The 144,179-nt window shown below is 41.7% G+C and overlaps 5 protein-coding genes across 8 annotated transcripts in view; 1 reads left to right on the top strand and 4 right to left on the bottom strand.

Annotated features, from left to right (window-relative positions):
* The window catches only part of LOC123034693 (zinc finger protein 830-like), an 82,686-nt gene extending 54,271 nt beyond the window's left edge, over positions 1 to 28,415 (bottom strand). The window contains exons 1-5 of the mRNA XM_044452270.1: positions 28,276 to 28,415; positions 23,252 to 23,380; positions 21,016 to 21,098; positions 11,493 to 11,606; positions 10,533 to 10,640 (exon numbers count right to left, since the gene is read on the bottom strand). Coding sequence (XP_044308205.1) covers positions 10,533 to 10,640; positions 11,493 to 11,606; positions 21,016 to 21,098; positions 23,252 to 23,380; positions 28,276 to 28,324 — 483 coding nt within the window. The 5' untranslated portion in view covers positions 28,325 to 28,415. The remainder of the gene's footprint in view (positions 1 to 10,532; positions 10,641 to 11,492; positions 11,607 to 21,015; positions 21,099 to 23,251; positions 23,381 to 28,275) is intronic.
* Positions 28,416 to 31,895: 3,480 nt separating this feature from the next.
* CHMP5 (charged multivesicular body protein 5) lies at positions 31,896 to 41,196 on the bottom strand. Its single transcript, XM_044452197.1, has 8 exons — positions 41,035 to 41,196; positions 37,718 to 37,822; positions 36,873 to 36,919; positions 35,951 to 36,044; positions 35,794 to 35,865; positions 35,218 to 35,326; positions 33,647 to 33,759; positions 31,896 to 32,646 (listed from the first exon to the last, which is right to left on the bottom strand). The coding sequence occupies exons 1-8, from the start codon at positions 41,101 to 41,103 to the stop codon at positions 32,596 to 32,598; spliced, it is 660 nt and encodes a 219-aa protein (XP_044308132.1). The 5' UTR covers positions 41,104 to 41,196; the 3' UTR covers positions 31,896 to 32,595.
* Positions 41,197 to 50,983: 9,787 nt separating this feature from the next.
* Positions 50,984 to 71,077, bottom strand: FH (fumarate hydratase). Its single transcript, XM_044452144.1, has 10 exons — positions 70,945 to 71,077; positions 65,205 to 65,339; positions 64,069 to 64,179; positions 62,638 to 62,814; positions 61,888 to 62,070; positions 61,542 to 61,707; positions 59,322 to 59,525; positions 58,083 to 58,210; positions 56,600 to 56,753; positions 50,984 to 51,174 (listed from the first exon to the last, which is right to left on the bottom strand). Exons 1-10 carry the CDS (start codon positions 71,068 to 71,070, stop codon positions 51,032 to 51,034), a joined length of 1,527 nt encoding a protein of 508 aa, XP_044308079.1. The 5' UTR covers positions 71,071 to 71,077; the 3' UTR covers positions 50,984 to 51,031.
* A 1,836-nt stretch (positions 71,078 to 72,913) lies between these two features.
* SDHA (succinate dehydrogenase complex flavoprotein subunit A) lies at positions 72,914 to 116,822 on the bottom strand. Its single transcript, XM_044452138.1, has 15 exons — positions 116,676 to 116,822; positions 111,330 to 111,416; positions 110,438 to 110,599; positions 100,676 to 100,819; positions 99,356 to 99,520; positions 98,106 to 98,254; positions 96,494 to 96,618; positions 93,070 to 93,238; positions 92,291 to 92,486; positions 91,693 to 91,864; positions 85,640 to 85,758; positions 85,176 to 85,287; positions 77,670 to 77,800; positions 75,285 to 75,398; positions 72,914 to 74,234 (listed from the first exon to the last, which is right to left on the bottom strand). The coding sequence occupies exons 1-15, from the start codon at positions 116,820 to 116,822 to the stop codon at positions 74,148 to 74,150; spliced, it is 2,079 nt and encodes a 692-aa protein (XP_044308073.1). The 3' UTR covers positions 72,914 to 74,147.
* Positions 116,823 to 117,131: 309 nt separating this feature from the next.
* CCDC127 (coiled-coil domain containing 127) lies at positions 117,132 to 136,966 on the top strand. 4 transcript variants are annotated; one of them, XM_044452164.1, is made up of 5 exons: positions 117,132 to 117,288; positions 118,817 to 118,882; positions 129,802 to 129,887; positions 130,995 to 131,124; positions 134,893 to 136,966. In XM_044452164.1, exons 4-5 carry the CDS (start codon positions 131,004 to 131,006, stop codon positions 135,570 to 135,572), a joined length of 801 nt encoding a protein of 266 aa, XP_044308099.1. In that variant the 5' UTR covers positions 117,132 to 117,288; positions 118,817 to 118,882; positions 129,802 to 129,887; positions 130,995 to 131,003; the 3' UTR covers positions 135,573 to 136,966. The 4 variants fall into 4 exon arrangements, with proteins under 4 accessions (XP_044308099.1, XP_044308092.1, XP_044308119.1 ...); XM_044452157.1 differs by lacking the exon at positions 118,817 to 118,882 and having other exon boundaries at positions 117,133 to 117,288; XM_044452184.1 differs by lacking the exons at positions 117,132 to 117,288; positions 118,817 to 118,882 and adding an exon at positions 117,309 to 117,583.
* Positions 136,967 to 144,179: the final 7,213 nt, after the last annotated feature.

Below are 144,179 nucleotides of genomic sequence, written 5' to 3'. Positions count from 1 at the left end.
CATGGGCATGGAATTGTCTATTGAATTGGATGATGGGCATGGAATTCATATTCCAGGATTCCCAATGGTCATTTTCCCCCTTAACATTCCTAGCTCTATGATTGTGAAGGTGAGCTTGAATGCATATAGGCTCTGCCTGACTGTATCTCTAAAGTCAGAGGATGCGCTGGGAAGGATTGTTAGAATCTGGGGCAGGGCTTCATGGGCATGCTGTTTCTTCCACATGACTGGCAGGATTAGGCAAAATAAAGAAGGCATGAAAAACTACTTGTAAGTGGGTCCCAGAATTCAGCACTTATTGCTACATAACACTGAGGTTTGTAGGTATAGCATATATACTTCACAAAATGCCTTAGAAGATGCCATGACAAGCAAGATACATTAAATTATTAATTCAGACAGAGAGTGATGCATTATCCTATGGGAATAAAAGATGGGATCTAAAATGGTTCAGAGGATACTTTACTCTAGTACAGGGGTCTCAAACTCAACTTACCTGGGGGCAGTCTGGGTGAGGCTAGGCTGCATCAAGTATTCCAGCACTGCAGTGATGGTGGGCCGCTCATCCCACGTCACTCCCAGAGGCCGGCCCGGGCACCGCCAGCGCTTTGAAGGCCACAGGGCCCCTCCCCCGTGCCCCGCCAGTCCCGGCAATTGGCCTGCGGGCTGCGAGTTTGAGACCCCTGCTCTAGTAGATTTGTACGGTAAACAATCAAATGAAAAAAGTCTTCTTGAGACACAATGACAACATAACAATGATGCTCTTAATTTGTGGTGTTTGTGTTTGTATAGAACACCTGTCAAAGGGTGGGGTATAAGTCCCTTAAATAAAGCATACACAAAAATTTCAAGGACTCATTAATCCTTACAGCATCCCTTCAGATCAGTATTATCTCCACATAGCAGATGGAGGCTAGGACTGATATTGTTTTGCCCAAATCCACTTAGTGATTTTCTGACTGAGATGACACTTGAACTAGGGATTTCCAAGTTCACTTGCAGCCATAAAATTATACCAGTTCTGAATCTACTTACAGCAAACTTCATACCCCCTTATTCTATGCTGACAACAGCATTGAACCTTACCCGCTGTGGAGAGATCCTAAAACAGTTTTTGACTTGTCTGGACATCCTAGGTATCACCCACAGTAGGTTGGTTGCTTCTGCAAAGAACTCACAGGGAGTATGACAAGTGATCAGGCTCACCCTGGATACTTCGATTCTCAGGAGACACCACAAGGAGGCATGCATCTCTTCTTAGTGACAGCTACAACTACAAGCTCATATCACCTTGCCACAGCTGCCCCTTTAAATTTCAATTCAACTCTGTTTCCCTTTAAAAAGGTTGATGGAGTGCACTTTTCAGAACCAAAAGCAAAAGTTGCTCTCCTGTGGAAAACAAAGGGGTAGAACACCAGAAGGGGAGGATCTAGCCAAGAAGAGTTTGTCAGCTGCTTCCTGGCAAACCTCCCTTGCACCTTTGCTTTCAATGGCTGGCTTACCTTCCACAAGATGGGGATAATGAATTTCCAGCCTCAGCTGGAACAATTTGCAGAGAACTGCTAAAATGGCAGTGGGCAGACACTCTGAACAGTGCCCAGATGAGGCTAGAAATCCCTCCCTTCCTTTGCAAAATTTGAACTGGCAAGCAAAACCCATCAAAAGCAAGGGCTTGAAGAATCTTTTGCTGGGAAGTAGATATTTACACAAATAGCACTCATTTCTTGGCAAGATCTTGCCATCCTTGCTGGAAGCTCAAGCATAAACCACTGGAACCTCTGGTAAGGTTGTCCCCTCCTCCTTTCCAAGACACTGTACCACCTTTACAAGCAGCAAGGACAAGCAGAGTGCTGCCATCTTTGTTAAGTTAGCAATGTCTCCCTTGAAGCAGCCAGCAAGGATGTCCAGAAACAACTTTTCCCTTCTGCTCCACTACTTTGTGGGCTCAAAGCATGTCCAAACTGGCCCTCCCTTGAAATTAGCTGGCTAGTGGAGTGACGAAAGGGGCCAGCCTCTGCCAGCTGCTCCGAAGTGCAGAATGGGCACTTTAAGGGCAGATAGCAATGGAAGTCATTAAATAGCTGCTTGGCAAGAGCAGCAAGGGAATTTTGCCATTCTTGCCATGTGGTTCACTGTCTACAGGGTTCCACTCATGGTGGGATATGTTGTCTCTGTTCAGAAACACAAGCCATAACAGGTGACCACAACAGCCCATGGCTAATGCAGGGTGACTTTTCTGCAAAGGTAAGCTATCATGGGTGAAGTCAACCCTGTTCTCATGACACAACAATCCACCTATAATAACAAACAAGGATGGATTAGAAACATAGAAACAGAGCAGGTCAGAAGGGGCCTCCCGGGCCATCTAGTCTGACCTCCGGCACCAGCCGGCTCCACTCACGACATGCCCGCCATGTGCACGTCCAGCCTATCCTTGAACACCTGCACCAATGGGGCCTCAATGACCTCTCGTGGAAGCCCATTCCACACCCTTGGGGTCCTAACTGTCAGGAAGTGCTTCCTGGCATCCAAATGGAACCTTGGCTCCCTGAGCTTTGCTCCATTGGAGCGCATCCTGCCTTCCTCTGCAGGGGAGAACAGGTCTCTACCCATCTCCACGTGACATCCCCTCACATACCTGTATGTCACCAACATATCCCCTCTGAGTCTCCTCTTCTCCAGGCTGAAGAGACCCAGTTCCTTCAGTCTCGCCTCATACCCCATCCCCTGCAAACCAGATTGTCTACACCCAGTCAGAATGTTCTGCAAGTTGCAAGCCTCCAGTTTGGAGGGGGCACTTTGCTAAGCCAAAGGAAATCATAACTAAGAATGTACAAAATAGTATTACTTTGTGTTATAGTTAGCAAAGTGAAGTTTCTTTAAAACAAATACAGAGAAAAATGAATTACAATGGCAGTTTCAAACAGACCTCGTATAATTATGTATACAGAGAAAATCTATATGAGCCTAACATGTCATCTATAACTATTCACACATAGTAATTTACATAAGTTATTAAAGAAGCCACTTAATAACAGTCCAGACCATGAATACTCAGTAAGTTTCCCCAGACACTGTATATTTAAAACTCATACTAAATGCAAACACAGCATCACACTTACTGAGCAGATCTTATGTTCACCAACTCACTTAAAGAGTGGCCTGAGAAAAGCATAACAGTAACATTCAAATTAGATCTCACCATTTTTCCTTTTTTACCTTGTCAGATTACTTCTCCTCTCCTGGAATATGTTGTCCAACTATTGAAGGTTTTAAGAGGTGCAGTTGGCAATACACCTTAAGTTATAGTAACATTTGAATATTCAATTAAAATAAAGTTCAACAACAAAGATTAGCCAAATCTTTGGGATACTTTGCAAGATTTCACCAACTGAGGTTTAATACCTTGGTGATGGTTACATCTCGCAGAAAAAGCCTGATTGGTTTAGAATGTCTTCAGACTTCTAAACACTTCCACCATAAAGAATCTGACCATTAAAGTTCCAAATGGCTTGTCACCTGGAGATTTTAAAGGACTAGCACCATCAGTATGCATGCTCCTGCACATTTTGGTCTTCATAGGAGGCTTAGCATCCTGTTACTATTAGAGATGCAGCTGGTAAGTAAGCAAGATAGGGTTTTCCTGATGGTGGTAATATCCAGGCTATGGAACTCCCTCACCTGGGAGATGTGCATAGTTTCCTCTCTGCCTTTAAGCATCAATTTAAAACAATATTATTCCAATGCACAATTGGAAATTGTGTTATCTTTTCTTATCATCACTGCTGCTGTTTTCTGTATTTTGTTCCTTTATTAATTATGGTTTTATGATGGCTGCTAGCCACTATGAGGTTCCATTCTTAGGGAAGAAATTGCAAGATATAAATATTGTAAATAAATGCAGTATAAAGTATAAGTATAAAGTAAATTACATATTCTGAGGTTCAATCTATTTTCTAATCTTTCTTATTCAGCCAACGTATAGTACCTTGTAAAAGTACCCAGTCCAGATTGAATTTTCCACATTTTATTGAGTTAAACATGGAACTGAAATGGATTTCATTGCCTTGTTACCTCTCGATGTACACAAGATACTCAGCACTGTAATGGTGCAAAAAACTGTTACTGTGAAACAAAACTACCATAAACAAACTGGTAGTATTGTATGTATTTGTTGCATACATATTCATTCCCTTCACTGGGATATGCAACTGCCTGCAGAAGAACATAAGTAGCTGAATGGCGCCCACATGTGTGTAATGCCAGTGCCACATGATCTCAGATTAAAGGCCCCAGGGTTTCTTGAAGGCCTGAGTTTCTTAAAGGCCCCAGAGTCTAAACAAAGTGCTTCATGAAGACCAAAAAAGTATCAAACACAGGATAAAGTTGTGCAGAAGCACCAATCAGCACTGAGTTATTAAAAAAATGCCAAACTATGAACACCCCCAGAACACCATTACATCCATTATTACAAAATGGAAAGAATAGGGCACAACTGCAACTCTGCTTTGGCAGAAGGTTGTCCATCAAAACTCAGTAACTGGGTAAAGAGGACATAAATCAGAGAAGCAGCCAAGAGGTCACAAGTAACTCTGAAGAAGATGGAGAGATCCACAGATGAAATGGGGATGATGGGGGGACCATGCATGGGGCAACTATCACATGGATGCTTCACAAAGCAGAGCTTTATGAAAAAGCAACAAGAGGAAATCTCTTGCTGAAACAAACCCATATCAAAACCTGTTTGGAGTTTGCAAAAAGGCTTGGGAAACAGCAAATATGTAGAAAAGGATTCTCTGGTTTAATGGGACCAAAATTGAATTTTCTGGCATTGAGGCAAAATGCTATGTATGGCACAATGTCAACTGTGTTCATTGCCCTGAGAACACCATCCCCATGGTGGAACATGGTGTTGTTGGGAAGTTTTTCTTGAGGGCAAGATATATGGAAACAAACACTAGGCAATCTTAGGGGAAAACCTGTTTCGATCTACAAGGGACCTGGGACTAGGGCAAAGATCCACCTTCCAGCAGGACACTGATTTTAAGCACACTGCCAAAGTAACACTGGAGTGATTTAAAAACAAGAACCTGAATGATTTAGACTGGCCCAGTCAAAGCCCAGACCTCAATCTGATTAAGTATCTGTGCCAAACTTGAAAACAGCTGCTCACCAACACTTCTTATTCAATGACAGAGCAATTTTGCCAGGAAGAATAGGCCATATGGTAGGATCCAAATGGGCAAAGCTGACAGAGACTTACCCAGGAAGACTTGCAGCTATAATTTCTGCCAGAGTTGCTTCTACCAAGTACAGTGGTACCTCGGTTCACGAATGCCTCAGTTCATGAACAAATCGGGTTGCGAACAGAAATTTCAGGAAAAAATTGCCTCAGGTCGTGAACTCCACATTGGGTGAGTTTAAGTTCGTGAGCCAAGGTACCACTGTATTGACTCAGGGGGTAAAATACTTATGCAACCAACAAGTGCCAATTCTTTTTTGTTTACTTAATTTTTGTGCTGTAACAAAACATTTTGTACCTTCACAGTCTTGGCTATCTTGTCTCCATGAAGGAACAATGCCAATTAAATCTATTTCAGTTCCAGGTTGTAAGGCATACAATGTGGAAAAGTCAATGTGAAATGAATACTGCAAGGCACTGTATATCAAGTTAAGTAAAAATGTTTGCATGTCACATGTATCTTATACATACTGAACACCCTTCTTATAAGCCATGCTGGCTAGAATAGTTGAAGAGATATTTTGGACTTTGATCAGGATTCAGTATTTTTTCACTCAGCCCTCAGGCTGTTTTGTTGAAAACTCATTTTAAAATGGGAATAATCATGGCCTACATCACAGGGCTATTGTAAGAACAAAAAAGTTTATTAAGAGATAATGAACCAAATCATGTTGGGATGGAGGCATCGATTTCAGTTCAGTCTTTCAGCTTGCACTCTCTCAGCTCTCTGCAATGATGCATGACTAATAATTATTACAGTAAATTCTTTATTAAGTTATATATTTACTTGAATGTAGATATTCAGAAGAAAGAACAGAAAGAACTCAAATATGTTTTTAAAAGTTACAAAACTATAACTTGGTCTAAAATTATTTTGAAAAGCTCCGACCCAATGACCTAGTTTGTACAATCAAAACAAGTTATCCCAGCTTGTTATAAGCCACAGTATGTACCAGGCACAATTTGTCTAATCACTGTCCAACCTCAGCTTTGTATGTCATTTAGTCCTCCAACAGGACATGCCACCCAGATTCAGACAAGCAGTAGCCAAGTGATAGTGATGAAAATTATGCCCACACACATTAGGCTCATGATAAGCCACTGTGGCTTATCTGGATCATATTAATTGGGTCAGTTTCTAAGCATTTAACTCTGCCCCATTCTTTTAACACTCTACAGACATCCAATTCATTTTTTTAAGTTACTTGTGCATCTTTGCAGATTCTTAAGTATCAAAGAAGGATAGCAATAGTTGACTACTGGACTGGAAATACCGAATTCTATTCTTATAGCCAGTGAATACTGTTGGATTGGAATAGTAAAGTTGTTATTCAAGACATACAGAAATTAATAATCTGCAATTTAAAAACCAGCAGTGAAGCATGGATGCACTGGTATGTAGATACATGAAAGCCAGTGTGGCATAATGGGCATAGTGCTGGATTGGGACTTGGAAGCTCTGAGTCCCACTCCTCACTCATCCAAGAAGCTTATCAGGTGACTTTGGGCTAGTCACAGACTCTCAACCTAATCTACCTCACAGGCTTGTTCCTGTAAGGATAAAGGGGAGAGGAGGAGAACCTTGTAAGCCACCTAGGGTTGCTTGTAAGAGGAAGAAAAGTGGGATATAAATGTATTCTTGTTATTATTCTAAAAACTGAGAAACATAGGAGATGTTTTCTAATATTTAAATACTTGATCTATGTATAATCTATAACAATTCTTGACAAATGTTTTGTAAAGATAACTAACTGTGGGTAAAGGTCTAATCCTATACTGGCTAAAACAGCTAGTATTAAGTGCAAATGTTGTAAACAGAAAAGGAACTATGCATGACATCAAGCATTTGGTCTTTCCACATGTCATGCATGACATCCAGAAGGCACTCCGGGGACTTTCTGGCCTTTTGTGTGTACTTATAGGGGTTCACCAAGAACAAGACTTGATGTGTGAAGGTGTTTGTGATACTCTTAGCAATATCTTCTATCCAGGGAAAGACATCCCATTTGGCTCTATTGGTGCTCTGCTACCTAAAGACAGACAGTAAGGGGAGCTGCTAGGAGGATGGGGGATCCCTTCTTGGCTCAGGAAATGGGTGACAACAGGGCAGATGATTTTTATTGTTTTCTATTTTTAAAATTAAAAATTGGATTTTTAATTTAAATCAGATTTTTAATTTAAACTGATTCTTTTAAAAAAATTAAATGCTTTTTGAGGAAAAAGCTATATAAAGGTAGGCATGTCATGAACAGAGCTGGCTGGAGCCAGGGGGTCAGACTAGATGGCCCGGAAAATCCCCTCTGACTCACTTAAGTTTCTATGGGCAGTTTTCTGTTTAGGAAACATTATAGCCGAAAGGTTATTCATTATGAAATAAGGAAGCATTTTTAATGATATAGCATGAGGTTGTATATTCATGCAATGTTTACATGTTTTGGCAAATAAATTCCATTAATCCATTCACAATGTCATGCTCTTCCAGAAGTTTCTGTAAGATCATTAGGCAATTTTTCTATCTAGAAGATATTATCACAGATGCTAGGTTTTACTAGTCTCAAAACTGTGAATTTCTGTCTGCAGAGAACATATGTCTTTTCTTCACAGCACAAATGTTATAAAATAAAAATTCAATGAATCAAAGAATATTGCTGGGAATTGACTAGATCTGCACAAGAAGCTAAGTGTGAGGAGGGAGGGGCAAGCAGTAAAATTGAAAGTGAATCCTTTGGAGCAGAATCCTCCACAAGTCTTTGGATCTTTTTGTGAATAGTCTGAGGTTTATCATATTATTCTTTCTGCGGAGGAGAAAACCTATAATGGCAGCTGGCTGTAAAAGAGACCCAGTTTGAGAATATTTTAATGAATTTCTCCTATGTGTGGGTAAGGTATGCATGCATTCAAATTATGTAGAAAACCATGATAGAAATCTAGTCTTACTGACTAGTGATTTAAATCAGATCCACCCTTGGTGACAGGATGATCTTTTTCCTTGAGGATGAAATGTCTTATCTTTGTTTTGCCATTTTGTTCTCTTGCTGCCAGTTTGATGTGGGTGAGAAATTTTATTGTTAGTTCTATTAACAAAAATTGTTAAACGAAATCTGTACAGTAGGTATATTGTTAGTATTTTTAGCATTCATTATTGACTAATATCTTGGTATGTTTATGATCATTTGTTGTTGTTGTTAGTCGTGAAGTCGTGTCCGACCCATCGTGATCCCATGGACAACATTCCTCCAGGCCTTCCTGTCTTCCACCATCCCCCCGAGTCCACTTAAGCTCACACCAACTGCTTCAGTGACTCCATCTAGCCACCTCATTCTCTGCCGTCCCCTTCTTCTTTTGCAATCTATTGTTTCCAGCATTAGGCTCTTCTCCAGGGAGTCCTTCCTTCTCATTAGGTGGCCAAAGTATTTGATTATGATCATTTAGATATGCTTTAAATGAACTGTGAAAATTGAATTGTTAATATTACAATATAATTTATTGTATTCACATTTTCTATTTTGCTACCCACCTTGGGAACAATTTGTAGAAAATGCAGCATACAAATAAATTGATTATATTTACCTAATGAAAATATCTGTAAGATTTTTTTTAAATTAAGGGTGGATTCTGAATCCATGTATGTATTGGCCTTCACAACGAATAAAATCTTGGAGAAAACATAGCCTTCTTAAGAATGGTGATTATATCTACTGCAGGACCCATATGCTTATAATAGAGTAAATCCCAAGGTTAGCACATAATAATACACTTAAAAATCTTCCTTCAGATTTTATTTCTGTGTTGGAAAGAGCAGGGACACTTATGTCTAAGGGGTGTGGGAGTGTGTATGTATACACATAATTTTTGCTGAAAATACCAAGTGTTATGATGGACCAAACCTTCTCATTGAATAAACTTTTGCTAAATCAGAGACTTTTTGAGCATGTTAAGACAGAAGACGCATTGGAAAGTTTCTTGTAATACATTTGGGATAAGACAACCATCCCCTTAAGAAAAGAAAGTCCCCTCCAAAACACCGTGGGCATAATAAAACCTTTTTACAGGTACTTCTGATTATTTTCTGCTTGGGGGAATATTATCACATAACATGTTTTCTATCCAGCCATAATATTGATATAGAGAAAGCATACATGAAATGGCCCATAGCACTGTATAAAAAGAAAACACAAGATTTTTTTCTTTTAAAATCATTAATAATACAGTTTTGCTGGAAGAGTAAAATATGAAACATCCAAAGCAACCCTCAGAAAAAATGATCCATTTCTAGGAATACAAAATACATTTTTCCTGATATCCAAGTGTTACTTAAATCTATATGAATTTACTAGCTTTTGCACTCAAAACATGTAGAAAAGATACTTTGCCTTGGAATAGCAGCAACTCTCCTACACTTCTTTTTCCCATTTCTCCTGTAAAGCTTTGGAACAATTTCTCATATACCACAGAGAGAAGTTTCTGTTCAAAACTAAAACTAGAAGTCTCTAATGCATGAGCCACACAACTATTAAGTTGGACTAGACATAGTCCAATTAATTTCAGTAGATCTACTCTATGCATGACTGTCTGGAGTTAACCACTAGAATGCAGCTCTTCAGATTGGGAGCCTTAATCTCCCAAATAAAGAAATTCAATAGGCTACCAATATGGTACCTTCTCTAGAATGGATTTATTTATTTATTTAAAAGCTTTTCCGTCCCCTACAGAACGTCTCAGAATGGTTTACAATAAATAGATAGAATAAAACAGACCCACAGCATCCGACCATAATATGCTTAAACCACAATTAAAATCAATTAAATATTAAAATAACAGGAAAATAAAAAGGGGTTTGCCTGATGCTGAAAAGAATATAATGCCGGTGCCAGGTGAAGCTCTCTGGGGAGCATATTCCATAGTTGGGGTGCCACCACAGAGAAGGCCCTCCTCCGGGTACTCTCCCTCCCAATCTCCTTCAAAGAGGGCTCCCGGAGTAGGGCCTCTGCCTCAGATCTCAAGGGGCAACCATCCATTTCATAGCCCAGTGTTGCTGATGTCCATTCAAAAATGAGGCAATAGTTATCTAAGAGATCTCCCAACCTATTCATGTTGGAGCATCAGTGGTTTGTACCCAGGCAGCCTTACTTAGACTAGACCCACTGAAATCCACTGGAAAGGTAGGTCATGACTCATGACAAAGTCTGGATCCTCCTTAATGCAACTAATTACTTGCATTGGTTCTGAGGTACAAACAACTGCACTTTTTTCAGAGAAGCACAACATACTGATTTAATTATTTACTCACAATAGCATCAATCTGTTCCAGAATTTTCATAAACTGTTCAGCAGTTCCTTTTATCCGCTTATCCAACTGGTTAAGAGCTTCAGTTTGAAGATTCTTTGCTAGAAAACCCTAAATGGACAATTATCAACATTTACTGAAATAATAACTGAGAATAGCATCTATCAATTACAAGACTACAGATGTTTATTAAATACTTTCCTACACTTTCCTACTTTATTTAAGCATACAACTTCTCCCATTCATCCACACATGCACCTCCCCCCTCCCCCCCCACACAATCCTCCCATCAAAGGGAGGGAAAACCTCAATCATGGGCATGCACATACAATGGTACCTTGGCACACGAACTTAATCCGTTCCAGGACTCTGGTCATGATCCAAATTGGTTGTGAGCCAAGTCAAATTTCCCCATAAGGGTCAATGTAAATAGGGTTAATCCATTCTGCAACTATTTTTTTTATACTCACAAAAATTTGAAGCAAAGTGACAAAGAACAACAAAGATCGTGTGGGGGGGAGGAGGGTGTGGGCATCCTGGAAGGGGAGGTGGGCATGGGACGCAGGTGCGCTGGAGGGGAGGCGGGCGCACTTGCAATCGTCACCTGATACAGTTGCGACCTGTGGCAAAATTTTTACGAAATTTCTGTTCATGACCCGATTTGGTCGTGAATTGAGGCGTTTGTGAGCCGAAGTACCACTGTATACCCCATTCACCCAGATGTTCCATATGTCCACACATATGCGCATACCCCATGAACACATCCTCCACACATGCGTCCGCACACCTGCCTCCTAAATCTGTTCCACAACATTCCCCAAACCTCTGTAGTAGATTTTGGTGAGGGAAAAACCATTCCAGAAGCGGTTTTCTACTCTGCTGGCAGATGGTCAAGGTTGGATACATCCCATAATCTCAGTAATCAAGTTACAGACAAGTGAACTAATGAAACAAACAACTTACTTTTTGAATACCTCCAAGTTCTTTATTAACTTCCTCTATTTTTTTAGCTACTTGCTCCACTGATTTCTCCAAATCTTTTAATTTCTTTAATTCAGCATCTTCCTCAGGACTGTTCTGTATATTTTAAAAGAAAGTAAGGTCACTAACCTGTTTTGGTAAGGTCTACTGTGGTAAGGTCACTAACCTTGAGATGAGATTATTCAATAAAGGATACATGCTTCCAGATATTTATTATTTTTAAATTGTTATTGCTTTTCTACAAATAGAACAAATAATCATTCAAAAGACATCAGATCTACTAGGTTATTATCTTATTCTCTACAATTACTGCATATTTTGGCCCTAACCGTAATCCCACTTCTCTATCCACTGATAAAAGAGGTCCCAAGTTTGGTAGTAATATGTTTCTTCTTTCTCCTTGAGAGACAAAGTCAATCTATCCATTTCTGCACAATCCAATAACTTCTTTAATATAGATTCTTTCATTGATATTTCCACATTCCTCCAGTGTTCATACAATCCTTGCCACTTTGATGACATATAAAGTAAAATATATACTTTGTCAAAATCACCAGGTAAAATACCTAAGAAAAATAGTTCAGGTTTAAAGATTACATGCCTTTGTAACATTTTCCCAAACCAACTATGTATTTTAACCCAGGATTTTTTTGCTTTATCACAAGTCCACCATATATGATAAAAAGTACCAGGCTTTTGATTACACTTCCAACACCTATTTGACATATTTGAAAACATTTTTGCTAATCTATTTGGCGATAAATACCATCTATAAAACATTTTGTAAAGGTTTTCTTTATATGAAGCTGCCAAGGTTATCTTAGGGTTAGGGACTTCTGGCAAGGGATGGGTTGCACCTCACGAGGATGGGGAAAAGGTCCTTTGGAGATGCTCTAGCGAGCTTTGCCCAGAAGACTTTAAACTGAGCCGGGGAGGGGGGGGTTCAGGGCCCCCAGAAACGTGTCTGCACTGGACAAGTGTGGGGAGAGGATCAGGGCTCTGGGAGCAGGGTTTTAGAGGTACTGCAGGGACTGACAGGACTCCTACAGAGAGGGGTCAGGTATCAGGGAGGATGGAAGGAAGGAGGAGGCTGGGGACTCCAAGGAAAGGAAGCGGTGGGAAGGAGTTGAGGTGCATGTACACCAATGCTAGGAGCATGGGTTATAAACAGGAAGAGCTTGAAGCTCTCCTGGGAATAGGAGGGTATGATCTGGTGGGAATCACAGAAACTGGTGGCATGAAAGGCAAGTCTGGAATGTGAACACAGAGAGGTATCACCTTTTTAGAAAGGACAGGAAGGGAAAGAGGGGTGGGGGCGTGGCTTTATACATCAGGGAAGGGATAGGTTGCAGTGGGATAGAATGCAGCACAGATGGGGATTCGGTAAAGGCAGTCTGGGTGAGACTTCGGGGTTTTGACAGGGAAAGAGACCTGACGGGGGGGGGGGGATGTTATGGCCCTCCAGGTCAACTTGAGACCCTGGATGATGTCCTGACAGGCCAGATTCTAAGGATATCTCAGGGGAGAGACACAGTAATTATGGGAGATTTCAAAACAATGGAAAGGCTCATAATAGAGAGAGATCTAGTGATGCTAGATAGGGAAGTGAGGCTGACAGCCACACAACACGGCTTCCACAAAAACAGGTCCTGCCAGACAAACCTTGTGGAATTCTATGACAAGGTTTCGAGATGGCTAGATGGAATGGATGCAGTGGATGTGGTTTACCTGGATTTCAGCAAGGCCTTTGACAAAGTGCCCCATGATATCCCGGTGGAGAAACTGAGGAGTTTTGGGATCGACCAAAGCACTGTCTGGTAGATTAGGGCATGGTTGACTGACCGAAAGCAGAGGATAACCATTAGTGGGCAATCATCAGGATGGCGGCCAGTGACAAGCAGGGTCCCCCAGGGCTCATTCCTGGGGCTGATCCTGTTTAATTTTTTTATCAACAACATGAAAGAAGGGGTGAACAGTCTGCTGATCAAATTTGCAGACGATACTACTTGTAAAACTGGAGCAGTGGCCACAACTGAGGAGCAGGTACTCCAGATCCAAAAGGATCTGGACAGACTATGGAAGTGGGCAGGAGACAATAGTATGGCATTCAATATGGATAAGTGCAAGGTTTTGCACTTGGAGCATAGAAATAGGTGTCATAAGTAAAGGTTAGGAGACAAGTGGCTGGAGAGCAGCACTTGTGAAGGGGACCGCAGGGTGCTGGTTGACTGCAGGTTAAACATCTGCAGTATGATGCGGTGGTCAAGAGGGCGAACGCCACCCTTCGTTGAATAGCCAGAAGTGTGGCTTCTAGATTGAGAGAGGTATTACTACCAATCTATATGACTCTGGTGCGCCCACAACTGGAGTATTGTGCTCAGTTTTGGGTCCCTCATTACAGGAAGGATATAGCCAGTTTAGTCAGTGCAGCGTAGGGCCACAAGGTTGGTGGCTGGTTTGCAGGGGATGGGGTATGAGGTGAGACTGATGGAACTGGGTCTCTTCAGCCTGGAGAAGAGGAGACTCAGAGGGGATCTGTTGGCGACATACAAGTATGTGAGGGGATGTCATACGGAGATGGGTAGAGACCTGTTCTCCCCTGCACAGGAAGGCAGGACGCGCTCCAACAGAGCAAAGCTCAGGGAACCAAGGTTCCATTTGGATGCCAGAAAGCACTTCCTGACAGTTAGGACCGCAAGGGTATGGAATGGGCTTCCACGGGAGGTCGTTGAGGCCGCATCAGTGAGGGTGTTCAAAGACAGGCTGGACATGCACATGGTGGGCATGTCGTGATCGGAGCCAGCTGGAGCCGGGGGTCAGACTAGATGGCCCGGGAAGCCCCTTCTTACTCACTCTGTTTCTATGTTTCTATGTTTAATATTTCTTTCCCAGAACTTTTGCCATTTCTGCAACTCAATATTATATCCAAAGTTTTGTGCCCATGATATCATTGTTTCCTTTACTTGTTCATCTTCCATTTTCATATCTAGAAGGAAGCTATACAGTCTTTTAATTATTTTTTCATCTGATCTTAACATTATTTGATAAAACATTGTCTGTTTTTATAAAATCCATGCATTTTATAATCTTTAGTATGCCTTGATTATATTTGCGTTTGAAGCCACCATAATAGCTCAATGTCCTGTTCTTGTAATTCTTGGTTTGGTTTCAATCTTCCTTCACTATCCAGAATATCATTGTAAGTCACAATCTTACTAAAGTTCAATACATTAGGATATAGAAAAGCTTCCATAGGCGAAAGCTATCTAGGTATCTTACTATAAAGTTTTGTCTTTAATTTTTCCCAAACCAAAATCAATGAATTTCTAATATAGTATTTTGAAAATATCCATGAGTTTTACATTTCTCATACCACAGAAATGCATGCCACCCCATTTGCAAATCATGTCCTTCAAGATATAATATTCTTTTGTTTCTTAAAGTTATCCATTCTTTTAACCCCATTAAAACACACGCTTGACAATACAACATCCATTCTGGAAGACCAAAGCCCCCATTTCCTTTAGTCTCCTGTAGCATTTTTAATTTAATTCTTGGTCTTTCCTTTTGCCATATAAATCTCAACATTCGTGTATTCAGATCTTCAAAGAACTTTTTCTCCATTTTTATTGGAATTGTTTTACATAAAAATAAAAGCTTTGGTAATATGTTCATTTTTACTATGGCTATTCTTCCACACAGTGATAGCTGTAACTCAGTCAATTTTTTAATCTCTTAAAACAATTTAATATAGTTGTCTTCTTTCAATGTAGCACATCTAGCTGTTACAAAGATTCCCAAATATTTAAACTTTTTGACTATCTGGAGATCTACTTGTTCTGTCAAGACTGTTTTTAGTTCAGCTGTAAGATTTTTAACTAACAGTTTAGTCTTTTCTCTATTTATTTTCATCCCAGTAACTTCTCCATAGCCCTCTATATTTTATTCATTTATTTTTTTAGTAATTTAGGCACCATTTCCAAAGGGTCCTCCAGAATAAAGACTATATCTGCGAAGGCTTGAAGTTTATAACTTTCATCTTTAATTTTAGCTCCTTTAATATCCATATCTTTTCTAATATTTCTGTTAAGAATCTCTAAAGTCAGTATAAATAGCAATGGTGATACAGGAAATCTTTGTTTTGTACCTTTCTGAATACTGATAGTCTCTGTAAGTTCTCCATTGTCTATTATTCCTGCAGTTTGTTTTTGGTAGATGTTTGTTATTGCATTTATAATTTTTTCTCCAAATTCCATCTGTTTTAGTTGCTGAATCATAAATTGCCAATTGACATTATCAAATGCTTTTTGTGCATCTAAAAACAATAATGTCATTTACTTTTCAGAATGTATTTCATAGTACTCTAGGATATCCAGAATGATCCTCACATTGTCTCTAATTTGTCTCTTGGGTAGAAAACTATTTTGGTCTGAGTATATAAATTCTACTAAGAATTTTCGGCATTATTGAGGCAAGATCAGCAGCGAAGACCGGAGCTCTGTGCTTCACACTGAAAATCCTTTCACCAGGGGCTCGAGGAAGCCCGAATCATGGCACGAAGAGTTGTGAGAGGTACGGGGATTATCTGCGGCTAGATTTTGAAGGCAGTGGCCCCCCTTATCTGCTAGGGAAGCCCGTGTTTCCATGGTGAACGGAATGAGAGGGGGTTTACTCCCTTCCTAGCCATTGGCTCCAGCCAAAACATCGAAGAGAAAGAAAAGCTTTTAACTGGACTTCAGACATACTGGGTGAGATTCTTGCTACTTTCTAAAATCGAGCCTTTAAAGGAAACGCTAGGAATAGGCATCAACTCAGATAACAGAGCCCCACGGAGGGGGAGGCCTATTCCCCCACTTAAGATTTCTTCAAAGCACTTATAATACTCCGCTGGTAATCCATCTGGACCAGGTGTTTTATCATTTTTCTGTCTCTTAATCACTTTGCTTATTCCCGTCCTTGTTATTTCCTCATTTAGTACCTTTCTGAGGTTCTCTGGAAGCTTAGGTAGATTTTCGTTTTGAATGTATTCATCAGTCTTCTTAACTGGTACTTCTTTAGCTTCGTATAGTTTTGCAAAGAAATCTTTAATTATTTTATTAGAACACTTTGTACTTGTAGTTGTTCTTTTCCATTTTTCAACTTAAAGAATGACCTCTTTTCTCTTTCTTTCTTTAATTTATATGCTAACCATCTTCCAGGTTTATTTGCATTTTCAAAAAAATTGTTTAGCCATTTTGACTTGTTTAGCTAGTCCATTTGTTTCTAATCGATTCAATTTATGTTTTAAAATATTCATCTGCATCTTAAGGTCTTTCTTTATTGGATCCTTTTGTAATTCAGATTCCAGCTTCTTCAGTTCATCTGCTAATTTAACTTGTTCTTGTTTTTTCCTTTTATTTATTTTTGCTGGATAAGTTATAATCAATCTTCTAACATATGCTTTAGCAGTATCCCAAACGTTTTGTAGGGAAGTTTCTTCTATTTTGTTCTCCTGAAAGAAAAACTCCATTTCCCTTGTTATTTCTTTTTTGAAATTTTTGTCTTTCAATGTATATTTAATTACTGTTCATCTAGGCAATTTTCATGTTCCTTTCCAAGTCATAGTTATAGGATTATGGTCAGCCCATACATTAGGGCCTATTTCAACTTCTAGCAGATCCACAATTAGATCTAGGGCCATCCACACCATATCAATTCTGGACCATGACCTGTGTCTATTTAAAAAGTATATTTAGTTGTAGATGTATTTTTGTATCTCTAAGCATCTTTAAGTCTAAATTCCTCTGTTAGTTTAAAGAAGGATTTTGGAAGTATTCTTCTTCCTCTCTTTCCTTTGTTGTTGTTAGTTGCGAAGTCGTGTCTGACCCATCGCAACCACATGGACAACATTCCTCCAGGCCTTCCTGTCCTCCACCATCTCCCGGAGTCCACTTAAGCTCACACCAACTGCTTCAGTGACTCCATCTAGCCACCTCATCCTCTGCCATCCCCTTCTTCTTTTGCCATCTATTGTTCCCAGCATTAGGCTCTTCTCCAAGGAGACCTTCCTTCTCATTAGGTGGCCGAAGTATTTGAGTTTCATCTTCAGTATCTCTTTCCTTTACTACTACTCTTATAATCCATTTTTAATCTACAATTGCATTAAAAGCTCCCATTAAGCAAATACTTTGGTAATCAACTTGTATGACTACTGTACGTAATTTTTGGTAAAAGATTTCCTGTTGGTCGTTAGGTGCATATACTGCCACCAAAAAAGTCTTCTTTTGTTTTATCGTTACCTCAACCATTAGAATTCTACCATCTTCATCTGAAAATATGTGTTTAGGGTCCAAGTTTTCTTATATATAGAGCCAGTCCCCTTTTCTTTTGCTAAGCTGAAGATATGAATACCTTACCAAGTTTTGAGAATTCCAAAATTGGTTATTTTGGTTTTTTATATGTGTTTCTTGTAGACTAATTATGTCTATCTTCAGTGTTTGGAGCTATGAAAATATTCTTTTCCGCTTACAAGAAGAATTTAATCCATTTATATTTACTGAAAGCATTTCAATTTTCCCTCCATTTTAATATTCATGTTTATATAATATTCATATTTATTTATATTTGAGCTTCACCTTTCTAGCTTTCCTCTTTTTTCTTTGCTCTATTGGTTGTTCTTCTCTTTGTTGTTCTGATGTTTCTGTTTCTTCTTCACTTAAAAGATGGGCAGTTGCTGTCTCCGCCTCTCTGTTTTTCTTTTTCTCTTTCTTTTCTGTCAGTTCTCCATCTTCAAAAGAGCTCCTGAAGTTTTCATAAAATTCTTGCACCTTAAGAATTGTATCCAGACTAAATCTTCTAGAATTCCAGTTGAAAAGTATCCCTTCTGGCACCAGCCATCTAAACATAATTCCTTTTGTTGTCAACTTTGAGGTAAGGAATTGGTATTTCTTCTGTCCTTCTCTGATTCTCCATGGGATCTGTTTCAAAGCCACTATCTGGTTTTCTCCATATTGCAATGGTTGTTCCCTCATTCTCCTGAGTATGTCATCTCTTATTGATCTTTTTGTAAATTTGATATGAACTTCTCTAGGGAGTCTGTGTCTTCTCACATAGCTCGAATTTACTCTATAAACCAAGTCAACTTCTCTCTCCACTTCTTCCTTCTCCATGTAGACAGCTTCTGCTAGCATTGTCATTATTAACTCATTTAAGTCTTCATTTTTTGTCTCTGGTATGTTCTGCAGTCTCAAATAGTTAGAAGCCTTCTCCATTTCCAATGTAGCAACTGAGTCCCATAATGTCTTATTCACTTGCGTCAGATGTTGTACCTCTTTATTTATCTCTTGTCTTCTTGACAATAGTATCAGTCCTATTTTCCACCTCTTGTATTTTTTGTTCATTCTATGTTGTTTTATGTTGGATGTCCACAAATTGAGCATTTTAGCAGTTATATGACTATCCATTTTCTCCAATTTCTCATTTTGTTCTGAAGCCATTTTCTCCAGTTTCTCATTTTGTTTTTGAATGGATCCTTGGATTGCTAAGAGTGTTGGTTGTAGCTCTTTTTGGAAGTTGTTGAATTTATCTTGTTGGATCATCACATCCAGTAGTTTTTGTTGATGAACCAGGCTGGAGGGTCCCAAAGAGAGGGCAGAAGATGAAGTAGTAGGCTTTTTAGAGCTCTTGTAAAGCTTAGGGAGACTCATTATTAAGATCAAAAATCAAAATCAGTTTACAGATGAAAGATTAATTCAATCTTACTTCTTATAAATCTTAAAGTATAATAGAATAGTAATATAACTAGGTATAAAGGCACTTAAGTCCCTATTCAAATTTCAGATAACCACCACTGTTTTCCCCCTTAGAATGCTACTAGACATTTAACAGACATTTTCAGAGCACTTACTGCTGCAGTTACTACAGATCCCAGACAGTTCTGAAAAAATTCTGAACATGTACTTGAATGGTACCCCATTGGAGGAATAGGTATAAGTTCCACTGGTGCCCCATTTGTTATGCCCTGTTCTGTCACCTCTAAATGTTGTGCTGAATTTTAAAACTGTTGGGAATATTTGTGTGTTATTTTGCACTGAGAACTATAAGCAAGTTTAATAGCAGGGAAGTAAAGGGGGGAATATTTACATCAATTCAAGGGTACAGTAATGAATAGAGGTGAAAATTATACACCTGCATCAATGCAGCAGTTCAAAAAGTGTGCCGCAGTATGTGCTCTGAAAAAAGAGAGAGGAGTTACTAACTCCACTTTCCACAGTAGCTGGAAAATCAGGGATGTGTTAAGATGGTAGAGTAGAATGAGAACTATCAGTTGAACAGGGTCACATTGCTGAGGGATATTGACCCTACCCCTTTTGGTATACCTACTTTCACCATTTTTCTCCTTTACTTTTCAGCTAGGAACTGTACACTGAGATACCAGCTAGATGACTGAGGGTGATCTAGAGGGAGAACAAGCCATGGTGAGCCCCACTGTCTGTTAAGTGCTCCATTATCAATCCACATTGTATAACCTATTCACAGAATGGCTCAATGTGTGGTATGATTATATTTTAGACTACATAGTTGGATGGAGGGCTTCCTCTTCAGGAAAAGGAAGGGATCTATACAGCTTTGTAGATCTATACAGCTTTGGGTTCTTTTCAATGGGAGAAAGGAGAGATTATCAGAAACACAAATTGCACAAGAGCTTTGAACAACAGAAATATTTCAAATCAAGTATGAACAGAAGCAGTAAAAAAAGAAAAAGCTTAATTAATTGACATTGTTTTACTATTTTAAGAAAATTTATGTTGTTTTGTATATGATTATTAGACAGCTGATTGATACATTTTTAACAATAAAAGCAGGGGAAATGATATAAAAAGAAAAAAACCCAATAGATCAGATGACAGAAAAGGTAACACACAAAACTAAAATAAATGGGGAGTTAGAAATACAAGTACAAGTGAAAACAAAAGCCATACATTCAATTCAAAGGGGTTCTGTCAATAGCAGAAAGACTTTTCCACTCAAAGAAGGACTGTTCCTGAACTAGTGAAGAAGTGTTACATTAAAAGTGATCTTAAATCCAGAGCAGTTCTTTTGTTTGTGCAATCTGCTTTTCAAGATCTTTTAATGACCCACTAGGGTTTATATATTATAAACTACATCTTCATTATTCACCACCTTTCTCATAATGTAAGGCAACCCCCAATATATTGTGCAGCTGCATAAAGAGAGGTCACCTGCTACTTTCTCATTATTTTAAGCTAGGGACAACTCATCTCCCTCAACTGCATTTAAAGGAAAAGTACAGGGAAGAAAATATAATTATATTGGCTTTTTTTCCTATTACCAATTCAGTTTGAATGAAGAATGAGGGGAAAGTGCTCTGAGCTTAAGAAGTGAGCAAGTAGATGCCCTATCTCGTTCCAAAGGGAATCATGTCTGGTGACTCCACCATATATACAGCTGAGATCAATGATAATCTGTTGTACCATTCAATACCATTCATAACAATCAAAGTTACCCTTTTCCCAATCAGCATGACTTTGCAACCATTTTTCACTCCAAATGTAGACAATGGCTGGTTCATTTCTTTCAGGGACTTCCCTAGGAGGGAAACACAAACAAATCCACACATTTGTTTTGGAAATTTCAATGTGAACTGATTCAAAGAATCAGTAAAGCTTCAATTTGATCAAAAAATAATGAGTGAAATAGCTTTCCTATCATCTACATTCTAAACACACATGTTTATATGAAGCTGTCGCTCACAGCTCTCATCATTCACTTTCTAAGATACCTTCAGTCTCTCTTACCACTCAGTTGCCTGGCTGCCCAAGCTTGCAGTGACACTGAAGCAGAGGGGGCTGTGACACCTATCTCTTGGCTGTGCTATATTTAAAAGCAAAGAATTGCCCAGTATGACTTCACAATAATTAAATACAAACAGCACATGAAATCAGTTGAAATGGTTTGCAGCATTCTTTGATACAGGCAGTTTTGAAGACTTATTTAGTCTTTACTTTTCCAACAACTGGTAAGAACTAGTTATATTTATTGCATAGATTCCTGGTATGTTAAAATAATAGGGAAAACCTCAAGGACTAATATAAAAGGAATAATGCCTACGCTTATTTTCAAACCATATGTATAATGCATGTAAAACATTAAAATGCCTGTATAATACGACCCATTACATTAAAAAAAAAGCTACCAATCACTATGGCTACCACTAGGGCAGTGATGGCGAACCTTTTAGAGACTGAGTACCCAAACTGCAACCCAGAACCCACTTATTTATCACAAAGTGCCAATACTGCAATAAGACCTGAATACTGAGGTTTTAGTTTAGAAAAAAAACCTCATACATTAACATCTTTTGTCTTAAAAGAAAAACACAATAACAGAGAGAAGGAGCCATGTTCACGTTCAGCACTCCCAAATCGGGAGACACTGGGCTTGCTTGTGCTGGGCGCATGCACTCACTCACTCCCTCCTCGCCCCCAAACCTGCCACTGGGAATGCCACAGGAGCTTCGGTGGTGCTTGAAAGTTTACCAGTGGGGTGGAATGTGGGGTAGAGAGACCTAAACTAAAGGAAAGGAGAGGCTGTCACTGATCCCTTCCATGCTTCTGTTGGGATCTTCCTCAAGGCGCCATGGCACTGCCAAGCCTTGGCGAGTGAGGTCGGGTGGGAAGGGGGGTCCCTGCCACGTGCGCACTCCTCTCACTTTGTAGCAGTTCCAGCCTCCACTTTTCCTCGTTTTGGCCTCCCTCCCCAGGAAGCGCCATATCAATCCCAGGCGCCCTCTCTCTCCTACTCCTCACTCCAGCTACTGCTGCTGCTCTGCTGCCTCGACCCTGTCGCATGCTCCCTTTACCCAGCTCCCCCCACCCCGTGACCACCAGCTTGGAAGCCCAGTGCGGGAGCAGATGCGCAGGCAAGTGGGCACAGGGCTGTCTGGCTGCACCTGTGGCTACTGAGTTAGCAGGGTCTCACCACTGCACCAGGAGGGTGGCTGGGGCAGCTGCTCACATGCTGCAGGCCAGGAGGAGGAGAGGCAGAAGGAGGGCGTCATCACCAGCGCTTGGTGCACCCGCCACAGCTGTTGTGCCTGCCTCTGGCAGGGACCTATTCGATGCTGCCTTCTGCAGCAAGTCGCAGCGAATGAATGACGCCGTCACCTGGCGCCTTACTCTTTCTGAATATGTGCATGGCTGTCGGGGTGATGCCGGGGCAACTTGGCTCATATATCAACAGAGAGGTCTCTGCCCGCCTGCTGTGGCACATGTGCCATAGGTTCACCATCACTGCACTAGGGGCTCTCATCTCCTGCATTTGCTATCTGCTAGAACTGTAAAAAGAGGGTGTTAAATATGCAGTAAGCCACAATACATGTTTGGTAGACAAAAGTTGTGCCGGCCTGATTACACTCATAAATATTATGAAATACTTCTGAAAAAAGTTCAAAGTTAGTTGTTATCTCTCTCACACATAACTTGTCATGCAATTTTTAAAAACTGCTCCATTATGGAGTTTTTAATTTTATTATCTATTCCTAGGATGGACTTTTGAGAAATGCTCTAAATATTATAACTGTTCAGAACATATAAAGCCTCACCCAAGCTATATTGTGATTGAAAATGAAATGTAGAAACAGGCTGCAGTCTTACTGGGAGTAAGCCCCACTGAACTCAATGGGACTTGCTTCTTTGTAGACATACACAGGACTCTATTGCAGGCATCAGAATGTTATTTACCTTTATGTATCAGTTTCTGAAAAGAAACTGGAACTCCAGTTACTTGTTCAATTAAGAGAGCCATATCACGTACTGTTGGCTGACTATCTTCTTCTTGAGAAGCAACTTGAAGGCTATGTTTTTCATTACCTGAAAAGAACCATGATGAAAATATATTCAGGCAGCATGAACTTCGGCCTGCTTTAGGGTCACTACCTTTTTAAATTGCCCTAATCTTGTGCTGCTAATAGCAGTCTGACAATCAGAAATTTAGCATCTGGCATTTTCCCTGAAACAAAAGCAGTGGAGAAAGCTTCACCTACAAGGAAGGAATCCTACGGTTCCTAGCATCTGAGGGCCTAAGGATATTTCAGATTTCAAGATCCAAGTTCAGGGATAGTACAGTGGTACCTCAGCTCACAAACGCCTTGGCTCACAAAAAAATCAGGTCACGAACAAAAATTACTGAAACATTTTTACTTGGGTCACGAACACCACTTTGGGTGGCGACCAAGATTGTAGCCATCTTCCCCTACCCCCTCGGTGGGGAGATGGCCATGATCACAGTTCCATTCGTGCAGGGAAGGCGTCCGTGATCAGAGGTGTGCGGCTGCACGAATGACGAGCGGATTCGCAGCTCTGCTTTGCTGCACCCGTCTTAAGTGCAACAGCGCTCCTCTGATCACGGATTGCAGTTGCTTTCATGCAGGGAAAGCATCCATGATCAGAGGCTGCTACAAGAAAGACAGGAGCAGCAAAGAAGAGCCGCGAGGGAGATGGCTGAGATTCTGCCTGTCTTTCCTGGAGGACCGCGCCTCTGATCTGGCACACCTTCCCTGCATGAATGGAACTGCAATCGAGGCCATCTCCCCACCCCCAGCGCACCGTTTGCACCCATCTCTCCCTCCCCCAGTGTGCCTGCAATCGCACCCGTCTCTCCCTCCCACCCCCCAGTGCGCCGGGATGACGGACGCGTGCAGGGATGACAGGCACGATCTCAGTCATGCTGGAGGGGGGTGGAGAGATGGCCACGCTTGTACTTGGGATGGAGGGGGGGAAGATGGCCGAGATCTTTGTTGTCACTTTGCTTCACATTTTTCTGATTTAAAAAATGGTTACAGAACGGATTCACCTTATTCACATTGAACCTTATGGGGAAATTTGATTTGGCTCACGACCAATTTGGCTCATGACCAGAGTCCTGGAACGGATTAAGTTTGTGAGCCAAGGTACCACTGTATTCCATTCTCAGAGCTTGAAATCAGAGCTCCATCCTCTTCCCCCTGGAAGCCACCAGTCAGGAACATGACTAGGAAGGTAGGAAAAAAGCGGCGTTTGGGCAAGCAGAGAGGGGAGGAAACTGGAAAAACCAAGGTAGAAGCTATCTTTGAGACTCCCCAGCCTTCTTCCCTCCCTCTCCAAAACTATATCACTAGATCATCTCCACTACTCCTTCATCCTACCTATGATGAGTGTTAGGCTCCAAGTTTAGGAACATATGATCACTGCAATGGGACAATATTCCAGAATGGATAAAAATCAATGGTGTTCAAAAAAATAAAAACTGGATTTTTAAATTTAAATCAGTTTTTTTAAATTGGATTTGTTAAATAAATTTTTGAGGAAAAATGTATCTAAAGATAGTTTTCTATTTAAGAAACATTATAGTCCAAAGGTTATTCATCATGGAATAAGAATTAGTTTTTAATGATGTAGCATGAGGCTGTTTATTCATGCAATGTTTACTTTTGTTGGTAAATGAATTCCATTAATCCATTCACAATGTCATGCTCTTCCAGAGATTTCTGTAAGATCATTGGGTAATTTTTCTATGTAGAAGATATTATCACAAATGCTTGGTTTTACATGTCTCAAAACTGTGAATTTCTGCCTTCAGAGAACACGTGCCTCTTCTTCACAGCATAAATGTTATAAAGTAAACATACAGAGTTGAGAAAAGGACCCTAATCCCATTACTCCTTTGCAAATCTATCTTCTCAGAAACAATCCCTTACCTCATAAGTGTTACATTTCAAAAAAAAATCATGGGACACAATAAGATAGTTGAGAATGGAATAGATCTGCATAAGAAGCTAAGCAAGAGGAGGGAGGAGCAAACAGTAAAACTGAAAGTGAATCTTTTGGAGCAGAATATTCCACAAAACCTTTGAACTTCTTGTGTATAGCCTAGGGTTTATCATATAATTATTTCCTTGGAGAAGAAAGCCTATACTGGCAGCAGGCCATAAAAGAGGCCCAGTTTGAGAATATTTTAATGAAGATCCTCTACCTACAGGTAAGGCAGGCTCATGTACATATTATGCAGAAAATCATGATTTAAATCTAGTCTTACTGACTAGCAATTTAAATCGATTTACAGCATTGTAAGTGTCTCTTTGGGAGCAGTTCAAACTGAATGCAGACCAACGGAAAAGATTCTCATCACATACTATTAAATTCTAGCCTGCCCCATCAGCCACACAGCTCCTTAGGCGGGTTATAACAATAGAAACCATATAAAAACAATATAAAACAGTATTAAAACACTGCAATCAATTTAAAAAATTAACGACTATAAAAGTGCACCCACCAGAACTCCTGATTTCATAAAAGACATATCTCCTTCTATTAAAATACCATTAAAATCCTATTTAACAATTAAAATACCAGCAGAATACAAAGGTCTTTGCCTGATGCCAAAAAGAGTATAAAGATGGTGCCAGGCAAACTCTCTGGGGAGCTCAATCAAAAGTCAGGGTGCCACTCCTGAATAGGTCCCTCTTCTTGTTGCCACTGTCCTTATTTCCTGAGGAGGGTGCTCCCTCAGAAGGGCCTCAATGCAGATCTAAAAGGCCACATAAAACAGAACAACTTTATTTTCAGAACATTGATTTTGGAGAGGGGTTGACAGAACTTGTCTACCTCACATCGTGGCCCAGGTACACTATGTTCATACACTATGAACTTACTGAAATTAGCCAGGTTATTGCTACTCATCCAATCTCACTGGCCACATTTGCATAGTACAACACTTCACCTCCTTGACGATTAACCAAGGTGGACTGGTAGCTCTGCAAGCAATCCATGGTGAGCCCAAACAGCAGTTGGGCTAACCATATGTTTACTTCTTCCCCACTGCTTCTCTAGGAAGTATCCCACTGGACACTGGCAGAACCCAGTCTTCTCTCCTTCCCTGCCACAACTGAAAGTCACTGTGGCTCTCCATGCAATTATGCAGTTTAAACATTTGCCCCTCAGAGATCCCAAAAGGTACCTAGCTATAATTGCTGTTCCAACAGCTTCAAAGTGCCTGAGTATCTGGCTGGCAAACTTTTAAAAAAATTCCTTATTTTCACAAACATTTGCAATTTAAAAAGTGATGTAGCTACAGCTGTACAAGAGGGGAAATCAGGAGCCTCAGTTAGGCAATGCTGTGTGTGGTAGAGTGCCTGTTGCAAAAGTACAAGTACCAACCCTGGATGTTGATCCAAATATGGGTCCACAAACTCCCATTGCCTTGTCGAAACTCCTTTTTGAAGGGACTGAAAGTTTTGACAACTAGCTGTCAAAGCTCTTTTTTCCCAGGGAAAAAAGATGATACACTTTTTCTCTGAGGACCTGAGCGCTTTGAAGTGGCTGTCAGTGGCTGAGAAAATGAGGACTGAGAAAGGCTGCCTCTTGTGATATTTGGGGTGGGGAGGGGGTAAGTTTTAAATGCATAAATGCCACAGGGGATGAAACAGGCCTTGATCTAGAAAGGAAAGGCAGCAAGCCAGGGCTAGCTATCTACAAGTGCTGCTTGGGCACTTGTGGGGTGACTGGTGCCAGCTGCAGCCAGGCTGAGTTCCGAAAGAGTAAAAAAGGGGTCTTGCACTTTTGCAGAATGTCTCACTGGACATTACCCACGGTGGGATTGGTTTGGATGACATGACATGCCACTTTAAAACAAAAGCTACCATAGGTAAAGAGATGCAGTGGCATGGCTGGTTGACCGAAAGGTCAACAGTTCGAATCTGCAGATGGGGTAAGCTTCCTTACTCTTTCCCAGCTCCTGCCAACCTTGCAGTTCAAAAACATACAAATGCAAGCAGATAAAAAGGTACCACTTCGGTGGGAAGGTAACAATGTTCCGTGCACTTCGGTGTTAGTCATGTTGGCCACATGACCACAGAAACTGTCTGCAGACAAACACTGGCTCCTTTGGCTAGGAAACAGAGATGAGCACCGCCCCCAAGAGTCAGACATAACTGGACTTTAATGTCAGGGGGAAACCTTTAATCTTTTAACCTTTAACCATGGGTAAGCAGGTCTGCATTTGGAAATGTGAACCAGGACATTGTGGATTTTGGTCATAACACGTATCATCATTAATTATAGTTCTCATGTGTTATTTTCAATTTTTCCCAGCATTTTTTACCCTAAGACTTACTTTATGTTGTGCGTTTTACAGGCCTTGACCTCTGTTAGTTGAAGGGTAACGTTTAGATCATGAATTAATTCTAGAATTTCACAGCTAACGCTTTTCGTGACATGGAGATAATCAACGATCTAGCCATTGCACTAACTCTTACTCCAAACACGCTCAGAGGCACTCCAGCGCTATCTGTGCCAGGAAAAAGCTCGGGTACTGAAAAGCAACGGACATCTTGGCTCAGGCAACGCTGGGTGTCTTACATTTGGTTGGCTCCGCTCCTCCCTCAATCGGGCACATACAGCCTGACTGCTCCAGTGAGACGAGGGAGGAACCCAGAGAGGAAGGCGAAGAAACGGATGCGGTACTAATAATAAAGCAGCAGCGAGGGCTAGAGCTTCATCTGAGCAAGGAAAAGAGGCACTAGGGATCAGGCAGAAGCCTCAAGCGTGGGATCATCGAGCACATGCCTCTGACGGATGCAGAACCGGCGCGCCCTCATCTGCGAGCCGAAGCAGCGCCTCGGATGACTACCCTCGGCCCCGGCGAAGACCTTTGGTCCAGCCTGCCTGAGTCCCTCCCCGCCCATCCTCCCGCCCACGGCCCAGCGCGCCCAGTACCCTCCTGCGCCTACCGTAGGTAACCGTCACCGTCAAGGCCGAGCTCTCACCGGGCACTGCCATCCCCGCTTGCGCCTTGCCTCTCCTCGCTCAGAGGAGGAGCTCCCGCCGAGTCCGCCTGCTGCCCGGCAGTGGCGCTTCCTCCCGGGCCGGAAACTGCCTGGGGCCCGTGGGAAGAGAGTGGGAAGAGCAGGCGGCTCCGAACCTGCTGTTGCTGCCACAGTGGGCGGGAGAGCAGCAAGTCACTCTCGGAAGATAACGCGTCCCTGGTATAATCCAAAGTGAGCCCATTTCATTCAGTGGAGCGTTCGCTCCTTGGGAAGTGTGTACAGCCTAAATGTATGAATCGCTCACTCACCCTTCCCCAACTTGGTGCCCTCTGGATGTTTTAGATTGCAATTCCCAGCAGGCCTGTGGCAGGCTGAGGAGGTTGCTGGGAGCTGTAGTCTAATATTTAATTATTTTTTATACCACTGAATAGCTGAGACTATACTTTTGGAGGATCCTTCCCGAAAGTGTTTCTTTACAGAACATGCGGTTAAACCATGGAATTCACTTCCACAAGAAATGACACCAATTTGGATGGTTTTAAAAGAGGACTGGACAAATTCATGAAAGATTAGGCTACTAGAAATGTTGGCTTCCAGTATCAGAAGCAGTACACGAGCTAATTGGGAACATGGGTAGAATAGTACTGCTGCGCTGTCCTGCTTGTAGGTTTCCCACAAGCATCTGTTTGACTACTGTGGGAATAAATGGACCTGGGTTAATCCAATATGGCTCATATGTCAGAAGTATTATCAAGATCAATGAAACATATGGGTACTTCCCATTGAACCACAAGCCCAGAGTGCATAATTACCTAACTTCACTATTGCCATGATAGTGCCTTTTTAAAGCCAGGGTTGAAATAGATTTGCAACCCATGGTTTCAACTTAAATCTGGTGTGTTTTACCGGTGGCTCATTAAAAGGGGTGAGTACACAGCATAATTTGGGGCAAGCACAAACTGGCCCCAACTCCTCCCCCTCTGAAATTTCACTTAAGCCAATGTCACCATGTATCTACACATGGCTGTGTATCTACACCAGGCTGAGAAAGTCTCATTAAGCTGCCACTTGAATCTCAGTTAAAGACAGCTGATCTGAGTAGTCAACAGGGACTTTCAAGGCCTGTGGTCTCAGTAAACAATCAGTATTTTATTAACTATCAATATATTTACAAGTAAGTTACAAAAGATTTATACACCTTAATCTGCCTCTGTTGCTGTTAAAAGTTTATTAGAACCAGTGGTACAATTTAGGTGCAAAGAAAGTAAGTATTTTAAGACACTGAGATTAAATATTAATTTTTAAATTAAGGCTTAAATCTTAATGTGGACACTATGTATTTCACTGAGCTCAGTGAGACCTGCTTGCAAGCAGGTGCTTAGGATTGCAGAGTAGATGTTTTAAGAATACAGCCTTATCTTTCCCAGCCTTGTACTTCTGAAGTCAAGGAAGCAACATGTCTTAACTACATGTTAAATTTATTTCTGGCTCCCCCCCTCCCCCATACACACACCCATTTTACCTGGCAAGAAAGCTAGTAAATGATAAATAAAAGCATGTTAGGCAAATCACGCCTGTGGCACAGGCCTGTCTCTTCATCATACACCCCATCCTATATAGCTAATGCCCATTCCTCCGAGGTGACAGACTCACACTTTACAATACCACCAAATGCATAAATGGAGAGCTCCTTTAATATGTCATATCTGCCAGGAATGTGCAGAGCAATCTTTTAGGACCTTTCTTAGCCACATCTCCTGTCTCCAAACGGTGATATTTATCCAACCCATCTGCTGATGGACACATTTGTCAGTCATCCCTGACTGCCATGGCAACACTTACTATGAAAGATGGTTCTGAGATCTCCTGTGTCCATGAGAAGAGTGCTGGGTGCTGAATCCATCCAGGTGAGTCCTCTGTGCTTTGCATATGGGCATTTTCTTCTAAGAATCTTAGCATAGATGGTAAAGTTGCTCTTGCCTTCATTTTTGATTTCTAATAAAACCTGTCCACTTAATTTAGATATGGTTAGACTTATTGGTCTAAACCCAAGGAAAGGTTTTACTCGTACCACCCAACTCCACTAGCCTAAACTGCTGGAAGCTACCTAGTTTTACCTACTGGGTGATAAGAGGAAACCAAGCTGCCCTTGTCTGCCGAGACAAAAAAGTTTCAGGGCTATGCAACCTGTTACCCTCCAGATCGGTTGAACTAGAACTACCATAGCTACAATCAACATGAACAAAGGTCATGCATTTTGGAATTTGTAGTCCAGAACTATTAGAGGACACCAGGTTGCCTACCTCTACTCCAGCTGGTCACTGACTTTAACAAGGCAAATCATTGTGTTGAAGCTCTGGATTTTTGTTCTAGCCATAGTTACAGGAAAAAGGAAGGTGGCAGCAGAAACCTACTAAGAAAGTAAGAGTATGCACCACTGTCCTACCACACAAAGCATATCTGGTTCAATATAAACCAGAGAAATGAAGCCACTGAATTAAAGAGCAAGTCTTAACAGCTTGTTCTATTGTTTTCTTACACTTCAATCTTAATGTGACTTTTTAATTCTAATATAAAATTTCAAAATATGCATGCTTAGAGTGGAAGATAATACTTGTTTATAAGTATGGTGCTAACTACCAATGTCAAATAGTGTCAGGAACAAATGGACAGATTGGTAAAGTTTGGCTTCTCATTTTTCTAATCTTGGAATTCATTTTCTTCCTATTTCTGCATCACTTAGCCATTTTTTAGGTCCAACATATAAATCTGCATGCATCCTTGTACATTTTACCCAATACCTGCATGTCTGAGAGAAAGTATAGTGTGGCAATTGCAGTGTAGTACTGGGGACCCAGGAACTTTGAGTTCTAGTTCCCATTTGACCATGAAACTCACTGAGTGACTGGGCCAGTTACTCAGTCTCACCCTACCTTACCTCACAGGGCCATTGCCAAAAAATGGAGAGGATGAAAACAATGGGATCCTCGCAACAGATAAAAGGTGGTATATAAATGTAATGCGATAATGATAATGTTGCCTAATATATGCATTTTTCAGTCAGTTCTAATAGGAATGCATGTTCGTATTTTCATATATGCATTTTTCTGCACAGTTTTCCCCAATATATGCATTTTCAGATACAATTTTCTATTTAAAAGGTATCACAAATATAAATATTGAAGTCTAAGTATTTTAGCTCATGGCTTGATTGGGTTATGAAATGCAAATTACGCTTACATTAAAATGTAAACTGAGTTTCTCCCCACCTTTAACTCAAGGTCCCATGGCCAAACTCTAACCACCTGAGGAATACCAAGTGTCCTCATCTCAACCAACTGAGGTATCTGGAGAAAGTGATGGCTCTCATAGTAGCACTTTCCTAGGAAAGGGTTATTCAATCAGTTTTCAGCTCCTTTAGCTATGTGTATTCTCCCATAACACTAGCTACTAACCAGGAATTCACATTTTCCAAAACATAAGTATAACAGAACAAAGACTGGGGTGCTTCCTGGAATCTGGACATTCCAAAACTGAATTGCATATGTTTCTCATGTAGAGATGAAAAGGATTATGAATTTAGCTGAAGATCAATAAAGAAGTTTATAGTTTGGCCTTTTCTAGTAACAGAGACAAAAAGAACTGTGTGTTAGAAAGATACCACACAAAAAGATCAAGCTACCCTATATGGTATATGATTTATGTCAAATAGATTATACACAGTAATCTTTGCATATATTTGTTAAACAACTACACTAATGACTATAGCAAATAAATAGGGATGGATCCAAATTTAGTCAGAGAAGACCCATTGAAATAATGGACTAATTAGGTTCCAATGATTTGCAATCTAAATATGACTACATTTGGATATAGTCCATTAGCAATAAAATCAAAATTGAAGTATTCCTATAGCATGTGCATAATCAAAGCAAGCACAATAAAGTTATTTGAACATAAAGCATCACAACCACCCATTGTTGTCCAGAAAAAGAAAAGAAACTATAAATAGCCCCAAATGTAATACTTCTACAACACTGATGAAGCCAAATCTTGGAACATTGAATGACTACAAGTGAATGAAAGAGTAGTCTCAATATCTTGCTGTTAATAGAAAAACTAGTAATAAAATATGTTCAAAGGAGAGGAATCAACAGTCATCATTCACTCCATATTTCATAACATGGTGATATGGAGTGGTACTGGAAAACTAAGATCTCCTCCACCTCAAATATTTTCGTTTAGAAATTTGTAAGATGAGAAACAGTGCTTCCAATGAACTTGTTATGTTGCAGGGATCTGTGGCAGTCCAAATTCATCCACCAGTACACCATCCTATGAGAAGGGGAAAAAATAGCAGTAATTTCTCTTTTCCCAAGCTATTAAGTGGTATGCCACATAGAAAATTAGTGAAAATTAATTTTATGTCTGTATCTTGTACCAAACAGTGCACCCACACTTCATAAACCATTTATTTAAGTTAATAAGCCACTTTGCTAATATTTTCTCTCAAAGAAGCTTGCAATAATTGAACACTTGATTATGTCATTACATTTACTTTACAAAGAGATAAGTAATGTTTTGCAAATAAACAGAAGTACTTATACCATAAAGAAAATGGTAATCTGAAGATATCCAAAGGAAGCTTTTATTTAGTTTCAATTAAAATGAGAGGAGTCAAACCATATTTGCTTGCCCACTAAAGTCATAACAGAGAAACATGAATTTATGAGCAGAGAGTTATTCTCTCTATATACACACACACACTTTTTGATAATTGAGCAGAAATTTACATAGTATTAGATGTTACATAGTAACATGGAAACTTAGGGCTTAATTCAAGCATCACATCAAACCCTGGTTTGCACTTACCATAGTTCAGAATTCAGACAGAATTCAGATACACAGTAAGCAAACCATGGTTTTGAGCCATTTGTGTTTTCCATGCTTTTTGCATTCAACTTTTAAGTTCATTCCCATGTTTATGTTACAGCAGTCTCTGGAGCTGCATATTGTTAATTCAGCTATCATGCCAAACCACTGTTAGTGATAAAGTGTAATTTGCAAAGTCACTTCAAACCAGAATACTGTTTCCGTCTGTGAGGTGATGACAAACAATGGTTTGCAAATTCAGGTGTCATGCCAAACCACATTTGAGTTTCCTTAACCATTGTTTGGGACTAACAGTAACCTTTCTTTTGCTTTTTCTCAATAGGAAGAGCAATAAACAAAAATAATGTATTCTATGTGGTTGAGATTTTGACAGGGGCTCTGTTGCAAATATGTTTGAGTTTATATACAGCTTACAGTTAGGGTGAATGGAAAGGAAACTCACTTTGTTTTTTGCATCAGTTGGCACACCCTCTGGAATTGATGGAACAGATGCAGCTTCGTCCAGATAGGAGTTATCCTCATCAGCAAGGAGTTCATCACCGAGTGCCTCCAATTCTGTAATTGTTGTTAAAACGTTAGGACAAAAATGTATACTGATTAACAACAGACACTGATGCTGGATGAACTTGCCCAAAATATGATATACCTGATTTAAATGCAAATAGTACAACACTTGTAAAATTATCGTTACTGAAAATATTTAGCCTGCTCTCATGCTAGTTCTCCAAAAATAACAGCTCATTTCTTTGTAATAATTAACAGCTGTTTAAAGAATTTATATCCTACTCTTTAGCCAAAAAGGCCTCTAGAGTGGCTTAGAGATAAATAAAAAAAGTCTTTTCTTTGAGCTTACCATAAAAAAGCACAGAAGGAAATGATAGGGAGAGAAAACAAAAACTGAATCACCAATTCCTAATGTTAGCTATATCTGTTATTTAGAAGCCATTATTCCATACAAACATTTCCTTGCTAAAATAAAAAAGGGGGTAGAAAGTATTTAGGGGAAGAAACAGAAGACTTCTGCTCCATTTACTTGAACCATTAAGTTGGAATACATGGTGACAAGCATTTCTAGTATGAGTTTCACTCACTAACAAAATTCCATAGAGGGGTCATATCAAAGCAAGCCCTGCACTTTAGAACCCAAAGCTAGGGGTTAAGCCTGCAAAAATACAGGAAACAAACTGTTTAGAGCAGGGGTGAGGAGTGTGTGGCTTGCTGAAGGTTGTTGGACTACAGCTCCTTAGTGAACATAGCCAGTAAAGAAGAATGATGGGTGCTACTAGTCCACTCTGTTTCCCATCTACTAAGCTTCATAGGAGTGTTCTTATCTCCATGATGCAGCAACCTCTGAAGGTGGAACAACGAATCATCTGTTCATTCAGACATCACACAAAACCACAAGCTTGGATCCAACAAAGCAGCATGAGTTTAATTATTTCTTACTTTGCATTTATATCCCACCATTTTCCCCTTGCAAGGAAGCCAAAGCTGCTTACACGATCCCCTCCATTCCATTTTACCCTCATAACAACCACTCTATAAGTTGGGTTAGTCTGTGTCTGAGTAATTGGCACAAAGTAACTCACTGACCTGCATGGCTGAGAGGGGACTAGAACCCAGGTCTTCCAGGTTCCCAGTCTAACATTCTAACCAGCATAGAACAGTGGCTCTCATGTTTTCTTCATGCTCAAGACAAGGTGAATCTTGGATTTCTACCACTGATCACCGCTCATCAATATTTTTTTCCTTTAACTCAGAATATGAGCCTTCCCCATCCTGGTGCTTTCCAGATGCTTTGGGAGACAATTCCCAGCACTCCTGACCATTGTTCATGCAGACTGAGGCTGATGGGAGTTGAAGCCCAAAGTATCTGGAAGGCACCAAGTTTGGTAAGACTGTATTAATCTACAGTTAAGCTTTCTTAATTAAGATCTGGCACAGCTGGAATTAAGTATGTGTTATCTATCCTGGACCTATTAAATGCTGGCCCTGGTAAAATTGGTAACTTACCTGCCTCCAAGTCTTCTTCATCAATTTCTGGAGTTCCATAGCTACGTCCAAGTGCTTCCTGAATTTCACTAGCATCTTCCATCATATCTTCCAACTGGTCTTGTAGGTCCTGAAGTTTATCATAAAATATAAGACCAAATTTTGGTAGGTCTACTTAATAATTGGACGTTCATCACTATTCATTAGAACTTATTGGTTTGCTTTAAATGAACAAAGCCTTGTTGGATACTTTGTTAATTAACTTGGTTGATATGTAATACAAAATCACTGATTTTTAACTGACTTAAATTCAATAGATGTCAATGGGTCAAATCAAAGCATAAGTAAAATCTGAATCCAGCCCATTGTACTTTCTCGTCCATACCCCTCAAAGAGTTTTAATTTAAAATGTTGTTTGCCTGATTCAAGATACCACTTATACAATGTGTTTGCTGGGACTCACATAAAACTAAAGAGGGAAAGGATAGGCCACTAAGAAGAGGAAAAGCAAATAATATTTAGTTCAGTATTAAAAGCAAATTGTAGATTTTTGAGTAATTATGGTTTGTTGTTTTTTAAGGAAACACTGCAACTCACCTCAATCTGATCAATTTTTACTTGTTTATAAGCCTTTTTCATTTCCTTTACTCCCAATTTCATGGCGTCAACCTAGAAAAGTAGCCAGATAAGGTTCTTAGAACCACTATATCACATATAAAATATATCTCAAAACCGAAATGAAAATAAAAATTACCGTTGTTTTTGTATCTTTCAGAGACTGGATGGTATAATTAGCTTGTTCCATATTGAAAGATTGCTGGGCAAGGTTATCCCTTTGGTTTTCATACCTACATTTAAAACATATAACCATTAGACATTCTGCTATCCTAAGTCACAAACTAGTAATATCTATTGATTCCAGAGATCTAGATTAGTATTACATATCCAGTAGAGCACATCTACAGCCCTGTCCAAAGGTTTAGGGGAAGAATGGACAGCTGCAATGTAATTACAGCTCTTGTAGCAACTTTATCGACCTTCCAGATATTCTAACAAGTTTTAAATCACATCCTAATTAAAAGTTTGTTCACTGTCATACTGTAAGGGAAAAATAGTTTTTTTCAAGTTGTAAAAAACAGGGGCAATGTATGCATTAGCATTACATCCCTGTTTCCATGTAATCACCTGCATATGCATGGGCAAATATGTGTCTTAACTATGAAGCCCATACTCCTTGGTAATGCTAACTTTATTGTGAACCCTCAGCAGTTTGTCCTAATTTACTCACTGCATGATGCTGACAGCTTCATGCCAGAGTGTTCCCTGGAAATATTCCTTATGCGTCCAAGGAACTTGGTTCTTTCCCCTGCTCTCTTCATTGTAGCTTTCTCTGCTCCTCTGGTGTGCACCTTTATGTCTCTCTGCAATCAGAAGATGGTGCAACTGCCAGAAGTGAATGTACTTGGCTATGACTAGAGTCAAGGAAAATGATAGGCAAAATGGAGAAGAGACCCTTCTTAGCCTGTTCTCTGCATGAGCCAGTAATCTTGGGAAGTGGCTGGATGGTGACAAAGCTGACCTGGCTACAAAATCAAAATTTGAAATTACCCTCTTCCAACTTTCTCCAAATTAGTACTCTGTTTTAAAGGTAAAGATTAAAGAAGTTTCAAACTTACATTCGCTTCTGTTTTAACACCCTCAGAGCTTTCTGCTTTACCATGTTCTAGAGAAGAGGTAACAATCAGATGTCAATAGCAATAAGGACTGGTTAATCAAATACTGGGTACAACACTTAAGATTCTCAATTTTAAAGATGTATATATCACCTTTCTGCTTATCCATGATGGTTTACAAACACAAATGAGAATGTTCTTTGGTAACATTATCAGGCCCATCTATAGTCCATAAACTACTTAGGTAAACAAAAGTCTTAAGAATTTCCAAAAAGTATTTTTATGCAAGTTTTAAGAGACCACCATTCCTTCATGGAGCTCAAGGTTCATTCACCACCACTTTTTAAGCTCATAACCACCTCAAGTAAATTAAATTGACATAAATTAAACTAAGCAGAATTCTAAATGTGGGTCTTTCCTCACTGAAGTTGAACAATGCCTCCCATACCGTAATAGCTCTTTCATTTTCTTAACAAGGGAAAATGGCTATATTATATATTACAGCCTGTTTGCATTCTTATAGCCAGGAAATTCTGCAGCATTATTTTAGAAAGTGAAGCAGCTTGCACTTTAGTTTATGCACTGGAACAGCAAAATATGTGAGAAAGCTGCTATCTACATTTACAGACTGAGAATTAAGGGTGAGAGGCAAGCAAAGATTTACAGGTACCCTAGGCATGACAGCAGTACTATACATTAGGTATTTTCTTAACCCTGGGCCAGATCTGAGATGCTGAGACAACTATTGCAGAAGAAACATTCAGCAACGCAGATAAAACCTGGAGAACTAGTATTATATGAGATAGCAGCAGCAATCGTCGCTTCACCCAAAATTGCTAACATCTTACCTTTGCAGGCCCCTCCCTCATTTTCTTCATTTGATCTTTATACTTCACCAATTCTGCATCAAGCCTAGAAATTTTCTTGTCAATAGACTCTGCTCTGCCCTCCACCTTTGGGGGGGGGGGAAGAGGGAGGGAGTGGGGGGAGAGGGAGAGAGAGGTCCTATTTACTAATGGCAAACACAACTGCAGATGCTGAAGCAAAGCAAGACTATCACAGCAAATCTTAAAGAAACCCAAGTATGCTACATGGTGATCACACTCAAAACACTAAAAATGCAATCAATAGCAACTTAATATCACAATAATATTAATCAATAATTAATATTAATAATATTAATCATTAATGCACAGACCCTGGGAATTGCTAATCCAGAATCAAAATATGGGATGAAGAAATAGTGCTTATATATTTCCACTTATACTGGTTCTTTAGTACTCCTGAATGTGCCAGACAACAACAAAAGTAACACTTGGGCACTAGGAAACAAAGTGCTATGGCTGGAAAATACATCCACCCTGTAATCTTTTCTCTGCCCAGTACCTCTCTGTGTTTCTAGCATCAAAGCATTAAAAAAGCATTATTTCCATTCCAAAGTTGCCCCTGCGCACTGCATCCTTTGTTTCCATCTTGGCTAGTGTCCAAAGGTTAGTTACACATAGGGTGTAACTAACCTTTGCACTTGTGTTTCTCAAACATCACCAATTTGAGTCCTTTAGCTGTGGTGATTCAGAGGGAGAGGGAAAAAGATTCAAGTACTATCAGGATACCTTGCATCCTGGAGACCCCAGTCTCCTCTTCTACCCTCCATCCACTTCCTGAGTGATCTTGGGTTACCTGTGTATGGAGTGATGGACTAGATGGACCCATAGTCTGAGCCAACATGGTTGTTCCTGTATTCACCAAGGTCAATTTTCTGACCGTGGGGAAGCAACAAACAATTATTTTCATGCCTGCTACAAATTGCCTATCTTAAAGTGCTTGGACTTTCCTTTAGGAAGCACTTGTCTGACATTAATACAGCCTAGGTACTGCAGTTACAACATACTGTTAACTTGGAGCAAGATATAAAAGCTGTAATTCTGTGGTCCTTAGCATGCCTTCTGAAAGGTCATACGAGTAGGATAGGGAAGCAAATCCATCCTTGGAAAGATGGATTTGACCATAGATGCTCTTTTCCTTCCCCCACAAAATCTTCCACAGCCTTTATATCTCTAGTATCAGTAGTGGCCAAAAGGGAAAGATCAAGAACCGGTGGGAAACATATCATAAAAGGATCAGGGAAGAATCCAAAGACTTCTTGGCAGACCCTTGACAAGGGGGTCATTTTCAGCCATCCGGAACTATTGCATGTAACTTTTCTCCTTTTGGTTGTAATGAAAAGAAAATTGTTTTAAGAACTGGAACAGGTTGGAAGATGCTATTCTTCCTTCCCTTTTGCCAGCTTTCTAAATCTGAATATGATGTCAAGGAGACTTTTTATAATGTTTATTATTAAATTATTATGGATTTTAAAATATATTTTACAATTGTAAAACAGATTTATTCCTAAATAAATTATCTTGAATTTAGGAAAAACATTATGGACATCTTCAATTTAAAAAAATATTTAAAAGGCATTTAAATAACCACCATCTACTGGGAATGTTTTTTTTTTTTAAGGCGACTAGTTCAGTAGAATTTTGTCCATCCTTTGGTTTTATAGTGTCGAGGTCTAGAGAAATTTGGTGTTGTTTTCAGCTAGAATTCCCATGGTCCATCAAGTGTATATTCAGATTCTCCTAATACTCAGCTAACCTGTTTTCCATGATCCCAAGGGTGCACTCTTGCTGGCTACATCCCATTCAAATCTATCAAGTACAGTGTTCCATCCATCAGATTAACCTCTTAATATTGTCCTCCTAATAACCTCCTAACCTCTGCATGTCATGAGTGGAGCCGGCTGCAGTCGGGGGTCAGACTAGATGGCCTGGGAGGCCCCTTCTGACTCGCTCTGTTTCTATATTTATGATGAAAGCCTGGTTCTGGGTCCCCACAGTTTCAGAAGAGACATAGATGGCTGCCAGATGGAATACTTCCACAACATCTTTTGAACTTGCTCACCTCATCTACCTACCTGGTGCCAAATTGGATGGCCTTTACATGACAGGTCAAAACTATCTGTAAATGTTGTTTTTTTTACTGGTACTTTTACTGCTGCTGTGCTGTATTTCTTACTAATTTGTTGTTATTTACATCTATGATTTTGAGGTGATACACATACTTACATAGAGGCTTCTCTTCCTATTATGCTGGATCAAAGATCTATCTTGTCCACCATTCTGTGTACAACCCAATGTTTGTAGGAAACCTACATACTCCCTCATATTCTCACTGATGTGCATAATACTGTATCTGGAACTGGAGGGAACATACAACTATCAGGACTAATAGCTATTCATAGCCTTCTCCTCCATGAGTTCATCCAAGTCCCTTTGAAAGCTATGCAAATTGGTAGCCATCACCACATCCTGTGATGAATCCCACAATTTGACTCCTATCTCTTTTTAATCTGTTCTGAATTTCCCACCAAGATTCTGTCCTGGATCTTCATATACCAATCAGCCTCAGCTGCTGCCTCAACTGTCATCAACACCAGCTATTCCAGCAATCAGTGTTGAGGGTGTTAACGACAAGACTGGGCTATTCCACCAGTCCTGTGGAAAAGCTGCTTTTCTCCTTTCCTCTCCCTGTTCTATTTACTTTGTATGTCATATCGTTTAGATTGCAAACCAGTGGGCAGAGTTGGTCTTATTTTACCAATGATTTGTAAGGCATTTCAGGGGCCTTTTCGGCTAAGAACAAGATAAAAATACTCCAAAAACACAGTCCTATATAAATTTAGCTGACCAGGGCATGCTGGCAGTCGTAAGCTTTGCACAGGTTTACACCCTAAGTAAAACTATAAATTAAACCTAGAATTCAATTTAATTGAACTGGAGGGTGCTCACTTCTAAGAATACTGTTACACTCGATTATAAATTGAAGTGAAAATCGAAGTTAAGAGTCCGGATAAACAGCGGCCAGCAGCCTGATCCAGCCTCTGGGAATCCCACACATCAGCAGCAGGCATCGGGTGCACCACTAGTAGAGTACGGCCCACTTTCTGCCCACCTCCAGATGATAAAGAACGGCATGTAGTAATCTGCGGACAGGGACCACTCTACGCAAAGCCCATAGAGCGAACGACAGCCCCCACACACGACCAGGGGGCGGTTCCCTTGGCAGCAGGGGGAGCGCCGCTGCCACCTCTTCATCCTCTCTTCCTCCCGCAGGAACCCACCGTGCCGATGCAGTCCGTCAAATTCGGGGGCGGCGCCTTAGGCTTCGACTTGCCAAACAAGCGGTTCATTTCGGCAGGTGTTCAAACGAACGCAATCAACCCAAGTAGACAAACAATGGGACAACCAGGAACTTTCCACCGAGAAGACCGCTTGGATCCGGAAGCAACCCAGTACGCTTGCGCCCCTGCTCACTCTTTGAACATAGCAGCCAATCAGAGAACTGATAGAGAGATTACGTGAGGCTTTCGTCAAAAACAGCGAGGTGATTGCGGAAGAAATTGTGTATAGATGAACTCTTCCGCCTTGGTTTGAGCCAATTTAAAAATTCATAATTTTCATTTTATTCATAAAGCACAACATCCGGGAAAAATAGTTCATACTACAAAAATCTATTAACAGCTCTGCAAAATTAAAGTCTTAGGAGCTTGCCTGGAGGTTAAAAAGCAGAGCCAACTGAGGGTAAGAGATCTACATCCTTGGTAACACAATAGAAAAAGCCTTGCCTTACATCCCATGTGTACTTCAAAAAATGGTGGAACGTACAGCGGTGCCTCTGATGTTAAATGCAATAGGACAATAGGATGATATATCAGACAGTCCTTCAAGGGTCCTGATTCCAAACGTATAAAACAAGTGCTACTACTTTGAATTGTGTCCAGAAATTCATTGGAAACCAGTGCAGATGAAATAAAGCTAGTATTACAAACAGCCACATGGGCTCCAGAAATCAGTCTGCTGATCACATTTTGCACCACCTAAGATTTTCAAATGTTTTTACAAAGCAGCCCAGTGCAGAGCATATTACAATCCAGGTTAACTGCGTGAGAATGACCGGATCTACTTGATCCAGGGTGTAACTAATGCATCAACCAAAGATGTTCAGAAGCACTCCTAGCCACAGCTTCCATTGGAGCATCCAAGAGCAGAGCTGAATCCTGAAACATTCCCAAACTGCAGGCCTGGTCTTTCAAAGTAAGTTCAACTGTTTCCAGAACAGGTCACAACATTGCCACTCCCAGTTTAACTCTCCTACTGATCAACATAACCTATATGTTGTTGGGATTAAGCCTCTGTTTATTAGACCACACCTAGTCCATTATTGCACTTGACTTCCAGTGCTTCTTGGTTAAGATTACTTTAAATCTGGAGGGGATGGAGGTGAAAAATCATAACAAAGCATGATACCAAGTATTAAGGATAGAAGTATGAACAGACCTGGAAAACTGTGCAGGTATCCACTAATGTGCAAGGAAAAGAAACAGTAAGAAGCAATTGGGGTGTACAGTGTCACTAAATGGTTTCCAGTGTCACTAAACCAATCCAATGAGCAAGAAAATGAGAAGAATCTGAAGAAATTGGAGTAGCTGCACAACCAACTTCCATATGAGTTCAGATTTAAAAGGAACATATAGGAAATGGGAGAGACACACTGAATCCAAATAAGTAGCTAAGTTTTCTAGGAAAAAATGTCAAAGGGTTAAAACATAGAATAAAACAGTGCTTGGGGAGGTATATTTGGGGCAAGACAAGGAAGGGCTGGGCTTACTGTATGGAAAAGATAGCCAAGTATTAGCAAGTAACAGAAAATCCAATAAATAAATAAGGTGAAATTGTTCAGTTCCTCCTTCTCAGTCTCTTCTTTTTTAAAAAAATAAGTTTTATTATTATTTAAGAAATTATAATCCTAAAAAAACCAAAAAGAAAACTACAAACAAACAACATCTATCATCAAAAACATCGATTCCGCTGGGTCAGCCCCCCACATCCTTCCTTTTCCATTTGTGATAACTTAAAATCATATTTAAATCTATGCAAAGTCCCATTTCTCTAGCCAATAATTAAAACAAATCCCAAATGTGATAGAAGTCAGTATCTTCCTTCACCTTCAATAATAAGATCAATCAATCCATTTCTGCACAGTCCAAAATCCTTTTTTTTTTTTTTTTTAGAGTCAGTTGATCGGTGGGTAGTTCTTCACTTTTCCAGTGTTGAGCGAGTACAATCCTCACCACAGTAATTTCATGTATGATAAAAAATACCCAATTTGTATTTACATATCCAACATCCGTTTGACATATTTGGAAACATCTTAGCTAATCTATTTGGTGACAGATACCATCTATAACATAGGACGTCATATAAACTTTTAATCATTTTTCCATCTGATTTAAGCATAACTTGCTCAAATGCAATTAGGTCTTTATAAAAACTCCACACTTTACAATCTTTAGCATATCTCGATTGTATCTGCACCTTATACTACCAAAAGATACCAGTTCCCTGTTCTTGTACTTCTTAATTCAATTTCAATCCTCCATCCTTATCCAAAATGTCATCATATCTTATAATCCCTTCAAAATTCAAATTCAAAATTCAATGCATTTGGATACACAAAAGCTTCCCTGGGTGAAAGCCATCTTGGTAATTGATTATACAGTTTTATCTTTAACTTTTCCCACACTGACATTAAAAATTTTCTAATATGGTAACTTAAAAAAGAACCATGTAACTTAGCCTTCTCATACCAACCCATGTGCAAATCATTCCCTTCAAAATACCAAATTCTCTTATTTCTTCTTTACACCTCTACCCCTTCTCTTTTCCTTGTTGTCTGTACTTCTTGTTGTACTTCTATTCCTTCCTCAGAGTGATACATTGTTAATTCCATTGATTCAGCACCTTCCCCTCCTTCTTTTGAAGCGCCTGGTTCTTCCTCTTCAAGCATACTTCTCAATTTTTCATAGAATTCTTGTGCCTTAAAAATCAAGTCCAATTTATATCTTGTAGAGTTCCAAGTGAAGAATTTTCCTTCTGGTGTTAGCCACCTAAACATAATCTCTTTCTTAATTAACTTTGTAGTAAGGAATAAATATTTCTTTCATCCTTCTCTAATCCTCCATGGTATTTGCTTCAGAACCATCACCTCATGGCGATCATCCTCCTTTAAAGGTTTCTCACATATGGCCCTCAAAAGATTGTCTCATAGACCTTACAGCAAATTTGACATAGACTTCCCTCGGCAGTTTGTTTTTTCTGGCATAGGTCGAGTTAACTCTGTAAATAAGATCAATCCCTGCTCTAATCTCTTCATTTTCTATTTCTAACAGCTCTGCCAGCATGCCAATCATTAACTCTCGCAATTCTTCATTCTTTCCTTCGAGTATATTCTGAAATCTCAAGTAGTTAGATGCCTTCTCCATCTCTAGTATGGAAAGCAAATCCCATAGTGACTTGTTTGCTTGCTTAATTAATTGTGTTTCTTTATCTACTGTTTCCAGTTGTTCATGTACTTGTATTTTTTGTGTATTCAGTTTTAAGTCGAACATCTGCCAATTGGGTTAATACCTCCTTAATAGAATTATCCAATTTATCAAGACATTCTCTTTACTCAGTTGAGATGCTTTCCTGTCGTATTGACATCGCCTCTTGGGATGCTTGCAAGGCTGTTAAAGATGTCTGTATTGCCAGAAGTGTCATTTGTAGCTCTTTTTGATGTTTTTTAACATCTGCCGCTTTAGGCTGGTGGGTTGGACTCTGAGCAGCTGATGTAGGTACCGAAGAGGAGGAAGGATGTATTTTTCTCATGATGATAGTAATTTCTTGCCAAAAATTACAAGACAACAGCAGAGAAATAGAGAAGAGAAAAAAAAAGAGGAGAAAAAAAAGGAACTTGCTATAAATCCAATAGCCACAGGGTGGCAGCAAAGGGCTATTTTGCCTTTTCAAATGAAGTCACAACAAAGAAAAAAAACCCACAGGTTTGTTTTTCTTGGCTCAAGAGTTCTTGGCACAAAATGGACTGTAAGAACAAAGAAACAGAATTAAAAAAAAAAAAAAAGACCGCTCCGCAAGTGAGTTTGTCCTTTTATCTCTTAATTCCACAACAATTATTTATTTTGATTCTTCGCCGTTGGGGAGGTTAAAAAAAGAGGTCATTCTCTTCAAACTTTCCGAAAAAGCCTCAATTCCTTTCCCCCTTATCAGTCGTCGCTTAGAACTCTGTGGGGGGGGGGGGATTCCTCCCTCCATCAAAGGGGCTTTTCTTTCTTCTTTAATGCCAGTTAGTAACAACTGCAGCTTTTTCATGGGTAGTATTGAAGAAAAAAGATAAAAATGCTCACCCAGCAGGTCCGATGAACTTCTAGCTGATCTTCTATCCTATTATCCGGTTGTCAAGGACTTGCAGGGAGCTGATCTCTCCCCTGTGCTGTTCGGTTGAGAAAAGACCAAATTTCTCCCAGTAAATGCGGAGCTGCCGCCCCACACCAACCAGAAGAATGCTCAGACAATCTAATCTTTGCCCCAACAGGGCTTGGATGAGCCTCCCACGGCTCACTGCCGAACAGATACCGGCGTGATAACAGAAGCCCCTGCTCGTCACAGCAGTCTCGTCATGACGCCAACCAGAAATCCCTTCTCAGTCTCTTCTGTTGGGAAAATTTGGATAAATCCTGGCACAAAAATGTTGCTTCTGTGTGCTTTTGCATTATAAAATCGATCCTGCACTTCTTCTCAAAAGCACCAGCTTTCCACGCTAAGTCACTGTTTAAAATGGCATTCCTCCCCTCTCCTTTCTCTCACCTTTAGCTGTAAACCAGAGCAGACAGGTCATTCAGTCAAATATACATTATATACATTCACAATGCAGCTAAACGATCTCTGTAAGAATTTGCAGTTTATTTATTTATTTATTTTATTAAAACATTTTTATGCCGCCCCATTCGCTGAAGCCTCAGGGCGGCTTACAACAATAAGTTAAAAATAAATAACATTAAATTAAAAATAAACATTAAATTAAAATACAAAAATAACAATATAAAATAAGCCGCCCTGGCCAGATAAAATCCAATAATATTAACAATTAAAATGCCGCTTAAATAAAAAGGTATTCGTCTGGCGCCGAAAAACAAATAACGACGGTGCCAGGCGGACCTCTCTGGGGAGCGCATTCCATAACTTAGGCACCACTGCAGAGAAAACCCTCCTCCGAGTACCCACCCTCCTAATTTCTTTCACAGAGGGTTCCCGGAGAAGGGCCTCTCCCGCAGATCTCAAGGGGCGGCCGGGCACATATGGATGTAAGCGCTCCTTCAGGTAACCAGGACCCAAGCCGTTTAGGGCTTTATGGGTCATCACCAACACCTTGAATTGGGCCTGGACTTCAATGGGAAGCCAGTGAAGCTGACGGAGAACTGGAGTCATGTGAACATAACGCCCAGTCCCTGTCAGCAGCCTGGCAGCTCTATTTTGAACCAATTGAAGTATCCGGACCATCTTCAAGGGTAGCCCCACGTAAAGCACGTTACAGAAGTCAAGGCGGGAAGTCACCAGCGCATGTGTCAGTCGCAAGGCAGTCATACTCCAGGTAGGGGCGCAGCTGATGAATCAGCCGAAGCTGGAGGAAAGCGCTCCTCGCTGCTGCTGTCACCTGAGCTTCCAGTGAAAGCTCTGGGTCAAGGAGCACTCCCAGGCTGCAGACCTTGTCCCTAAGAGGGAGTGCAACCCCATTCAGGACAAGGTTCAGTTCACCCTCTCCGAAGCCCGATCCGCCAACCAACAGGACCTCCATCTTGTCTGGATTGAGCTTCAGTTTATTGGCCAGGAAGTATCTGTTTTGCTAGCCTAGAACACTCCATGCGCCATGGCCAATCAGAATGGTGCGGATGCATTACTCAGGGTCTGAGTCTAGATCAGCTTATGAGTTCATAAATAGATTCTCAGTAGCCTGAATTTACATGTCTAAGCAGACCTGGAGAAGGGTTCAAGTTTCTGGAAGTTACTCAACTGAAATGTCAATACACTGCAATTGACAGTTTGTAATATTGAACTATTGTAATCTCATTGTCACTGTATGTTTGGCTGATCTTCCTTTATCTGTTCTGTATATGATGACCTCAGAATTTCATTGTAACATCTGTATTATGTCATCAATTGCTCTGTACCTCTGTATGTGACTAGGAGAGTATAAAATATACCAGGAGAGTATAAAATACCCTGTACTTGTATTGAAACCTTGCAGTCGAGTCCACCTCTGCCTGCCCGGTAATGCGTTACTGTGAGTATGGACCTGCGGGAAACCTGGGCCAAACAATAAAGCAGCAGTTGGTCTTAACATTTGATCTTTCCCACAAACCCAAGTTTTATTTCCTCCTCACAAATTGAAATTCCAGGATTCTGACACTTCCCACAGAAGAGACTGTGCTGGGGGTGGGGGATTGCCGCCCAGAATAAGCAAAAGGGTGATAAAACCTAGCCAAATAAATTCAAGTCTTCAGGCCCAGATGAATTACATTGTAAGGTACTAAAGGAACTTGCAGCAGTGACTTTGTTATATTTATAGACTGAGAGTCAGTGAACTTTATAGCTGAGCAGGGACTAGAACCCAGATCTACCTGTTCTCAGCCCAGTGCTCTAACCACTACACCACACTGGATCTTATAGGGGCTGTAATGTATAAAAGTCAAGAAAGGGGGTTCTCCCAATCTCTAGAAAAAGAAGTAGGAGGAGGAGGAGCTAGGCAACTTGTTAGGAATGGAATCAGGTTCCAAGGAATGACAACACAGGAGGCAAAGTACCAAGCAGCATTAGTTTACTATGTTCTTGCAAGATCGGGCACCCACCTCACAGGTAGTGCACCAGTTTGACAAAAGGTGTTGCCTTTTATTCCCTTTCCCCAATTCGCAGGCCTTGCCTCTTTTTGCCCATTGGCTGGGTTACTTAGAGGTCACAATCTTCTCCATCCGCCTCTATCATACTACTCCTTGGTATGTTCCCCTACCCGCTCATGCATCCCATGTTTATGCTAATAAGTCCATTGCCTATGAGAGGTGTGTCAGTTATTATTCATAAGCCTATTAAGTATGCACACTACTCACTATAAGTTCACTAGTTCATCTTGACCTTACATCTGTCCTAAAACTACTGGGAGGATGAGATAGGGAATAGCCAACTTCCTTCCATGCCAATTATCTTTTTAGCCAGCTGCCAAGAGACAATTACCTGCTATCTTCTACAAAAGCAATATTTTGACCATTCCCTACAATTCCCCCTTCTTTTCTTCAGAGCTTTGATGTGAGAAATATTATTCTTGTGCTCAAATTTAGTTATACTACATATTAATTTGCCTTTGTTTGCTTGCCTTAGTAACTAATGCAAACCTGTCTACTTACTTCTACTTCCTATTTACAAATATCTTTATATGGCTCCTTCCTTTGACCTTATAAGGATCTTTTGTTCTGGTCTTTAGTAATCCATCATTCTGCTTAGTAACAGTAAATTTCCTTCTCTCACAAACTGCCACACAACCAGCTTGAAAGGCTTGCAGAAATTTCTCAATAATCTTTTCCTAGTTGGCATGATTGACCTGGTAGTTCAAAGAATGCTGTGGATTTCAGCAAGGTCCCTCACGATATTCTTGTTGACAAGTTGGTAAAATGTGTGTGGAATAATGCTAAAGTTCAGTGAATTTGAATTTCTTGGATACTCAAGGAGTATTTATTCACTCAATACTGTATCAAGGACTATTCATTAACAACCACTCCTTGTCAACTGGAGAGAGGTGATAGTAGGTGCCAAAATATACTGGTTTGATGCTTTGTGTATAGCTAAACCTGGCAGAATTCAGGGAACGCTTACCAAATGTGTAGATAATAACAAACTGGATGGGGAAAACTAACATTGTAGAATAGAGGGCAAACAGGACTCAAACTGATCTTGACAGGATGGAGAACTGGCTCAAAACAAACAAAATGCATTGTGACAGAAATAAATGCAAAGGAAAGGATCTGATGCACAAAACAAAGGTATGTGACTGCTGGCTTGATGGCAGTATATGTGAAAATAAGCTAAGGAATCTAAACCTATGACTTAAAGATGAATGAGCAGCATGAGGCAGCAATTAGATAATTACGTTCTAGAGTACATGATGAGCTGCAGATGAGTAGGAAAGTGGACAGTTAAAACAATGCACCTCCACAGAAAAAGCAGAATATATTTTAGTGTCTAATGTATCTCTGTACTGTTAAACGTGTAGTCAGATAGGCAGTTGTGGTAGCTATTTAGCAATAGAGCATCTTCAAACAACGTAATCTGGTTCATAAAATTTTCTGAAGAATAACTGCAGTAACATCTTTAGAGACAACCACTTTGAGTTCAGACAATGGAGTGGCTGAATTGACACATAACAAGCTATGCTGGTAACTGTAGGCATGGCTTGTTGTTGTGTATCAGTTCAGCATCCCTGGTGAAGCATTGCACATTTCGTTTCCATAAAACCAAGTGGTGAAATAACAGTTTGTTGTAAAGTTTCCACACTTCACCATGACTTGTTATCTGTGACCTCAGTTAAAATGCTTTTGCACAGTTGCTACATTTCCACCAGCAAGTTTGGTGGCAAGAACAGCTACAGCTGCAGCAAAGCTTGCAGCCTCTGTATTTTGCTGTCCTGTTGCCTAGCGAGAGCTCAGGCAGCTGCAGCCACACTATGGCTGCTTCTTACTGCTTTTTCTTCTATCCGCACACTGCCTTCCCAATGCCAAGCTACAGCTGGGCAGCAGTGGGGCATCATGCAGTGCCATCTCCAGCAGCAGCAACTGGAGAGGTAACCATGCTTGGTGCTCCTGTCGGGTTGCTGCACTTTCCTGGAGCAGCACATTGAAATGGCAATGTTTGTTTTACTCAGAGAGCCTACATTCTCTTATGAAGGCAGCTTTACACAAGAGGAGCATGCAGGCAGCGCATGGGGAGTGCCATCAGGGCAATTGGCTTGAAAAGCCCAGGTTGTCCGTTCTCTCCCAACAAGCTCCACTGTTCCTCAGTACCCACCACAGCTGTGGGACAAAAACAATTGTGGCCAGCTAGAAACTTCCCAGGGAGATACCCATACAGGGAACATCAAGAAAGTCTGGATGGATGCAGTCCCTCTTTCCTGGCATGGTCTAGGTGCAGGGGAAGACAGACCCTGGCAATGTATGTAAGTCTTGCACAGCAGCTGGGGGCGGGGCAGACATGAAAACATGTGCAGTGGACAGGTGGTGGATGTGCTTCATGTTGGAACAGAGTAGCAGCAAGAAGTGTTCCTACAGTGCTCCTCTAGAGGAACAGTGCTATTCTAGTGAGTAGGTGGGTGCTTTGCAGAGCAGCAGGAAAAAACACAGATGCGCGCGCGCACACACACACACAGGCAGCTAGCATGTCCAAGGGAGTGTGTGGATGAATGAAGGGGATGTACAACACAGGCAGGAATGGTGCACCCTGGGATTAATTCTGAGCCACAGGTATTTATGGACTATGAGCCACCATTTGGAGGGAAAAATGAGAAGCACGGAACCCAAACCATGCCTATACAGAAACCCTGTGAATATGTGAACCAAAGACACAAGGTGAAATACTGAGCTGCACAGTAACTGCCTGGGATTGCTCAGCATTACAGGTGAATAAAACTAATAACTCACACTCAAGGTTTTTGTATGGATTGATGCTGAACCATGGATGGTTGAAATGTAGATTTTCATGTTTTTGTGATTTGGTAACTCACAGTTTACAACCCAACAACAAACCATTCTCTTCATGGCTTGAGCTCAAAAATGATTTGTTAGTGCAGCCTGGTTCAAACAACACAATAATTCATGTTTCAACAACAACCCACGGTTCCATGACTACTCACTTTGAAGATGGATTATTGTGCTGTCTGAACCCAGACAATGTTAACATTTTGTGCATTATTGTTTTTATGAATATGAAGTAGACTGTATCTGATTTTACAATAATTTAAGGAACAGTTTAGATAAAAAATCCCTGTTGGTTCTAAGCAAGATGAAGTATCAAATTTTGAGATGTTTACAATGTACCTGAAGACAGCTATAATGTTGCTGTACATATCATAGAAAATACCACCACCTCAGAAGAAGAACACAACTACTGGTTTCATAACAGACACAGGCAACAACATTGGATTACAGAATTTATTCTTTTCTGCTTGCACCACATTTGTTAAGATTACTTAGGACCCAACATATCTTCTGGCTTTACCCATTGATCAAATTGTTCTGATGTGAGAAATCCAAGCTTGATAGCAGTTTCCTTTAATGTTGCCCCTTCCTTATGTGCTGTTTTGGCAATCTTGGCTGCCTTGTCGTAGCCTAAAGTAAAAGAAAAAATCATATGAGATATTCAGCACAATTCTATGCATGTCTACTCATAAGTACATCTGAGTTCAATGAAGGTTACTTCTAGGTCAATATGTACAGGGTGGCAGCCTTAATCTATCTGATCAACAAGAAATAGTGAAATGACTAAGGGCACACTCCTATGGTCACCCAACAGTTTCCCAACCACAGGTTTTTTTTTTTTTTTTCAGTTCAAGCACTGAGCTCCTTTGTCTCAGAAGGTCCCTGCCCCAACCCCTCACAGTCAGATGCAAAGAATTGTGCCAGCTGCTCTGCCCACAACAGGGCTTCAGAGGAGGAGGGAAAGGGGTGGAACAGGGCAAAGGTTAGGGTCATATAGCTGTGCTGTCTGGAATCAGTGCCCCTGCCTCATTCTCTCCCCCTCAAAGAAACTGTAAAACATAAAAACATAACTTATGTAAGGGAAATCATTATTGTCACCAGTAAATTAGTTTTAAGCATAATCTGAAGCTGAGCAAGACCCACTGATTTCATTGTAAGAAGTAATGCTTCATTCTTTTAAAGTAGCTAAGTCTTAAGACTGCTTGCTTTCAGGCAAAATACGCCTCAAACATCTAAGCATTCCCTCCCTTCCAGCTCCTCCATAATGCTGTAAAAAGCTGTTGAAAATGCAAGAACTGAGTAACTTAAACAATGAGATAAAAATGTTGTCAAAATTAGGTTATGAAATTGCAAGGGTATAAGGATTGGAGAAAAGAACAACCCAGGATTATCAATCTAAAACAAAATGTCTTTCACTTTAGAAAGAAAATGGAGTGTGGAAGCACTAATGACATAGTGTGAATAGCTTTCCTTCTTATGGTCAGAGAAAGTTACCAAATGTTTACCATCTTTCCCATTCTGGTCTTTCCATATAAAAATTTGAATTATAAAAACTGAGGTTTGCAGTATTTATTCAATAAGAAGAATGTACAGTAGAAGAGAATTAATTTTGTATTCCATTAGAAACAGCAGAATTTATATTTGATATAATTAATGTCACTTTGTTTTAATATTTTAAAAGTTCAAAATAAGTTGCTGTATAGCTAGCATGCTGTATCACACAATTCTCTAAATTTTTGCAATGTTCATTTATAAAAGATTGCAGAAAGGCAAAGCAATAGATGAAACTAATGTTTTGGTGTATATATAAACACTAGCCTTTTTTATAGTTTTATTAATAAATAACTAAGTGAGGAAAAATTGACAAATGTGTTAATGACAGCTGAAACTGTATTGGCCAAATAATGGAAAACAGTAATCATTTATAATGTTGAGAGAAATGTCAGAATTACTAAAGCAGAGAAATTAACCAAAAACTGTACATGCAAAAAATGACATAGTTTATGGAGTTGTGGGAAAGTGGACCTCATCAATTACTGGACTAATCACTGTAAAGGAATATTAACCAAAAGTCTTGTTTTGTTATACTTTAAATATGCTGTTCATTTTTATTTTTTCTAAATACATAAAGATCAAATGACTTCATAAAACTGAATTTTACTAGTGCTCAAAATTCTGAGACAATATTAAAGATTTTTGACCCTCAATATATATCTTCTCCCAAGTAGAAGCAAGAAAAGGCAAGGAAAGGGAAATTCTGTCACCATCCAGAGGAACAAAGGAGAGGTTATGGCCCATCCCTCCTACGGCAAAGAGAAGACCCTCCTGGCCTCAGAACAAGCAGCTGTAGCCAGCTGCTTCCCTATCTCTCCCAAAAGAAAACTTCTAACTCCCAATTGCCCTGGAACTGAGGAACTGGCCTCTTGGCAGAGCGGCAGAGGCTGGGAGAGAGCGCTGAGTGACCAGGGGACTGGCGAAGGCAAGGTAGGAGCTGGGCAGGGGAGCAGAGGGCCAGGAGCAGCAGAGAGGAAGGGGGCGGGGCCAGAGAGGCTAGAGGGGCCAGGAGGAAGCAGAGGGGTGGGGCGTTGTCCCTTGCCTGCATCCCTTAGCTGTGGCCCGGGTTGTCTGGAGACTCCCTTCCCTGAGACACAGAGGTTTGATTGTTTGTTTTGTTTGTGTTGTGCTTTGTTTTGCTTCCAATTTAAATTTAAGTTTATTTTATCCTTGTGTGTGCATGCGAGTGGGTTTTTGTCTGAGAGAACTGGGCGAGTGAGAGGAACTGCAGGACTAACAAGGCAGGGGACCAAGGTAAGGTCTCGGAAGGGATACCGATGGCAGACCAGGAGATGGCCTTGGCGGGAGTCACGGGTGTTGCTGTCCACTGCGAGAGCTGCGACATGTTCGCCCTTCTCCCCCAGGAGAGGCAGGGATACACTTGCCCTCGGTACAAGATGGTGACCCTGCTAGAAGAGGAGGTGAGGTGCCTGAGGGCCGAGAGAGCTCTCCAGGCCCCCCCGGAGCAGCGCCCCTCTGGACAGAGGGTTGAGGGAGAGGCCACGGGAGGAGCAGCTGTGGAGACATGGAGGTATGTCACCCACAGGAGGAGGCGGCCAGCACTGCTTCCTCCTTCTCCTGGCACCAGTCTGGAGCTGGGAAACAGGTTCTCTCCACCTGGGGAGGCTGGGGCTGATGAGGCCTCGGGGGACCAGCAGGACCCCCAGCCTGAGACGTCATGAAGGTACGGCGGTGGGTGATTGTTGCTGGGGACTCCCTGCTGAGGAGCACTGAGCCGGCGGTGTGCCGCCCCAACCTGGAGACAAGGGAGGTTCGCTGCCTGACAGGCGCAGGCATCCAGCATATGAAGGACAGAGTGGAGCGTCTTGTTCGCTCCAGGGGTCACCAGCCGCTCCTGGTGATCCATGTGGGCACAAACGATGTGGCCAGGCAGGGTGTGATTGGGACCACCAGGGACTTTGACGCCTTGGGGAAGAAACTCAGGGAGCTGAAGGTCCAAGTGGCCTTCTCGTCAATCTTACCTGTCCGGGGATTTGGGCCAGGAAGGGACAGGAGGGCCTCCAAGGTGAACGACTGACTTAGGGTGTGGTACCAGAAGGAACGCTTCGGGTTCCTCGACCATAGCACTCGTTTTCTTGCCAATGGACTTCTGGCAAGGGATGGGTTACACCTCATGAGGATGGGGAAAAGGTCCTTTGGAGATGCTCTAGCGAGCTTCGTCCGGAAGACTTTAAACTGAGCCAGGGGGTGGGTGGGTTCAGGCCCCCCAGAAACGTGTCTGCACTGGACAAGTGTGGGAGGAGGATCAGGGCTCTGGGAGCAGGGTTTTAGAGATACTGCAGGGACTGACAGGTCTCCTTCAGAGCGGGGCCAGGTATCTGGGAGGAAGGAGGAGGCTGGGAACTCCAAGGAAAGGAAGCGGTGGGAAGGAGTTGAGGTGCATGTACACCAATGCCAGGAGCATGGGTAACAAGCAGGAAGAGCTTGAAGCTCTCCTGGCAATAGGAGGGTATGATCTGGTGGGAATCACAGAAACTTGGTGGGATGAAAGGCAAGTCTGGAATGTGAACATAGAAGAGTATCACCTTTTTAGAAAGGACAGGAAGGGAAAGAGAGGTGGGGGCATGGCTTTATACGTCAGGGAAGGGATAGGATGCAGTGAGATAGAACGCAGCACAGATGGGGATTCGGTAGAGGCAGTCTGGGTGAAACTTTGGGGTTTTGACAGGGAAAGAGACCTGACAGTGGGGGCATGTTATCACCCTCCAGGTCAACTTGAGACCCTGGATGATGTCCTGACAGGCCAGATTCTAAGTATATCTCGGGGGAGAGACACAGTAATTATGGGAGATTTCAATCTCCTGGATATTACTTGGGAGACTCACTTGGCGGTGACAGCCAGGTCACGTCGCTTACTAGAAGCTATTGAGGGAGTGTTTTTCACACAGAGGGTCCGAGAGGCGACGAGGGGGGGAAACATCCTTGACTTGGTCTTGACCAATAGGGAGAAGCTGATAGATGAAGTACAGATTAGGGGAGCTCTGGATGCGAGTGATCACTCCATCCTTTGCTTTGAGATCAGGGGACTGCGGATGGGCAGCAGGTGGAGCACTAGAAGCTGGGACTTCAAGACGGCCAACTTTGGCCAACTGAAGGCCAGACTGGGGAAAGTCTCCTGGGATAGCTTACCGGAAAGTAAGCGAGTTGAGGAGGGGTGGATAGCACTCAAAAGGGAGGTTTTGGAGGCGCAAGCCTTGACGATACCTCTAGTCAGTAAGGTGGGGAGGCGGAGGAGAGTGCCGCCATGGATGCGAAAGGAGGTGGTTAGAGGGATTAGACGAAAGAGGAACCTCCGTAGGAAATGGGTACTGGGAGAAATAGACCAAAGGATATACCGGGAGGAGGAGACCCACTGCAGAAGGATTCTTCGCAAGGCTAAGGCTGATTACGAGCTGAGACTTGCCAAGAATATCAAGAGCAATAAAAAGGGCTTCTTTCAGCATGTAAATAGGAAGAGGAAGGGGAGACAAGTGGTGGGACCACTAAATAAGGAGGAAGGAGGTCAAGAGGGCGAACGCCACCCTTGGTTGCATAGCCAGAAGTGTGGCTTCTAGATCAAGAGAGGTATTACTACCACTCTACACGACTCTAGTGCGCCCGCAACTGGAGTACTGTGTTCAGTTTTGGGCCCCTCATTACAGAAAGGATATAGCCAGGTTGGAGTCAGTGCAGCATAGGGCCACAGGGGATGCCGTATGAGGCGAGACTGAGGGAACTGGGTCTCTTCAGCCTGGAGAAGAGGAGACTCAGAGGGGATATGCTGGCGACCTTCAGGTATGTGAGGGGATGTCACATGGAGATGGGTAGAGACGTGTTCTCCCCTGCAGAGGAAGGCAGAACGTGCTCCAACGGAGAAAAGCTCAGGGAGCCAAGGTTCCATTTGGATGCCAGGAAGCACTTCCTGACAGTCAGGGCCCCGAGGGTGTGGAATGGGCTTCCACAAGAGGTCGTTGAGGCCCCATTGGTGCGGGTGTTCAAGGATAGGCTGAACGTGCACATGGTGGGCATGTTGTGAGCGGAGCCGGCTGGTGCCGGAGGTCAGACTAGATGGCCCGGGAAGCCCCTTCTGACTCGCTCTGTTTTCTATGTTTCTAAGTGAGGGGACAGAAAGCTGGAGAGGGATTTTTGGTACTAGTAATCTGCTGTAAATTGCATAAGAGATAACTTGATTATGAGGCAAAATATAAGCCTTTAAAGTAAAACCAGTACTACTTTAATTATCTTTTATGCAAAACAAGGAATTTATCCTACTTGAGTGTCTTATCTATCATTGAAAGTCTAATCTATGCATATGATTCTAAGTATATTTACTGAGAAGTAGTTAACCCAATTTTGTTAAATGGGCTCAAGAAATTCTCCTGTCTCTCTTTCAAACCTACAATATATCTATCTAGGTTCATGAAGTCAACTCAAGCAAATCTTTCAGGTGCCTTTATTTTAAACACCACATATTCAAGACAGTCTTTGGCTAGATACTTACCTATGTGAGGATTAAGGGCAGTCACCAACATTAATGATTCACTCATTAGTTTGTTGATCCTCTCTGTGTTGGCTTGTATCCCAACCACACAGTTTTCAGTGAAAGAAACACAGGCATCCCCTAGCAGCCTTGCAGAGTGTAGCACATTTTTAATCTAAATCAAGTAAAAGTAATAAAAATTTTGATTAGAAGCTTATTTTTCAGACTACTATGCAAAACTTTCACACTCTGTGCAATACTAGTTAGGATACAAAACTTGTTGAAAACTGTTACAGTTTTACCACAATTGGATATGTAATCTCATTAGTACACTAAAATACTATTTGTATATTATTAGCAGTTTCCTAGATGTAGAGGGACTTCAGAATTTAGCACGACAAAAGAATATAACAAAGATTTTTCAGATTTGATACTCAGAACTTCAATACTATTAATTTTAAAAGGTTCTGCCTGCAAGAGCAGAAAAGTAGATTTTTATGGCACCCAAAAGTAGAGATAGAACATTCATTAAATCCTGAGGATATAGTTCTCATAGCTGCAAACTTCTAAGAGTTTGCTTTATTTATTTATTTATTCATTCATTCATTCATTCGATTTATATCCTGCCTTTTTCCTACAAAGGGCTCAAGGCAGCTTACAAAATTATACATTTAGAAACCTTGGGTTAAGGTATAATTTTTCAAAGTGCAATGACATGGGTTGAAAAAGCTCAGATAGCTAAACATTTTTATGCTAGTAACTCAGCATGTAATTTTATAAATCCTTTGCAAAACCCTTAAAAACAAGTAACTTTTCTTCATCCCATTATCAGAGTGATTTCAGAAGCAGCACAGATAATTAGTAATAATCAAATCAGTTCATACTCTGTATTAAGAAACCTGGATTCTGTGACTCATGTTATGCAATTTAATAAAAAGTGCACATTTGCCTATTTTGCAAAGTTTACTGTTCGTAGTAAGCAGAAAGTAGCTATACAAAGTAAAGGTGTCATCTCTTGAATCTAGATATCCTATAGCTGGGAGATTTTACCAAATATTGTCCACATTTATTAAGGCTCTGAGGCACTAATATGTTCCGTTTCAAAAATAAAAGTGTTGCTTCTAAGGATGCCAATTCTGCACCAAATAAAAATACTATAATTTTGCAGAATCCCCAGAGTTACATAAATAATCCTGGGCTGCTTGCTTTCTAAGCATTTCTAAAAAACACAGAAGTGAACAGTGAACCAAGTTAAAGAGCCAAAAAAGAAGTGTTGTTTGAGCATCAGAAGGAACAGATGAATGGTAGTATGTTAAATGGTAGCTCTGATCTGCACTGGTACAGTAGAATGTTAGGGCCAAAAGCTGAAATGAGCTTGTGCATATGATGTAAGATGAACAAGACTCAATTATTTGCTGTTGTTATAATTTTTAGCTTCCTAAAATGTACTGATAATATCTCCAAGTGCTCTCTAGGTTATATTATCAGAACCCATCAAACTTACAATCATGGGCTTAAAGACATTTAACTCAAAGTGGCCACAGCTGCCTCCTACTGTGACAGCAACATGATTTCCCATCACTTGAGCTGCCACCATAGTCATGGCTTCACACTGAGTAGGGTTCACTTTTCCTGTAAAAAGGGGGAGAAGAAAGGAAAGAGAACTGAAATTAATTTATCTGCCACTTTTTAAAGCAATTCTCTTCTGTTTATTTCCTCAAGAGGAACTCTTTCAGTTGAGCAACTTTAAAAGTATTATTTAAAGAAATGAAACAAGGGAGGCCGTGTGTGTGTGGCATCCTGGGAGCATTCATGTGACTGGCAAAATCTGAAAAATTTGAATGAAGGCAACTGCCCCCCCACACGCAAATCATAATGCTTCAAAGGCAGATTTAAAGTCTTATTCAGCAAGAATTTGAAGGTACAGTTGCAGTCAAGTAAGATATATACTGTGGGCCTGCCAGATGTACTTTGGCATCCTTGAGTTTAATAAACAATCCATGTAATTTATGATATTGCACAAATTATTTAATAGTTTGCATTAGAATTCTACTCTATCCACTAATAAAGCACATCTGATACAGTTGAAATGTTAATTTTTCAGAATTACTGAAGACTCATTCAGCTTTTCGTCATCCTTAAGCTGTTATCATGAGCTTCCCCAGAAAGCCTAGATCATGGGTCCTCAAATTATGGCCCACATCCGGCCTGCCATGCCCATTTAACTCAGAGGTTTTGGACTCGCCACACGTGTGCATGTGCACGGCTTGCTCACGTGGAGATTGTTTTGGAGTTGCTCGGAGAAAACGATCACCTTGCAAGCAAGCCGCTGCCTTGCCCTGTGCGTCCCCTGCTCTCCCTTGCTGCGCGTGCGCATGCGTGCCCCACTTCCTCACCAGCCTGCGCCCCCCACTGTGGGCACCGCCTTGGCAGACCACACCCACTGCTGGCAATTTTCAACTGGCCCCCTGTTGGAAAAGTTTGAGGACCCCTGGCCTAGATATTCCGGAGCAAAATTTCCACATCAACTTTTGTGCCAGTCTTTTTGTCACTCTACTCCCACCTATTCCCATACATTGGCAGAATATTAGTATACAAAATTTTATTATATTACTTGCTTGTATATTTGAAAAAACTGATTAAAATGTGCTGTTGCAATAACTTCCCAATATACAGTACTAAGCTGATATCTCAATATTTATTAACACAAAGCTCATAAAAAAATTGTTCTTAGCTATGCTACCTGGCATAATGCTGCTTCCAGGTTCATTTTCAGGCAAGAGTAGCTCCCCTAGACCAGACCGTGGCCCAGAACCAAGGAAACGGATGTCATTAGCAATTTTCATAAGGCTGCAAGCCACAGTGTTCAATGCCCCACTCAGTTCTACCAAGGCATCATGAGCAGCAAGGGCTTCAAATTTGTTTGAAGCAGTAACAAAGGGCAAGCCTGAGAAAAGAATACAAAAAAGTATAGCAGTTTTAGCATTCCATCCATCTACTCTTACATCTGATGTATGGTTGACAGACCATTTACAAATGAAACAATATTTATCTGCATGAATGGTACACATGAACTTTTGGTAAATACCTGTCAATAAGGTTACTATTAGAAAAGTTCTGTTTTAGCTTAATAAAGAATGGACAAACAACAGAAAATTCAACAGAGAAATTAAACACAAAATTAAAATATACACACTGATACCAAAGTGAGAGCAGTGGCCACAACTGAGGAGCAGGTAATCCACATCCAGAAGGATCTGGACAGGGTGTGGAAGTGGGCAGGGGACAAAAGGATGGCATTCAATGTGGGTAAGTACAACATCTTGCACTGGAACACAGGAATAAGTGTCACAGGTATGGGATGGGGGACAAGTGGCTGGAGAGCAGCACTTGTGAAAGCCATCTTGGGGTTCTTGTCAACAGGATGAACATGAGCTAGCAGTGTGATTCGGTGGTTAAGAAGGCAAATGTCACCCTTGGATGCATAGGCAGAAGCATGGCTTCCAGATCTAGGGAGGTGTTGATACTGCTCTACACAACTCTGGTGCGCCCACAACCGGAGTACTGTGTTGAGTTCTGGGCTCCACATTATAGGAGACATAGGTTAGAATCAGTTCAGTGCATGGCCACAAGAATGGTAGCTGGGTTGGGAGGGATGACATATGAGGAATGACTGAGAGAACTGGGTCTTTTCAGCATGGAGGAGACTTCGAGGAGATCTTTTACCAACTTATATGTATGTCAGGGGATGTCATGCAGAGGAGGGCCATGATGTTTTCTTCCCTGCAGTGGACAGCAGGGCATATTCCAAAGGGACAAAACTCAAGGAACCAAGCTTCAGGCTGGATGTCAGGAAGTACCTCCTGACAGTTACGACCCCTAGGATATTGAATGGGCTTCCAAGGGAGGTGGTTGAGCCCTATCAGTGAGGATATTCAAGGAAAGATTGGATAACCACAGGCTGGGGATTATATGAATGGAACCGGCTGGAGCTGGGGATCAAACTAAATGGCCAGGGAGGCCACTTCTAACTAACTTATATAACCCCAGTCCTTCGTCAGCTTCACTGGCTTCCCATTGAAGTCCGGGTCCAATTCAAGGTGTTATCACCTATAAAGCCCTCAACGGCTTGGGACCTGGTTATCTAAAGGAGTGCTTGCATCCATATATGCCCTCCCGCCCCTTGAGATTGGCAGTAGAAAGATATTAGGAGGGTGAGTACCCGGAGGAGGCCCTTCTCTGCAGTGGCGCACCACCTGTGGAATGCGCTCCCCAGAGAGGTCCGCCTGGCGCCATCGTTATTTGTTTTTCGGTGCCAGGCCAAAACCTTTTTATTTAAAAGTTATTTTAATTGTTAATTTATTGATTGTATTTACTGGGTTTTTATGTACGTGCCGAGATGTTTCCGGATTTTTAAGACTAATTATGTAATTGTTTATGTTGTAAGCCGCCCCAAGGCTTTTTGCGAATGGGGCAGCACAGAAATTGTTTAAATAAATAAATAAATAAATTTTGTTTCTATGTTTCTAATCTAAGGGTATCAAACTTTGAAATTTAGGGTATCAAAAAGGCATTATTATAGCTCAACCTTTCACTGGTGCAGATCCTAACTTTCTTATGCACCCCCACCACCCACCAGTAGGGTAGTTTCACCCAGAATGGATGAAGATACAAAGATACAGAACAATTTTCTACCTTTGGCAGAGGCTTACTTGACAGTTTTGTTGACCTAGGAAATAACAGGTTTGATAAAGTATACACATATGCCACTCTAGGACCCTTATTTACAAAGCAGTGGGGTAGAAAAATGCAAAAGAATGGGACAAGAGAGCAACCCTACTTTATGTTGCTAGAAAAGATAGTCACGGTGACTTCTTCTCTTATTGTTCCCATCTGGTATCTACAATTCTCAATAAAGCTGGAACCAAGCTACAAGGGTAGTTTCTTCCAGGTCCCCTCTTACCTGTGAGTGCAGCTATCTTAGCTGCAACCTTCTCAGCAAAACCAATTCTTGTATTCAGTCCTGTACCAACTGCAGTGCCACCAGCTGCCAGCTCATAGATTCTTGGCATGGCTGATTTGATTCTAGTGATACCATATTTGACTTGCTGTACATAAGCACTAAATTCCTTTGAAGGGTAGAAACAGACAAGATCATATTATTGCCCAATTTATTCTTATTTACATGACAAATACTTAAAATAAACAAGTCACTAATTATCCTGATTATGAACAGACTATTCATGATTGTAAAGGGTCTAAACATGATAGTATTTTTATACAGCATTAAATTGTCAAATAATTTGTACCTGCCCAAGGGTAAGGGGAACAGCATCTTGTGTATGAGTACGTCCAATTTTAATAATTTTGGAAAATTCTTTTGACTTGGCATCCAGGGCATCCTGAAGTTTCTGCAACCCTGGTAAAAGCACTTCATGAACCTCTTGCGCGGCAGCAATATGCATTGCTGTTGGAAATGTGTCATTTGAACTCTGTTAACATTCCAACACACACACAAAATGAGTTAAACATCTTTTTGGTGAACATCAACTTAAATACTGAGCTGTGTGTGTGAAACCAGGCACCTGTCCCACCCTCCAATTTATGTAGCTATTCATACCATTAGTAAAACCAGAAGCACAAATAATTAACTTCACATTCCCAAGTTATGCACAGCTTATGGTGATCTGGGGAAAGCATTCCATATAGGAAATAATGAAGCATACATGTATTATTTGGTATTAGGAAGTTGCACTCAATAATTTCTCTGCCAGTATTTTTCTACAGCAATACAAAGGGCAATTCAGCATCCCAAGAAAGTAAACTTAAGATTTTTTAAAACACAGTCTAAAAAATTATTGTTTAATTCAAGTGTGTTTTGCAAGTTGGCAACCAAATAACTTCCCGTGTAGCCTGCCAAAAATTGAAGTCTGTCCCCCACCCCCACCCTGAAACATCCTGTATATTTGTTACTCAGCCAAACAAAACTCATTTGATAAATATTTTGACATTTTAGGACTGACTTTCTAATGTAAAGGTAGAAAAAAGCACACAGTGACCTGGCTTTTATTAACATGGTCGTTTGGGTGTACAGGGTTCTTGCTCCCCAGCTTACCACCCAGTATCTCAATAGCTCTATTGCTGATGACTTCATTAACATTCATGTTGGTCTGAGTTCCAGATCCAGTTTGCCATACCACCAAAGGAAAATGGTCATTTAATTTACCTTCAGATACCTACAAAACAATACATATTTATAAATGTTACACATTTTTTCACAGCACCATTAACATTTATAAAATGCTACTAAAATTAAACCTATTGTCATGGCAAAACTGAAAAAGATTAGTTAAGTTTTTTGCTCAAGATATTAAATCCATACATTTAGTATTTGGTTTCTTTTATTAACTGGATCATTACTGTAATACAATCGTATCATCACAGACTTTGCAATTTTTCAAAACAAGAATGAGCACAATTATTCGTATCACGGAAGCAGAACTGTATGTATTACTGTGCTACAGTGCTACACTAATTTTACTCCAGAAATTAGGGTGAGTGAAGTACTAGTCAAAATGAGTTTTACTGAGGTTAACACCAGCAAGAAGATTTAAACTTAACTTCCCTTCTTTAAAAGAAGAAAGCTAGACCTACACAGTAGGATTGCTGTTTCCCAAACACCTATACAGACAGGTTTCTGACAGAGGTATTCACTAGTTCCATGACAGTCAAATGGCTATACATCACCCAGAGAGGCCTGAAGGGCTAAGGGAGCAGTTTATAAATGTGATAAATAAATAAAGGTTTCACAGCATGCTAAGCCACTTTCCAAATTCATTATCCAGTAAGATTTGTTTGTAGAACGGGCAACTGGACTTGTTATAGGTTGTTCTCTTCCTCCTTTCCTCCTGTCCCCTCACTGATCACCACTCCTTTTCATTTGCTGCATTTTGTACAGAGCTTCAAAAGAGCACAGTTGGGATTCTATTATTTCCAGCTCCACAAATGTGTGCAAATGTCCTTGTTTCACCTTCAACACAAATCACAATGGCTTATTTTCTTTCACCAATCCTGTGTACATGTATCCATAAATTTTCTTCATTGGAGATTACAGAGAGGCAAACAGATATGCATTATATCTGCCTCTGTTTACTGGTACAAGATTTCTTCATATGATGAAAACATCACCCTAATTCCCAAATAACAATATTAAATGCAAAAATTCAGGAAGTCAAAGAGTTCTTTTATTTATTTATAACATTTATATACCACTGCTCATCTAGATTCCAGAGGAGTTAAGAATAAAAGATAGAGAATAAAACACTGTATTAAGTTTTTAAAAACAAATTGCCAACACCATGCCAACCAATACCATAACTGGGCAGTCTGGGGAAGCTTCTTGAAATAAAGAAGTTTTCAGCAGATGCAGATAACAATGCAATGTTTTACTACTGAAACTTTGTAGTTCATGTGTATAGGTTCCCTCTTACCTCATCTGCTGCCTTCATGACAGCATTAGCAATCTTTGGCTCAAGACCATAATCCTGGTTTATTTCAGCAGCTGCTCGTTTTAGGATACCAAAAGCTCTTATTACTTGGACCTAAGATTTAGAATAATAATCTTAAGAATGATAATACTTTGTATACATATAAAATAGAGAAAGCCATTTAACTTGTGTGTTTGTTTCTAAACAGGTTCAATTCACATAGCGAATTACTATTATCCCTTCCCAGTTTGCATGCCACTGATGCAACCATGTTTGATGATAAAGTCCTAACCCAAACAAGTTATTCCCTGATAACAATTTCACAGCAAATGGCTAAAGATTGTCACTTTAAGAAGAGAAGCTGGTTCAGATGAATCAAAGCCACTGAATTACCAGTGAGAACAACATTAGGGTATTTATTTATTTATTTATTTATTTATCCCATAAATTGGTTCTATCCCAACCTTTTTCCTCTAAAGGACTCAAGGCAGCTTACATAATTCTCCTCCTCCTCCTCTCAGTCTTATCTTCACAACAACAACCCTGTGAGGTAAGTTAGGCTAAGAATCTGTTACTGGCCCAAAGCACCCAAGTATTACTAATTTTATTTATATCCTGACTGTCCCCCAGAGGTTGGGACTCTAGGTGACTGAATGGACTTAGAACTTAGATTTCCTGAATCCACTCCCACAGTCTCCCACACTCTTAATCACTACACCACACTTATTCCACGTTCTCACATCAAACCCAACTGCTTAAACATAATGCTCCCCCAACCCACTAAAAAAATTATTGCTGAATTTATCTAACAATGATGAACTTTGTTTCTAACATTTTGAACCCTATAGATGGGCAGTTTATATTTGGGGAAATAATAAAGATACAGCAAACTTGGGTTTGGTGCAGAAAAACTAAATCATTGCTAAGGGGTTAAAAATATTCTGCAGGTTTGTACATTGTCACAGTCTCTCACATGTTCCCTTCCTCACCTCTACCTGGATTTGTTTCTAAGAAGCAGATGGAGTGAGAGGTGCCCCTATCTAAGGGCTGCTCCCAGTTCTTTAATGCTGGGCTATATTATGTCTATACTGGAACTAAAGTTCACTTTCAGAGAATACATTTTGGTTTGAATTACTTACTGGCATTCGTTCAGTCACACCACCAATCTTAAAATTCATTGTGGATCTCACAGTCTGCGCACCATAATACTTGTCATTTGGAACTTTTAGTTCACCAAAGGTATCATATTCTATCCTAAAGGAGTTTTGACTAGCCTACAGAAGAATGAAAAAACTCACAGTTAAAATGAAGAAGTCATTTTTCCAGTAAATCAAAAAACATAGCAAGGACACAGAACTGTCTTGAGTACCATTTCCTTGATAGACAGGTAGAGGATAAATCAAGTAAATAACTGAATACAGAAACATTTTTAAACTGCAGGTGAGTTTACTTCTCTTATACTGAAAAGGCCTCAGATGACCACTTTTAGCCATCTAGATGCAGTCATTTGGAGTGGAGGGAAAAAGGCTAAGGATCTGCCAGGAAATATATCATAGCAGTGGTAGTCTCCTCATTTCCCCACCCTTCTCTTTTCCCAAAGCCCTTCTCTGAGATTGCTCTCATGACCTTGGAGGAGCAGTGGAATGGTTCTTTCTGTGCTGGCTCTATGTGTGTGTGTTGGGGTGGGGGGCAGGGGGGAATCCAAACACATCCACATCTATGAGGTTGAACAATTTTCCAACCTTGTAGCTGGGAATCCAAACAATCCTATAGCTGCCTAAATACTGTCTACCAGTGATAGGACTACACTGTGATTCTGTATCTCTGCCTCAGAGAATAAATCAACTGTAGGTAGCTACATTGATACTAGCCTCATAGGAGTATGATCTGCTGCCAATCAAAATAGCTACTTAACCTTAGAGCCCTTCTTTATGCCAGAGTAAAAGAGAACGCTAGCCTTGAGGATTGAAATAAAGTGAGGTAAGTAGAAGGCACAATAAAAGTTACCTGCACAGAAAGAGAGTGAAGAAAACATTGAAAAGCAGTGCCTCAGAGAGAGGCAATTTAAAGCCCAGAATGGCAGAGTTTTGAAACTCAAGAGAAGAAGTCTATGCAGTGAAAGTCACAGGAAGTGGATGTAGCTCTTCTGAATGGGCAGCAGTGCCAAAACCATGATTTCATTATTTATTTATTTAAAACTTTTGTATGCCATCACCACATGCCTTGGCATCTCAGGACGGCTCACAATATATACAATTAAAAACAATAAAATCATCTTATAAAAAACAAATTCAATAAAAGATTACATAAGGACAAAAAAATGAATACAAAAAGAACGACTGTTCAATGATAAAATATTAGTTTTTAAAATAGCAATTAAATAAAAAGGTTTTAACCTGGCTCCGAAAAGGATATAAAATCGGTGCCAGGTACACCTCTCCAGGAAGCGCATTCCATAATCTGGGCACTACTGCAAAGAAGGCTCTGCTCCGGGTAGATGTTCTTTTGATCTCCTTTAAAGAGGGTTCCTGGAGCAGAGCCTCTCCTGCAGATCTTGAGGGGTGTGCGAGCATGTAAGGGAAGAGGCGCTCCTTCAGGTATCCTGGTCCCAAGCCGTTCAGGGCTTTCATTATTTATCTAACAGAAGTATTTCAGAGTGAACAAGGCAATTTCTATTCCAATTACCAAGCCACAGTTCAGAGTTTAACCAACGTACTCAACTTTTGCCTAAAAATGAACTTTGTCAATCTACACTGTAGGATTGTATCACAATGCCTAAGTACAGACAAGATCATGTTCCACTGGAAAATACAATAGCGTCTGATATTTATTTACATTTTAGCAGCTTTAAAATGTTTTGTAAGAATTATTGGTTCTTCTTCTCTATACTATGTATACATAAATATTAAGAATATTTTATCAAAATGAGATAGTCAGAAATAGTCATCTTATCTCTCACTCAGTTACAATATGCAGTTTAGCTGTATGGAAAAAGGACAGTAGTGGTTCAATGAAATACTGATTTATAGTATATCTACAGCCAGAAATCTTCACCACCATCACCTGGCTTGAAAGCTCTTGCAAATGTAATATTTCTATTAGCAGAAAAGTATATTTCTCTTTAACTTAATAGTGTGACAGCAGGGAAGCAGAAGAGACACAGATCAAAGACCAAGGTTCATGTTTGTCTGGGCTCATTATGCCAACACTGGGCCGGGGGGGGGGGGGGGTGACTTTCTGGTCAAACCAATGTTAAGAGTGTTTAAAACAAGTTCATAAGTAACAGAGCATGCCATTTAGGAATATTATTTTCTGCTGTTTTATGTTTCTAACTCTTCTCTCAGATACTACTGGGCAACATAAATTCAGCATAAGTATGATCTGTAAGGTGCTTTAGAGCAACTGGTGCTTTTATTAACAAGTTATTAATGGAATGTCAACAGGAAGTGTGCATCTAGCACTTTATACAAAACAAGTATAATTCCCATCACCACTGCTATGGCATGGCTCATGTACTCCCAATCAGGGTAGATGGCTTGTTGGAGGGGGAAACAACTGTCCAATAATCCTACAAGAGACCATGGAGAGAAGGCAGGCATCCTCTGTTAACTTCTTGATGTCCTGCCCTTTTCCCAAATACAACTGTGCTTTCTAGGTAATATAGATATTCCTGGGAGCCTCCCAGGTCTGTCAGCTGTATGCAGAATGCTAGTATATCCTTACTCTCATCCTCAGGTGGGTGTCACTGTTCATATCAGTCAGGAATTTACATACTGAGAAAACTTAATGGTGAAAGGGGCCTTGAACACAGAGGAGCATGACCAATATGACCAACTGGGTCAACCTAAGAGGAACAAAAAACAAAAACAACAAAAAACAACGTAGTCATCCACTCTACTACCTCCCACCAAATCAAAGAGTAGACACAGAAAAACAAGTTGTCAGTGTGACAACAAGACATGATGTGGTCATTATGGATGATTTCAACTTCACTGATATTTTCTGGGAGATATATTCAGCTAAACATGCCCCCTCCAAGAGATTCCTCACATATGCAGCCGATAACTTCTTCCAGCAGAAAGTAGAGGAAAGGAAGAGAGGAACAGCTACACTAGACTTAATACTAACCGACATGATCTGGTAGATAAACAACCACTGGTTCCCTCAGTGAAAGTGACCACACCATTCTTGAATTCTCTATTAAGAGGATGGCAGAGCCTCAAAAGAAGAGTATAAACAAACAGCAAAGACTTAGGAAGGCAAGAGTGAGTTATGAAATAAAACTAGCAAGGCATTCTAAAAATAAAAAGCCTTCTACAGCTATGTACAATATAAAAGACAAACAAAATAGAGGGGCACACAAAATAGAAGAGAGACAGCTCATCAAGGAAGGCAAAAAGTTAACAGATGACAAGGAAAAGGCAGGGATGCTCAACTTATATTTCAGTTCAGTCTTCTCCCACAAAAGAAAATGTGACCTGCCTAGAGAGGAGGAAATGCAAAATGAAAGGGAAGGATGGCAGTCTAAGATCAACAGCAAATGGTCAAGGAGCATCCTGAGGAGCTAAATGCACCCAAGTCTTCAGGACCAGATGGACTCCATCCTAGAATATTAAAGGAACTGGGACAAGAGCTGTCCGAACCACTATATATAAATCTTGGAGAACAGGGGAAGTGCCGGATGACTGGAGGAGAGCTGATATGCTCCCCATCTGCAAGAGAGAACAGAAAAACCAGGGAACTATAGAACAGTCAATCTTACATCAATCCCTGAGAAATTACTGGAGCAAATAATTAAGAAATTAATCTGTATGCACCTTGAAGAAATGTAGTGATAAACAGAAGCCAATATGGATTTCTTAAGAATAAGTAATGCTGACAAGCTATATATTTGACTTTACATATAACTACTGCGGCAAGGATTGCATTTGCTCAACATTGGAGAAGCGAGGAGCCACCTAATGAAGAGCTGATTCTAAAAAAAATCTTGGACTGCACGTAAATGGACAGATTGACTTTGTCTTTGAAGGAGAAGGAAGATACGTACGTCTATCAAACTTGGAATATTTTTTTATCATTGGTTAGAGAAATGGGACTACGCGCAGAATTGAATATAGTTCTTAAATGTAAAAAAAAAAAAAAAGAGCATGATGTCGACCCAGTATATCCGATGTCCTGAATAATTGTTTTTAGTTTTGGAGAAAATAATAAAATTTGTTTAAAAAAAAAAGAATAAGTAATACCAAACTAATCATATCTCATTCTTTGACTGGGTTACCACCCAAATGGACAGAGAAAATGCAGTGAACATAATTTACCTATGTTAGTAAAGTCTTCAACAAAGTGCCCCACAGCATCATAATAAATAAATTAGCAAAATGTGGGCTTGACAGAACTACTATTAGGTGGATCCACAAATGGATTCAAAATAGGTCACAGAGAGTGATCATCGACAGTAGTTTCTCAACTTGGAGAAAAGTTGGAGTGGGCTAACACAGGGCTCAGTCCTGGTACCAGCACTCTTCAACATCTCTATTAATGATCTTGGTGAGGAAATCCAGGGAACAAAAAATTGAATTTGTGGACAATACTAAACTGGGTGGAATAACTAACACCCTGGAAAACAAAAAGAAGATCCGGTGGGACCTAGACAAGCTTGAATGCTGGGTGGAAAACAAGAGAATGCAATCCAACAGGAACAAAGGCCAAGTTCTCTTCCTAGGAAAAAAATCAGCTGCATCGATACAGGATGGGGAATATTTGGCTGAACAGAATGAAAAAGGAGTTGTAGATAACAAGCTATATATGAGCCAGCATTGTGATGCAGCTGCAAAAAAAGGCAAACACAAATTTGGGACACATAAGTAATGGCATCACTTCCCGAAAAAGAAACATACTCATTCCCCTCTATTCTACATTAGTCAGATCTCACCTGGAATACACAGCAGGGGGTTGGACTTGATGGCTTTCTTGGCCCCTTTCAAGAAGGGGCCAGAGAATCATTGACCCAACTGTTCAATGATTCTCTGAATCCTACTATACTATAGTAGATCCACTGAAATGAATGGGCCTTGTTAAACTAATGTTGTAAATCTTTTTTCATGTTGTACTGTATTCTTATATATGCATTTCAAATAGTGACTTTGAATATTTTGCACATAAACTAATTAAATACATTCTATTAAGCGAATATATAAGTATTACTACTAAAAATAGCTCCAAATAAGGTCATCCTCTGAAGCAGCAGTCCTTCCACCATGCCCATGATTTGCTAAACTTTGTAGTTAAGGGTCTAGTGCTTGAATTTGCTTCTTAATCCTCCAAATACACTTTCATTTTGTATTATGTCTTTTACATGGTCAGCCTGCAGACAGCTGCAGTCTTATTTTTTAATTGAGTAAGCCGCCGTGAGGGCTTTAGCTAACGTTCAAGAGAAAAAATGGTGAAACAACAAATAATACATAAATGGATACAAGCCAATGTTATGGACTCTGCATGCAGCTGATGAAGCTGAGTGTTTTCGAAGCAAATGCCCTAACAAACGTGTAAACCTTTAGTTTAGGGTGTTTCGCTACGACAGGCTAACGGAGCTGGAAAGAGTTACGGACAGCGTTCAACGTGATTTCGTAGTCGAATCTCCCCACCCCCACCCGCTATCAGAGGCTACGTTCGCCCATGCCAAAGTGAGGGAACATGCCACTTCGATTGCGGCCCTCCCGCCTTCAGGTCCTTCTTTCTGCCACTCGGAGGGTGGGAGGGGGCGGACAGAGGTGTCGCCAAGGTGCCCTGAGAGCGCGTCTGCACAGGCCGTTCAAAGGCATCTCCCAGCGTTCCTCTCCCTTCCCCCTCGGGCCCGGAGAAGAGCAGCCGCGCGCTCACCATTCTTCGTTGCTGAGGTCGACTACGCGGAAAGAGCGACGCGGCAGCGCGCGGGGAAAGCTGGTGCGCCTGGCGGACGCCCCTCGCGCAGCAAAAGCGCTGGAGAGAAGGGAGCGAAATGTACATGGTGGCTGGAAGGGAGGTAGCTGACAGAAGGAGGGGTCGGAGAATGGGGCGAGAGGCAGCCAATGGGAGGGTAAAAGGAAAGGAGTGACGGCCCGTCGTTCAGAAGCCGCCAAGGCCACTGTGCCTTACGCAATCCAATCGCCAGACGGAATGGGCGTGCAAAGGGGCAGGTTGTAACGAAAACAAGCCAATTAAACAACAGCCGGAAGTGGGGAAGGAAAGAACGAAGGTGAGAGCGGGACCTTCTCGAGTTACTCGCTTACACTTTTCTGTCGCATTGCGCGTGCTCCAGCTCTTGCCAGCACTAGCAGTAATCCCATCAGGTGTCATCCGCGCTACACCTTGTTTTACCTGTTGCAAAATTTGTGCCTATGTCCCATCTGTACTCTGACTCCTCAGGTGTTAGGGCACGAGTTGCTGTCTTTCCCTAGGAACGCAGATGGCTTTAGCTATTGAATTGACTTCTACCAAAAAAATGGCCTACTAGTAGCAAGGAGCTAGTAGAAGAGGCAGCATCCTGCGGCACAAACCACAGAATATCACAGCAAGTAGAAAAGCAGGAACAGGGCTTCTGGTGGCCCCTTATTAATTCTTCCTCAGTTGTGAAGAATTGGAAAAAAGAGAACAGAAACGTTGGGTGGTGGGGAGGGTTGCATTTTCTCCTCCACACATTTTCCTTCCCCTGCATCTTAACATCTCTACTAAAGTCCGCAAAATAAGTACCTGACCATCCTTTCTTTAGGGCATAATCCTTATGCAGGCTTAGACGAAAAAACCTGATTCTCAGCATACCCCAGCAAGTTATGCTGACTAGATGATGCTGGGAGTTGTAGGCCTTTTTCGCCTATCTAAATTTGCAGAGGATTGAATTTTGGATGTTATGCAAAAGCTGCTTGGAAGATTCAGTGTATTTTAGCTCTGTTCAGAAGGAATCTGTGCATTCAGATAGGCAATGCTGTAACAGATGGGGTATCAGAAGTAGCATCTACCCAGGAGCCAAGGAAGAGAACTTCCTGTACTTTGACAAGTGAACAAGGTTAGGTCTTCAAACTAAACAGACAATCTTATGCATGCTGGCTGGCTATTACTGTGAGTTGCAGAACTTTTTTCTGTCCAAACAAGTACAGAATTGCATCCTAAGTTTTCATGACAAGGCTACTAAAATTCAGAGCAGGCTGAGTAGTTCTTTTTTGTCAATGGAGTTACTTCACATTACCGGTTTTAATAGTGATACTCTTTGCAAAATTGCTTGCATTTCTTGCATAGGATATTGCTGGTATGTATAATATAGACAGAGCTTGTTTATGGCCCAGCCCACTACAGAGAGATCTTTACTGGAGATTTTGCTAGTGAAGAAACTGCAAATTTGTAGGAATACTGAAAGATTAACCCCCCACAAAATAGTTTATCTTCTGGAATGTTTGAAATGCTTTTGAAAATGATTTTAATCTATCAAATAATCTAGAATAAGGATTATGTAAGGCAATTTATAGCAGGGGTGGCCAACCAAGGCTTGGGAGTCACATGTGGCTTGTGGCTGGGCGCCCACTTACTCCTTGCTGCCCATAGCCACCCACTTGCAGCTCTCAAACATCTGACATTTACTTTATGTTGAAAGCTTGTACTTATAAACCAGTGCATGTATTAGCTGTCATTTTGGGCTGATCCAGACTTTGCCAGACTACATGCCATTAATTTCAATAGATGGACTCCTAGATCCATATACTTTTCTTCAACTAGTTCTGCAGAATTCAATTAGGGGCCAATATCCTCTTCTAAACATCTTCAAGGATGCAGAAGTTAAGAACATGTGCACTAAAGATGCTTGGAGCCAATCCAAAAGTATTTATGGAGTAAGATTTATTCTGCATATATCAAAATCCTAATATACTCTAGGTTTTCGCTATACAGCCTGAGAAAGTATACACACATTGTATACACAGTGTTTCAGTGATGACAAATTACATTTAGGTTCTTTTTCTGTTTAAGATTCTGATTTACTTTTTTACAAATGCAGACTAAACTGAGACAAGATATCAGTACATATGTTCAAGAAATCAAAGTATTTATCAGAGACCTTGCAACATAAACCGAACTTCAGTCATTATTGATACTACAGCACTGATGCAACTGATCAAGAATAAACATCTCTAAGATCTGGCCCTTTTGAAGGATATGTTCAAAACAGCTTCCTTCTCATAATGAATGACAATGTTAACATGACTTTACAGTTGTGTTCCTGGTATAAAACCCTCAATTGTTCTAACAGTGTGCTATTCAGTACCTTCTTAAAGTAATCATGGAAGGAAGGAAGGAAGGAAGGAAGGAAGGAAGGAAGGAAGGAAGGAAGGAGAGAGATATTTTAAAAAGTCTTTAATCTGCTAGAAAATACAAAGCTCATACTGAGCATTAATGCATCTCTGATGGTACTTTTTAAAATTTTACACCTCATAAATTAGTTGCAGCAGCTATGATTTTTTTAAAAAGCAGCATGAAATGTGGATGGCCAAGTTACCATCATACAAAAGCCTTAATACAATAATTAAGTGCACAGAAACCCTTTAATTTCAGTGGACATATAAGCATTTAACTCCACTGGAATATGCCCAAAATCAGGGATAAACAACCTATGACCCCTATCCATCCTAGCCAGCACATATTCCTAGTATAAAATAGTTAGGGATGATAGGAGCTGTTGGCCAAAGCCCCTAGAGGGCCGCAAAGGGCCCATCCCTGCTGCTGTTTTTCTTAACTAACTATAATAACACTGCATTTACCTTCTTAATATTTCATTCCAAGAAAACAAACTGCAGAGTCAAAATAAAGGTGCATTCAAAACATGTTCAGAACTTCAGAAAGCTAGAGAAAGTTAAAAGCTGGTTTGCATTCTGAGATTACTTTTAGACATGAGTTCTACATTGCCAAGTTTATCACAATGTGAAATGAAGGGCCAAAAAAAGATTCTTGAACTCCTCTACAATGGAAAAGTCAGTGCATTATAACAGATTTGTACTGAGAGTGTGTTCACATGAATACCAAGACACTTCCTGCCAACATAGTAAAATGCATTAAAATAACTAATAAGAGCGAATAGCAGGTGGAACTGTGGCACAGTCTTCTTCATTCAGGGTTTTGTCAATTACAGGTCTATAATCCAGAGTAACCTTGGGAGAAGAAAGAAGAGAAGTTAAAAAACTGACATCCCAAAAGTAAAATTATTATTTTGCATATTTATTCTCAATCTCCTCATTACAGCCCTTAAGAAATATTTCATCAAGTTGAAATTTATTTAAAATATTTAATATTTAGATGTGGAATGTAAACTATGGATACCTCAAATCAGTTTTTCTATTTCTTCAAGTCACACAAATTCAGATTGAGAGATCATTCTCTAAATTATAACACTAAAATGTTTTACTTATTTAAGCTCATAGTGCAGCAAAGCAGTCTTACAATAAGTGTTTTTGCCTGCATATCCATGTAAAGGCTGTCCTGCAAGTGCATCTGTAGCTGAATGGGGAGATACATATACAGCCAGATGCTGGACATACTGTTCCCTTCTCTGATCCAGGTGCTGGACATACATGGCTTTTCTAAAAAAGGCCAGGCCCTGAGTAGGAACAAGCAGCTGCATTACATCCCCACCCAAATGCCCTTTACCACACAGCCAATGTACAGGATGTTATTATTTATAAAAAGGCTCTAAGGCTTTGTCTAAGCATTGAGTCTAAGCATTGTCAATTGGATCAGGGCAAAAGGATTAGATGAAAATGAATTTGAATCAGCCTGTTCCAAGATGAGCTGCAATGGCTGCAAAAATAAGTAATTCAGCAATTGTTCTAAGTTTTCCTTCTCACAATCTTAAAATTTTAGTTCTCCAGAACATCAAGCCAGTTTCAATGCATAAACCAGAGTGTCAGACTCAAAATTCTGCACCCAGGTGATGCCTAGTAATTGCACATTAAATATGGTTAAGTAATTAATGTGAATTGAGGCAGGAAATGCTGAGGGTGACACTGGTGACTGCAAAAGCTTAACAGCCCCTGTTATAGACCAGAACTCCTAATTCACACACAAACATGTCTTCAAATACAGTTCTCCCTTTTCATTATATTGTAAATCAAGTAGTGCAGTACATGTGGCAGCATTTCTGTAGCATGAGGTACAAATGAAATTCTTCATTTTAAAGGCCAAGAAGCAAGAGTTTTACATACCTTCCCAGTCTTGATATCAACATAAGAGAGGGTATGTTTTCTCCAGTGCTGTTCAAATGGCTTCATCTGTTGTCCTTCGAGTGGTTTAGAATAGTCATATTCATCTATTCTGGTCTAAGGAACACAGTGTAAGTGTGAGATAACATAAGATCTTGAAGCTATGGTAAAGAAGCTAATCTTAGCTTTGTTTCAAAACATTTAGCATTTCAAAAAATTCTGAAAAGCTGGCTTTATTTGTTTTTAAAACCTAGATCAGAATGAATGACTACCTTTTCTTTGAAATACAGTCACATATCAGAAGCAACACAACCAGCATCATTACCACACACAAGCCTCACAACTTGTAATGACTGATTACAAGCTGACATAGAGATGCACTGTCCCTCTCAGGATTATGCTTTCCCCCCCTTAAAAACTGCTCATTGCCGAACTCCATCCACCTCACCTCAATTTATTTGGAAAAGGTCTCAAATGAGGCACTGCTGAAGTTACATCTTCATGAAATTGGAAAATAGCTGGGGTTGGGGCAGGGATGCTCCTGCCTTTAAAAAAGAGTTAGCAAGGTTTCTATATTGAATGGGTAGTTATGTGAACATCTGCTTTAAGAAACAAACTGGCTTCAATAATAAAATTGAAGTTAGGGTTTGATGGAGCAGAAATTTTTAAACAAATTTCATTCCTTGAAACTTTTTGACAAGAATCCCCCTTCTGTACTTTTTATCTTGTACCCCCTTCCTCCAACCCAAGCACAAGTATTTCTCAGGTGAATGTATGAAGACTCTTCTAAGTAGTTATGCGATAGCCAGTGTGATGTAATGGGTAAAGTGCTGAACTGGGACTTGGGAGTTCTAGGCTCTCTAGTCTCCACTTGGCCACAAATTTCACTGGATGACTGGGGGCCAGTTGCTCACTCTCAGCTTAATCTTCCTCATAGGGTTGTGGTTGTGAGGATAAGATTGAGAGGAGATTCTTGTTAGCCACCTTGTGTTCCTTGCAAGAGGTAGAATGGTGGGATATAAATGAAATTAAATAATAGTGTAATTGTTCCATGCATTCTGTGAAAAATTGTAGAATTTAACCAACATAGTATTAGAACTGTATTAGAACTATAAAACAGGTCATCTAACACACACACACACACCCTGAACCCCACAGAGGCAATTATCCTTGAAACAAAGCTGAAACTCTTTCTGAATGGACTTGATCCGATCACTAGGGTGGAGTCATACAGTGAGAAACACCTTATGTTTTGTTTTTGTATTTGGAATTACATCTATATCCCACCTTTCTTCCTTTGGTAAGGAGTCCAAGATGACTTATATGGTTGTTCTTGTCTCCATTTTATCTTCATAACCATTTTGTGAAGTAGCTGAGGCTGAGTATATGATTGGCCCAAAGTCACCCAGTAAACTTCATAACAGGGTGGTCTCTAGAACTCATCTCCTGCAGCCCAGTTCAATACCCTAGCCATTGGACCACATCAAGAGCAAAAGGAAAAGCAGCCAAGATCAAGGATATCAAGACATTAAATGTAAGCCAGGGTTATCACAGGCACATACTTCTCTAACAGCATTGCAGTGCAGTGATTAGTGTTAGTCCAGGACTAGGAAGACCTGGGTTTCAGTCTTTACTCAGGCATGCAGATCAGTGGGTAACTGGCTGAGTTGCTGACTCAGCCCAACCTGCCTCCCAAATCTGTTGTGAGGATAAAATAGGAGGAGGATCTTGCATACTGTTTGAGCTCCTTGGAGCAAAAAGTGGGATATAAATATAACAAAATAATGAAGTATTAACTTTCAGCTGAAAATACAAGGAAGAGTAAATCTGATCAGGAATAGGATATAGATGAAGTATAACCAGTGTGAGATTCTTTCTTGATTTCATGGCAGATGCAGAGTGAACAGCTTCTGCAGGCATATCCTAACCCAATTAATGCCACATTAATCATCACATTACAGCTTCTGTATAGCCTGAAGTGTCTGATCCTTTCAGGGTTGAGTATGGTTGAAACCTGGATAGGTGACTTAATGATGTCATTCTATACCACCCAGAGAGCTTTGGCTACGGGAGGTATAGAAAAGTAATGAACAACAACATTTCTTCATGATAGTCAAATTCTGTCAACCACTATCAGTCTCTCCCAAAGTAAGGATTTTCAAATCTTAACTTAGGAAACCTTCTGCTACCTGAATGAATTTATTTAAGTATATGATGTCACTATCACAAAACGTTCTCAGAGTGGCTAGATTAGCATTGGAGGAGACTGGCTCAACAGAAGAGATAAGTGGATGTTTTGCCAGCATCATGAAGTTACTTTCCATTGATCTGAAAGTATCAAGGCGGCACCTAATGGAAGAAGGAGCTTCTAAACTGGCATATTCTTACCTTATAATCCTCCCTAGCATGAGCACCACGTGACTCTTTCCGAGCTTCTGCGCCAAAAATAGTTTGTAAGGCACAGAGCATTAGGTTTTGTAGTTCCAAAGTCTCCACCAGGTCAGTATTCCATACAATACCTAGGATACCACAAAATGTTTGAAAATAACTTTAGAAGGTTTAAGTGGAATCTCAGCAGTTTAGCCAGTTCAGATTGTGCTACCTTCCCAAAGAATTCAACAGTGCTAGCACACCAGACAGACAGAAATACATTACATGTAGACTCTGGTCCCAATTTTATGCATGTGTACCTGGGAATAAACAACATGCCTTCCAAGAAAACATACACTGGAGTGACATGTCTGCAAAGTTGTCTAATACATAGCATAGCAAACTGTATCAATATCCTTTTAAATTAAGAACATGTCACGGGGGATAGGACAGCTTTCTCTCTTTTTTACACTTTTCTACCAAAATGTTCAAGTAAGCACCCAAGAAAGAAAATTGTTGCCAATTTGATTGCACCACAGTATCTATTAAATCAAATGGAACACTAGGATTTTTTTGTCTGACTGATCCTCCTAGCCTGAAAGATAAAACTTTCAACAGGACTGTATGTACAGCACATAAGTGCATAAATAGCACTGGAAAAAATGGACCCAAATGAAACTCCTGTTGATCCTTTTAAAAATAACCAGTTATTAGACCTTATCTTACGAAGCCAGGCCTGAAAGTGAGTAGGCAATGGTGAAGCAGGGAACTCCAAATCTGCTGAATTTGCTTACATCATGTCCATCTTCAGAAATCTCCAGAAAGTCAGCCTTTCTTCACACAAAATTTGTTTCACTTTAATGTAGAACTGTTGTATTTGTCTAAACAAATATACAGGTCTGAGAATTTACAGCAGTGATGCTTAAAAGATTCTTTAATGAAACCTGGGGAACATTAGAAGCTCACCCAAGGTTCCTCCATGAAAAAAATCAGTCATGTCACACTGGCATCTTTTTAAAAGCAACAACTTCAACACCTGCCCAGTGCTACCAATTTTTCCCTGCAATGTGAAATTGCAAGGAAATGTTCTGAGATGCATTTTCAAGGCCATATGTGACAAGACCTAAAAGTTCTGCTCCTGCACTCACATGAACTGAAGATACACCTCAAACATGCATCAAAAGCCAAAATAAGCAACTTCAGTGTGGAACCTATTCCTGAATAAAGTTTGAAAGAAGGTATGTTTGGCAATTGTGAAATTGACATTTAGAAATGGTTAGTCTTAATATCTTTCTCTATAAACCCACTGTTGCATTATGTTTTGAGTCAAACTCTAGTGAGAGTGAGAGAGAGCGAGCAAGCACCTTTGGCTATTGGGCACTATATAAATTAATTAAATAAATCCAGAGAGCCAGTGTGGTGTAGTCCTTAAGAGCACTGAACTGGGACTCCAATAAGCTGGGTTCTAGTCCCTGCTTGGCCATGGAGCCAACTGGATGATTTTGGGCCAGTCACAGACTCTCAGCCTGACCTACCTCACAGGGTTGTTGTTGGAGGATAAGATTGAGAGGAGCAGGGGGACTTCATTGACATAGTGGGACTTCCGGTTGACATTGTGGCGAGATGGCTGGGAAGAGTCAGGGCTCCGTACTTCACGCAGAAATCTGTTCTACAGAGGGCCAAGAGAGGCCCATCAAAGCCCTGTCAGAGCAGGGATTAGAAGCCCGACCATACTTTTGGCTGGTGGGGAGCAGAACCCCCCATCCGCCGAGAGAAACTTGAGAATTTTCTCAGTCGAACGGGACGGAGAGGGGCACATCTTCCCCTCACAAGCCATCAATGCCAGTTTAACAGTGAAGAACAAAAGCTTAAAATACATCGGACCTGCTGGGTAAGCAATTCAACTCTTTAAAATATTGCCTGTGAAAGACCTTGTGAAACAAGTATCAATTTGAATAAAAAAGAAAAGCCCTCTTGTCGGAGGAAAGAAACTCCCCCCCCCTGCGGAGTTCAAGTGGCAACAAATCTCGGGGAGATTAAGTGAAACTGGGGAAATTTGAAACTTGGAAAAGAGGAGATTCTTAATCTCCCCAAGGGCGAAGAATTAAATCAGAACTTACTGCAGATTAATTGATAGAAAAAGTCTGTTTCGTTTTCCTCGGAGACTTTTTTTTTCCCTTTTGTCTTCATTACACCAACAAACAACTCTTCGCTGCCACCCTGTGGTCACTTTACCTTTAACAGATATATTGTGTGCCAAAAAACTTTTTTTCTCTCTTTTGCTGAATGATTTTTTGCTGCCATCTTGTGACCATTTAGTTAAATCATTATCCCTATGAAAAAAATTCATCATCTTCAGCACCTGAGTCTGCCTCGCAAAGTCCAACTCACCAATCCAAAACTGTGGATTTGGAAAAATTCCAAAAAGACTTACAAATGACACTTTTGGCAATACAAGCATCTCTAACATCTATGCAAACATCTCAAGAGACTATGCAAAATGCTATACAAAAATTGACATCAGAACAAAGGAATTTTGTTTCGGAACAAAGAGAAAGAATGAACAAATTGGATAAACTGGATAGTCATGTCATGGATGTATGTAACCAATTAGCAGATATTCGACTTAAAACTGAACAAAATGTGCAAAAGATACAAGAGGTCGAAAAGAAGACTGAGGACATTGACAAAAAGACTGGAAAGATGGATAAAGAGATACAGTTTTTAACACAAAAAAAAGTCATTATGGGATTCAGCTGCCATACTGGAGATGGAGAAGGCTTCTAATTATCTAAGATTTCAGAATATACCAGAGGCAAAAAATGAAAACCTAAGGGAATTAATGAACACTATGCTAGCAGATCCTCTTGATTTGGAAAATGAAGACATGGATAAAGAGATTGACCTGGTTTATAGTATTTCAAGCTATGTCAGAAGACACAAACTACCAAGGGAAGTTCATGTTAAATTTGCAAGAAGATCGGTAAGAAATAATGTTCTGAGGGTTGTACATGATAAAGCATTAAGAGTTGATGAGCAACATGAGGTGACTGTTCTGAAACAAATACCACAGAGGATTAGAGATGGACGAAAGAAATATTTATTTCTTACCAGAAAGTTGACAAAGAAGGGACTTATGTTTAGATGGGTAACACCAGAAGGGATATTTTTTACCTGGAACTCTACAAGATATAAATTGGATTCAATTTTTAAGGCTCAAGATTTTTATGAAAAATTTAGAAGCTCATTTGAAGATGAATAAATGACTGGACTGAACGACTGAAGGAGGGAAAATGTTGAGGTAACGGATGTAATAACTTATCACCCTGAGGTAGGAGAAATAGCGACTATAGATCAACAAGAAGACAAACAGACATCAGAACCAAAAGAAAAGAGAAAAGCTAGAAGAGTGAAGGCTAATCATAAATAGGTAAATATATATTTTATAAATATGGCTTTTAAAATGGAAGGAAGAATCGAATAATTCTCTTTGAACGTAAATGGACTAAACACACCCTCTAAGAGGAGAAGGACTTTCAACTTCAAAAATTGAACCTAGAAGTAATTTGTCTACAAGAAACACACATTAAGAGACAACATAGTAAGCTTTTGGAATGTCCAAAACTCGGAAAGTTATTTATATCTTCTGCTCATCAAAAGAAAAGAGGTTTGGCATTATACATCAAGGAAAAATTAGATCCTAAATATATTTTAGCAGATGAAGATGGTAGGATCTTGTTGGTTGAAGTCACAATGAAACTTAAAAAGGTGTTTTTAGTAGTGATCTATGCTCCAAATGACCACCAGGAAGCGTTCTATCAAAAATTACGTACTCTACTTTTGCAAATGGACTACCAAACTCTGTGTTTAATGGGAGATTTCATTGCAATTGTAGATAAAAAAAATAGACCATAAGAGTGAGACTAAGGAGAAGAAAGGCAGGAGGATACTCCCAAAATCCTGTTTTAATATATTAAAAGGATTCAGACTAACAGATGCCTGGAGACATAAAAAATCTAACCTCTGCTAAGTATACTTTTACTCGAACAGACATAGGTCATGGTCTAGAACTGATATGATTTGGGTAACTCCAGACTTAGTTCCAGATTTGTTAGAAGGCAAAATAGATACAAATGTCTGGGCAGATCATAATCCTGTAACCATGACCCTGAAAGGGACAACAAAAACACCCAGATGGGTATTTAATAACAAAAACACCCAGATGGGTATTTAATAAATCTTTATTAAAAGATAAAAATTTTAAAGAAGAAATAACCAAGGAATTAATATTTTTTTTCAAATAAATAAAGCTGAAGAAACCTCTTTGCAAAATGTTTGGGACACAGCTAAAGCATATATTAGAGGTCTGATAATAACATGCTCAGCAAAAATAAATAAAAAGAGAGAGCAGGAACGATTTAAACTAGTAGATGAATTGTTGAAGCTTGAACAGGAGCTTCAGGAAGACCCATCAAAAAAAGATCTTAAGAAACAAATGAATATTTTAACATACAAACTGAACCTCTTAGATACAAATGAACTTACCAAACAAATGAAATTGACTAAACAGAACTTTTTTGGAAATGCTAATAAACCAGGGAGATGGTTAGCTTACAAACTAAAGAAGGAAAGAGAAAAGAGACTAATATATAAATTGAAAGATGGAGAAGGACAACTGCAGGTACAAAGTGCGTCAATTAAGAAAATAGTGGAAGACTTTTTTGTAAAGCTGTACCAAAAGAAAGAAATTCCAATTGAGAAAGTAAATGAGTATATTCAAAAGGTAAATCTACCAAAGTTGTCGGAGAAATACCAAAAAATATTAAACGAGGAAATAACAATGACAGAAGTAACTGAGGCGATCAAGAGACAAAAGAATGATAAAACTCCTGGCCCGGATGGACTACCAGCAGAGTTCTATAAAGCTTTTGAAGGAATCCTGTCTATGCCTTTTAAGGATATATGCAACATGGTACTTGTCAGATGCTAAAATACTAAATATCTGGACTGAGGCAAATATTACCTTAATACCAAAAGAAGATATGGACTTGACACAGATCCAAAACTATAGACCTATATCACTTCTAAATGTGGATTACAAAATTTTTGCCTCTGTAATGGCAGAAAGATTGAAGAATTATCTAACAGACTTTATACATTCAGATCAAATGGCTTTTTACCTAAAAGACAAATGAGGAACAATATGAGAATTATCTTGGATATTTTAGAATATTATGAAATTCACTCTGAAAAACCAATGGCATTTTTGCTTCTTGATGCACGGAAGGCCTTCGACAATGTTAACTGGCAATTTATGAAACAACAATTAGCACAAATGGAATTTAGTGGAAAATTTATTAATGCAATATCAAGTATTTACCAAAAACAGACTGCCAGGATAATAATTAATGGGGAACTTACAAATACTATAGATATCCAAAAGGGCACAAGACAAGGATGTCCTCTATCACCACTGTTATTTATATTGATTTTAGAAGTGTTAAACAGAAATATTGGAGAAGATTTGGATATTAAAGGTGCTAGAATTAGAGATGAAAGCTATAAATTGCAAGCATTTGCAGATGATTTAGTTTTTATTCTAGAGGAACCTTTGGTAACAATGTCTAAACTTTTAAAAAAGATAGAAGAGTATGGTGAAGTTACTGGGATGAAAATAGAGAAAAGACGAAACTGCTAGTGAAAAATCTTACATTGGAGCAGAGAATAACTCTGACGGAACAAGTAGATCTTCAAATTGTTAAAAAGGTTAAATATTTGGGAATTTTTCTTACAGCTAAATGTACTACATTGAAAGAAGATAATTATGATAAACTACTTAAGGAAATTAAGAGTGATCTGGAAAAATGGGTTAATTTGCAACTATCGTTGTTGGGAAGAATAGCAATAGTTAAAATGAATATATTACCAAAGTTATTCTTTTTATTCCAAACAATTCCCATAAAAATTGATAAAAATGTTTTTGATGATCTTAACACCCAAATTCTGAGATTTGTATGGCAAAAGAAGAAACCAAGGATTAAATTAAAAATGCTTCAGGAGGCCAAAGGGAATGGGGGTTTTGGCCTTCCAGATTGGATGTTGTATTATCAAGCTTCTGTCTTAACGTGGCTAAAAGAATGGGTAACTTTAAGAAATAAGAGAATCCTTTATCTTGAAGGGCATGATCTACAAATGGGTTGGCACACCTATATGTGGTATGAGAAGTACAAGACACATGGTTGTTTTTTAAATCATTATATTAGAAAGTCATTAATGTCGGTATGGGAAAAATTAAAGACAAAACTGTACACTAAGTTGCCAAGATGGCTTTCTCCTATGGAAGCTCTTGTATATCCAAATGCATTGAATTTTGATATGATTGTGCAATATGATGATGTTTTGGATAATGATGGAGGATTGAAACCAAACCAAGAATTACAAGAGCAGAGTATTAATATCTCTTGGTGGCGTATGGTTCAAATACAACTGAGATATGTTAAAGGATTATAAAATGTGAGGTTTTTATAAGGACTTAACAACATTTGACCAAGTGATCTTAAAATCAGATGAAAAAATGATTAAAAGACTGTATACTTTTCTTTTGGATATGAGAATGGAAGATGAACAAGTTAAGGAAACTATGACAAAATGGGCACAAATTTTGGATATAATATTGAGTTACAGAAATGGCAAAGGTTGTGGGAAAGAAGTATCAAGGTAACCTTAGCAACCTCATATAAAGAAAATTTTAATAAAATGTTTTATAGATGGTACTTATCGCCACATAGATTAGCAAAGATGTTTCCAAATATGTCAAATGGATGTTGGAAATGCAAACATAAACTGGGTACTTTTCATCCTATGTGGTGGACTTGTGATAAGGCAAAAAAATATTGGGCTAAAATACATAAATGGCTTGAGGAAATGTTACAAAAATCTTTAATATTTAAACCTGAAGTCTTCTTACTAGGCATTGTTCCTGATGATGTTGATAAACAAGCAATGTATTTGATTCTACACGTAATTACTGTAGCAAGGATTGTATTTGCCCAACACTGGAGGAGTGAAGAACCACCCACTGATGAACTGATTTTAAAAAAGATTCTGGACTGTGCTGAAATGGACAGGTTGACTTTGTCTGTGAAGGAGAAAGAGGATACATACTTCTATCAAATTTGAAACTTTTTTTATTATTGGCCAGAGAAACGGGACTATGCATAGATTTGAGTATGTCTATGGATTGCTATAAAAAAAAAAATAGGGGGCTGACCCAGCAGGTCTGACGTCTCTGATGATCGATTTTTTTTGTTTCTTTTTTTAGTTTGTAAAAAATAATAATAAAATTTACTTTAAAAAAAGAGAGGAGCAGGGGAAGAATGTTGAGTTCTTTGAAAGAAAAAGGTGGGATACAAATCAAAGAAATACAGATCCCTTTCTCAAAATTTGGAAAAATGCCTTTGTAGCAACTAGAAACCCTGATTAACAATGCTATAGAGAATGGTATTCTATACTCAAACAACCTACCTCTGTCAAATGTCTTCAGATCATCCAAACTGCCATAAAGGCTAAGCATTTTCTCACAGCCTTCCTGCAGGACAGGACCTGTACGGAACACTGCAGCATGGCTTTGCATTGTCTATATAAACACACAAAAACTGAGAAGAAGTACTTCTTAAAATTTTAAAGAGAGATTTAACACCCTATAATTGTCAAAACAATTAACCATTTGTGTTAAAATGTTTGAACATAGCTACATCAGTTTCTGCCAGTATTAACATCCATAATCATGCTCCTAACGTGAATTCATGCAGTTAATTGTATCTTTGAAATGTTCTGCTTTCAAATGCCACATCAGCAACTCTCAGTAGTTTCATCAGTTTCCACAGAATGTACAATTCAAACACAGCATCGACGTTACATAAGGATAGCAGATGTCTACTTTATGTTCACTTTACTTCTTGGCCTCCAGTTAAAATATTTCTATTTACCTTTTGCATATTAAGCCTCAGTTCTGATGTTCTTATGTTTCCATTAGCAAAGCGCAGTTTGTCAAGATTTGCTACAGATTCTTCACCAGCATTTGGTTTGATTGGTGGAATTGGTTCACCTAATCAAAGTAAAAACAAGCTTTATTTAGATCTGCAAAAATTAGTGGTTTTAAGGAACAAGTTAGAGGGGATGAAGGCAGTATTAATCAGCAACTGTACTAATTCCTAGTAAAGTGGCCAGGGTCTCTTTACTCCTCCCAACAGATCTGGGTGGGAGGGAAAATTTTATCCGTAAGAACCTATATATCTTCTTGAAGTTAGCTCATTATGGAAGTATCCAGTATGTTGTGCGTTCAAAGAGGCCTGCAGATCTCAGTGATAAATTAGCTGCAATGTTTTATCAAAACTCACTCTTCTTTATTCCTTAACATTTCCCACCTGCAACAGGACTGGCACTGGCAACACTTACCAACTAGTCATGTGTTCTACCTGTATCTCCTCTTTCTGTCCCTTCTAATTCCCCAATTTTGTGAAGTAGGTACCTAGAAGTGAATGATGTAGAGCACTTCCCAACTCCGATAGCTTTTAGGTCACCTCCACCTACCATACCCTGGGGCCCCTCTCATTTCTTTTAACAGGATCTTGTGTCAAGGCCAGGTCCAGTTCCTAAGCACATTTTAACCCAGCTAGAAGACCTCTCCATCAATAGTTTAATACCTACTCTTCCACTCATTGGAATTCTCAGAGTTTGCTACAGCTTGGGAAAGTGCAGAATCTCAATAGTAGAGCTGTAGGTTGTGTGTGCAAAGGGACCCAGATTCGGTCAGCAGGTAAAGCTAGGAGAGAATTCCTTACCTTGACAGACAGGCCCTAGCAACAGTGATGCATGCACTGGTAACCTGCTTGGGCTGTTGTAATGTGCTTTACATGGGGCTGCCCTTGAAGACGATCCAGACATTGCAATTGGTTCAAAAATAGACTGTTGACAGGGACTGGTAGGCAAAAATACATTATACCGGTCCTATATAAACTACCCTGGGCCCAATTTAAGGTATTAACAATAATGTATAAAGCCATAAATGGTTTGGGGCCTGGTTACCTAAGGGAATGTCTCCTATATGAGTTTGTCCAGACCCTAAGATCATGTGTGGAGGTTCTCCTCCAAGAACCCTCCTTGAAAGAGGTAAGGAGGGCTGTTATGAGGAGGGCCTTCTCTGTGATATCGACCCAATTATGACACTCACTCCCTAGAGTGCTTGGCATGATATTTTGACTCTTGCCTCTTGGCAGAGCAGTGGAGCAGCAGAGGCAGAGGCTGGGAGAGAGTGATGAGGATGGCCAGGGGACTGGCGAGGATAAGGTAGGAGCTGGGCAGAGAAGCAGAAGGACAGGAGCAGCAGACAGGAAGGGAGGCAGGGCCAGAGAGGCCAGGAAAAAGCAGAGGGGCGGGGCCACTGGCCTGAGAGGCTTATACGGCATCATCCCTCGTCTATGTCCCTTAGCTGCAGCCCAGGCTGCCTGGAGACTCTCTTCCCTGGGGGCAGGGTTTTTTTTTGTTTTTTTCCTCCAATTTAAATTTTTATTTTATCCTTGTGTGCTTGTATGTGTTTTTGTCTGGGAGAACTGGGCGAGTGAGGGGTAGTGCAGGACAGACAAGGTGGGGGACCAAGGTAGGGTCTCTGAAGGGTTCCCAATGGCAGACCAGGAGATGGCCTTGGTGGGAGTCACAGGTGTTGCTGTCCGCTGCAACAGCTGTGACATGTTCGCCCTTCTCCCCCAGGAGAGGCAGGAATACACTTGCCCTTGGTGCAAGCTGGTGGTCCTCCTTAAGGAGGAGCTGAGGTGCCTGAGGGCCAAGAGAGCTCTCCAGGCCCCCTGGGAACAGTCCCCCTCCAGACAAAGAGTTGAGGGAGGGGCCATGGAAGGAATAGCTGGGGAGATAAGGAGACAAGTCACCCACAGGAGGAGGAGGCCAGCACAGTCTGCTCCTCCTCTGGCGCCGATCTGGAGCTGGGAAACAGGTTCTCTCCACTTGGGGAGGCTGGGGCTGATGAGATCTTGGGGGACCAACAGGACCCCCAGCCTGGGAACACAAGCGGCAAGGGGGCTGCTGCAGGAGAGGCAAGGGCCAGGGCACGGCCGCCTATCACCACCGGGAAGAGATGGCAGCGGGTGATCATCGTCAGGGACTTGCTGCTGAGGGGCACTGAGGTGGCAGTGTGCCGCCTCGACCTTGAGGTGAGGAAGGTCTGCTGCCTGCCAGGCGCACGCATCCGACATGTGAAGGAAAGAGTGGAGCATCTTGTTCACTCCGGGGGTCACCAGCCATTTCTGGTGATCCATCTGCAGACAAATGACATAGGCAGGGTGCGGCTGAGATCACCAGGGACTTCAAGGACTTGGGGAAGAAACTCAGGGACCTAAAGGACCAAGTGGCCTTCTCATCGATCTTCCTGGTCCATGGATTTGGGCCAGGCAGGGATAGGAGGGTCACCAAGGTGAACAACTGGCTTAGGGTGTGGTGCCAGAAGGAACACTTCGGGTTCCTCGACCATGGCACCCGGTTTCTTGCCAATGGACTTATGGCAAGGAACGGGTTGCACCTCATGAGGATGGGGAAAAGGTCCTTTGGAGATGCTCGAGTGAGTTTTGTCTGGAAGACTTTGAACTGAGCTGGGGTAGGGGGTGGGTTCAGACCCCCAGAAACTTGTCCGCACTGGACAAGTGTGGGGAGAGGATCAGGGCTCTGAGAGCAGGGTTTTAGAGGTACTGTAGGGACTGACAGGACTACTACAAAGAGAGAGCTGGTATCAGGGAAGATGGGAGGAAGGAGGCAGCTGGGGACTCCAAAACAAGGAAGCAGTGGGAAGGGGTTGAGGTGCATGTACACTAATGCTAGGAGCATGGGTAATAAGCAGGAAGAGCTTGAAGCTCTCCTGGGAATAGGAGGGTATGACCTGGTGGGAATCACAGGAACTGGTGGGATGAAAGGCAAGACTGGAATGTGAACACAGAGGGGTATCACCTTTTTAGAAAGGACAGGAAGGGAAAGAGGGGTGGGGGCGTGGCTTTATACGTCAGGGAAGGGATAGGTTGCAGTGGGATAGAATGCAGCACAGATGGGGATTTGATAGAGGCAGTCTGGGTGAGACTTCAGGGTTTTGACAGGGAAAGAGACCTGACCGGGGGTGGGGGGTATGTTATTGCCCTCCAGGTCAACTTGAGACCCTGGATGATGTCCTGACAGACCAGATTCTAAAGATATCTTGGGGGAGGAACACAGTCATTATGGGAGATTTCAATCTCCTGGATATTAGTTGGGAGACTCACTCAGTGATGACAGCTAAGTCACGTTGCTTCCTAGAAGCTTCCTAGAAGTAGAGGGTGGGTTGTTCACTTAAAGGGTCCGAGAGGCGACGAAGCGGGGGGGGGGCATCCTTAACTTGGTCTTGACCAACAGGGAGGAGCTGATAGATGAAGTACAGATTAGGGGAGCTCTGGATATGAGTGATCACTCCATCCTTTGCCTTGAGATCGGGACTGGGGACGTGCAGCAGGTCGAGCACTAGAAGCTGGGACTTCAAGAGGGCCAACTTTGGCCAACTGAAGGCCAGACTGGGGAAAGTCTCCTGGGATAGGTTACTGGAAGGGGAGCAAGTTGAGGAGGGGTAGATGGCACTCAAAAGGGAGGTTTTGGAGGCGCAAGCCTCAATGATACCTCTAGTTAGTAAGGTGGGGAGGCAAAGGAGAGCACCACCATGGATGCGAAAGGAGGTGGTTAGAGGGATTAGATGCAAGAGGAACCTCCACAGGAAATGGGTACTGGGGCAAACAGACAAAAGTGTGTACTGGGAGGAGGAGGCCCGTTGCAGAAGGAGTCTTCCCAAGGTTAAGGCTGATTATGTGCTGAGACTTGCCAAGAATATCAAGAGCAACAAAAAGGGCTTTTTTCAGCGTGGAAATAGGAAGAGGAAGGGTGGGGGAACAAGTAGTGGAACCGCTAAATAAGGAGGAAGGAGGATCCAGTGACTGCTACGAGGGAATAGGCACAGATGCTAAATGACTATTATGCCTCAGTGTTCTCCCCAAAGCAGGATGGGGGAGAACTGCATAGGAGATTAGATGAGGCTGGGGACTTAGGGGCACAGATAAGAGTCACCCCCCCCTTGAAGTCGAGGGGCTCCTCACGGCACTGGACATTACAAAGGCGCCAGGCACTGATGGGTTACACCCGAGAGTACCTTGAGAGTTGGCAGGGGTCCTCTCACATCCACTGGCCTCCATTTTTGAGGCCTCGTGGAGAATGGGTGAAGTTCCAGAGGACTGGAGGGTGGCGTCAGTGGTCCCAATTTTCAAAAAGGGTAGTAGAAGGGACATGGGGAATTACAGACCAGTTAGCCTTACGTCCATTGTAGGAAAAACAATAGAAAGGCTCATAATAGCCAGAGATCTAGTGATGCTAGATAGGGACAGGAGGCTGGCAGCCACACAACATGGTTCCCGCAAAAACAGGTCCTGCCAGACAAACCTTGTGGAATTCTACGACAAGGTTTCGAGATGGCTAGATGGAGGGGATGCAGTGGATGTGGTTTACCTGGATTTCAGCAAGGCCTTTGACAAAGAGCCCCATGATATCCTGGATGAGAAACTGAGGAGTTTTGGGATACACCAAAGCACTGTCCAGTGGATTAGGGCATGGTTGACTGACCGAAAGCAGAAGTGTCCCAACACTGTCAACAGAAAGTGTTGACAGTGTTGGGACAATTGAATGACTCTGCAAAGAAGGTTTCTATGCATAGAATTTCCATAGACTCCTTTCAATAAATTGGATGCAGTGCTGTAACACAAGAATGAACTTTGGAGGACTGAGGGTGAGGATCAGGTTTGAATTTCATGGCTACAAAAGGACAACCACAACTTGTCTCCCCCAGATCCTAAGTATCAAAATTGATGAGGCCACTTAGAAGTAAAAGCTTTCCATCCGTACAATTCTCACCAGCCACTATATAGAGAAGGCTGGAGAACAGACTGTAGGGCTACCTAGGCACTATGCTACTGCTTACAACACTGAGCACTTTTGAGGGACCATCACTTTGGGACTTGGTTGGGTACAATACTGAGATACTGCACAGCCACTACAGGCTCTGTATCTTTGATTCTTTTGATAGTGTTACTGAGCTGCTGCTGAGAACAGTTTATGCATTTCCTTGTGCTGGTCTAAGTGGCAGAAGTTATTTCATTCCAGTTATAAACATCTCCTGTATAAGATTAGGCTGTACATATATGTTAACTTTCATCACATTTACAATATTGCCTTACCAGAAACAGTGCATATCAGAAAGCAGAAACAAACTCAGCAGGTAAGAGTGATGAGCTACAAAGATTAAGTCCCAGTTCAATACACTGCCATGGAGGTGGCTGCCCCCCAACCTGCCCCCCTTCCCCTGCAACAACATTCAAGTCAAGAACTTTTCCACAATGATGCGATCCACATGGAACCATAGTTCAAATGATTTTGCTCTGTATGATCAACTACCATGGATCATCCCTAGCCTACATGTTCTTTGAGCTCCTTTACTAGGCAGCAGCTCCTATCACCAATGTTGACAGGAGCGGGAAGAGGAAGTGTGGAGGATTTGCGTGCCTAGGTACAGTATTTACATGTGAAATGTTAGGAGCAAGGTGTCATTGACAGATCTTCCCTCAGAGTTTCATGCTACAGAAGTGGTTCATAAACATATTTCAAAATCCTGTTTGCATTCTGCATTGTAATTTCATGCCTCTTTAGACACAAGTTGATTCCTGGGCATACAACTCAGTAAGACACAAAAGAAGCATTCCTAACTGTTAAGACAGTTACAGAGTACCAGGGTAAGTTATCAATAGAGGTGGGTAATTTGTAGCCCCAAATATTTAGAAGGCCACAACTCCTGCAGTCTCTTTCTATTGGCTAGTCTGGGCTTGGGCTTATGAGAGTTATAGGCCAAAAGATCTGAAGGGCCACAGGTAACTCACTGCTGGCTTAAGGAACTGAAAAAACAAATGAGACCTACCAGGTTTACAGGATTCTGCAATGCTAAGAGCACATGCTCGGCCGAAGACTACCAAGTCCAAGAGAGAATTTGCTCCAAGACGGTTAGCACCATGAACAGAGGCAGAGGCTGCTTCCCCACAGGCATATAAACCAGGAACAATTTGATCTTTGCCATTTACATGTGTAATCACCTGTAATTTATAAACAAACATTACATAAACAATGATAAATGGCACTGCTTTCTGCTTGTAATGAAGACAAAGCTGTTTGCTGAGACAAGAGAGGTAATGATGACAGGAGAAAAATGGAGAAGAAGAAAAGGGCAAAACTGAGGTGGGGCTGTCCTACACAGCTTCAGTTATCACATCTATCTATATATTTAAAACTTTTATATGCCGTCCCTTATGCATGGCATCTCAGGACAGCTTACAATTATTAAAACAAAAACACATTAAAACAACCATATTAATATAATAAATAACAACCAGAAAATATAAGTTAAATAAAAAGTGACTGTTGAACATTAAAATATTAGTTTTTGAAATAACAAAAAGGTTTTGACCTGGTGCCAAAAAGAATATAAACTCAGTAAGCAGAAATTATTTAAGAAAAGATACCTGTCCTTTGTAGTTTGTAGGAATACCTCCCATATTGTAATGCACAGTGGGCAAAACAGGAATAGGTTCTTTGGTAACATCAACTCCAGCAAATATCATTGCAGTTTCTGAAATCCCAGGAAGACGCATTGCTAGCTGCTGAGGTGGCAAATGGTGCAACTGCAAGTACACATGGTCTTTGTCAGGTCCACATCCTCTGTTTTGTTGAAAATGAGTTTAAAAACAGAGGTATAAGCATTTTTACAGTTCTGCGCAGATATAAACATTTAAAGTCATCCATCATCTGATGTGAGAACAAAAGCAAAGCAACATAGCAACAGGAATTGGTTCAAACTATATTTCAAATTTAGCAGGCATTTGCAAAGCTTAAGTACTAGCATCTAATTTCTTACAAAAAGGGTCTAAGATGCAGAAGCCAGTCTGGACTGTGTATTTGGTGGGGGACAGATGGTGCTACCCAGAGTTCACATTTGGTATATGCCTGATCGCACAACTTGAGTAGTTACAGCAGAGGTGGGGAATGAGTTGCAATCCAACCACATCTGGTGGGCTACATGCTCCCCATCCCTGACTAGAGACTTGCTTCCACATCCAACTGAACATAGCAGACAAGGCAGTGTGTGAAACAGCCCTGTTTAAAACTATTTTCAGAGAAATCATGTTATTCTTTCAGATGTACTGCTTTGGTCAAGTTCAACAAATTTCTAATTCTACAATTTCTATAATTAAAATTGTATTCATAATCTTAATAATAGATTAGACAATTATGAGTAACTTGCCTTCCTTCACGGATCTCAATAGTCATAGAACGAGACACAACATCTCTTGAAGCTAGATCTTTGGCAACTGGTGCATATCTCTCCATAAACCTTTCCCCTTCACTGTTAATTAGAATGCCTCCTTCACCACGACAACCTTCTGTAATAAGGCAGCCAGCTCCATAGATCCCTGAAAGACAGGAAGTCATCTTGTTATACTTTTTACAATGACTACTTTGGTATACTACATTAATTAACAAAATGAAAAACTTGGCTTCAAATCTTGGCCTGCCTGTTACCTTAGGCAAGGCACCAATCTCTCATTCCCACATCAACAATATAAAGACAACAACTCTTATGTATGGTTTCAGGGCTCGTATATGGACTATTGAGAAAATATGTAAAATGTTTTAAACACCTAAAGCAGGATATCAATACAAAAAATGACTTTCCTTCCATTAAAATATATTTATTTATTTATATCCTGTCTTTTCTCCTTTCAAGGAGTTCAAGGCAGCTTACATGATTCTCTTCCTCCTCTCAATTTTACTGTCACAACAACCCTGTGAGGTAGGTTGGGTCGAGAGTCTGTGACTGGTGCAAAGTCACCCAGTGAGCTCCATCAAGTAGGAGCTAGAACCTAAATTGCCTGAATCCCAGTCCACACTCTTAACCACTACACCACAAAAATGGGAGCATTTTTTCTATCTATCTATGGAAGGTATTTTCATTCTTTACTTTAATGGAATGTAACCTGGGGTCAATGGTATTTCATTGCTTCCCAGAGAAAGAAGCAGAACAAGGAAAAGAGCATTACAGTCTCTTAGAATATTATGCTATTAATCCTAAAGTCGATGTACTTCAGTGGAAGGCTCCAGCACTTAGGAAGTAGGGTGGCACTCTCATTATGCTATCTCAAACAATTGTCCCTCATTACATGTTATTCCTATACTCCACCAGTGATTGTTTTGGAAAGCAGACTGCTTATCTGGGCATGCCTCCTCTTTTATATAGATTTCACCTTGCTACATTTGGACTCTGCACAAAAAATGGGCATTGCCCTGTGCACAATCATTCAGTCCTAAGTTCCCCAGCTTCCTCTTCTCCAAATACACAACCACCAACTTAAGAGACCATTTCAGGCATCTGAGAAAGTGAGCAGTAGCCCTCAAATGCTTACAAAACAATAAAAATTTATTCAGTAAATAAATGTTTGTCAGTCTTTCAGGTGCTTTGGGACTCCACTGCAGCAGATAATGGCTGTCATCTCTCTGATAGCACCTTCACTTACAGAAGGGCAATGAGATACTAGCAAAACTAGGCGTGCCAATCTTGAGAGATGCAACTAATCTCTTTGACCATATCCCCAAGCCTCCTTCTTACTTGTGCATGCACACAGTATCTACACAAGCTTTCAGGACAACCACCACCTGCACTTTCTGGTAAACATTTCTCATCTAGTTTTCCAATGAGCCTTTATTATCCATGTTTCACAGATATGGCACTAATAACATTTACAGCTTCTGGTTGCTGAATCATTCCTTAAGTCAGTAACTCCCTGTGTGCCACACAGAAAACATTTGGAGGAACCCAGAGACCAAAATACAGAGGGAACTACTCACTATATGCTGCACAACTGAGCTGAGGTGTGCTTCCTTCCAAAACATAAGGTATTCTTAGGTAATAGGCTCATGTAGAAAATGGCATGGGATTTTTCTTTCCAAAGGGGATAGATAATTTTCCTGTAATTTTGTATGAAACATGCCAGATGCAACAGGATAAATTCAGTGGAGACCAGTGTGAAATAACTCAAGTCACAGCAATGAATCGTGAAAGATGACCTGTAAGCAGCCTCTGAGTACTTTGCACACACAAGATCTTTTAATCATTGTTTTTATTCTTTAAAATGCTTTTCTGAACAAGAGTGGAACACAAAAGAAAAGCACCTCAGTTATCAAAAGTACAAGAAAAGCTTTCTTAGCATATCAGGATAAAACTTATTTTCCTGTGTCCACCTTGAAATACTATACTAGGAAAACACAATTGAAAAAAATACAAATGAACAATATGCATATGCTTGTTGTTAGTTGCGAAGTAGTGTCCGACCCATCGCGACCCCATGGACAACACTCCTCCAGGCTTCCTGTCCTCCACCATCCCCCGGAGTCCACTTAAGCTCATGCCGACTGCTTCAGTGACTCCATCTAGGCACCTCATCCTCTGCCATCCCCTTCTTTTTTTGCCCTCAATTGTTCCCAGCATTAGGCTCTTTTCCATTGAGTCCTTCCTTCCCATTCGGTGGCCAAAGTATTTGAGTTTCATCTTCAGTATCAGGCCTTCTATGAGTAAAGAGCAGTCAGGGTTGATCTCCTCTAAGACTGACTGGGTTGATCTTGCAGTCCAAGGGACTTGCAGGAGTCTCCTCCAGCCCCACAATTCAAAGGCCTCAATTCTTCGGCGCTCAGCCTTCCTTATGGTCCAACTTTCACAACCATACATTGCAACTGGGAAAACCATAGCCTTGAGTATACGCACTTTTGTTGGCAGGGTGATGTCTCTGCTTTCTAGTATGTTGTCTAGATTTGCCATAGCTTTCCTCCCAAGGAGCAAGTATCTTTTAATTTCATGGCTGCAGTCCCCACCTGCGGTGATCTTGGAGCCCAGGAAAATAAAATCTGTCACTACCTCCATTTCTTCCCCATCTATTTGCCAGGAAGTGAGAGGATCAGATGCCATGATCTTAGTTTTCTTAATGCTGAGTTTCAAGCCAACTTTTGCGCTCTCCTTCACCTGCATCAAGAGGCTCTTTAGTTCCTCTTCACTTCCTGCCATTAGAGTGGTATCATCTGCATATCTGAGTTGGTTGATATTTCTCCCAGCAATCTTAATTCCAACTTGTGATTCATCAAGCCCTGCCTTTTTCATGATGTGCTTTGCATATAAGTTAAATAGGCAGGGCGACAGTATACAGCCTTGCCAAACTCCCTTCTCAATTTTGAACCAATCAGTGGTTCCATGCCCAGTTCTCACTGTTGCTTCTTGCCCCGGATATTGGTTTGTCAAGAGACAAATAAGATGGTCTGGTACTCCCATCTCTTTAAGAACTTGCCACAATTTGTTGTGATCCACACAATCAAAGGCTTTAGCATAGTCAATGAAGCAGAAGTAGATGTTTTTCTGGAACTCCCTAGCTTTTTCCATGATCCAGCGTATGTTGGCAATTTGATCTCTAGTTCCTCTGCCTCTTCGAAACCCTGCTTGCCTAACTTTAAGACTGTAATCCTAAGCGCACCTACCTGAATATTTGTTCTAACAGAATATACTGAACAACCCAGTTACTTTACTATGGTTACATGCTTCTCCCAAAGAGTTTTCAATACAAAAACTAACTAAAAAGGTTTCACATCAAACCTTAGTGATTTTTAGAGTAGAAGAGAACTTTTACCTGTGGGATGGAACTGCACAAATTCCAAATCCTGACAAGGTAGACCTGCCCGCGTGATCATTGCTGTGCCATCACCAGTGCATGTGTGAGCAGATGTACAGCTGAAGTATGTGCGGCCATACCCTCTAGGAAGTGGTTCATAGATAGTATAATTCAATACATTTTCTACTTGCAAAGCAGAAGAGTGAAGTTTTCATGAAAAACAACAGCCCCAATCTATGCAACATGATCAGGTAACAAAGTATCTCCCACACACATACATACTAGTTCTGAATCACATTTACATTATTTAGTAGTGGGTTTCCATGGGGTTCATTTACTGCTGAACATAAAGCATAGGTAACTCAACAATCCCAAAGCCACACTAAACGCCTGAGTTATCAGCTCACCCATTCCATTCCCATTTCCCTGCAGGGAATCTAAAGAGTAAAACGTACTGGGAGAGTCTGTAGGGGATAAGACAGCTCATGTCCAATACAGCTGCAGGGTCTGACTATTCAGCTAAGCAGAGGAGTAAATCATCTATATGTTACAAGGTAAACACAGTGTGCCCCGATTCATGTTTCTCCTCAGTGAAGGAAACCCAGACAAAAGCAAGCTAGAAAAAGTAGTGTTTCTTGTTTTGTAAGAGTTTGTCTTTGGGGAGCTTTTAGGTTAAAAAGGTAAAACAATTTAAAAATTCCAGCTTGAATCCAAACTTACTCATACTTAGAGTAGGCCCACTTGAAACCAGCAGGACTTCAATTAGCCATAACTGATCTAAATTCCAAGGATTTCAATAGCTTTATTCAAAGTATGACTTACTCTGAATCCAGTTCTCTAATTTTACCATGTAAAATGTGCCTAAAATAAAATTCTGCCTTTTATCATCCTTATATTTATATTTTATTGTATTTTATCTATGTGAGTCATCCTGAGGCTTTTGCGACAGGATGGCATATAAATACTTTAAATAAACAAACAAACAAATAAAATGGCCCCTATTCCTGCATTTCTTTTCATTTTTCCACAAAAGTGTTGGAACCACACTTTTGCTGGAATGAAATAAAATTTGGCTCTCAGGCTCAACTGGAAGAAGTCAAGGACTGCTGAACTTCTTTAGCCCAAAGTCAAATTCCATCAGTTATAGCTGAAGGGGCAGTGCCAAAGCCTCCCAAATATCAACATTCTATAGATTAAGGCCCTTATTGTAAGGACCTAAGCCTTGAAAAAGACATGTGAACACTGCAAAATGAAAAAATAAAAACTGCACAAAAATGGGAAAACCACCATATGATCAATGGTTGGCAGAAGGGAAGAGCTTTTGGGAGACTCCCAGAAGGCTGATCCTAAATTTGGAATTCCCATATGGCTGGATTTGGCCCCTGGGCTGGAGGTTCTGTACCCCTTAGTTAATGGGAAAAGCACAAATTAGGATTTAAAACATCAGGGGGAAAATATGGGAGAATTCCCAAGAGGGCTGGGTGGGAACAATTTGGCCACCAAGGAGAACCTTGAAGAGGGCTGGGCTAGACTGTATCAGAAGTTGTTGGATTAGTGCAGTAACTCCTCTCTAGTCTGAGCCCAGAATAAGCATTACATTCACATTTCAATACAATTATTTGCACGTTACCCAGTAGCAATAACTGTATTCTTTGCTCTTAAACGATGTACAGTGCCATCTTCTATACATAGTGCAATAACACCACAACATACTCCATTTTCCATCAGGAGGTCAAGGGCAAAATATTCCACAAAATAACTGGTGTCGTATCTGAGAGACTAGAGGGAGAGGAGGAAAAAAAATGATTTCTACTTATAAGATATACAGAGCAATGTTAACATTATGGCATGAAGTGTTTTATTATACTGAATGCCTCCAAAAGGGGTTTATTAATTTGATCTTTGTACAGAATCTGTCTATTTAATTTTCCTTCCAGTATTGTTAGAAAATATAAAACATCATAATCATATTCTAGGAAAAGCTGAACTGAGTAAACCGTGTATATTTTTTGGTTTAGAACTAAATTTTTAGAGAGGTTAGAGAGATTACATCATATATAAAATTCTGCACTGTATATGAAAAACCTTTTTTAGGGGGTGTTTGAGTGTGCCACTAGTACATGTATATTTTATTGCCATCAAACCAACAGACACTACAGTTTCAATGCATGTGCTGGTAGTGACTTTCAGAGCAATAAGAACAGCTTGCCTCTTAATAATATGATAATGCTACTCCTAATCCTATGGAAAATAAAAGCAGGTAGGGAAGCCTTACTGCCAGGAGCTTAGCCTGTGAGTGGATTGCTCCCACTCAGCCTTGAGAGCCAGGGCCAGTCCCTGCCTATGGGGAAGGGGAGAGCTCAGTGCCAGACCACATGCTTGTAGGAGGAAAGTCTCATGTTCAACCTCTGGCAACCCTATTAAATGGTCAGGAAGCTGATGTTGGGGAGACCTCTTGCTGGAAACCTTGAAGAAACCACTAGATCAATGTCAAAAAACTATTTTCATGGCTTTATGGATATTTTATATATTTTGCTGCTTGGGTTTTTTGTTTATCTATTTATTTTTACTCTGCACCCCCACTGGGTGCTATTTGACAAAAAAAGAAAGCAGTTAAATAAAAAAGAAAAACCAGTTTGTCAGTGAACAAGTAAAGTCCAGGTAAAGATGTGTATTCTGCAGTGTCATTCATGAGTGTTTCTGCATGAAAAGGTCTGTCATTCTATACAAGTCCCCCATTTGCCTGACTAAACTTGAAAGACACACAGAGCTGCCAGGAGAGGCCTTCACAGCTCAGTTGCTAATATACTAGCAACACAACTATTGGCCTTCAAAGTAATTCTTTTGCACATGAATTCAGTGAGCCTCAGGACTTCTTACCCTGCCGTAGAGCGTGTGCAGCAGAGAGTGGCCTGTCCTGTCAGCCACACAGCAGCATCGATGAGCCTGTCCCCCTTTCCCAAACTTAAGGCTCTGTCCCCCAAAAGCACGCTGGTAGATCTTCCCATCTTCTGTCCTGCTAAATGGCATTCCATAATTTTCCAGCTGAGAAATCGAAGCAGAGTTTATTAATATTTTCACTATAAACATGAAAACAAGGGAAATTACTGGGTGACAACTGTTAACCCTAGAATCGTTTCCTTTGAGAAAGGAACCCTCAAAGATAAGCTATCACAGGCAAAGCAAGTTTTGCCCTGTGTAACATCTGGTTTACCATAACTAGCTATTACGAGGGTTTGCACAGTTTGGGCGAGATTAGCTAAGTCCAAGCAGAAGACCTGCATCAGTTAAAAGGTATTTCTACCATCCAACCTACTTTCAGAAACAAACAGCAAATGATGTTTGGTTCTACTACCTCCACCCATTCTGAGACAATTCTGCTGAGGTCCAAGATATCTCTGCAAGGCATAGCAGTCCTAGCATTGATCTGGTGTAATGCATACTACAGTCCTCTAGAGCATCGCATTCTGTACAATAAAGTACAGTGGTACCTTGGCTCACGAATGCCTCAGTTCACGACCAAATCAGGTCACAAACATAAATTTCATAAGAATTTTGCCACAGATCACAAACTCTGCATCGGGTGATGACTATGAGCGTGCCCGCCTTCCCTGCACAGATCGCAGTTGTGCTGGGGGCGGGGGGCGAGATGGCCATGATTGCGCCCGTGTTCCCTGCCTGAGTTGCCTGCGGCTGCCTCCCCCGCAGCGTGCCCACAATCGCACCCATCTCCCCCCACCCCCCCACATGTTCACGGGGGGGGGGGGGATGGCCGCGATCTTTGTTGTTCTTTGTCACTTTGCTTCAAACTTTTGTGAGTAAAAAAACAGTTGCAGAACAGATTAACCTTATTTACATTGACCCTTATGGGGAAATTTGACTTGGCTCACGACCAATTTGGGTCAAGACCAGAGTCCTGGAACAGATTAAGTTCATGAGCCAAGGTACCACTGAAAATTTTGTGCAGAAGCTACTATGCCTAACCTCGCTTTGTAGCAAATTAGTTCTGTTAATTTACAAAATGTGAAGAGCATAAAAAGGGTCTTTTCTAACAATGAAAACTTTATCATTTCTCCCCATTTTGATGAAAATTAAGGAAACTAATTTCCCTTATTAAGACAACATAGCCCAAAAAGTTTAACAATCAAGCATGGATTTTTTTCTCCCAGAAAATCACATGTAATAAATTACTATTGATACCTCAATAACTGAAGCAGGTGCTTGCTCTGTCATGTAATGAATTGCATCCTGGTCTCCCAGCCAGTCAGAGCCTTTCACAGTATCATAGAAATGCCATCTCCAGTTATCCTCTTCCATATTCCCCAAAGCAGCATTGATCCCCCCCTAGAAAGTAAACAAACATATTTCTTTCTTCACATTCCATGTTTAGCAATTAGTTCCTCTGTATTTCCACTGTATTTCCAACAGGTCATCTAAAATGAATATTTTTGCAGCATGTAATTTATATAATTTACAGGTCATTTCATTGACATGGTCAGTGTTACTGCAGATAGAAACCTTTCATATTAAAACCAAGAAGATTTATTTCTAAGTAAACATGTTTATGTGATCACCCTCACCTATTTGTGCTTATTTTAGTTACATTCCATTTCTGTAATATTTTCAAAGTCTCCTCTACAGGCATGGAATATCTGAATGTGGGTTTATTTTAAAAGAAATATTCATGAAGCCTAGTTCTTACCAAACTGTTTCTAGGCTGTATTACTTCAGACTGCAGAGGGAGTTCACATGAATAAATGCTCCACTATACAAAATATTAACTGTAAACTGTAGTCTCAGAAAGTTCCCTCCCAGGTAACAAATTAAGCAGGAAGCATTAGCCACATCATTCTCCTAGCACACTGGTTCCCAACCGTTTTTCTGCACCTCTAGAAAGTGTTCCCAGCTTTTTCTCCACACTGTTAGAAACTTATACTCTGCACCAACAGAACATGTTTGATTTATGTTTGCACCCCCCACAAAAGTAATATCATATGCACATGCTGGGCATGTCATGAGCAGAGCCAGCTGGAGCCGGGGGTCAGACTAGATGGCCCGAGAGACCCCTTGTGATTCGCGCTGTTTCTGTGTTTCTGTATTTGAAGACAAAGAAGTCAAATTTCTAATTTTTGAACCACGAAGTGAACCACATACAATACTGTGGGTGAACAAACTGAACTAAAAAAAATCAGTGTTTAACCCAGTGCATAAAATTCAAATATAAATTGAGCAATTAGAAAATATTGTAAATAGTAAAATCAATCCCAGTTGTGAACATAAAATCCAATGACTTCTCTGTTCCTGCTTCACATAGAAACACAGCGAGTCAGAAGGGGCCTCCCGGGCCACCTAGTCTGACCTCTGGCACCAGCTGGCTCCACTCACGACATGCCCACCATGTGCACATCCAGCCTATCCTTGAACACCCACACCAATGGGGTCTCAATGACCTCTCCTGGAAGCCATTCCACACCCTCGGGGTCCTGACTGTCAGGAAGTGCTTCCTGGCATCCAAATGGAACCTTGGTTCCCTGAGCTTTGCTCCAGTGGAGCGCGTCCCGCCTTCCTCTGCAGGGGAGAACAGCTCTCTACCCATCTCCATGTGACATCCCCTCACATACCTGTATGTGGCCAACAGATCCCCTCTGAGTCTCCTCTTCTTCAGGCTGAAGAGAACCAGTTCCCTCAGTCTCGCCTCATACCCCATCCCCTGCAAACCGGCCACCAACCTTGTGGCCCTACGCTACACTGACTCTAACCTGACTATATCCTTTCTGTAATGAGGGGCCCAAAACTGAGCACAATACTCCAGTTGCGGGTGCTCCAGTGTCATATAGAGTGGTAGTAATACCTCTCTTGATCTAGAAGCCACACTTCTAGCTATGCAACCAAGGGTGGCATTCGCCCTCTTGACCACCGTATCACACTGCTGACTCTAGCCTGCAGTCAACCAGCACCCCGAGGTCCCTTTCACAAGTGCTGCTCTCCAGCCACTTGTCCCCTAACCTTTACTTATGACACCCATTCCCAAGCCCCAAGTGCAAGACCTTGCACTTATCCACATTGAACGCCATCCTGTTGTCTCCTGCCCACTTCCATAGTCTGTCCTGATCCTTTTGGATCTGGAGTACCTGCTCCTCAGTTGTGGCCACTGCTCCAGTTTTAGTGTCATCTGCGAATTTGATCAGCAGACTGTTCACCCCTTCTTCCATGTCATTGATGAAAAGATTAACCAGGATCGGCCCCAGGACAGAGCCCTGGGGTACCCCACTTGTCACTGGCCGCCATCCCGATGATTCCCCACTAATGGTTACCCTCTGCTTTCGGTCAGTCAACCATGCCCTAATCCACTGGACAGTTTTTTGGTGTATCCCAAAACTCCTCAGTTTCTCCACCAGGATATCATGGGGCACTTTGTCAAAGGCCTTGCTGAAATCCAGGTAAACCACATCCACTGCATCCCCTCCATCTAGCCATCTCGAAACCTTGTCATAGAATTCCACAAGGTTTGTCTGGCAGGACCTGTTTTTGCGGAAGCCATGTTGTGTGGCTGACAGCTTCCCTACCCTATCTAGCATCACTAGATCTCTGGCTATTATGAGCCTTTCTATTGTTTTTCCTACAATGGACGTAAGACTAACTGGTCTGTAATTCCCCATGTCCCTTCTACTACCATTTTTGAAAATTGGGACCACTGATGTCACCCTCCAGTCCTCTGGAACTTCACCCGTTCTCCACAAGGCCTCAAAAATGGAGGCCAGCGGGCGTGACAGAACCCCTGCCAATTCTCTAAGTACTCTTGGGCGTAACCCGTCAGGGCCTGGCGCCTTTGTAATGTCCACTGCCCTGAGGAGCCCCTCGACTTCATGAGGGGTAACTCTAATCTGTGCCCCTAAGTCCCCAGCCTCATCTAATCTCCTATGCGGATATTTCCCGTCCTGCTTTGGGGAGAACACAGAGGCAAAACAGTCATTTAGCATCTGTGCCTGTTCCCTCATATCAGTCACTGGATCTCCTTCCTCCTTATTTAGTGGTCCCACCACTTGTCTCTACTTCCTCTTCCTATTTCCATGCTGAAAGAAGCCCTTTTTGTTGCTCTTGATACTCTTGGCAAGTCTCGGCTCGTAATCAGCCTTAGCCTTGCGAAGAATCCTTCTGCAATGGGCCTCCTCCTCCCGGTACACCCTTTTGTCTATTTGCCCCAGTACCCATTTCCTACAGAGGTTCCTACTTTCCCGCTGACTGTGATCTGCAAGTTTGCCTGTGGATTCAGGCAATCCCTAGATTTTGTCTTGACTGAGAAAAAAGAACAGAATCCAAATGCAAATAATAATAATAATAATAATATTAATATTATTGGTGGTTTTTTTTTTTTTTTTTTTTTGCAGAAAACATCGCAATTCACCAATTTTGGCAAATCATGATGCTGCCTACCTCTTTGTTGAATCCCCTGCAATGTCACCTCACACTCCCTTGGGGTGCAGGCACCCCAGGCGGGGAACCCCTCCCCTAGCAGCTATTAAAGTAAAATCTAAACTAGTACTGTAATCTTATGGCTGCCAGACAGAGAGGCAAGTGACCTTCATATGTTTTATACTGTTACCCATTTCAATTTGCAACTGGTGACACTTTGCAGGGGCCACATTCAGATGGTGTGAAGTTATTCAGCTTATAATAGCCCCAGATTATGAACTTTATGCCCACACAGACACTTGAATGCAATGCGGAAATCTCCAATTAGCCACAGTTTCTCATTCCATCCAAACCCGTAAACTATAGTTCTTCGTTGTGGCCTCTGTGTATCACACATTATGGGTGCTGTGCCTGTGTAGTGCCTGCAGCAGGGAAAGATTCAAAGCTTTAATGGTTTTGGTGGGAACTCCCACCTCCCCATAGTATAAAGAGCAGAATGCCCACACTTTCACCAGTCTTCTTGTGACTGCCGTTCCTTTTGCCTTGAGCCTTTCGTTCTCTCGATAGCTATACTTGCTGTTCTGGATAAAACTTCTATTTGTTGCTATTTCTATCCTGTTAAGATCTCCCTTCCAAGTTAAAACTATCTTATCCCCTGCCTAGTTTTAGAAAGTTTCTCCCCCCTCCCCCCAAAAAACAAAAAAAAAACCCCTTCCATCGTTATTCTACTTTTTTCTGGCTTCACTATCTTCTTTTCCTCCTTGATGGCTCAGTGAGCAGCCTTTCATAAGTGCTCCAAGTGTGGGGCTAAGATGTCCCCCATGGATCCATATGACCTGTGCCTTCTTTGCTTGGGGGAAGGACACAGGATTGACAAATGTGGCCACTGCCAATCCTCCACGAAGCAGGCCCACAAGAACTGTGAGAATCGTCTCTGGGAGATTCTTTGGGACCAGGCCTTGCTTGCATCTTACCAGCTTGCGGCTCAGACCGTGCCAGTAGGCCCGTCTGTAGATTCTCCTCCACATCCATCGGCTGATGGTACGACTTCTATGGAGGCTACTCGCTCCTCTCGTTCTCCTCCCAAAAGCAGAAGAAGAGGAAGCACGCTGAATCTGATGAGCCCTTGGCTCCTAAGAAGGCCAAGAACACTAAGATGGACAAATCAGACCGCAAGCTGAAGAAGCTTGCTAAGCCACCATGGAGAGACTCAGGTTCGACCGTGCCATTGGTCTCGACTGCTGTCTCGATCCCGACTCCGTTCAGTCTGAACATCCAGTCCATGATGCAAGTGACCCCGCCAGGATCTTCTCAGAGGATTTCCATCAACTCCATCCACTCTGGACTGCTCTGAGGCCACGGTTCGTGGGTCCATGTCGGATGGCGAGATCCAGGACTTGCCCCCCACAAGCCCAAACTGGACAACCATCGGCATGTTCTCCAACCCCGATGCCGACTTCGCCTGAGGCTTCTCCAAGGGCCCAGCCTCAATCCGACACGCGCCGCCATCAGCGAGTTTCAAGTCAGCCCTCAAGGAGCTGGGTACCGATGCCCTAGGGTGAATTTGATCCATCCCAGTCCTACCCATGGGATTATCTTCCACCATACGGGTACTACTCAATGCCCTCCCTGCACCACCATCGTACCACTCCTCATCCTATGCCGAGAGACGTCCCCTCGACATTGGCGGCTGTTCTCTTTCCAACCTCCTCCTTCTCCAGGTGGTTTGTACTCCAGTCCCCCGTATCAGTACAACTCTGATTCGGAGGACTCGGAGAAGGCTTCCACCTCGCCTGATGCCATCATCTCCACTCAGGGTCCTGGTTCTCTGGAGGAGTCCTATTCCACCTTCAGAGAATTGATGGCACAACTAGCTAGTTCCCTGGAGATCGAGGTTCAACATCGTGTTGATCCCAGCATGGACAATTTTTATGACAATGTCCGCAAGGAGCAGTCTTCAGCCATCTTCCAAACTAGCCACACCCAACCTCTCGGTGCTATGAATCAAGCCCAAATCCCAACTCTACTGTTGTCGAGTCTTTCCAGGGTTGGGAGAATAGGGAGCACTCCACTCCCAGAGACAAGGAGGGATGCAAGATCGACTTGATGTTTCGCCATATTTATGCTGCCATGGGACTTGGCCTGCAAATTTCAAATTACGAAGTGACAATGGCCAGATACCAATATTTTCTTATGCAAAAGCTTGAGTCTTGAGTCCATCACAGCACAGCAACAGTGGGACCTGGCCCATGTATTCATCTGTGAAGCCATGCAGCTGGCTATTCAACAATTGAGTACGGCAAGACATCATGTTGATTGCAACTCGTGATCTCTAGTCGGTTCCATCACTTTGCATCGGCATGCTTGGCTCTGTCCCTGCAACTTCCCAGATGAGACTAAGAGGCGCATTGAGAGTATGCCATACGACAGTTCCAGAATCTTCAACGCGCAAACCAACCATAAGTTGGAGAATATCACCACTCACCGGATGGAGATTCCTGCCCAGAGCCAATGTAAGTGGCCACCATCTCACTCTCGGTACAGATACCAGCCTTATCATCAATACGCCTCCCGTCAACAGTTCCAGCCTCACCAGCAGTGGAACCGCAAGCAACCAGCGCCTCATTATCAGCAGACCCGTTGCCACCCTGACTCTAACAAGCATCAACATTGATGGGATGCGCAAATCTTTCCACTCTCCAACTACCCACCTTCCCCTCTTCCTTTTGGGGATTGGCTGCAAGGCCAACTCCCCATTCCGGAGTCCATCACATCTGATAAGTGGGTACTTTCCATCGTGTAGCACGGATATAAAATCGAATTTGACACCATGCCCCCATCGGGACCAATCCGATGTATGTCTCCTTCTCCGGTCCTTCAAGACAAAGTTTCCCAATTACTTCGTAAAGGAGTGATTCGACAGCTCACCCACTCCGAGGGGCTCCACAGCTTCTAATCGAGATATTTTATGGTCCCGAAATGGGATGGTGGTCTGTGCCCGCTATTGGACTTACGTGGCATCAGTAAGTTCATCAAGACTAAAAAATTTTGAATGACCACCCTTCAGAACATCCTTCCGTTGCTCAGGAGAGAGGATTGGTTCACATCTCTGGACCTGAAAGATGCTTATTTTCATATCAGTATCCACTCTACTCATAGGCGGCTACTCCGGTTCACTGCTGGTACCGACATTTTTTAATACAATGTTCTTTCCTTCGGCCTCGTGACCGCTCCAAGGGTCTTCACCAAATGTATGGCTCCTGTTTGCGCCCACGTGAGGCTACAAGGCATTCATGTTTACCTTTACCTTGATGATTGGCTGCTTGTCTCTTCTTCGAGACATGACCTCCTATTAGCCATCGATACTATATGAACCCTTTTAAACAAACTTGGACTCTGTATTAATGTTGAGAAATCTTGCCTCATTCCTTTGCAGGTCATCAATCGGAGCTTGCCTTGACTCACTTCACACCTGAGCCTTCCTTCCATAGGCTTGAAAGGACAAGTTGCATTCCTCCATTCATCAGATCTCCACAAACCGGACTGTTATCTACGCTTTCCATACAGAAACTGCTGGGCCACATGACCTCCACAGTCTCTGTGGTTCCCAATGCCAGATTGTGGATGAGACAATTACAACTATGGTTCAACCCTCTCTTCCACCCCCAATGCAACCCTCCTCCTCATCCGCCTGCCTCCATTCTCCAGACTTTGTCATGCTGGAAAGTAGAGAGCAACCTCTCCATTGGGGTCCCGTTTCGACAGCCCCAGACAGCTTTGACACTCTACACTGATGCTTCCCTTACGGGATGGGGAGCACACTGCACTGATCTTTGCACTCAGGGCACTTGGCAGGGACATGAGACCTCCAGACATATCAATTGTCTGTAACTTCTAGCGGTCTTCAAAGCCCTCTAGTCCTTCAAGACTATCCTTCGGGACCGAGTCGTTCAGATAGCTTCGGACAATGTAGTTACAGTGTTCTACATCAACAAGCAGGGCCTGTTGCTCCTCTGGCTTACCTTGCGCTCCATCTAGGGGACTGGTGTATTCCCAGAGGGATCACCCCTCTCACCATTCACCTTGCCGGAACCGACGAGGAAGCAGATGCTCTCAGCAAGCACATGTTGACAACTCACGAGTGGGAGTTAAATCGCCAAGCCTGCCGACATCTCTTCCAACTCTGGGGCCCTCCGGACATAGATCTGCTTGTCACCCACAGCAACTCGAGCTGCACAACTTATTGCTCTCAGGTGGGCATTGGTCCAAACTTGATGTGAGATGCACTGATGGTTCCCTGGACAAACATGTTCTTTTATGCGTTTCCTCCAATACCTCTCATCATAAAATTTCTAGCCAAGATCAATCAGGACACCTGAGGGAGTCTCATCACACCTTGGTGGCCCCGTCAACCATGGTTTCCCATCATTCTGTGCCTCTCCAGAAACTTTCTTCTTCTGCAGATTCCACATCTTCTCACCCAACAAAGCGGTGCTATTCAACATCCAGATCTACACTCTCTGAACCTTATGGCCTGGCTCATCCAATAACTAATGCTGCCTCATCAGTACCGACAACTCTGTAGGATTCGACACCTCCTCTGCAGCCCTCTGCCATGGCGGCACCATCAGTTTCGACATCGGTTCCCAGCTCTTCGTCGAACCCAAGCACTTTCCATCCTGACATACAGTTTATTCTTCAGTCTGCTCTAAGACCAGCTACTCATACGAAGCTAAATGGAAACGCTTTGCCTCTTTTGCATCAGCCAATCATTTTACTCCTCATTCAGCCTCAATTGAGAACATCTTACAATTTCTCCTATCTCTACACCAAAATGGACGTAAGTCTCCTTTTATTAATGTTTACATCACTGCTATTTCTCATCATTGCGGCTCCATATCGGGATCCTCGGTGTTTTCACATTTTCTCATTCATTGCGTCTTGAAAGGACTACAGAACCTCCAACCACCAGTCTGCTCAGTGGTACCGACGTGGAGGCTTTCATTGGTTCTCCAAGCACATACCAAGCCATTCGAACCGCTAGCCACTACTGACTTACGTGTCTTATCCTGGAAAATGGCTTTTCTTATAGCCATTACCTCAGCCAGGAGGGCTAGTGAACTCTGTGCTCTACAAATTGACCCTCCTTATCTCAACTTTCAGTAGGAAAAAGTTGTTCTCCATACCAACCTGGCTTTCCTCCCTAGGGTCACCTCACCCTTCCACATCAATCCAGATATCATCTTGCCGACATTCTTTCCTATGCCTTTGATGCCAAAAGAACATTCTTCTACAGTCATTCGATGTTCGACACTCTTTGGTGTTCTAGTGATCCTGGACTGAATCTTTCAGAAAGACTAAACGCCTCTTAGTTAAATATTCTAAACACGACAAGGGCTTTCCGATTACCTCTCAGAGACTCTCTAAGAGGATTGTTCAAACTACTGAATTCTCCGACCGCCTATCCAAATTGGACTTACTGGTGATGCCTAAAGGTCATTCCACAAGTGCTGTTGTGGCTTCTTCTGCCTTTTCTGCCAGCATTCTGTTGCATGTCATTTGCAAGGCAGCTACCTGGACTACCCCTTGCACATTTACCAAACACTATTGGCTAGATGTTCGCGCCAGAGAGGACTGCTCTTTTGGCCGTGCAGTTCTCTCCTCAGTTATTCAGTGATGACACCATCCCACTTCCAGGTCTGGTAAGCTTACTAATCACCCATAATGTGTGATGCACAGAGGCCACAATGAAGAAAGGCAGGTTGCTTACCTGTAACTGTTGTTCTTCGAGTGGCCATCTGTGCATTCAGACAACCCACCTGCCGGCCCCACTCGGTGTCGGTGACTGGGTTAATGGAAATTACCCTTTTCCCTTTTCCTTCCACATTGGTTCTACCTATATAGTATAGGTATACCCTCTTATAACCCTCTATATAGTATAGGTATAACCCTCTTATGCTCTTTACTTGAGCATCCCTATTGGATCTGCCATTTACTGTGAATTTATTTGTTCACTGATTCCACCTGGGCGCGAACGGATGGTTTTCAGCAGACTGGGGAAATGGCAGGCACTCTGCTCTTTATACTATGGGGGGAGGGGCGTGGAGTTCCCGCCAAAACCATTAAAGCTTTGAATCTTTCCCGGCTGCAGGCACTGCGCAGGCGCAGCACCCATAATATGTGATGCACAGATGGCCACTCAAAGAACGACAGTTACAGGTAAGCAACCTGCCTTTATCAGCTTTAGAACAAACCAGGATACTAAACTTCAGTTTGTAAGCTGTTCAAGGTCAACCTCATCACTTTGAATTGGGCATGAAAACAGAAGGCAGTGCAGCTGATGAACTACTGTTATCACATGATCATATCAGATACATAAATCTAATTGTTGTATCTGATATGTTGCTGATTTAAACAAGATCTGTTTATGCTCACATGTAACAGACATTAGCACTGTTTCAATACAGCATCAGTACACAACATCCAACTCCCATTAGTTTGCAGCTTTCCCAGCTCCCTTTCCCCAACTATGAAATACAGGCTTCTCACCTGAGCAGCAACAGTATGGGATCGCGTGGGGAACAGTTTTGAAATACATGCTGTATTAAACCCAGCCTCAGACAAGCCAAATGCCGCTCGCAAACCTGCGCCACCTGCACCTACAACGACTGCATCAAATTCATGGTCCACTACAGGATATTGTGTTGAAATCTGAACAAGGAGACATAAGAAAAAACATCTCTCTCATTTGCAATACTCAAAAGCCATGAAATTGGAACAAATTATACTTGAGCACTTTGAGAGAGCATCTGTCTAGGCCAGGAGTGGCCAAACAGATGCTCACAAGCTGCATGCAGTGTTTTGAATTTACTGTGTGGCTTGCGGAGTGGAAATGGCAGTACCAGCAGAGAGGAGGACTTTGAAGTTTTAGACTCTAACAGTGCAGCCTCTACTTAAAAGACTCCTGGAAGTTAACAAGCACTACTCCCACAGATGTGTGTAGCATTGCAGCCTAAAGACATTCAGAAGATGCTTCTCAACAGGAGTATGTTACTCTTTTCTTACTTCTCAAAAGGTGTGTGCACAATACTATAGAGAGGGCAAGTGCAAGAGCGTCTCAACTATGCAACTAAAGAAAACCATAGATTCCAATTTTTTATTTTCACTCAAAATTTTGGCTATATCCTCTCTTTACCTCCTTCAACGTCCTACTGGCAAACTGTAGTAATGCATTTTTTTGCATGTCTTGAGAGCCTAAATCTGTATGGAGAACATACCCACAGAATCTTCCACAGTTCAGAGAACAGGGAACCTAACATGTGAACGCAGGCTTAGTTTCTTATATCAATAACTAAATATTGGTTTTTTTACTGTTTTTCTGAGATAACACTCAAGAACAGGATTAAGAAACTAGACAAGTGAAATACAAATAAGAACTTACTGAATCTGATACTTTGGCAGAGACATTTTTCTTTCCATAGACCGTGAAGTGAAAATTACGGGACAGTGCCTGGCAAGCAGCTGGTCCCTGTTGAAACATGACAAAGAAAGCATTAAAACTAAGTAAACTGAAACATTTCTTTTCAATAATAGTTCTTATTCAATATTTTATCTTACCAATCTGTTTAAAAAATATAACTTGAATGTATCAACGTTTTTCTTTTTCCTTCTCTAGCAGTTACGACATGGAAAAATTCAGTAAGTTTAGATTTCCTCATAATTGTAAAATAAAATCTTGAAAAGGGAGATGTTAGAAGTGACAAGGCCAGCCACAAATTTACATTACTCACTGTTTATTTCAAAAAATGCTGAGGATTTTAAACACTGATTTAAACATGCATGCATGTATAAGTGCTACATTTAAATTGGAAAATACTGTATTACTGGGCAACTTCTATGCCAAAATTGCCTAAACAATTTATATTGTATCATATAGGATTCCTTTTATCCACTTCACAGGTAAAGTTTGCTATTGTGTTTTACTGCATCAGTGTATTCACTTTGTTTTAATACTCAGCATAATTCATCAAACTTTATTACAGTAAGTGAAGAAAATCCTTATTATTCTTATTGTACAATAAAAAACCAAGTACAAATACAAACTGCACCACTAGAAAAGAAAAACAGAGGAAAATAAACTGAAACATTAGAGTTCTGAATAAAATTCAAAAAGTTTCATAACTCTAATTACATATATATGTTCCTATGTATTAGTATATAACAGAACATACTACCATTATTAAAAATATTATGAATAGACTTCAATGAAGGCATTCCAAATATTTTGCTGAATTAAGCATAGTCTTAAGATCCATGACCCCTTGCAAAATAAATAATCATGAAGCATTCCACTGATTGGGCATAACAGAGTGCATTTTAAGCCTCCATTCTTCGTGAGTTATGTGTCAAAATAGCAATCAGAGACATCTAAGCACCCTAGTTAGCAGAGGAAACATGATCTAATGGTAAATATCTACAATTCTGCTGTCTACTGAAAGTAAGAAAAACTGTAGTATTCACTAAGAACCACCTGTTGCTACTAAACAAAAAAAAAAATAAAAAATAAAAAATAAAGTGACACCATTACAATGGCTAACAAGTTTTTCAGTTTAATTCACAGACACCACAGATTCTCCTGAATGTATAGCTGGTAAATGAAAAGGAATAATTCAAACCTACCATATTCCAAGGAATAATACCTCACCTTCCAACCTGGAACTTATTTTAGATAAGGATAGTAAGCATTTAAGTGTTAAAAGAAGATTGAAAGATGCTTTGTAAATAAGGCTGTAAATAGCCCACTGAACAGCTTGCTAGCCACATGCTTATGCTAGTAATAAATGACCATAAAAAACTGCCACTGTCAACTGGAAACCATTCTTACTCATAACAGGAGATCAGCAAAGTTGTGCTGGAAGTTGCAGGCTAAGGCACAGTAGCATCTTTGGACTGACACTTCCAATCACCAATGCAGTTAAGCTTAACTGCACTACATTCTTAACCTTCCTACTATACAAGGAGTGCTTTTTATTATTATTTTTTTATTATTATTATAACATTTCTATGCCGCCCCTTGCCGAAACCTCGGGGCAGCTTACAACATGATAAAATACATTGAAATACAATAGTACATAATAAATTACCATTAAATATAAAAATACAAAAAATACATTGATTTACAAATACAAAATTAAAATTATCAGTATAAAATAAAAATATAGGAGAAAGAGAAGGAAGAAGAAGTTGCCCAGGCCAGATCATATGTTTTAACAATTGAAATGATGTTTAAATAAAAAGGTCTTTACCTGGCGCCGAAAAACCAGTAACGACAGTGCCAGGCGGACCACTTTGGGGAGTGAATTCCATAGGTTGGGCGCCACCGCAGAGAAAGCCCTCCTCCGGGTACTTACTCTCCTAATTTCTTTCATGGAGGGTTCCCGGAGAAGGGACTCTCCCGCAGATCTCAATTACATAGTTTTCTTCTGGTGCAGTTGTTTGGTAGGCAATAGACCAACTTGGAACCACAGCTCCAAGGCTGTATGACCTTGGAGGTGGGATGCTAACCCTGAGCCTCTGCCCTGCCCCCCTCACAGCTAGCACAGAAAGACCATGCCAACTTGCCTGTCCAATTGCCTGGCTGAAAATCCAGCCTCAGAGAAAAGAAAATGCTTGATGGAGATGGGCATGGAAGGGAGGAGACTTGGCTACCACTTATGTCATATCCAAACAGTGTCCCAGCCTCCTTCACTCTCCCTCTGCAACTCTTCATCTAAATCATGGGTCTTAAACTTTTTCAATAGGGGTCCAGTTGAAAGGCAGCGGCGACTGGCACGGGCCGGTGAGGCGGGAGTGCCTGGGCGCATGCGAGGTGGCAACAGGCACGCACGGCAGCAGCTCGCCCACTTGGAGATCTCCCAGCGACTCCAAAACCATCTCCCAGAGAGCAAGCCACCGCCTCCCCCCACCCCACCCCCCCGGCGGTGGTGCAGGCCAGATAAATGGGCATGGCGGGCGGATCTGTCCTGTGGGCCGTAGTTTGAGGACCCATGGTCCTAAATAGTCAAAAAACAGCTCTCTACTTGCAATAAAGGACTTGAGGTGTTGGTTGGTAGAAATCACCATTGCTGCCATGCACCCTTCATTGGATGCAGGTAAGACCTCACACTCAGGCCTACGAGCATTGCATGCACAAGATCAGTGCCTTCCTTACTGAGGAAGACCACACATTTCTGCTCAACATAAAGACCACACAGGTCTTCAGACTTCTCCCACCTTGTGGTTCTTTAAAGACATATTCTAGAATTACCTTTTCTTGTGGGTAGCAGGATTAGTCTATGTCAGCAAAACAAACTTTTTAAAATACATTTATTGTTTTCTTAAAATAGATAACAAACAGAAAAAGAATGGTGTAAGGAAAAAGAGAAATAAACTTGCCAAGGGATTTTAAACAAGTATAACCAATATATTCATAAACTGCAAATTTCCAGAGACCAAAAATCTCTACCTTTCCATCAATCAATCCTTAGTTGAAGTTTGAAAAAAGAATTACTATAGTTTTCTGTACAAACAAATTTTCCAGTCACTTCAAGTCAATTATAAATCATCAATAAAGTTTTAACAGCTTCTTTTACATTATATTAATGGATAAAATAGAATAATTCTGTTATCATTACATTCTTCAGTGAGTCCTTTCTTTACATCATTAGTTAATTTTGCCATCACAGCATACTCTGAAAACTTATTTTTCCAGTCTTCAATTGTTGGGCATTCTGGTGTTTTCCATTTAGAAGCAACTGTAATTCTTGCTGCAGTTGTCATATATTTGAATAACTCTGGCATTATGTTCAAAAGTATATTGTTAGGACACATAGGAAGCTTAGTTTTAAAGGATTTTTGTATTTCCACATGTATCAACTTCCAAAATCTTTTAATTATTTCACAAGTCCACCACATATGGTAGAAAGTTCCATCTACCTTACTACATTTCCAACATTTTCCACTGTAATTCTTGTCTATTTTTTCTATATCTTTCAAGGTAATATACCACAAAAAATAAATCTTATACCAATGTTCTCTTAGTGCTTGACTAGCTGTGAATTTAATGTCTTTCTTCCATAAAGCTTCCCATTGAGAGGGTGATATTTCTTCTCTGAGGTTCTACATTTAAACTATCATACATTTCTTATCTTGCTGATAGCAAAACAAACTAATTCCCATGGCACCTTAAAGGTTATTGCATTTATTCTGGCATAAGCTTTCATGATCCATAGCCGCCTTTGTCATATGCATGCAGTATGAATGCTATGTGTGTTGGGACTGAATAAGGCAGGTAAGAAGAACAGCAGAATGTCACTGCCATTCTATCACATTCTGTGAACATACACAAAACTGTGCCTGTGGATAACACAAATAGTCTGGTATTAGGTAAAACAATTCACAAGTATGGTGTATAATATATCCAGCTGCAAGTCTCTAGAGATAATTGATGATGGTTTTTTCAGCCTTAGTCTCTTAGGAGAGAAGTATTGTCTGTATCTGTTATTTTGGCATCCTGCTTCTCCACAAGTGATACAACCCATTTTAGAACAGTTATTACACAATTTAATAGCAGACCAGGCATATTCGGTTCCTGCAAAGCAGCCTCAGTTGTAGGTCTATCTATGGGTTTCAGCGCCTTGCAAGCATGTAAATGAAAGAAAGGAACACTAGTTTCACTATCAGGAGTTGGAAAGTGTGGCCGGAAACATGTAGATAAAACATGAAATTTTATAGGAGTGACCCTATGCAAACCACAGGCTTTTGCACTTCCTACCAGCTCTTCTTTGGGTTCTCACGACAATTAGTTCAAGAACTATGTGACAAGCAAAAGTCCAACAGGTACAGCTTTCTCAGCAGGAAGCTATGATGGGAGAAAAACTCCCTTTGAAACATTCACTAGACATCTGCCAGTCCCTACATCCCAAGTATAGTAACCCAGGTTAGGGAAGAAGTTCACCAAATCAAAAGGTCGGAGTATCTTTTGGTCCATTATTTCTTATTCTCATGTGCTTTTATTTCACCATGATACAGAAAACAGCAAACCCTGCTAACCAGGCTTTTCTGCCAATCAAGAGAAAGCAGAGGCTTGAGAAGCCAAGAAGAGCCAACTCAATGATATAACGAAAAGTCAGACCTAGGAAGTACTGCAGTGCATCATATGACATGTGCCTCTGACACAGACTCACTAATCTGCCCTTGGTAAACCACTCTCTCAGCTATAGTATTCCATTTACCATATAGCAATATCCATATGAAGAGATTCGTTGCAAGGTCTGGGAGCCACTGTGGTGTTGCTAATGCATTATTGCGCATGGATTTGAGGGGATAGATCGGGGTTCAAATCCCCTAATCATGAAGCTCACACTGAATTATCATGAAGCCGTGAATCTTACCCTAGCCAAGAGCAGACTTGAAGGAAGGGATTGAAATATAATACAAAACAAAGACAGCAAGCGAATGTATTTCAGTCTTACCTAAGCCGCTGCCTTGCAGATGTGCAGGATTACAATTCCCATCACCCCCAGCCAACGGTCATGTTGGCTGGGAATGATACGAGCAACAGTTCAACACATCTGGAAAGCGTCAGACTGGGGAAGAATGATGCACGCGGAGAATTATCTGTAAATCTCATAATCGTCCTCCTCGTCCTCCACCCGTCCATGAAGGTGAACCACGACTGGCTCCCCAAAGACCGAAGCTCGAAATCCCACCCTCCAGAGCACGGCAAGTACGCGCGCACACCACTTACAGGGCGGAGCAGCCGCAGATACCGCAGTCGCCGCAATGCTTCAGCAGCCGCCATTTCGCAGTAGACTGGAGAGGGCTTGAAGCTGAGCAACTGCGCGTGCGTAAAACGCAAGCGCATTCCGAGCGTGCAAATGCCACAATGAGACATACCAACCTCTATCATCTCAGAGGGGTAGCGTTCATTGCAGTAAAGGCAGACAAAACTGTGTTAATCTTTAAGATGCCACAACACTCTTCGTTGTTTATTCTAGGAAAGAAAAAATAGAGGCCGGGATAAGGATTTGCAGGGGCTGAAAGTATGGTGTTAGAAAAGCTTTTCCTAAGGAGAAAAAACAAAATACATAACGTCCGGAGTAGCAAGGATGTCTCGTTTCCAATAGGTCGATATGTCTGTCTTGCCCCGTTCGTTACGTCTATACTCGAGCCTTCCAGGAAGAGCATCTTACCTTTTCTTGCAAAGATGGTTTATTCCGAAAAAATGGGCGAAGTAGAGGGGCGGCCTACGCATGCGTAATAAATGAAACCTGGGCGATCAGCCGCGGCTGGCACGCAGCAGTGCTTTTTCTCTGGACGTTTCTGCTGGTTCATCCCTTCGCTCCTGTTCTCCGTGCCACGTGAGCATTTATTGGCGTAAATCTGCATGTATGAACGTTTGAAGTGGGCCTTCTAGTCCGTAAGCGGAAGGCATTTGAAATGAAAACTATGATTGGAGGTGGCTGCACTTGAACATGGAGGGCCCTGAGAATCCTGGTCTCCTGGGTCAGGATCTGGTGCCCTGCAGAAATTTTAGATTCACCTCCCATCAGTCGTTGCCAGCACGGCCAGTGGCCAGGAGTGCTGGGAGTTGTAATCCCAAGCACGGGGGCCTTCCAGCTGGAGAAGGCTAAATGCCCCATTCTTACCGACAGGGTAAGACAGGTTCAGATTACAGGAGCTCGCATGGTCCTGTTTTAATGGGGCGGTTGTATCTTCGAGCAGCGCTAGGAAATCTCTGGCCCCTGAGTGTAGTTGCGCCGCTTGCCACAGGGTTCCTCATGATGGTAGCCCAGGCTACCTCGCTTGCCCCTCTCTCCTCTCATTGGTGCATGCGGGAGAGAGAGTGACATACAGTACACAAGTGTCGAGGCAAACAAAAATTGATTTAAAAACCTTTTAAAACACCAAAAATATTTAAATATTTTTAAAACAATGAACAACCCCAATACTACTAAGTTTGTTGCTTAGAGTTATAATTGCATTTCATCATAAACAAATGAATTTAATAGAACTTCTATCTCATGAAAATTGTTCGGTTCAAACTAACTACCAGCTCTTGCCTTTTGCTTATCATGTACTCTGAATTTCAATTTCTTTAGCTATAGTCACAGGTTTGATGCAAACATTTAGTATAGGTTGTTAGAGTCTGCGTTACTGTGATGTGTGAATCCAGTCATGTCACCACAAACAACTCAGAAAGCAAGACTGTTTTATTGTTTGGTTGTGAACTCTGGGTTATTTAAACTATGGATTGTTTTGTGCAAGCACAGAATCATAGTTGTTTTACCAGCCTACAGAGGTGGCAGCAAGTGAATGGAGGGGGGGGAAGTCCCACTGCTCTGTATGCCAGGACTGCAGCATCGTAATGCATTTGGGATACAGGGTGAGAACAAATGGAGAATGGAGAAAACAAGCTATCCAGGAATTGTGAAAACAAATCCTCTGACAGGCAGATCCCTGGGTAAGGCAGCAAACCGAATAATAGGTTGGTATTAATGCAGAAAAAGACAGTGATGCTAGGGAAAGCCAAAGGCAGAAGGAGAAAGGAAAAGCCAAATAGGAAATGGCTTGATTCCTTGAAGGAATCCGCAGCCTTGAGTTTACCACAGCTGAGCAAGGGTGTCAAGGACAGGACATTTTGAAGGCCACTTGCTTATACAGCTTCCATAAGTCAAGCTGCCATTTTAATTACACAGCATCCTAGTTTTATTGCTAGTTTTACTTGTTAGTTTTAAACTGTTATGGGAGTTCCTGGGAAGTGAGTGCGAGCCCCATTGGGGTGGTTATGGGCAAGGAAAGATAGGGCATTGGGGGTTTAACATGTCATTACAGAAAGAGGAGGGACAGATGGTTAGTATCTGTTCTCTCTTCTGGTTTCTCCTCCAGCCAGAACGTCCCCGGTAGTGTCATCAACCAGCCCTCAGGTTTGGTGCTGCTGCTGTTGAATGCCAGGTCGGTCCAAATTAAGTCTCATCCATGACTTAATCATGTACTACGGAGACCTGTGTGGGAGTAGTGGGGGGGGGGGAGTGTCGCTCACTCAGCTGTGCCTGCCTGGGTATCTGGTACAGCCCAACCCCACCTTGAGGGAAGGGGGCATGGCCCTAATTAAATGAGATTCAAACTCCCTTGCAGGGCTTCTGGTCCCTTTGAGACTGGGCCTGGAGTGTTTGTACCTGGTGCTGGGTGATTGAGACAGATTAGGGATTCTGTTGGTGTACCGTGCACCCTTCTGCCCAGCAGATTCTCTGCCTGAGCTGACAGAGATCGTTTCAGACCTGGTGTTGAGGACCCTCAGGATGTTGGTCCTGGGGGACTTCATTATCCACGCTGAGACTGCTCTGTCTGGGTCAGCTCAGACTTCATGGCTGCCATGACAGCCATGGGGCTGTCTCGACATGTCACTGGCCCAATGCATGAAAGAAACCACATTCTAGACCTGGCGCCGTCGTTATTTGTTTTTCAGCGCCAGGTGAAGACCTTTTTATTTAAACGTCATTTTAATTGTTAACAATATTTGCTTATTTATCTGGCCAGGGTGACTTCTTTTATATTGTTATTTATTTTATATTGTTAATTTTATATTGTTATTTTTGTATTTTATTGTATTTTATTGTGTTGTAAGCCGCCCAAAGGCTTCGGCAAGGGGCGGCATAGAAATGTTTTAATAAATAAATAAAATAAATAGGGGAGGAAGATGGTGATCTGGAAGAGAGGGATTTGACTCTAACCCCTTTGTCATGGTCAGATCACTTCCTTGTGAGGTTTGAACTCAGGGCCAGTTTCTCTCTCTAATAGGGGACCCTATTAAAATGGTCTGCCCCCAGTGTCTTATGGATCCAGATGGATTGTTGAGGACTCTGAGGGATTTTCTGGTTGATAAGGCTGGTGCTTCTGTCGATGCCCTGGTTGATTTGTGGAATGAGGAAATGACCAGGGCAACTGAAATGATTGCTTCTAAGTATCCTCTCCTGTCATGCAGAGCCCACTCATCGCCATGGTATATGCCTGAGCTGCAGGCAATGAAGCAGGCTGGGAGACAACTAGAGCATAGGTGGAAGAAATCCAAGGATGAATCTGACCGAGCACATCTTAGAACTCCTTATCGAGCCTATGCTGTGGCGGTGAGGGCAGTGAAGAAGGAATTCTTCTCCCATTGCATCCTCACAGTGCTGTCCAGCTGAGCTTTTCTGGGTGGTGTACGGCCTATTACATTCTGACCCTAAAAAGGATTCTATTGCACCATCAGTGGCTCGCTGTGACGACTTTGTCCAACACTTTAGGGATAAAATTGCTCAGATTCACCACAAGCTGGACTCCACAGTTGATATAGTTCTGGAGCAGGGACTCAGTCCAGACAAGATGGAGGTCCTGTTGGTTCAGCCTTCCAGTTAAGTGATTTTAGCCCTGTCCTGGTCAGGACTGCACTCCCCATAAAGGACAGGGTTTGCATTTTGGGAGTTCTCCTCGACCCAGAGCTGTCTCTGGAGTCTCAGGTAACAACAATGGTGAGGAGTGGTTTCCTTCAGCTTCAACTGATCCACCAACTGCATCCTTACCTGAATGAGCACTGCCTCGCAATAGTGACCCATGCTCAGGTAACTTCCCGATTGGATTACTGCAACACGCTCTACACTGGGGCTGTCCTTGAAGATGGTCCCGATAGTTCAGTCGGTTCACGATAGAGCTGCCAGGATGTTAACAGGGACCAGCATGTGCTCATATATATTGCTAGTCATCTATCGGTTACACTGGCTGCCAGTTGAAGTCCAGCCCAATTTAAGGTGCTGGCGATGACCTACAAAGTCCTAAACTGATTGGGTCCAGGATACCTGCAGGAATGCCTTCTTTCTTATTAGCCCTCCCTCCCCTTGAGATCTGAGGGCAGAGGTCCTGCTCTGGGAGCTCTCCTTGAAGGAGATTAGGAGGGTGGCTACCCAGAGGAGGACCTTCTCTGTGGTGGCATCCTGACTATGGAATACACTTCCCAGGGAGGTTCATATGGCACTGATGCTATTTTCTTTTCAGTGTCAGCTGGAAACCTTTTTATTTTCCCATCATTTTAATGTTCAGATGATTTTAACTGGGGTTTTATTATCCTAAGTCACAGGATGCTGTGCTGTTTTGTTTTATCTTATTTGTTTTTTCATCATCCTGAGACACTTGTGGTGGACTGGTTAGAAAAGCTTTTAATAAATAATAAATGAATAAGTCGCAGCAGAATTATAGGTGAAGTAGACTGTAGAGTGGATCAGATTATTGTTACATACTCATGTAATGACAAAGTGCAACCAACCAAGACAGAGTTGGTTAAGCAAAAAGATGATATAGCAAACTACAAAAATGTATGCCTTTATACTAGTAATAATAATCAGATTTTAACCTTAAAGAGTATGTTAAAAATACTAAGTCAATTTCTAAACTGAACCAATGCCGAAATTGTTCCTAGTCGCGAAGTTGTGTCCAACCCATCGTGACCCCATGGACAACACTCCTCCAGGCCTTCCTATCCTCCACCATCCCATGGAGTCCACTTAAGCTCATGCCGACTGCTTCAGTGACTCCATCTAGTCACCTCATTCTCTGCTGTCCCCTGCTTCTTTTGCCATCAATTGTTCCCAGCATTAGACTCTTCTCCAGTGAGTCCTTCCTTCTTATTAGGTGGCCAAAGTATTTGAGTTTCATCTTCAGTATCAGGCCTTCTATGAGTAAAGAGCAGTCAGGGTTGATCTCCTCTAGGACTGACCGGTTTGATCTCCTAGCAGTCCAAGGGACTCACAGGAGTCTTCTCCAGCACCACAATTCAAAGACCTCAATTCTTTGGCGTTCAGCCTTCCTTATGGTCCAACTTTCACAGCCATACATTGCAACTGGGAAAACCACAGCCTTGGCTATACGCACTTTTGTTGGCAGGGTGATGTCTCTGCTGTTTAGTATGCTGTCTAGATTTGACATAGCTTTCCTCCCCAGGAGCAAGCATCTTTTAAATTTTGGCTGCAGTTCCCATCTGTGGTGATCTTGGAGCCCAGGAAAATAAAATCTGTCACTACCTCCATTTCTTCCCCATCTATTTGCCAGGAAGTGAGATGACCAGATGCCATGATCTTAGTTTTCTTAATGTTGAGTTTCAAGCCAACTTTTGTACTCTCCTCCTCCACACGCATCAAGAGGCTCTTTAGTTCCTCTTCACTTTCTGCCATGAGAGTGGTATCATCTGCATATCTGAGGTTGTTGATATTTCTCCCAGCAATCTTAATTCCAACTGGTGATTCATCAAGCCCCACCTTTTTCATGATGTGCTCTGCATATAAGTTAAATAGGCAGGGCGACAGTATACAGCCTTGCCAAACTCCTTTCTCAATTTTGAACCAGTGGTTCCATGTCCAGTTCTCACTGTTGCTTCCTGACCCGCATATAGGTTTGTCAAGAGACAAATAAGATGGTCTGGTACTCCCATCTCTTTAGGAAATTCCACAATTTTTTGTGATCCACACAATCAAAGACTTTAGCATAGTGAATGAAGCAGAAGTAGATGTTTTTCTGGAATTCCCTAGCTTTCTTCATGATCCAGCGTATGTTGGCAATTTGATCTCTAGTTCCTCTGCCTCTTCAAAATCTTGCCTGCAGTTCTGGTAGTTCTCGGTCCACTTAGTGCTGGAGCCTAGCTTGTAGGATTTTGAGCATAACTTTGGTAGCATGTGAAATGAGTGCAATGGTGCGGTAGTTTGAACATTCTTTGGCATTGCCCTTCTTTGGGATTGGAATGTAAACTGACCTTTTCCAATCCTGTGACCACTGTTGAGTTTTTCAAATTTGCTGGCATATTTAGTGTAGCACTTTTATTGCATCGTCTTTTAGGATTTTGAATAGCTCAGCTGGAATATTGTTGCCTCCATTAGCTTTGTTGTTGCTCAGACTTCCTAAGGCCCATTTGACTTCACATTCCAGGATGTCTGGCTTGAGGTCAGTGACCACTCCATCGTAGTTATCAGGGACATTAAGCTCTTTCTTGTATAGTTTTTCTGTGAAATCTTGCCACCTCTTCTTAATCATATCTGCCTCTGTTAGGTCCCTGTCATTTTGGTCATGCCCATCTTTGTATGAAACATTCCCTTCTTATCTCCAATTTTCTTGAAGAGATCTCTGGTCCTCCCTATTCTATTGTTTTCTTCTGTTTCTTTGCACTGTTCATTTAAGAAGGCTTTCTTATCTCTTCCAGCTATTCTGAGGAATTCTGCATTCAATTGGGTGTATCTTTCTCTTTCTCTCGTGCCTTTCACTTCCCTTTTTTCCTCAGCTATTTGTAAAGCTTCCTCAGACAGCCATTTTGCTTTCTTGCATTTCTTTTTCTTTGGAATGGTTTTAGGTGCTACCTCTTGTACAATGATGCAAACTTCCGTCCATAGTTCTTCAGGCACTCTGTCTATCACATCTAATTCCTTAAATCTATCTGTCACTTCTACTGTATATTCATCAGGGGTATGATTTAGGTCATACCTGATTGCCCTTGTGCTTTTCCCTACTTTCTTTGATTTAACCCTAAATTTTGCAACAAGAAGCTGATGATCTGAGCCACAGTCAGCTCCTGGTCTTGCTTTTACTGACTGTATAGAGCTTCTACATCTTTGGCTGCAGAGCACATAGTCAATCTGATTTCTGTGTTGACCGTCTGGTGATGTCCATGTGTAGAGTCGTCTCTTGGGTTGTTGGAAAAGAGTGTTTGCTATCACCATTGTATTCTCTTGACAAAATTCTACCAGCCTGAGCCCTGCTTCATTTTGTACTCCAAGGCCAAACTTGCCTGTTATTTCGGTTATCTTTTGGCTTCCTACTTTAGCATTCCAATCCCCCATGATGATAAGGACATCATTTTTGGTGTTAATTCTAGAAGGTGTTGTAGGGCTTCATAGAACCTGTCAGCTTCAGCCTCTTCAGCATCAGTGGTTGGGTATAGACTTGGACTACTGTGATGTTGAATGATTTTCCTTGGATTCGAACTGAGATCATTCTGTCATTTTGGAGATTGTATCCCAGTACTGCTTTTCCTACTCTTTTATTGACTATGAAGGCTACTCCATTTCTTCTGAGGGATTCTTGCCCACAGTAGTATACCTGATGGTCATCTGAATTAAATTCCCCCATTCCTGTCAATTTTAGTTCACTGATTCCTAAGATGTTGATGTTCAGTCTTGTCATCTCTTGTTTGACCACATCCAGCTTGCCTTGATTCATGGATCTTACATTCCAGGTTCCTATGGAGTATAGATCTTTGCAGCATCGGATTTTCCTTTCACTACCAGATACATCGGCAACTGCATGTCCTTTTGGCTTTGACCCATTCGCTTCATTCTTTCTTGCGCTACTAGTACTAGCCCTCCGCTCTTCCCCAGTAGCATATTGGACACCTTCCGACCTGAGGGGCTCATCTTCTGGCATCATACCTTTTTGCCTTTTGGTACTGTCCATGGGGTTTTCATGGCAAAGATATTGGAGTGGGTTGCCATTTCCTTCTCCAGTGGATCACATTTTGTCAGAGCTCTGCTATGACCTGTCCGTCTTGGGTGGCTCTGCATGTCATAGCTCATAGCTTCATTGAGCTATGCAAGCCCCTTCGCCATGACAAGGCAGTGATCCATGGAGGGGAATGCCAAACTACATTGGGTTAAAAGAAGCTTTTCTGTAGAAATTAGAACCTATCTGTTCATTTTTCAAATATTAATGTTTATATGCCAAATATAGCCATTTCATTTTCATGTGATGAAAAAAACCTGCTCTAGACTTCCCCATAAATAGCAGACCTTGAGTTTTTCTGAGAGCAAGCCTGGGCAAAATGAATTAAAGTGAATCTATCCTGCCTCTCTCTGAGTTTTCTGTATCTGCTTCCATATGCCTTTATGTGTCTGTGCCAAGAAACATCCCATTTCTAGGTTATCCTCACTGATAAAGCCAAACATGTGGGAACCACCCAGGTTATCCCACCATTGAAATTCCACATTGATGACGATTAGTAGCTATAACAATGTATAGACTTTTCCCAGCTGTAATTTATCTTAAAAGCCAGTGTAGTGTACTCTCCGACACAAATCTTACTGGGTTCCCTGAAAGGAAAAGGAAAAAGGCAGGATTTAGATATAATAAAAAAAATTCTAATTTCACTGCTATCATAAAATATGAATTCTTATTTGCCAGTTACTTTTATTCACTTGGAGCAGCTACCCTTATATCCCTGGCAGCCAGCCAGCACCTTTGTGCCAGTCAGTGCATTTTGGGGTAGAAGTCTCACTGCCACCAGGGTATACTAATGGATCAGTAGATTTGAAGATAATTTCTATAAGTCAGTCTGAGCCCATATTGATTCCATGCTCCAGGATAAAAACACAGGAACTTCACAGACAGGTAACCTCTTTTACAGAAATAACAAGCAACAAAATGGCCATTTATCAGCCAAAGGATTGCCAGCTTAACATTTGTATATTTTTTCTAGCCCTGACCAAAGTTAATGATAAGTAATTGTTTCAAAACAAAGCACATGGATGATTATATAACCCTGGTAACCATGCTAGTTTGTCCTCTGGCCTAGCGGTGCTGTTGCTCAATGCACATTATTGGTTGGCACATAATAAAATCTTATTGATTCACAATTTAATCGTGGAGGAGGGTGCCGAACTGGCCTGTATCACTGAGTCCTGGGAGGGGGGGTTTACTCTCTCCCAGCTATGCCCACCTGGGTACTTGGTATAGCACCAACATCACCTGGAGGGCTGGGGAGGGAGGTTGCTGTGGTTCAAGGGATTCTATCCCTCTCTCTAGGCTTCCTGTCAACTTGGGTCCCGGCCTTTCCCTGGTGCTGGTTGATTGAGACAGATTAGGGATTCTGTTGGTTTACCACCTGCCCTGCTACCCAGCAGGCTCCCTGCCTTTGCTGACAGAGGTCATCTCGGGCCTGGTGTTTAGGACCCCTAGGATGTTGGACTTGGGTGACCTCAACTTCCATGCTGAGGCTGCCTTATCCAGGGCGGCTCAATACTTGAGGCTGTCTTAACATGTCATTGGCCCAACACATCTGAAGGGACACACTCTGGACCTGGTTTTCTCAACTTGGCAGGAAGATGGTAATCTGATGGTTGGGGGTTTGGAAACTACCCCTTTGTCATGGTCAGATCACCTCTCGAGGTTTGAACTTTCAGCTTCCTCTTCCTTCTGGTGAAGGACCCATTAATTTGGTCTGCCCTCAAAGTCTACAGGTTCCAAATGGCTTTGGGTTGTTTTCTGGCTGGTGTGGTAAGTACTCCTATAGAAGCCCAAGTCTCTGTGGAATCTGGAGATGATCTGGGCAGTTGACATAAGCCCAGCCTGCTCCTTGGCATACATCTGAGGTGAGGGCAATGAAGTAGGAGAGAAGACAGTAGAGTGTAAGTAGAGGAAAACTCTGGCCAAATCCAACCCAACACACCATAATGCTCACTATCGAGCCTATTCCGTGGCAGTGAAGGTGGCTAAGAGACACTTTTATTCCAATTGCATCCAGCAGAGCTGTTCCAGGTGGTTTGGAGCCTTCTACACTGGCCCCAAAAGCGATATTATTGAACCCTCAGCAGCCCACTGTGACGAATTTGCATGACACTTTGAGGGCAAAATTGCTCATATTTGATCCAACTTGGACACCACAGTTGTTCCAGATCCATCAGCAGAGATGTCTAGCACACCATCTGATCTGGTTTTCTTGGATCAATTTCATTTACTGTGCCCTGATGATGTGGACATGGTGCTTGGACAAGTCTGGCTTACCACTTGCCCATTTGACCCTTGCCTATCATGTCTTATTGGGAGATTGAGGAAGGGGGTCTGCACCTGGGTCCAGGAAGCTATTAATGCCTCTTTGAGAGAGGGAGTGGTGCCGGCCCCTTTAAAGGTGGCTGTTATAACACCATTACTAAGGAAGCTGGGCCTGGACCTGGGCAATGCAAATAATTTTAGATCAATAGTCAATATCCCAATCTTGGGCAAGGTGATTGAAACATAGAAACAGAACGACTCGGAAGGGGTCTCCCGGGCCATCTAGTCTGACCCCCAGCTCCTGCTGGCTCCGCTCACGACTTGCCCACCATGTGCATGTCCAGCCTATCTTTGAACACCCTCACCGAAGGGGCCTCAACGACCTCTCGTGGAAGCCCATTCCATACTCTTGGGGTCCTAATTGTCAGGAAGTACTTCCTGGTATCTAAATGGAACCTTGGTTCCCTGAGCTTTGCTCCATTGGAGCGTGTCCTGCCTTCCTCTGCAGGGGAGAACAGGTCTCTACCCACCTCCGTGTGACATCCCCTCACACATCTGTATATCGCCAACATATCCCCTCTGAGTCTCCTCTTCTCCAGGTTAAAGAGACCCGTTTACCTCAGTCTTGCCTCATACAGCATGCCCTGCAAACCAGCCACCAACCTTGTGGCCCTACGCTGCACTGACTCTGGCCTAGCTATATCCTTTTTGTAATGAGGGGCCCAAAAATGGACACAATATTCCAGTTGCAGGTGCAGCAGAGTGGTAGTAATATCTCTCTCGATCTAGAAGCCACACTTCTGGCTATGCAACTAAGGGTGGTGTTCGCCCTCTTGACCACCACATCACACTGCTGACTCATGTTCAGCCTGCAGTCAACCAGTACCCTGAGGTCCCTTTCACAAGTGCTGCTCTCCAGCTACTTGTCCCCTAACCTGTACTTATGACACCTATTCCTATGCCCCAAGTGCAAGACCTTGCACTTATCTGCATTGAATGCTATCCTGTTGTCTCCTGGCCAGTTCCATAGTCTGTCCAGATCCTTTTGGATCTGGAATACCTGCTCCTCAGTTGTGGCCACTGCTCCAGTTTTAGTATCATCTGCAAATTTGATCAGCAGACTGTTCACCCCTTCTTCCATGTCATTGATGAAAAGATTAACCAGGATCGGCCCCAGGACAGAGCCCTGGGGGACCCCGCTTGCCACTGGCCGCCATCCCGATGATTCCCCACTAATGGTTACCCTCTGCTTTCGGTCAGTCAACCATGCCCTAATCCATTGGACAGTGCTTTGGTGTATCCCAAAACTCCTCAGTTTCTCCACCAGGATATCATGGGGCACTTTGTCAAAGGCCTTGCTGAAATCCAGGTAAACCACATCCACTGCATCCCCTCCATCTAGCCATCTCGAAACCTTGTCATAGAATTCCACAAGGTTTGTCTGGCAGGACCTGTTTTTGTGGAAGCTGTGTTGTGTGGCTGCCAGCCTCCCTTCCCTATCTAGCATCACTAGATCTCTCTCTATTATGAGCCTTTCTATTGTTTTTCGTACAATGGATGTAAGGCTAACTGGTCTGTAACTCCCCATGTCCCTCTACTACCCTTTTTGAAAATTGGGATCACTGATGCCACCCTCCAGTCCTCTGGAACTTCACCCATTCTCCACATGGCCTCAAAAATGGAGGCCAGCAGGCATGAGAGAACCCCTGCCAACTCTCTTAATTAAATTGAGTGGGTGGTGGGCCAGCAGCTCCAGGCACTTTTGGAGGAAACTGATTATCTAGACCTATTTCAATCAGGTTTTTGGCCTGGGTTTGGTATGGAGACTGCCTTGGTTGCCCTGTGGGATGACCTTTACTGGGGGAGAGACGGGAATGTGACTGTGTTGCTTCTCCTGGATCTTTTGGTGGCTTTCGATACCATCAACCATGGTATCGTTCTGGAACAGCCAGCTGGGTTGGAGGTAGGTGGCAAAGCTTCGTGACAGTTCCTGTCCTACCTGCCTGACCAGTCCCAGATGGTGGTGCTGGAGGATTGTCACTCTGTGCCATGACGTTTGCATCATGCAGTTCTGCAGGGCTCAATTTTGTCCCCCATTCTTTTTAACATCTACATGAAACTGCTGGTTGAAATCATCCAGAGGTGTGAGCTGAGGTGCTGCACTTTCTCATCTGAACCAGGTGGTGAGGCAGTAGCTGTCCTGAACCAGTGTCTGAACTTGGTAATAGGCTGGATGAAGGCTAATAAACTGAGACTGAATCCAGATAAGACAGGGGGATCCTGTTGGTAGGTACTCCCCACTCCAATTAGGGAATTTTCAGCAGACCCTAACTAGGGTTGCACTCCCCCTAAAGGAGAAGGTTTGTAGCTTAGTGGTGTTCCTGGACTCCAAGTTCTCCCTGGTTTTCCAGGGGTACTTGCTAGCCAGGAGTGCCTGCTGTCAGCTTTGGCTGATTTCTCAGCTGCATTCTTACTTGGATGAGCAGAGCCTTGCCACAGTAACCCATGTACTGGTAACCTGCCACCTGGATTACTGCAGTCTGCTCTATGTGGGACTACCATTGAAAATGGTCTGGAGATCACAACTAATACAACTAATACATTTTATCCTCACAAGAACTCTATGAGGTAAGCTAGACTAAGCAACATAACATCCACAATAATATATAAATAATGATAATAAAACATAATACAAGAATTAAACCAATCACAGAATGCCAATGACCATATATATAGAGATAAAGCTAATATAAAATCCAGTGACATTACTTAACAATTAAAAAGCTGGGAAAATAAAAAGGTTTTGACCTGGTGCTGAAATGTATAAGCAGTCTAAATTTTTCCAAGTAAAAATTTATTTTTAAATTACTGCAGGTGCAGTTCTTTGTCTGTTTAGACACAATTCCCAGTTCTTCCACGAGCTGGCTGGGGCACACTGGCAGAGGATTTTTTTTATGTCTAAAGATGAATGGGATTCTGCCCTAAGCTAGTATTATAGTGTCACAAAATAAGAATGTCATTGAATGTGTTTATATATGTGTGTCCACCTTCCCCCCACCCCAAACAGGGACTAAAATGTGTGTTTGTTATTTTAGTCTAGGATGGCATTGATCAAGAGGCTTTTCCATTTGTCTTCTGAGTGATCAAATTTGCTTGCTTGCCAGCTAAAGACAAATTGAATGTAAGCATTGATTCTGTTCTTTCTTGTGCCTTGTCATTAATGATTATTTAACCTGTTACCCTGAATATTCAGAAGTATTTAATATATGTAGACCAGCCTTCCCCAGTGTTATACCCTTCAGTTGTTCTAGATTAAAACTTCTAGCATTTCTTTAGTATTGGCCATGCTGATTTGGATTTAAGAGTTCAATCATCTGAAGGGAGCCAGGGGAGAATGATGTAAAATATACGCTTCTATTTGAACTTAGGAGAAGAGCTGCCTAACCATTCTTCTGTATCTGGGGTGGGCAATCTCTTTTATCCCATGGGTCAAATTCAGTTTTAAAGAATCTCTCAGAGATTGCACTCCCGCAATGGATACAGCCAGAAACACCTATATATAATGCAGGTTCAAGCTCTTACTTTCAGTAACTAACCCATAGGTGAGGTATTTCAGCCTTTGAGAATGGGGTGAGATGGCCTGCACAAAATTTGGGAATCCATCAAGTGATTGGTGGTTGGGGGAGAGTAGTGAAGCCATCTGGGGACCTCAGTCCTGAGGTTTCCAGCTCTGTTCTATATAATGCTTCATGTTTTAAAAGCTGAAAGTAATGGGGTATGTATTAGAGAGCATGCTTTTTTTTTCATCCCTGAGAATAACCCTCTCTCCTAGGCACTCCAGTGTTATGCCTATTGCCATGATAATTCTCACGGGGATGTTTAAGAAAAGGTATCTGTATGGCTGGGTTTTGCATAACTGAGTAAAAATATAAAGGAAAAGGGAACAAAAGAAAGGAAGACTAGAGTAGAGTTTCACTGCTAGGAGAGGAATAACCAGTGGAGACAAAGGGCAGAGGTCTACAAGGCAGCAGACGGAAGGCAGGGAGCCCGGGGAAAGGCAGGTGGACAAAGCCAACCCCGGAACAGAATTCTGAGGCTGGCCTCATGCTTTTGCTCACTTATTCCTCACTCCATGGACATATTTCCATACATTCTCAATATCTGGTGGGCATAGAGCTGGTTCTTTAGAGAACTGTAGTAGTGGTGTGGGGCTTTGCAGGTAAAAAGTTGCCAGTGTATTTTGCAACCAGATATCAGGTAATTAAAAGCTCATTTTCTCTAATTTTAGGGTTTATCCATGAATAATTTAAATGATCCTCCAAACTGGAACATCCAACCTAATGAAAGGAATGAAGGAGGCCATGGAAGCAAATGGAATTATGCTTTGTTGGTTCCAATGGTGGGCTTGGCTGCCTTCCGTAAGTTACACTCAATAGAATTATTTTTTTCTTACCTTGCAATTTATGGGCTGCATACTTTGGTAGCTGTCAGCTTAGACTGGAATTTAGCAAGACTCTTAATTAATAATGAATTAAGACTAATTAATATATTATGATATAATCTTTCATCAGATTAGTCTAGCTCATCAGATCAATTGATATACCAACATGTAGACAAATAGCATGAACTCAGAGATGTCACAAAACCCACTGTTTTTCCTTGGAATGCTTTGACACAGTTGCCTCTCTCGAATGTAGTCAAGCAAGTTGCTGTTGGAATGGGCCTGACTTAAACAAGGCCAGTGTACATAAAGAAACTGTATTATATGCAGGTATTGTGGTGCTGGAGAAGACTCCTGCAAGTCCCTTGGACTGCAAGGAGATCAAACCAGTCAGTCTTAGAGGAGATCAACCCTGACTGCTCTTTAGAAGGCCAGATACTGAAGATGAAACTCAAATACTTTGGCCCCCTAAGGAAGGACTCACTGGAGAAGAGCCTAATGCTGGGAACAACAGAGGGCAAAAGAAGAAGGGGACGGCAGTGAATGAGGTGGCTAGATGGAGTCATTGAAGCAGTAGGTGTGAGCTTAAGTCATGGGTCCTCAAACTACAGCCCGGGGGCCGGATCCGGCCCGCCATGCCCATTTGGACCTGCCGTGCACGCGTGCGCTGCCGCCCCCCACAACCCGTGCATGGGGAGGCAGTGGTTTGCTCACTTGGAGAAAACAATCTCCAAGTGAGCAAGCCGCTGCCTCATGTGCCCACCCTCACCTCGCCTTGCCTCCTCAACGTGAGCCCCATCCCTGCTTCAGTGCGCGTTCCTCCACCCCCACTCGGGCCCACGCACAGCACCAGCACTACCTTTCCGCCCCACGGCCAGCACCGGCACATTTCAACTGGCCCCCTGGTTAAAAAGTTTGAGGACCCCTGGCTTAAGTGGACTCTAGGGGATGGTGGAGGACAGGAAGGCCTGGAGGGATGTTGTCCATGGGGTTGCGATGGGTCAGACACGACTTCACGATTAGCAACAACAACAACAACATACTTATATCAAAAGCTTGATGGGCTTGTGTTTGGTTATTTATAGCATATGTGAGAACCAGTGTCAGTTATGGATAAATGATTTTGCTCCTAAACCATGTACTTCTCCTTTTGTGATAATTTGGCTTTATTTCCACAACAAGGCAACCCACTCTGCAAATTTGCTACATAGTGTAGGCTGTTCATAGAATAACCCACAGAGCATCCAAAAGATGATGGGGTTCACTGTAGGTTGCCCCTTACATCTCCTCCTGCCAATATTTCAGGAGGCTTGGCAGCTGAAGGTTTTGCAACTGCTGTGGCTCTCCCCTTTTCGGGAGGGGGGGGTCACTTTTTACAATCTCTAAAGTGATAACCCCTCCAAAGTGCCCATCACCAATTCATCACCATTTGAGAGCTTTTTGGTGCCAGAAATGTGTGCAAATGTTTTTGTTTTGTGGTGGGTTTGTTTTGTTTTGCCTTGTTTGGTAATTCTGATTTCCCTAAATGTGAAGCCATCCTGGTCAACATTCCAATAAATGCCTACTGTTTAAGCAGGTACCATCCATGTACATTGACAAAACCAGACTTCACATTCATGACTTTCACTTGTCAACTATATCAAATAGGAAGCTGTCGAGGAAAGCTGTAAAAAGAACTTTGCTCGTGTTGTGCAACCACATCGCATCTTTTACACTGAGATTCTGTAGGTTTTAGGTTTGGACTTAATAGTTCTGTGTGTTTTCCACCTTTGCAGTGCTTTTCTGAAATTCAGTATGCTCAGGAAAAGGGAAAAGTGCAGTCCACCTTTTTTATGGAAGCAGTAAGGATTTTTTTTTCAAACATGTTTTTTGCTAGGGGTAAACAAGGTTTTGCGACAGACATACACAGATTTCATGGTTTGGCCACTAGGTGGAGGAGATGTCCCTGGCACTGACCCTGGCAAGCTTGCTTGCTGCTTCCCCTGGATCCACAGTGAGATCAGTTTCCTAGATTTAGATGACACAACAATTAGTCATGAACCCAGGTACCTTTAGAACAAGCCATGGATTGGCATGGTGGCTTGTCGCTGAGAAACAAGTCACCATGTAAGAAATATTTTGGGTTTGCATGACACAACAACCCAGGTAATCAGTTACAGTGGTACCTCAGCTCACGAATGCCTTGGTTCATGAACAAATTGGGTCACCAACAAAAATTTCATTAAAATTTTGATGTGGGTCGTGAACTCTGCATTGGGTGGTGACCAAGATCACAGCCATTCCTCCCCCCCCCCCCATGCAGTGGAGAGATGGCCACGATTGCAGTTGCTTTTGTGCAGGGAAGGCATGCGTGATCACAGGCACGCTTCTGCAGGAAAGATGGGCGCAATCTTGGCCATCTCCCCCGCGGCTGTGCTGTGCTGCACCCGTCTTTCCTGCAGCAGCATACCCGTGATCATGCACATCTTTCCTACATGAATGGAACTGCTATCGGGGCCATTTCCCCCCGGGGGGGGGGGGGGTGGGGAGATGGCTGCGATCACAGTTGCTTTCATGCAGGGAAGGCATGCGTTATCAGAGGCGCTCTCCTGCAGGAAAGACAGGCACAATCTCGGCCATTCCCCCGGCCACCAGAACGATCGCAGCCATCACCCCACCCCACTCCCTAGTGGTGAGATGGCTGCAATCGTGCTGGGGGCAGGGGGGAGATGGCCAAGATCGCACCCATCTCTTCCTCCCCCAGTGCGCCCGTCTCTCCCCACCCCCCCCAGCGCGCTGGGATTATGGGTGCGTGCCGAGATGATGGGCGCATGCAGGGATGACAGGTGCGATCTCGGTTGTGCTAGGGGTGGTGGGGAGATGGCCGCGCTTGTGCTCGGGGTCGGGGAGGGGAGATGGCCTTGATCTTTGTTGTTGTCACTTTGCTTCAGATTTTTCTGATTTAAAAAATGGTTACAGAACGGATTAACCTTATTTACATTGAACCTTATGGGGAAATTTAACTTGGCTCACGACCAATTTGGGTCACGACCAGAGTCCTGGAACAGATTAAGTTCATGAGCCAAGGTACCATTGTACTTGCAATGAATTGTCATGTCATTATTCTGTATTTCAAAGGTAGTAATTCTAGCTTTTAGAGCTATATCTTAAATAAACTCTAATCACTATCACAATTTTTATGTAAGGAGGATATGTTAAAGTAGTGGCTCAAATGCAAGTAACACTATAGTTAATTTCACACATCCAAGGGCGGTGGGGGAGGAGGGTGCTTTTGCGACCAGCAGCTCTTCATGGCATCTAGCAAAGCAGTTTTGAACATGACTTATGCCTCTAAAGCTATGTGTGCTTATCCTTTAAAGGGCAAACCTAAGGTGGGTTTTTAAAAATCCCTTCCAAGTATTTATATATTAGAATCTCTATTTCAGAAAAAAGTGGTTCCCCTTATTACTTTGGCCCTTTGTATTGGTTGGCAGCTAATTGTTAACAAGGACCATATTTGGTATCTAGTAGGAGCAAGGTTCATTTGTTCAAGCAATAGACTTATTTGCTTGCAGTAGATGATAATAGCAAAGAACCACTGCTGTTCTCACAGGGGTTTGAGCATAGTTTACTCACCAAACTACAGATGTGTGTGTGCATTTGAGTTTGAGGGTGAGGCACAGTCCTGAAAGTCTCAACATAGAATTTACTTGTATCAATCATGATGGAGATTTGCAGATTAATTTTATACACTTGTGTGTTCCAGGTTGGATCTGGTCCAGAGAGTCTCAGAAAGAAATAGAAAAGGAGAGAAAAAAATTCTATAGGAAACTCCTGTTAGTACAAAAAGAACTTGAATCTAAGTATCATGACATAATCACAGAAAACCGGCGTACTGTTGCTCACTTAGAGCTTGAGATGGAAAAGGCACGGAACAGAACAGAAAGCTTTCGCAAAGCCCTCATCTCTCAGACTCATAAACTGGTAGAAGAAAGAAAAACTCTGGAACAAGAACGTACTAAATTAGAACAAGAAAAACAGATTATGCAATACTCTGGAGCTGCCAGTGCTTTGTATCAGAGTTGCTTGGAGAAGGAAGAGCAATGGCAGAATCAAGCTACTACTTTACTAAAAGAGTTTGAGGGTGCCCTTACAGAAAGGCAGAACATCTACTGCAGTCTCCTGCTCCCAAGACAGCAGCGACTAGAAATAGAGAAAACGTTGCTAGTTAGAGCAGCGACTGATCCAGTTGCTTTGGACTTGGGAATGGAGACTGGCTTAAGAGATATTTTTAAGTATGATACTTCTTGCAGTAATTGGTTAAACACCAATAAACGTCAAAATGGAAAACTGATGTGGCTCTACCTTAGATACTGGGAATTATCTGTTGAGCTCAACAAATTCAAGAGGGTAGAGAAAGTCATCCTGGGGAAAAGTAGAAACTAAAAGCAACAGCCATCCATACATTACACATATTAGGTATGGTTGTATGTGCCAGGCTGTATATCACTAATTTTAGCTTTCCCACGACATTTCTATGGGTCATCTGATAAGCTGGTACCTCCCTGATGCCTCTTCCTTTGACTGACCAAATGTGTAGCCTAATTGAGTGATACCCATAATTGTGTTATGTATTCAGTGGGGCTTATTCCGAAGTAAGTAGATTTTAGAACTGAAACCTTGGTTAGCCTTCTGGAGTTAAAGGAGATGCCTTCAACTTCTGGCACTTGCATGGCAACCTTTTTGTGCAAGAAATCAGGTTATACTACTTGGAAGCAACTGTTCATGAGTTCTTCCCATTCTCAGCCTGGGAGTTTTTTAAGGTTGAGGAAATGCTACTTCCAGTTGTTAATGTGCATGATCAAGATCTCAAATTAACCAGCTTTGCAGTCTGGGCTAGGTTAGTGCAGGCTATCTGCTCAGAGCTATGTCAATTCAGTGATTCAGTAGAAACAGAAACGGATGGATGGCTAATTGAAAAAAGTGATGCATGAAACACTCAATCAGGGTTTAGTGTGGGCCAGTTCAGCACCCATGAACTGACTTGCAGTACTAGCACACAGTTGTGGCATATAGGAAGCAATAAACAGGAAGACAGTGCCTCTGAGCAAGGACAGAGTGTCTCTGCATGAATTATGTTTCTAATGCCACTATTGAAAATGTTTCAGTTTTGGATTCTGGTTCTATAAATAGTATTTTGCTTAAAGCTCATTATCTGATGTATTGCTATACTTGTCTCTACCGGCATATGTAAGTTGTTAGGGTTTTTTGCAGGACTGGTGAACAGAAGACAAATTGAGGGAAACCCACAAAGACCGAAAAAGTTGTTTTGGAGCTTTCTTCCCATCAGCCCTCAAAACTGCATTAATATTGCCATTGCAGATAGTTAATATAAAGAATATAAAGAAGAAATCAGATAATGTGCTTAAGAGCAGATAAAATAATTTCTATCTTATAGTTATTTGTTCCCTTTCCATGAAGACCCTTCAAGCAACCTGCATTGCTGTCTTTTAAAAAGCCAAGCATATGTACTAGCATATGCAAAGGAATTAATTTTATTCTATACTATTGAGAGTATTTGTACTATGGAATATAGCATACAAATTCTGTTTGTTGGAAAAGGAAGCATATTAGTGCATTCCACATAGAAAATCACAAAGAGCTTGCCTGTAATCAATATTTAGTCTTAACTTAGTTTCTGCCACTAATACAGGATGGTTTGTATGCTGATACTTAAGCATGTCATCTCACTTATTGTCATATTTTCTAATTATTTTTATATTACACTAAAAAGTAGAACAATGTTAGTGAAAATAAAGGCTGGGAACCTTCAAAGAGCACTTTGAGATTTGGGGTACAATCTTGTATGATTTTTTTCCTTCAAATACAGAGAACTCCCCAGATGTAACTACTGGCTGTGACATGCTGGAAGTTGTAGGACTTTAAAATCTCTAAACATGCATAGGTTTGAACCCTAGAAGTCTACATTTCCTACTGACTTTGAGTGACTTGCCGTTAGCTTCAGATCATGATCACATCCTTCAAAGGGTTGCCTCAGTTGCCAAAAGGTTTAAGAAAGGTCTTTTTACAATGATGCTTGCTGTAGTTAAATTATTAACTCGAAAATGCTACCAGATTTTTTAAAATGCAAAGGTATTCGGTTTTGTCCTGCTTGACTCATACATACTATGTGTGTGATAAATTGCAGCTAATAGAAGCTTCCAGGAGTTTCATGTTCTCTAGTGTATGAGCAGTTTTAAAACTTTAGGCCTAGACTTGAGCTGCCCTTGGCTTTGGCACTTCTCCATCCTAGAATTTCATTGTTGGCTTTGTTCAGTCACATTACCCATAATATGCTTGATTCTTGATGTCAAGTGCCTTCTGAATGAATATGTAATAAGATTGTGGAGAAAAATGCCTGTCCTTTAAAAAAAAATCCCCCTGTCCTATGAAATACAATTGCCATGGCAGAGCATCCTTTATTTATTTATTTATAAAATTTGTATGCCATCCAATTACTTGCATCTCTGGACGGCTTACAGCATAGGTAATTTGACAACCCACTCTGGCTGCAAGTTAATAAAATGCAACAAAAATTCAATATTAAAACATATTAAAATATTGATTAAATAAGGTCTTAACCTGGTGCCGAAAAACATATAATGACGGCACCCGGCAGACCTCTCTGGGGAGCGCATTCCATAGTCAGGGTGTCACTGCAGAGAAGGCCCTCCTCCGGGTACTCTGTCTCCTAATATCTTTCACAGAGGGTTCCTGGAGGAGGGCTTCTGTCACTGAACTTGGGGGCGGGAGGGCAAATAGGGAAAAAGGTGTTCCTTTAGGTATCATGGTCCCAAGCCGTTTAGGGCTTTATAGGTAATAACCAGCACCTTGAATTGAGCCCGGAGTTCGATGGGAAGCCAATGGAGCTGATAGAGGACTGGGGTTATAAGAGAATAATGCCCAGTCCCTGACAACATCCTGGCAGCTCTATTTTGCACCATCTGAAGTATCCGGACAGTCTTCAGGGGCAGCCCCTCGTAGAGCGCGTTACTAATTGGGAAGTAACCAATGCATGTGTTACTGTTGCTAGGCAATCCTCCAGGTAGGGATGCATCTGATAGATTAGCTGAAGCTGAAGGAAAGTGCTCTTCGCCACCACTGTCACCTGGGTTTCCAAGGACAGCTCTGGGTCGAGGAGCACTCCCAAGCTGCAGACCCTGTCCTTTAGAGGGAGTGCAACCCCATCCAGGGTAGGGCCTAAGTCACCTACCCAGGAGCTCAAATCACCCACCATCAGAACCTCCATCTTATCTGGATTGAGCTTCAGTTTATTGGCCCTCATCCAGCCCATTACCTCTGCCAGGCACCAGTTCAGGACAGCCACTGCCTCACCTGGGTTAGTTGAAAAGTAAAGAGCTGGGTGTCATCATAATGATGACTATGCAGCCCAAACCTCTTAATGACCTCTCCCGGCAGTTTCATGTAGATGTTAAATAGCAAGGGGGACAGAATGGAACCCTGCGGTACTCCATGGCAGAGTTACCATGGTGCAGAGCCAGAGTCCCCCAGCACCACCTTCTGGAATCGGTCGTCAAGGTAGGAGCGGAACCACTGCCAAGCAATGCCTCCTACTCCTAATCCCGCCAGCCTATCCAGGAGGATACTATGGTCGATGGTATCAAAAACTGCTGAGAGGTCCAGGAGAACCAACAGGGACACACTCCCCCTGTCTCTCTCCCTTTCCTTCCTATCACTTGATATACAGGTTGATAATTCCCCTTGAGATGTTCTTTATCACTGCTACAAAGGAATTCCCCCATTCTCCTTGCTTCTCCCTTCCTGAATTGGAGTAATGCTAATTCTCCCCTGTAGGATTGATGACTGACCATGCTTTCAAATCTATGGGGAAAGCAACCCGTTAAACATGGTTGGTTGATCCTCATCTACCCATCAGCCCCTGGAAATGCCAATTTTAAAATGGTTGGTCTTTCAGTGATGGACAGTCCTTGCTTCATATCTGCAAATAAAGTTCCTTGGCAAGGCACCTTTTCAGTAGGAGGTCTTTAAATATTACATATGAAATACTGTTAGTATGAAAGTTAATGAAATTGAAAGTCATCCAGTTTTTTTCCCACAATGCAGGAATTGTTTCATAGATAGAAATACTGAAGCTGTGGTTCAATGCACATGTACTCTGTAGTATATTCCAATTAAACCATTGGGACTAACTTCTGAGTAAATATGTTTAGGATTGTTGTTTAAATAAGTGGCTTGTATTCAGTAGTCCATCATTTGTTATTGTGTCACTTTCCATACTGGCTGTAGAGTCTTTGATTTGCTGCACAAAACATGCTTTTCTTAATATAACCATCTGAAATAAATAATTGTGAGAGTCAAATCTTGGTCTTGTTAATGCTTTTAAGTGTGCACATTAATGACTGTATTTTTCAGATACCTAATGGTATTATAATACTTGCATTTATGAAGCTCTTTCCCTGCACTATCTTGTAATCCTTACAGCAGTGTCTTACAGAGATCAGTGTTACCTCATATTTATTACTTTTTAATGCTGCCCAATGGCTGAATATCCATTTCTAAGATGAGTTGCTGAGCAATACTCTCTCAGCTGCTGTTTGTTGCCCTTTCATCTCCTTGCTCTATTCTGATTTTATTAAATTCATGGGCCTAAGGAAAGAATAGGGAATTTTTGGCCTGCAGGGGAGGTTCCAGCCAGCCTGAAAACATGTTCCCTTAGTTCTGACCCCTACCACAGAGGGCAAAGTGTTTATCCCTGCTTAGCGCTCAAGAGGCTCCCTTTCTCAGTTCTTAGCAGGAGAAAGTGCTTCTCTGACCAACAGCTTATCAGAGGGAAGGCCTTTCTGCTGTGGGGGCAGGAGGAACTTGATCAAGTTTGGGGGTTCTGCCCTGCTTTCTTCTGACTTTTTCCTACAGATGTTTGTCCTATTCAGACAGGCAGAAGCTTGTACTTTTTATTTCTGAGTTATTAGGGTTAAGGTTGCCTGCTAGCTGCTAAAAATTATAGAGGCAACAGAGGCCTCACTGATCAGGGACTGCTGCAATAACAGTTAACTGTTGGGCAGAATGAGGAGGTGGCATGTTGGGTGCCATCTTGAGAATGTTTGCTGAATATTCAGGTTAGTTTGCATCTTCCATGTCATGCCATATACAGTATCATCCACTATTGCACTTTTTTGGACATCTGTGCTTTACTGAGCAGATAAGAAAACTTCAGTTGTTTTTCATCCACCATACTGCCATAGCCCATGCATGTGTTTCTTTGAAATACTTACAGCTACTGACACCATTACAATGTATACCACTTTTTTAAAAAATTGCTCAAAACTCCCATGAAGAGGGAGAAAGGAAGTGAATCACTCCACTGCTTCCCAGATTTGAAGTCTCCCCCTTCAGCAAAAATTCTGCACCCAATCTTCAAAAAAACTGCATTGACCTACCTCTATGATGCACGCTATTTTCATCATAGTTTTTCACAAAAAATGGAGGAGACACGTCTATTTTGGAAACTGGATTCTAAAGGCTACTCTTGCAACTGCAACCTGGGAGGCTGCATTCCTTCAAAACTGACAATATTGCCTGCAAATTTAAGCCAGCTCTGCCAATCTAAAATAAGTTATCTGTAGTTACCTTCAAAGAAAACAGCTTGTAATAAATCCCCTGCACACAGTTGCCTAACATCTGGCCAACTTGGTCCCCTCAGAAGGGTAGGCTGAGGTCACATCTCCAACTTATTACAACCCTATGAATGAATGCCCTCAAAGGTGTCCTGTCCTTGACAGCCCTGCTTAGGTCTTGTAAACTCAGAAAGGGAGACTCTGCCTGAAAATGTTATCTAACTACGGAAAAAACAATATTAATTTCTGAAATCAGTAAGTTGGAAGTGCAAAGCTTCGGATTTCCAAGTAAAGATTCCATTCAGGCCCTGAGTCAAATTAGGCAGTCTCTAAATTGGTCCATACGGGTGCAGGTGGCACAGCGGTTTAAACTGCTGGGCTGCTGGGCTGGCTGATCAAAAGGTCCGGTTCGAATCTGCACAACGGGGTGAGTCCCCGTTGCTCCGTCCCAGCTCCTGCCAACCTTGCAGTTCGAAAGCATGCAAATGCAAGTAGATAGAAAGGTACTACTTTGGTGGGAAGGTAACAGCATTCTGTGTACTTTGGTGTTTAGTTATGCTAGCCACATGACCATGGAGACTGTCTATAGACAAACGCTGGCTCCCTTGGCTAGGAAATGGAGATGAGCACTGCCCCCTAGAGTCAGACATGACTGGACTTAACGTCAAGGGGAAACCATTACCTTTTTTACCTTTAAATTGGTCCATGGCAAATTGGGTTTTTATTTTGTTTTGTTTGCACCTTGTGGCTGCTGCACCAAATTGCAGATGAGACAGCAAGAAGTTCATGTTTATTCTTAACTGTGGACATCTGATGACACTGTTGCTTCATGTTTACAAATCTGTATGGGATATTTCTGTATTTAAAATGGAATTTAGTTGCACTACAGTTTTTTATTTAACTGTTTCCAGGCTTATTTGTCTAAAGTGTATTTTACCAAAAGAAAAAAGAAAAAAAAAGATGGGATTTGTGTGCTGGGACCATACAATTAATGGAGTAAAAGTTTAATCAAATGTCAGCAGAGAAATGTCAAATAACTGTTTAGGCTGCAAAAGAGGTAAATCTATTTTATTTATTTTAAAGTTATGTGGAATGAAAATACAAACTTTGCTTGAGACCACTGGGAATGTATTGTGTTAACTTGTCCATCAAAGATGGTTGCCATAATGATTGGTACTGCTGATGTAGATTATTTGCAGATGTAGCTAGGTTACTTTCCAGCAAGTAGCTATTTTCATTCTAGCTGCTTGAAGAAGTCACAAGTACTGTTTGTCTGTACTGTTAGTACAATGGTCTCCAAGTCATCTTTAAAATATTCCACAGGCTCATATTGCACCATATGCCATTGGAAATGCATTATTTTCTCCGAATATCCCTTCCCAATATTTTTTCACTATGTTGAAAGACCACCACACAAATTCTCAAATTTCCAACATTTAAAATTCCCCATCATTTAAAAGAAATATTATTATTTTGATATAGGTTTAGCACGCACACATGCAATCCTTTTAGTCCTGATGGCTGCATCACATCTGCGATGGTTCCAGGGGCTGTATACAGGCATGCTCATGCATGTGCTTGCACACACACACACACACACTGGCACACACTCATACAGGGGCTGATGCTTCATCGGAGAAACAAGGGTCACATGCTCTTAACCAACAGACATACTTTCCAAAGAGTGCCTTTGATGCCATCAGGGTATTTGGGGAATGCAGAGGGCAGAGAATGCTGGAAGGACTGGTAGAAGGACACAAAGGATCAGAGAGAAGGTTAGGAAAGGTGTTTTTTTCAGTTTTACAAGGGTGAAAATGAACTTCATGGAGAGATGGTGGCTGAGCAGTGTTAGAAACATGCTTTCCTTTCCTTTGGAAGAGAAAAATATTCCAAGCATGCAGAGAGTTCTTTTTGAAACTTTATTGCAACAAAGGGAGTGGAGAGTTTCCTTCCCCTAGCCAGTTCAACTCAGCACATGTTCACATTCCATTTATACCCTGCCCCCAGCTGCTTCTTCCCTCCTCTTTTCCCCCATTGGCCAGGGTACTGGGAGGTTACAAATCTTTTTGTCCACCCATCCTGTGCCACTCTGATCCCTGTTCTCCCCTCCCACTTGGTCCCTCCCAGGTGAATTATAATGAGCTTATTTCCCATGAAGGGTGTGTTTGTTAATTGTCATGAGGTCATTCATTGAGCAAGTTTCCTACTATCTTGTCTACCTGACAATTCCCTTCTGTTATCTGATCTCAGCCCCCTCCTCCTTTGGCCAAGGAATTTTCTTTGTTACATTTTTCACTCAAACTCAAACAATGTTTCACTCAAACAATGTTTCCTTGTTTCAAATCATCCTTTCATCCCTATCAGCAGGAAGCCAAGGAGTTGAAAGTGGTAGAGTGGTGATAAACACTGAAAAAATACTCAGGTTGAGGAGAGAAGCACTTCCCAATCTAGGGATGGAGGTGGTTGAAAAGGAACTGATGCAGGGAACAGAAAGGGCACGGGGTCCTGCCCAAACTAACGCTTAGCTGTAGAAACCTCCCAACAATATGCTCCATGTGACTGGCCCAAAATCACCCAGTGAGCTCCATGTCTGAGCTGGGAATAGAACCAAGATCACCTGAAACCCAGTCAGTCTTAACCACTACACCACACTGGCTTTCATTACAGGTTTTCCTCCATTATCAATCTTTGTATGTAGTCAACCTGTCAACTCAGACAGTTACCCCAGAAAAATACCATGACTAGTAGCATTGAAAGCTGTAATGAGATCAAGGAGAATGAATAAGGTCACATTCCCAGTCTCTCTCCAGACACAGAGCAACATACACAGCAACTTCGAGAGTTTCTATGCCAAAATCAGGTCTAAATTCTGACTGAAATGGATCAAGATCAGTGTCATTCAAGAGCATCTGGAGCTCATTGGCAACCACCAACTTAAGGACCTTATCTTTGACCTCCAGACTGTCTCTGAAAACATTTCTTATCTCTCAGTTCATTGTGGCCAGTGACTGTCCTCCATTTGCCTGTTGTGCTGGGTACAGTCAGTTACTATTGCCAGCAACAGAAAGAGGGACCAGCCTTTAGTTTTGCCCATTTGTGACATCACTATCACCATCATCTTTATGTCTTTATTAAAGTATTGATTTAGTATAATTGTGTGAAATTCTAGAACAACTTTTACCATTGTCGTGCCTAACGACTCAGAGGAGTCGTTAGCACGCGTAAGAAAGAGAGAAGCTCCCGCTGAGAGTCAAGCTTTAGAGCAAGAAGATTTCTACTTGGCAGAGTTCGCCTACAACAATTCCATGCATGCTTCCACCCGGCAAACTCCCTTCTTTGCCAACCTGGGATACCACCCTCGTGCGTTTCCCTCTGCGCTTCCTGCTGCTGGATATTT

This window comes from Varanus komodoensis, unplaced genomic scaffold (genome assembly GCF_004798865.1).
Source record: "Varanus komodoensis strain SLA01 unplaced genomic scaffold, ASM479886v1 scaffold10, whole genome shotgun sequence".
NCBI lineage: Eukaryota > Metazoa > Chordata > Lepidosauria > Squamata > Varanidae > Varanus > Varanus komodoensis.
This window is presented reverse-complemented; position numbering and strand designations above follow the sequence as displayed.

Coding starts and splice junctions, on each gene's coding strand:
- SDHA (XM_044452138.1), bottom strand. CDS start 116,822: ATGTCTCATTGTGGCATTTGCACGCTCGGAATGCGCTTGCGTTTTACG. Junction 96,619..98,105: donor AATACAGTTATTGCTACTGG/GTAACGTGCAAA, acceptor ACCACTTCCTAG/AGGGTATGGCCGCACATACT. Junction 92,487..93,069: donor ATTGAGATCCGTGAAGGAAG/GCAAGTTACTCA, acceptor TCAACAAAACAG/AGGATGTGGACCTGACAAAG.
- FH (XM_044452144.1), bottom strand. CDS start 71,070: ATGTACATTTCGCTCCCTTCTCTCCAGCGCTTTTGCTGCGCGAGGGGC. Junction 64,180..65,204: donor GTGTGACTGAACGAATGCCA/GTAAGTAATTCA, acceptor TCTAAATCTTAG/GTCCAAGTAATAAGAGCTTT. Junction 59,526..61,541: donor TAAGATAGCTGCACTCACAG/GTAAGAGGGGAC, acceptor TTCTTTTCTCAG/GCTTGCCCTTTGTTACTGCT.
- CHMP5 (XM_044452197.1), bottom strand. CDS start 41,103: ATGAACCGCTTGTTTGGCAAGTCGAAGCCTAAGGCGCCGCCCCCGAAT. Junction 37,823..41,034: donor TGACGGACTGCATCGGCACG/GTGGGTTCCTGC, acceptor CCCCCCCCAAAG/GTGGAGGGCAGAGCAGAGTC. Junction 35,327..35,793: donor TAAAAATTGATCAGATTGAG/GTGAGTTGCAGT, acceptor GATAAACTTCAG/GACCTACAAGACCAGTTGGA.
- CCDC127 (XM_044452164.1), top strand. CDS start 131,004: ATGAATAATTTAAATGATCCTCCAAACTGGAACATCCAACCTAATGAA. Junction 131,125..134,892: donor GGTGGGCTTGGCTGCCTTCC/GTAAGTTACACT, acceptor TGTGTGTTCCAG/GTTGGATCTGGTCCAGAGAG.